General features: G+C 40.6%; 3 protein-coding genes across 4 annotated transcripts in view; all 3 read right to left on the bottom strand.

Annotated features, from left to right (window-relative positions):
* Window positions 1-10,003: 10,003 nt before the first annotated feature.
* On the bottom strand, window positions 10,004-11,660 carry CARTPT (CART prepropeptide). Its single transcript, XM_059416639.1, has 3 exons — window positions 11,502-11,660; window positions 11,004-11,087; window positions 10,004-10,128 (listed from the first exon to the last, which is right to left on the bottom strand). The coding sequence occupies exons 1-3, from the start codon at window positions 11,658-11,660 to the stop codon at window positions 10,021-10,023; spliced, it is 351 nt and encodes a 116-aa protein (XP_059272622.1). The 3' UTR covers window positions 10,004-10,020.
* A 39,571-nt stretch (window positions 11,661-51,231) lies between these two features.
* MCCC2 (methylcrotonyl-CoA carboxylase subunit 2) lies at window positions 51,232-120,390 on the bottom strand. Of its 2 annotated transcripts, XM_059418030.1 has the most exons (17): window positions 120,119-120,390; window positions 108,630-108,696; window positions 104,946-105,030; window positions 101,942-102,043; window positions 94,632-94,759; window positions 92,604-92,716; window positions 81,151-81,264; window positions 75,090-75,154; window positions 70,376-70,475; window positions 70,170-70,265; window positions 66,977-67,049; window positions 63,872-63,948; window positions 62,844-62,910; window positions 60,272-60,428; window positions 59,305-59,419; window positions 56,064-56,149; window positions 51,232-53,327 (listed from the first exon to the last, which is right to left on the bottom strand). In XM_059418030.1, the coding sequence occupies exons 1-17, from the start codon at window positions 120,245-120,247 to the stop codon at window positions 53,210-53,212; spliced, it is 1,692 nt and encodes a 563-aa protein (XP_059274013.1). In that variant the 5' UTR covers window positions 120,248-120,390; the 3' UTR covers window positions 51,232-53,209. The 2 variants fall into 2 exon arrangements, with proteins under 2 accessions (XP_059274013.1, XP_059274015.1); XM_059418032.1 differs by lacking the exons at window positions 60,272-60,428; window positions 63,872-63,948.
* Window positions 120,391-126,410: 6,020 nt separating this feature from the next.
* BDP1 (B double prime 1, subunit of RNA polymerase III transcription initiation factor IIIB) overlaps window positions 126,411-144,179 on the bottom strand; it is a 95,674-nt gene continuing 77,905 nt past the window's right edge. Inside the window, 9 exon segments of the mRNA XM_059418029.1 lie at window positions 126,411-129,101; window positions 132,349-132,595; window positions 133,090-133,357; window positions 133,957-133,996; window positions 137,351-137,558; window positions 138,593-138,779; window positions 139,137-139,200; window positions 141,567-141,744; window positions 141,981-142,131. Coding sequence (XP_059274012.1) covers window positions 128,970-129,101; window positions 132,349-132,595; window positions 133,090-133,357; window positions 133,957-133,996; window positions 137,351-137,558; window positions 138,593-138,779; window positions 139,137-139,200; window positions 141,567-141,744; window positions 141,981-142,131 — 1,475 coding nt within the window. The 3' untranslated portion in view covers window positions 126,411-128,969.

The raw sequence follows: 144,179 nt of genomic DNA, 5'->3' as shown, positions 1-144,179 counted from the left end.
TAGAATCTTAAAAATAATACTAATGAGTATGATTTTCCCACATAAAAATATGGAATCTCCTATCACCATACACAAAAATAAATTTCAGATGGATTAATCTTCAAGTAAAAAATTCCAAATAATAAAGAAAATTATAGCAGAATGTCTTTATGATTTGAAAAAGTATCAGGTCTTAAACTTGGCACAAACATGAAAGGAAAAGATTTGGCTACATTAAAGTTTATAACTCTGCACAGCAAATGATATTAGGGTAAAAAGATAAGCTGAAGATTAGAAGGGATATTTGCAGCACTGTACAGCCAGTAAAGAAGTTGTATTCAAGTTATATATGAAGAACTTCTACAAATTGATTAGAAAAAGATGAATAACCCAACTGAAAAATAGTCAAAGTACATGTAGAGACAATTCACAAAAGATATAAATAAATACAAAAATATGCTCATCCTGAGTAATCAAAGGAATGCAAATTAAAATGATGAGATACCATTGGCAAAATGGTATCAGATTGGCCAAAAAAATTTTTTTTAAGATTTTTTTTAAGTAATCTCCACACCCAACATGAGGCTTGAACTGAGAACCCCAAGATCAAGAGTTGTGTGCTCATCTGACTGAGATGTAATAACCATTCCAAACATTGGTAAGGCTGTGGAGTACACCACTGGTAGGAACATAAACAGGTACAGCCATTTGAGAGAACAATCTGGCATTACCTAGTAAAAGCTGAAAATAAGCATGTCGTACAACTTACCCAGCAGTTCCACTACTAGGTTCTCATTAAATCTATTCAAAACAAGATGGAGAGAGATACAAACATTTGTGGGTAAGGAAGTAGGAGAGAGACTCAGAGAAAAAGAAAGAACAAGAGAGAGGAAATGCCTCCTACTGGCTTTGGACATCTGCTTCCTTACTGCACACCTATATTTCCTGCCCTCTCTCACCCTATAATAAGTTCCCCCTTTAGACATAAATTCATCAGAATAGGCTTATATAGTTTTTGTCACCAAATGACAACTCCTAGATAACTTGAGTCAAAAAGGAAGTCAAATTTTAAAATAGAGCAAAAGGAGGTTGAGAGATAAATAAAACACAATCGAGGAGGGTTTACTTCCACCTTAAACACTTGTCAAGGCAGTCTCCCAAACAAAGACAGCTTGTCCGAAGAGGCATTCTTTTGGATAAAATGTCCTACAACTCACCAAATCCAGATTGATAGCTTCACTGAATTTCACTTGGTCACCCCAGGAATGGACAAGTCACTTCACCATTAAGGCTTCTATTTCTTCATTTCTAAAATGAGATTTAATTAAATGGCCTCAAAGTTTCCTTTCAATTCTGAAATTCCGTAACCAATCCCAAAATTAAGACTGTATATAGAGTAGGTTTGTAAGCTCTACAGTGAGAATCAGAACGAACTCCTGCTAAACCCACAAAACCCAACGGCTGTGGAACCTTGAGGTTGATGCTATAAGTCATGAAAGACAACAGAATGTCTAAAGTGGAAGCTCAGCTGAGACATGGGAGCTCAATCCAGCAGAAGTGTGGCTTTAAGACTTCAGAGCCTTAAAAGTATTTGCTAGTATAAAGTTCCCAAGTTAAGGGGTACCCTGATGGCTCAGTTGGTTAAGCATTGGGCTCTTGATTATGGCTCAGGTCATTCATGATCTTAGGGTCATGAGATGCAGCCCCACGTCAGGCTCAGCTCTCAGCAGGGAGTCTGCTTGGGATTCTGTCTGTCTCTCCCTCTCCCACTGCCCCTCCCCTTGCTCACACTCTTGCACTCTCTAAAAAATAAAAATAAATTTAAAAAAATAAAGTTCTCAAGTTAAAAATGTTCTCCAGTTATATGTTTACAGAGGTTTTCAGTCTTTTTTTTTTAAGATTTTATTTTATTTTATTTATTTACTTGAGAGACAAAGATCAAAAGTAGGCAGAGAAGCAGGCAATGGGTGGGGGAGGCAGGCTCCCCATTGAGCAGAGAGCCTGATGTGGGGCTTGATCCCAGGACCCCGAGATCATGACCCCAGCTGAAGGCAGAGGCTTTAACCCACTGAGCCACCCAGGCGCCCCCAGAGGTTTTCAGTCTTTACGAAGCCTGCATGTGTGTGCCTCCTTAGAGAGCCCCAGCTGGGTCCTAACCACCAATAAAAATTGGGAAATGGGAATACAAAAGGAGGCAAATTACACTGTGTGGAGAAGTGACTAGTGTGTATATAAATTATATACATGTAATTTATAACATGTAATTATGTTTTATAATTATATATGGGTTGAAACAGATTTAAACCACACATATAACTTTTAAATTATTATATGATTTATATCATATATATAGTTATATGTACTATACATTACATATGCATTATATGTAATTATATGTTTACATATATAAATTTAATAATTATATAGTTACATAAAATATGTAACTATATATAATTTATATATTTATTTGATGTCAGTATATATTTATAATTTAAATGGAACTATAATATATAATTTATGTATAATATATATGTATATAATTTTAAAACAATTTATCTTCAAATTCCAAATGCTTAAGGCTCATCACAAAATTGCTTAGCAGGGGTGCCTGGGAGTCTCAGTGGGTTAAGCCTCTGCCTTCCGCTCAGGTCCTGGGATTGAGCCCCGCATTAGGCTCTCTGCTCAGCAGGGAGCCTGCTTCCCTTCCTCCCTCTCTCTGCCTGCCTCTCTGCCTACTTGTGATCTCTCTCTGTCAAATAAATAAATAAAATCTTAAAAAAAAAAAAAAAAAGATTGCTTAGCATTTAAGAAATACAAACTTTAAAAAAATCAAGATGATTTTAGGTTTATTCTTTCTTGTCAAGGCCTGCAGTTCAAGTAAAGCCAAAATCAGTTTGGGTTGGAGCATATTTGCTTTATTTTCCAGTTGCTCAAACACAGAATATTAGACATGATCAAATAATGTAGAATGAAGCCTTGAAATATTTGAATTGAAAAGGGACTCTTCGACGTGTGCACGTCTGAGGTCCTGCACAATTCTGTGACTTGCTTAAATTTACACAGCTAACAAGTGGCAGAACCGTGACTGGAAACCAGGCTTCCCTCTTCATCGCAGGGCTGCCCTGGGCTTGCCTCCCTCTGCTGAAGCCACATCTGCACTGGAATCGGGAACAACCTAGAGAACCCCCAGGTCCCCTATATTTTCAAACCTTCAGTCTCCTCCCTGCAAGCGTCCGTGCCTGCTCCCTTTGTCTGGCATATGCCATCCTCCCAGCCCTGCCAACTCCTCTTTCCACAAATCACCACAAGACCCACAGTCTCCCCACCTCTAGATTTTCCAAACCAGTCAAAACTCCCCCAAAGCTCTGACATCCCAAAAGAGAAATGCCCAATTTTATTTTGTTAATAGAAACATTAGGAAAACAACTGCCATGTATTTCCACTAACATGTCATAAAAGTTATTTTAACACTGAAAACATAAAGAGTATACACCTGAAAGAAATGAATTTTATTACATATAAAGTACACCTCAACAGAGGCATATAGGTATGCTCTTAAAATGTAGGTATGCTGAACTGGGAATTTAAAAAATTAGAGGAGCACCCGCGTGACTCTGTTGGTTAAGTATTGGACTTTGACTCAGGACATGATCCTGGGGGTCCTAGGATCGGGCCCCGCATTGGGCTCCCTGCTCCACGAGGAGTCTGCTTGCCCTTCTGCCCCTCCTTTCTGCTCATGCTCTCGCTCTCTCTCTGAAATAAATAAAATCTTTCAAAAAATTTAGAAATTGAATATATTTAGCTTTGGTCTCCCTGCCCCCATGCCATTTTGCCACAGATGAGGGAAAACACCATCACACACAAGAAGAGTTTGGGGAAACGACTGCCTCAGACTCTTCCTGGACAACGTCTCCTGCATCCCTCTGGTCCATCCACACTACCTTTATCCATCCAGGCTTTCATCACTTCTTTTCTGGACTACTGCAGTATATTCCTGCCTACTCTTTCTGTGTCTCATCCTCTTCTCCGGACCCTCCTTTCATGTGGTATCAGAATGAGCTTCCTAAAGCACAGCCCTGATCAGGCCCTACAGCTGTCAGGAATAAAGCCTTGGCGCCCTCACCCACAATCACACCCACCCTATCGTCTTGTTCACCATTCTGCGCCCCGTGGACTCAACACTCAGGATATTTTTTTTTTTTAAGATTTTATTTTTTCATTTGACAGAGAGCAAGAGAGGGGAATACAAGCAGGGAAAGTGGGAGAGGGAGAAGCAGACTCCCCGCGGAGCAGGGAGTCCAGTGTGGAGTTCGATCCTGACCTAAGCCAAAGACAGATGCTTAATGCGTAAGCCACCCAGGCACCCCTCAGGCTATTTCTAACTGCATTCTTTTCCTTACACACTTTTTTAAAAAATTTATTTTTAAATAATCTCTACACCCAACATGGGGCTCTAACTCAAAACCCCGAGAACAAGAATTACAAGCTCCACTTGACTAGCCAGTCAGGTGTCCCTCCTTGCATACTTTCATTCACATGATTTCCCACATCTTTTTATTTATTTATTTATTTATTTATTTATTTATTTTCAGGAAAAACAGTATTCTTTATTTTTGCACCACACCCAGTGCTCCATGCAATCCGTGCCCTCTCTAATACCCACCACCTGGTTCCCCCAACCTCCCACTCCCCAGCCACTTCAAACCCTTCGGATTGTTTTTCAGAGTCCACAGTCTCTCGTGGTTCATCTCCCCTTCCAATTTACCCCAACTCCCTTCTCCTCTCTAACACCCCTTGTCCTCCATGATATTTGCTATGCTCCACAAATAAGTGAAACCATATGATAATTGACTCTCTCTGCTTGACTTACTTCACTCAGCATAATCTCTTCCAGTCCCGTCCATGTTGCTACAAAAGTTGGGTATTCGTCCTTTCTGATGGAGGCATAATACTCCATAGTGTATATGGACCACATCTTCCTTATCCATTCGTCCGTTGAAGGGCATCTTGGTTCTTTCCACAGTTTGGCGACCGTGGCCATTGCTGCTATAAACATTGGGGTACAGATGGCCCTTCTTTTCACGATATCTGATTTCCCACATCTTAAACAAAATTTCACCAATCTACATTTTGAAATATTGCACACTCTTCAAAGAATACTCAAGTGCTACTTATGTCTGCAAGACTTGATAATTCACCTCTGTGCCCTCTAAATTCATCTTCCTCTGTCTAGTACGTAACATATCATGTCTTATGATGAATCTGTCATATTATAGTAGAGGTTAGGCTATCATCAATTTCTATACTGTGTATGTTTAATTATTAAATATATAATTTCTTCTCAACAGATGAGTTTATATCCTACTTCCCTTGAAAAACAGAAGCCATGAAATAACTACCCCCAATGTCTGCCAACACACATACTAAAGCCCAGTATATGTTTACATATCATGCACTCTTCTTCCTTCCCAAAGCTTTTTCCTAAATGCTCTGAATCCCATCCTCCTGTTCCTGACGAGAGCTTCCCTTCATCAATTACCTCCTCTTTCTTCTAAATGTTTAACCTCTTCCTTGTTGCTCAGTAGCTCTACTTCTCAGTAGTTCAGGGAACACCAGTTAGAAATATTTGCATAAGAATGCCTGGGTAGCTCAATCATTAAGAGTCTGCCTTCAGCGCAGGTCCTAATCCTAGGTCCCGGGATTGAGCCCCACATCCAGTTCCTTGTTCGTTAGGGAGCCTGCTTCTCCCTCTACCTCCGCCTGCCACTCCCCTTGCTCGCTCTATCTCAGTCAAATAAATAAACACAATCTTAAAAAAAAAAAAAAGAAAGAAAGAAAGAAAGAAATATTTTCGTAAAGTATTCTTAAGCCAAAAAAAAGTATTCTTAGCCAAAATAGTTGTGCTGATAGACCCCCTAGAGACCCTGAACAGAGCACCTACATCTATAAAGGCAAGTGAAATGAATCATGAACACACATTGCCAGGCAAGAGAGAATTCTGTTTAGCCACCCATCCATCAGTGAAATAAAGAACACTGAAAGCCGATGCCAGAACCACCATCCTTAATTTGCTTTCCCTTGAGATATTCCTGATCAACGAACATCTGCATATTGTACCTGGTCAAGACAAAAGTGTACACCTGAGGGGGCCCAAGACCTATTTTCTGGGAAAGCCACTTGGATTTATTCTTACCTGATATTACTTTTCTAAGGGTCCACGGCCTCAACATGTCAACATAAATTCAAAGAATTCATAGATAGATAAATGCATAGTATTATGGCTTATAATTTTTGTGTATTATCTATTCTCACCAAAAGACTATAAATCTCTTGACTGTAAACCCAAGAACAAGAGTATGTCTTTCTTGTTTATCATTATGGTTTCAATTCCCAGCACAAGGAAGGCACTCAAAAAAGTATAGAATGAATGGGACTATAATAAGTCAAGGTCAGGATTGCAGTAATTTAGGGTAGGAAGCTTTGCAGAACAATCTGAAGATATTATTTAAACTACACAATCTTAAACAGTCTCCCTTAACTGTCAAAGATAAACCAGCATTGGACAGTCATTATAGCCATAGAAACAGATTTCGTTCAAGACTACTGCAATATGAGAAGAGACTTCAGTACAAAACATGGCTCAGTTTTTAATATAGCACGGGCAAGTAAGAATTTATAGCCAAGAAGTGGATGGGAAATTACTAATGGGAAGCATCAGGGGTCAGGGAAATTCAAGATAAACCAACCTGACAGGATCTTTGCTAAAGACAGGTCAGAGTGCCTAGACATCACCTAGGGGATGGTGGAAGATGAGAAGGATGTGGGACTCTTGATAAACTGATTTATCAGGATTCTTGCTAAAACTGGATTTTAAAAGGAAGTACATAAATAGTTCCAGAAGGAGGTTCGAGAGCCTGACTCAAGTCTGGTCAGAATCTTTGTCAATAACCAGTATCCAATGTACCATTACCAGGTTTGGGAAGGGTGTGTGGGTACCTAGATATAGCATGTGTCCCTCACAGGCCTCCAGATTCTAGCAAAGAGTGAGGGTGAAACGTCAACAATTACTGTAGGGAGAGCAGCGGTTACGTTTAGTTGACAAAAGTCCTATAGTAACTTTCATCTATCACCTCTAGACCCTGGGAGAACCAGTGTTCCAGAAACGCCATTCCTATGCCTGTAACATTCACCAGATCTTTAGATGTGTGATACTTGTCAACTCTCAGACCCCTGATCCTTCAGCCAATCTCAGAAGGTCTCTGGGGCTCATACATGAGTAACTGCACATGGATAACTACTTCCTCTTCCTAAAATTCTTAAAATATTTAAGATTCTCATCCTCTACCACAGAGACATTGAGTCATTAAACATAATAAGGCACTCTATTTGAAGAGGAGATCTGGGGGCGCCTTGCTGGTTCAATGGGTTGAGCATCTACCTTTGGCTTGAGTCGTGGTCTCAGGGCTCTGGGATGGAGCCCAGTGTCAGGCTTCTTGCTCAGCGGGGAGCCTTCTTCTCTTCCTCCTGCTCCCTCTGTGCTGTCTCCATGTCTCCCAAATAAATAAAATCTTTAAGGAAAAAAAAAAAAATAAAAAGGAGGCCTAATGCTGACAAAATGAGAAGGAAAAGTTGCTTCTACCAAGACACTTCAGATTAAATGTTGCCATCATAATACAGAATATCATTACCACCATGAACTTAAAACCTGGATCCCCAGACCAAATTTTGTAAAAAGCCTTTTCATACCCAGCCCACAGATTCCTTATTACCAATTCCCTCTAAGTCCATACCTTTAGTCAAATGAAACAAGAAAGCATGGGGTGACATTGAAGTAGGGGTGACAGAGTTAAAGAAGTTTGGAGCAGAATTCTTATTCCTATCTTAGAACCACAAAGTCCTCCAGCATCTCTGCCTTTTGAGGAAACATTCCAGGCTACAATAGGAAGCACTACTCAGTGTTACCTTCAGAGTCCTGCCTGTACATTAATCAATGATTAAAGCCGTTTCCTGATCTTATTTATTTAGGACTGACACGAATGAAAACAGTTAAGGGACCCAAGAAGAAGATCAGGATTTTAACTTAAGTATTTTCTGGAAAAGTAGCAGACAACAAAACCAGTAAAGAACTCCAACAGGTTTTCAGGATTAAAATGTAACACATTTCAATCACAACCAAGCCTCTCAAAGAGGAATTCAAATAGAAATGTGACACCTCTCCCACCCCCCACCCCCCCACCCCTGCAAAATACATCAGCACCCTAGTGAGCTAATTTCTATTAAAGAAAGAAGTGCTTTCTGGGGAATTTGGGAGTCCAAACAATCTGTTCAATTGCCCAGAGTGATATGGAAGCAAAGAAAAATAAATTTGGGGAGTCAGAAGGATTAGAGCTGACAACAGGATTTAGGATTATGTGACCTGACCAAGAGGATTTCCATCATCTCTCTTGACCTCTGCTTCCTTCTCTGGAAAATGGTAATAGTATCTATCTTTGAAGATTATTGAGGGAACTATGAAAATACTGCAAATAGCAATTAAGAATTAACATATTTTCTATCGGCATTATCTGTCTCCCCAGGAAGCAGGGGAGGGACTTTCTTTTTTAATACTAATATTATGCAGGTGCCTCTTGAATTTGCACTGGGAAACCATAAACATCTGTTTGTCTCTTCTGTTTCATCTGTTTGTCTGCTTCTTACATGTTATTTATTCTGGTTTAAGCCTTAGAAATGTCACCTCAGGTAAACACTCAAACATTTAAAAACTACTAACCTTTACATTTAAGATTTTTGTATTTCTTGAGTTGAATCTACCACCTATCAATTTTCATTTGTTCCCCTCGAAACTCTTTACTAAAATGACATTTTTCCTTTGAACAGGTTATTTTTCCAAGATTATATACATATGTATATTTTTTAAAGATTTTATTTATTTATTTGACAGAAAGGGACAGAACACAAGCAGGAGGAGAGGCATTGAGTAGGGAGTTGGCTGCAGGGCTCGATCCCAGAACCCTGGGATCCTGACCTGAGCCAAAGGCAGTTGCTGAACAGACTGAGTCACCCAGGTACCCCATGTAAGATTATATATTAAGTAGTGGGAACGAGTGAGTCTCCCATACTTAAAACACCTAATACAGCTATTTCCCTTCCTTTGGACAAAAAACATGCCCCCAAAGAATCCATTTTTTATCAATGAATATTTTCTAAAAAAGGAGTAGCCAAAACAAAAATTCCAATTTTTTAAACTGGTTTTAATGGGGCTAACATCTGAAAAAATTTAAATTTTATTGTTCTCACTGTGAAAATTAAGGAGTCTACTGAAGGTTTTAATAAGCACTATCCCATCAGCTCAACTCAAACCATCTCCAGTTAACTAACACACACATACACACACACACACACACACACACACCCCACTGCAATCAAAGAAAAACAGTGCACCAATACTTGTGCGGCAATCTCCCAATTAATGATGAAAACTCCTTAGAGCCAAGGTGTTGTTCTCCCAATAGACTGCTATTTTTAAAATACTTCTCTTTGAAAACAAGAACATGATTAATTCCATCATTCTTACTCAAATTACTTATGACATAGAAACGACACAGTATGAGCAATTATTAAAAACATTTTATTATTTATAATTTGTACATGCTGCAATTTGTGTCATTTGGGGTCATCTTCCAGGTTGTGATGTCATCTACCAAGATAAACTAAACCTAATTTTCTTCCTGCTACACCACATACAAAAATACAATTTTCAAAGCGAAGTTCCCCTTCTTTACCAGAAGATACAAGATATGTAGGAGTGTGTCAGATGAATAAGAAAAGAATACTCTGCACATGTATCAACACCATACAAGGCATTATCCTTCACACAGTAATGTCTATTGTGTTCTTTTATTTGGGAACAGCAGGAAAAGAGCCCCTTAACCCTCGGAGGGAAATGCAAACTTTGTTGCTAAAGGCAAACTCCAGGGATGAGAGTGTGGTCCTCGCAGGGGAAGTTGGGGTGGTGGGGATTTAGGGAGGCGGGAGGACACCTCACAAGCACTTCAAAAGGAAAGAATTGCAGGTGGTTCCTCTGGGACAGTCGCACAGCTTCCCAATCCTCGCTCCTTTTCGCACGGCGCACCGCTCCCCAGCGTGGCACTGAAAACAACACAATGTGTGGTCTTTCCACATAAGCAAACCCAGCTCCCAATAGGCACATGTCCCCATCAACACAATGTCTGCCTCTTGGGAAAGATCGATGGAACCTGTCACCATCACCAGAGCTCTAAGTATGGTCAGACCTGAAACACAGAGAGCCTTAAAATTTCAGTGAGACAACATTAAAGAAAAAAAAATTAATTATTGAACCCCTTCTACTTCATTCTACCTTTTATTTGGGGGGAGGAGTTACATTTTCTAGCCCCTTTAGCTGTTTATCAAAAAGAAAAATAATCAATCAGACATTTTTCTAAGAAATAAACAAATAGAACTGTATTTTCTCACAGCCTCTACTCCCTGTTTTCAGCCTTCTCATCCCAAGAAGAATGTGTGTGTGTGTGTGTGTGTGTGTGTGTGTGTGTGTAGCATGCACAAGTGTAATTCCCCAAGGAAAGTGACAAGTGGGGAATCAAGAATTTTAACCTTAAAACATAGATCAGAAAAACTGGCAGTGCCTCAGACAGCAAGAAGAAAATTGGGGGAAGAAGAACTGAGTAGATTTAAGGGCTTTTCCAATTCAGAGAATTTTTCATGAGATTTAAAAAAGCTCATCTTCAAGAAACACTCCTTTTCATACAAACCCAAGAGCTGGTTCCTGGCACCAGCTGTTGGATCTTCTGAAATGGCCATTCTACTCTTTGCCCTTAGAAACCAAGGGGTATGGTTTGGCGGTGGAAAACAAAAGGGAGACCACAGATTTCTATAAAACCAATACCTGATTTAGCCAAGTCCTAGGGAAGAAGATCAATGTATCACTCAAGGTGATATATTTTCTCTTGTTAAAACATAAGGAGGGGATGACCCCAAAGTCTTACCATGGGGACTTGGCCATACTTCTTCTCATAGATCGGAATACTTTTAGTCTTGAGCTTCTTCAGGACTTCCTGTAGCGCTTCGATCTGCAACACACCGCCCCGGAGCCGAAGTTGCTGCCTTGGCTGCGAGCCCAGACCAGCGGCTCATTCCCAGCACTAGCTACAAGAGCCCTGGAACCAAAAACACTACGCCCCGGGATTTCAGGGACAGAAAGGGACGTTTGAGGGGTATTAACGTAGCAAGCACTGTCTCACATACTGACTGCAAGTCCCTTAGTCACTGAGGCTCCTGTTGCTCTGAGGGCCCGGGACAAGGGATTCACTCTACAAACTGGCTGAAGCAGTGCGCGCCAGATGGTTTCGGATGGAAGCTGGGCTTTATGTTCATCTCCCTGCACCCCGATTCTGGCAATGGGGGTGGGGAAGGAGGGAAAGAAGACGGACGAGTACAAAGGAAGCGATCGGGCAGCAGCCAAGGGGGGTCCGGGAGTTACCCACCAGCTCCTTCTCGTGAGAGGCATCCTCCACAGCAGAGTAGATGTCCAGGGCTCGGGGCTGGAGCTCAGCTTCTTCCTGGGCACGGGCACCGAGCAGAGGTAGCAGCAAAAACAGGGCGGCACCCAAGAGGGTCAGCGGACGAAGACGGGGGCTCTCCATGGTGCTGAAAGTCGGAGCTGCGGTGGCACCCCACGCTCCCGCCTTTTATAGAGAGCCAGAGCCCAAGTACAGGCAAGAGGGAGGGGGCGATGAAGGAAGTGGGTGTGGAGGAGGGTCCAGGTCAACCGTCTGTAGGCAGTGCTCCACCACCGCTTGACATCAGTGCCCACTGGACACCAGGCGTCCGCGAACGAAGCTCTGCGCACAGAGCTAGAGTGCAGAAAACAGGTACCCTGCTCCCCAAGTGCTGTCAGCCCCTCGGCAAGAGACGCTCCCCTAGGGGCCTGAGCTGAAACGGAGGGGCGACAGCTGAGGGATGGAGGAGGAGGAGGGGGCAAGGAAATGGAAAATGCCTTGAGCCAAGGCACAGGCAATAGAGTCGCTCCCCATCCCCTAGCAGCAGCAGCAGCCGCAGCAACAGCAGCAACAGAAGCACCAGAAGCAACAGCAGCAAAGCAATCCACCTCACCAGCCTTGCCTTGCCTCTCACCCCAGCCCCGTATGTGGCAGCAAGTAGGAGGTGTTGTCTCCTGGCAGGTTTGTCTGCTGAGCATTTTACTAGGCACATGTGGGCTAGGGGAGGCAAACATAGTAAACATAACAAAGAGAAACCATGGCCTTCCCCAGAATGTGTTCTTCATGGAATCTATGTGGTAATGAGAAAAGAAGGAAAACAGACTAACTCCAATTCAGGGGTAGTGTAGGGAGCACAGAGAGATGCATTCTGATTCCAGTCCTGGCTCCACCACTTATAAGCTGTGTGCCTCTGGGCAAAATAAATAACCTATTTGAGTGTCTCTATCTCTCTACTTCTCTCTCTTTCTCTCTCTCTCTCTATCTCTCTCTCTTGTAAAACTGTTATTTATTTTATTTTTTAAAGATTTTATTTATTTATTTGACAGAGATCGCAAGTAGGCAGAGAGGCAGGCAGAGAGAGGGTGGGGGAAGCACACTCTCTGCTGAGCAGAGAGCCCAATGAGGGACTCAATCCCAGGACCCTGAGATCATGACCTGAGCCGAAGGCAGAGACTTATACCACTGAGCCACCCAGGTCCCCCTAAAATTGGTATTTTAAAAATGCACCTCACAAGTTCTCACAAGAGGGGAAGGAAATTTGATATGTAAAACTTCTAGCTCGGAGCACAATAAGCACTAAGCCTCCCTGCCTCTCCTTGGTGAATTGTGATACTGCCCAGGTACGTGGCTGCGTGCATTATCTCAACTGTTCCTTAGAGCAAATTTGCTATCCCTGGATGCTCTGTTACCTACCACCCACTCCTGATATCCAAGAAACCTGTCTAGAAAGATAGCAAAGGGAGTGAAAAATCCAAGTCCTTGATTATGGAAAAATCTCTAGAGATCAGAAGGCACAGACGAGCCAAGTCCTCACTGACTTGGGAAGACAAGTTTTTTTTTTTTTAAAAAGTGAGGGTCCTTAACAGCTTGAATACAAACCAAAGTTCCTGTAGGAGAAGTTGTTTCCCTACTTAGACATAGAGGCTTGTCTTAATTGCCTGCCCACCTGGCTTCTTTCACCATACCTTCTTTGTTTCAACCCCTTCGAACCCCATTCACTTTTCTCCATCCCCATTACTACCACCCCAGTTCTGGACAGTTGCCCCAACCTACATCTTGCCTACTTCCAGTTCCATCACATCTTCTCTTGCCTTCCTCTAATCCATAATTCGTGACTAGGTAGAGTGTTTTTAAACCCTTAAAATACACTGATGGTTTCCCATCTTACTAAGTACTGAATCTAAATTCCTCAACCTGACTTACAAAGTACTACATTACCTGCACCTCTTTCCACTTTCATGTCCTACCATTCTGCCTCAGGCCCTCCACTCTAATCTCAGGGGCCTCCTTCTTGGTCCTCTAACAGGTCAAGCTCATTCCCACTTTGAGGTTGCCCTTACCTCACCTAGAAAGGTGAACCTACATTTCTAAATAGTTGACTGCTCCTTATCATTTAAATGTCAATTTAAATGTCCTTGACCACCCAATCTAAAGTATCTACCAATTTATTATCCCACAGATTTACTCCTTGGCAGGTGATACAAGTCACTGGAATAGTTAATATATAATATGTGTTTTCTTATTTCATTTGTCAAGTATTTAATTGTTACTCAAATGCACACTGGAAAGCAGTTCAAGAAGTAATTACCTGATGAGGAATATGTTAATATTATGCATATTAACAGCATCACAATATTTCTTCCTTAAAGTCTAACTTGAAAATTAATCCAATACCTCCCTCAGGTCTGCCTTTTACACATTCCTTTAGATTCCATACAGTAAAACTTTAGTGGCTGCACATTTTACTGTTTAAACCTTACAGAGACATATTGGCACTCATTGTAAAAATGATCTCCAGCAATAAAAACATTCTAAACTTTGGAAGGAATATAGCCCTAATGAGGTTTTTATCCATTCTTCTGCAGAGATGGAATTATTCCCAATGCAATAATTTCTCTCATATTGTGTTCTATCCAGACACAAGCAATAACCTTTCTTTTGTGCTACTTCTATTGAAAAATACTCAAGGGGTGCCTGGGTGGCTCAGTGGGTTAAGCCGCTGCCTTCGGCTCAGGTCATGATCTCAGGGTCCTGGGATCGAGCCCCACATCAGGGCCTCTCTGCTCAGCAGGGAGCCTGCTTCCCTCTCTCTTTGTCTCTCTGCCTGCTTCTCTGTCTACTTGTGATCTCTCTCCGTCAAATAAATAAATAAAATCTTAAAAAAAGAAAAAGAAAAAGAAAAATACTCAAAAATTCTAATTCTACTGATGTTAGGTTGGTGCTCAACTTCATGTAAGGAGGATACTACATTTAGTTGATGGGTTTGGAAAACGACCCCAATCCTGTGAAGCAAGCCAGAGGTATCTTGGTCATTTAGATATCACCATGCTTTTTTCATCTCTGAACAGAATTATTTAATAAACTGTCTTTAGGAAGCATGTGATATGGTAAGATGTAGGCAGTTTTCTTCCCGAGACAATTTATATAAGTTAAAACAAGGCAGAGCACAAAAGTATGAGATGTCCTACAGTTCATACATCATGCACTGTTAGGAGAATTTCTGTATTTTTGCTAATTTATAATGACTCCGTCAGGGGAAAAAAAAAAAAAAACCCTTTGATGCCCCCAAGCAAGAAAAGTTTGTAATTGGATCTAGTTACTATTTCTCATCTCAGATATAGAAAAAGGAAGCAGATCATCTCACAAAATAGAATCAGTGACCAGCTTGTATCCACGGAGATATACTGCAGACAAACTCTCTTAACCACTCCTCCTAAGATGAAGTAGGCTACTAGTACTTTTCTCTCCCTCCTTCTTCAAATTTTGAGTCATTTCTTTTCCTGTATGGCCTAAAATAACACTTGGTCTTTTGGATTGTCTTATTGCTCAAATATCAACTTACTTTGTTATCCATTAAACCCCTTTCCATCCTTCTGCTAACCAAGTATTGTCTAACAGCAAAACTTTCTCCGTTTGGTCCAGGAGAACAAAAGCAAAAATGAACAACTGGGACTGCATCAAAATTAAAAGCTTCTACATAGGAAAGGAAACAATCAACAAAACTAAAAGACAACCAATGGAATGTGAGAAGATATTTGCAAATTACATATCTGATAATGGATTAGGATCCAAAATATAAAAAGAAATGATACAACTCAACACCCAAAAAACAAAAAACCCAACTTAAAAATGAGAAGACATGAACCGATATTTCTCCAAAGAAGAAGTATAGATAGCCAACATATACATGAAAAGATGTTTATCATCACTCATCATTAGGGAAGTATAAATCAAAACCACAATGAGATATCACCTCATACCTATCAGAATAGCTAAAATAAAAAATACAGGAAAAAACAAGTGTGAGCAAAGATGTGGAGAAAAAGAAACACTCTTGCACAGTTGTTATGAGTGCAAACTGGTACAGCCACTATGCGAAACAGTATGGAGGCTCCTCAAAAAGTTAAAAATACTTTCCTTTTACTGATGTGGCTACAGCCATAAGCATGCTCAAGTTTAAGAGGCTTGCCTCCAGTGTCCTCCACTGTGGCAAAAAAAAAAAGGCCTGATTGGACCTCAATGAAATTACCAATGTCAATTCCCATCAGTAGATCTGGAAACTGATCAAGGATGGGCTGATCATCCAGAAGCCTGTAACTATCCATTCCCAGACTCAAGGGCTGGAGAAACATTTTGGTCTGGCGGAAGACAGGCATATGGGCATCAGTAAGAGAAAAGGTACTGCCAAGGCTCAAATGTCTGAGAAGGTGACCTGGATAAGGAGGATGAGAATTCTGTGCGCCTGCTCAGGTAACAGCTTGAATCTAAGAAGACTGACGGCCAACTGTATCACAGCCTATAACTGAAAGTGAAGGGTAACCTGTTCAAAAACAAGTATTTTCATCAAACACATCCATGAGCTGAGGCAGAAAAGGCACACAAGAAGCTTCTGGATAACTAGGCTATACAAAGTGGCCTCAGCAATTGCACAGATCAGTTATTCAATAAAACAAACCTTTATCTGCCTCAAAAAAAAAAAGAAAGAAAGAAAGAAAGAAAGAAAGAAAGAAAGAAAGAAAGAAAAATAGAATTACCACATGATCTAGTAATTTCACTACTGGGTATTTACACAAAGAATACAAGAACACTAATCAAAAAGATGTATGTACAGGCGCCTGGGTGGCTCAGTTGGTTGAGCATCTGCCTTTGGCTCAGGTCATGATCTCAGGGTCCTGGGATCAAGCCCCACATCGGGCTCTCTGCTCAGTGGGGAGCCTGCTTCCCCTTCGCTGTCTCTGCCTGCCTCTCTGCCTACTTGTGATCTCTCTTTGTGTGTCAAATAAATAAATAAAATCTTTCCCAAAAAATGTATGTACCCGTGTTTGTTGCAGCATTATTTACAATTGCTGAAAAATGGAAACAGCTCAAGTGTCTATCCGCAGATGAATGGATAAAGAAGAAGTGATACACACATACAGTAGAATATCACTCAGCCATGAACAAAGAATGAAATCTTGCCATTTGTAACAACATGGATGGATCTAAAGAGTATAATGTTAAATGAAGTAGGTCAATCAGAGAAAGACAAATACCTTATGATTTTACTTATATGTGGAATTTAAGAAACAAAACAAACAAGCAAAAGAAAAAAAAAGGGATAAAACATAAAATAGACTCTTAACTACAGAGAACAAACTGATAGTTACCAGAGGGAAGGTGTGTGGGTGGGGTGCCTAAAAGGGGTGAAGGGGGTTGAAAATATGCTTATGACGGTAAGCACTGAGTAACACATGGAAGTGTTGAATCACTCCATTATACACGGCAACTAATATAATGCTGTATGTTAACTATACTGGAATTAAATTTTTCTGATTTAATTAAATTAAAATTTAATTTTGCTCCCTTGATTTTTTTTTAAATATTTTATTTATTCACAAGTAGGCAGAGAGGCAGGCGGGGGGTGGGAAGCAGGCTCCCCACTGAGCAGAGAGCCCAATGCAGGGCTCGATCCCAGGACCCTGAGATCATGACCCAAGCCGAAGGTAGAGGCTTTAACCCACTGAGCCACCCAGGTGCCCCTGCTCCCTTTATTCTAACCAAACATCTTTATCACTAATTGGAAGAATATAATGTGCAAATAAAGGACACTTGGAGTTGATGCTCAACTGGGATGTGCTGGAGATATAGGAAAGACTACATGCTTTACAGACAGCTCATGAAGGAACAAAGCAGAGAAATTAGACAAAACTTTCCATTAATTTTTTAAAGATTTCAATTTTAAAACTTTTGATTTCAGGGTGCCTGGTTGGGTCAGTCAATTAAGCACCTGACTCTTGATCTCAGCCCAAGTCTTAATCTCGGGATCAGGGGTTTAAGCCCCATGTTGGACTCCATGCAGGAATGGAGCCAACTTAGAAAAAAAAAAAACTTTCAATTTCAAAGCTTTCGATTTTTAAAAAGTCTCAATATTCAATATGTTCATAGCACTGCTAACTATTATGAGGACTGTGGAGATAAATAAGACACAGTTCTTGCCCTTGATATTTGGGTCTTATCATAGCTATAAAAATTCATAATATAATATCTCAGTGAGGTCAGGGTCCTAATAGAGATAGGGAAGCCCCAAGAAGTCAGAGATTAATTCCCACTAGAGAGAAAAAACATCATGAAAAATAGTGTATGAACTACAGTGTCTTAGAGGGAAGGTAGAATTTCAACAATAACAAACATCCCGCTCTGGAGTCTTGGGGGCAGATAGGCAATATATGCAAAGACTCAGAAGCAAGGACATCTAGGGAAACTGAGTTGCCTGGGATGCTGGGGGTTAGGGTACATAGATAATGTAAAAGCTGGGTAAACAAGACTGAAAAGGAACAGTAGAGCAGAAAAGGGAAATTCAGAGCAGCAATAGATCATTCCAATGAACAGGAAGTAGAAACACAGGTGAATCCAAAGAATTCCATTTTCAAAACACTAACACTAAAAGCAAACTTTTTTACCTAAAAGGTCTGCCTAATAAAAGTAGCCCATGTCAGATATAGGGAGGTACCAGTAATGAAAAGATACTTGCCCCAGGACAAAGAAATCTTTCTCTGGCTTCTTTTGCACAGCACACCCGGAGTGCAGCAGAAGGAACGGCACACCTAGCCTACACTTTCTATGCCACAGGTATCCCGTCGTCTCCTCTAACTTTTCTGGATCCAGAGCACCTAAACTTGTGGGAAGTGTACATCAGTACTAAAGTAGCTGACTAGGATGCCTTAAGAGATGAACTATGTGACTTAACAGAGAGCAATGTGAATCCTTCAATGGCTGCTCGTTGGCTATAATTTCAAGTCGACTTCTCCAGCATGGTGTCAAAGTTTCTCATAGTTTGATCTTGGCCCGTATTTCCAATCTCCTTTTCCTCCACTCCCAACCAGTCCTAGCAGATTATCTTCTATTTTATTTGATGGATATAGGATAATTACTTCTTACTTCTGTACTGAATGAGAGGAATAGAATGGGTTATGCTACTATAACAAACAACTCCAAAATCTTGGTGACCTGAGAAAAAGCAGATGTCCTTCTCACTCACCTTACATGTGTATCAGGGTTAATGAAGTACTGTGTTCATCATGGCCACTCAGGGACCAAGAATGACAGAATATCACCAGGTCTGACATCGCTGGTTGTGTTCCAGAGAGGGAGGTGCCAAAAGAGCTCTAGAAAGTCTTGAACAAGCTATTAAAAGCTTTGGCCCAGAAGTGATACTTCACTGATTTCCAACTCATTTGCCCGAAGAACTAGTAAAGTGGCTCAACCCAAGTAAAAGGGAGTGTAGTGTTACTGTGAGAGGAACGCACTGACGACCATGTGCATTCTGAACGTTCATATCTCTGCCTTTGTCCATGCCCTTCTCTATGCCTGCAACATCCTTTCCATGCCTTGAACATCTAAAAAGCTCATGTTTCAGGGCACCTGGGTGGCTCAGTGGGTTAAAGCCTCTGCCTTCAGCTCAGTTCATGATCCCAGGGTCCTGGGATCGAGCCCTGCATTGGGCTCTCTGCTTGGCGGGGAGCCTGCTTCCCCCTCTATCTGTCTCTGCTTGCCTCTCTGCCTACTTGTAATCTCTGTCAAATAAATAAATAAAATCTTTTAAAAATAAAATAAAAAGCTCATGTTTCAAGACCTATCTTATCTGTCTTATCAGACACCTTTGTCATCCACTGGCCATCATACCATCAGGTTTACCTTGTCTTCATTTCCATAAACCTTTATACATGTACTTACTAAAACACCCAACATGCAGTATATTATCATCTGACTATCTCACTAGCTAGACAAAGAAACCCTTGATGGCAAAGAATACATGTAATCACCTTGGTACCCCCAGTATTTCGCATGGTACCCGATACACAGTTGAGGAGGAGAAAGTTAGGTGCTATGAAATGAAAGCTAATACTCAGACAGCAGTTTAATGACCTGCAGACAGCTACACAATTTATTGCAGAAGAGATTCATCGAGTAATTTAAAAGTACTGCCAATTTACTATCTAAAAGCACCATTATTTCCCTCTTATCAGGGAAAAAGTATGCCAGAGAGTGATAAATTTGTTTCACAGGTAGTCCGTTTCAGATGTAAATTTCTGGGGTCCAGACTCTGGCCTCTCTCAACATTTCCTCCAACAATTAAGGGTACTTCGGCTGCAAAATGGACAACTTATGCCAAGGACAAAACTTGCTGTCACTAGGAAGAATGCTATGGTCTCTATCCCCTTCTTACGGACTCCAGTGTTTTTCCCACATACTCCCTATGGAGCGATATGGAAAGAAAACTGGGATAGGGTCAAATCCTAAAGAATCTTGGGAAATTTAAAACCTGTTTCTGATCAACAGTCTCTAGATCACAGACATGACTCCTGTGCTGGGCAGTGTTTGGTTTTGATAGCATCTAAGGTCACTTTTACAGTCATGATTCTGGGACTTTTCTATGCCTCCTTGAGAACTCATCGAAGTGAAATCTATTTCTCCTGACATAAACTATAACCTCAGGAGAAAAAGAATGCCATCTGGCATGATCCAAAGAGGCAGGGCCTAAGGGCAAAAGTATATTTTATGGGAAAAAAGGATCCTGGACAAGTCCCTTCTGTATTCTTTTTTTTTTTTTTTTTTTTTTTTTTTAAAGATTTTATTTATTTATTTGACAGAGAGAAATCACAAGTGGGCAGAGAGGCAGAGAGAGAGAGGAGGAAGCAGGCTCCCAGAGAGAGCCCGATGCGGGACTTGATCTCGGGACCCCGAGACCACGACCTGAGCCGAAGGCAGCGGCTTAACCCACTGAGCCACCCAGGCGCCCCACCCTTCTGTATTCTTTAGGTAACCTGCAGCCCTGACATTTCTCTGCTGTGCATCAGCAGAAGTTTAACCTGGTTCTGGTTTTAACAAAAGAGCCATCATGTTGGCATGGCTTACCAGCTAAGTGAGGCCCAACTTTTCTTGTTCTGCAAGCTAGATGTATTGACATTCAGATCTGAGCCCTTCCCATCAAAGTGCCTCTATAAAGCCAGTCTGTGAGGCCTCTGAAATGAATGGGCTAGGAATCATTCCTTAAGCTCCCCTCATATATTCGGAAAGCTCAGAGGGACTGTGGTTATTACTCAAGAAGGTGAGATTAGAGTACAAATTTAAGAAGAGCCCAGAGAATGGCAGGTTTGCCCAAGGTCATGTATCAAGCTTTCTTCTCCTCTTAACGGACTACAGGAAGACAGGTGTTTAGAAACCCAGTTTAACTTTATGAATGGGATTACAGACAAGTGAAGCTCTTACATGTCTGTATAGTAGAAGCTTAAAGATCTTAGGGAGGGAAATCTCATCAGAAGAGGGGTACAGAGTGGGGGGGGGTGTCTTAAAGCTGCATTTGCCATAGAAAGTTCATGATTTATGGGGATCTTAGGGAGAAAACAATGGAGATTATAGGAATACTTTTTTAAAAATCCTCAATTTTCCTTAGTGCCTAACACTACCTTCATTTTCTACCCTTCTCTAGGAAACACAGCTCTTCAATCAAACTTTCCTCGTGGACAGGTTCTAGGGCCCCTACTCATCTGAGGCTGTGGTGTGTATCATGTCAGTCTGTGTCTCCTCCACCCCTGAACCGCTGTGCAATGGTCTGTTATGTGTTACTCTTCACAAGCATTTAGTGGCCCTTCCTGGAGGAGGATTATACTTTGGACTCCTACAAAAGTATATCCTTTCTAACTTCTATATCCTTTCTAACTTTCTAACTTCTGGAAAGTTCTGGAGAGAAGAAAATGCTGAGCAGAGCTACAACCAGGCTTCAGGGACATACAGTGTGAGTGAGAAATTCTGTGGATTTAAGCCGATGAGATTTTGGGGGTCTTTTGTTACTGCAACATAATCTTTTTTTAGATTTTATTTATTTATTTTAAATTTAGCTTTATCTGGCCAACTCAAGTATATAGATTACCATACCTATCAACCCATCTTATAGATAGTACTAGCTATCTGTGCTGCATACATTACCCCAACATTTAGTGGCTGAAGACATGTCTTTATTATCTCACCATTTCTGTGGGTCAAGAATCCAAGCATGGCTTAGCTAAATCATCTCTTTCAGCAACTGCACAGGTTGTGGTCATAAGTTTAACATGACTGGGGCTGCAGTCACCTCAAGGTTCAACAGAGGCAGAATCCTCCTCCAAGATAACTCAGTGGATATTGGCAAGATGTCAGAAGTGACCTCTCAAACTTTTGCCATATTCTATTCCCGGGGTTCTGCCCATGCTAAAGGGCAGGAAATGACACAAGTCATGAATATCAGGGGCCAGGGATTAATGGGAACCTTATTAGAAACTGTATTACAATGATTGTCCAAAAAAGTAAAATTAAATGAACATAAGTTGAGCAAGAACCTAAGCTTGAGTGGTGAGACAAGAGAGAGAACTGCAGAATTTTATAACTGTGGCTCTGAAGCCCAGAAAGGTTACCTATCTTGCCTAGGATATGCAGTTAGCAATAAAGCCAGAATGAAAATTCAGATCAGTGCTCTTTCCACCAGACAGTGGTAAGTGAAAAATTAAATAGCAATACAAGACAAAATGCATTCAACTGACACAGGAGATAGGCCATCAGTTGTTAATTGAATTGTCACATAAATCATCCAGACAATGACTGAATTAAAAGTGCAGAAAGAGAAGCTCTTTAGGCTAGGGGCAATCAAAGGTAGGTTATAATAGGAGCTAGACTTTGAAGGGTAGGATTGTTTGAGCAGAAAAGAAGGGAAAAGTGTTCTTGACAAGTAAATGTCCAAGCTGGGAGTTCTTCAGGGGAACCCTCGGGCATCACACAGAAATGCTGACGTCTCTACTCTTCTGTCTTCAATCTTTACTCATCAGTTGACAGACATTTTCCAAACAGACTATCTCTGGAACACTATACATCAGAGGTGAGGCCACATAGAGAGAACCTTCAATTTACCCTAAGGTAAGTTGTACCCAACCTGAGGAGAAAGGATCAGAATCAACTAGAAATGTTTTTTTGGGAAACTGCATATGTTTTATACCCCACCCCCAAAGCCTGAGGCACCTGGACATCTGTGGAGGAGAGCAGTGGAGCACATGTAGCTTGAAAACGTCACCCCAGCTGATTCTAATATAACCCCTTGGTTAGGAAGCAGAGCTGTGGGGCTTTCTGCATCATCTGGTGAGGTCTCTGGAAACACACTTTGCCCTACAAAGAACTCCAAGGCCAGGTCTTTTCAGGATGCCAATACCCTCCCTCATAAAACATGAGCAGCTTGATAGGTGAACCAGGATGGACTGATGTCCCCTTAATTAAGGGGTCATGAACACGCCCCAAGGAGCTTTCTAAGAATACTTGATGGACAGAGATAAGCCCCCAAAATAGTAACCGTAATAGTAATTAAATCTTGATGAAAGACTCATTTTTGTCCACGTTAGACAGATACTGTGTTCCCTACTCTATAGGCGATAAAACTGATAATTTAATAAACTGGAACCAGGTCTGCAGACCAGTGGGAAGGAAGTTGGATGAGATCATTTACTTTATCAAGTTTATCACTGTTCCAGAAAACGAAGTGAGAAACGAGGGAGCAGAAGAGAAATTTAAAAAAAAAAAATCTAAAAAATTTTTTCAAGTATCATAAAAAGATATAAATGTCAAGATCCCCATGGTTCCCTGACGAACTACGTCATTTTTTATTGGAAACTGCAAATAGGTCAGGCTGAGTCCCCAAGTGCTAGCTTTGACTTTCCCAGTATGAATGGAACTCTGTCTCATGGCACAGACTGTCAAATCTGGACAGAGGTCCTCCTGTAGGCCCCCCCGGAAGATCTCCCAAGAAATCAAAGGGGTCTATAAGGGAACTCTGACTAGTGGAAGAACAAAGATCTCACCTTCGGCAGACACAAACCTACTATGCCTCACTGACATGGAGAGACCCTGACAAGGCACAGCTATTAGCATTTATAATGCTTTTTTGCCCAGATGCAAATGTCATTTTCTGCCATTTGCACTGCTGACCAGGGTGGCCCCAGAAGAAGGCACTGCTGATGGACACAGCCTTCGCCTAGGGTCCTGCAAGGGGGTTGGAATGAACTATAACTGTAGCTTTGCCCATGGCAGCCGTCAGATACCCACAGAGACCAATCTCTCCCAGTGCTTGCAAATGAAATTTCTCCTCAGGGGATGAAAAAGTCTCCAAAAGAACCTGTCAAGTTTGTTTTATGTTTTTTATCATTATGTTTTCTTTCTAGAACAAGGGTGCACAGAAAAGAGCAAGTAGCCTCCAGAGGCCATTACCTATTTCCTAGGATTTCTTAAGATTTGCCGTATGATAGTCTAGAGGTCCAAGAATTTCAAATACTTGGAAATAACACTTTGTTCCTTTCTTGTCTATTTTCTTTCTCCAGGATTCTGCAAAAACACATCTTAGCTCCAGAGATGTGGACATAAATTTTCTAAAAGTCCAATTACACAGGTGTAAATCAGGACAAACGAAGGGGCTTCCCAAAAGGAGCTGGGAGACTGGAAGAAACCGATTTTGCATTCAAGACTTCATAAACCCTTTTCTCTGACAGAGACCCAAGGTGTGAGTGTCATTTATGTGGAAACCCTAAACAGAGTTTCTTAACTGGGCTGCAAATCAGAACCACCTTGGGAGCTTTTCAAACAATACCCAAAATCAGACATTCTGATTCAATTGTCCTGGGGTGGCGTCCAGGCAACGGTCCTTTCAAAGCTACACAGGTGGAAGATGGAAGGTTCTCACTCTCCACGAGCAGTATGGCTGTCCTGCTGCCTACTGCACTGAACTGAGCATTTCTAACCATTCCTTTATTCTAGCCTAGGGGTTGCAAACCCAGCTATCAGTGGGGGCCAGCAAGTAAGGTAAGGCCCAGATACAAGCCAACAGATAGTGGTAGAACTTCTAGTTTTTCAAGAGGAGATAAAAATTTGGATTTTTACATGAAACTTCTGATTTTAAAATGAGGACAACTGATTTAAGATGGAATCCTCTGAATGTATGACAACAGCCTTGGTTTCCTCCCATAGTTTTTCCTACACTGGGTCCTCAGATGATGTAGGGTTCTCTTTCCTTCTGGGATCAACCAGCAAAACTGAAGAAAGAAAGCACAACTGCAGAGCTTGAGAGCATGTCCTAGTAAACACTAGCCTCCTGTCAGTTGGCATCCATTGTCATTTATAAATATTTATCTTTAATTGACAGGCTCAGGTTGCAGGGAGGGCACAGGAAATCCCTGGAGCTAAGACTGGTGACCCTGACCCTAAGAGGGCTCACTAGGCCTTAAACAAGAATGTGCCCCTGGGGGGCGGGTGTCTGTTGGGGCAGTGCCTGGGTGACTCAGTGGTTAAGTGTCTGCATTTGGCTCAGACGGTGATCTCAGGGTTCTGGGATGGAGCCCCACATTGGGCTCCCTGCTCAGCAGAGGGTCTGCTTCTCTCTCTGCCTGCCGCTCCCCTTGCTTGTGCTTGCTCGCTCTCTCTCTCCCTCTCTCAAATAAATTCTTTATTTTTTTGAAGACTATTTATTTATTAGAGAGAGAGAGCAAGAGAGAGAGGGAGAGAGAACACAAGCAGGGGCAACAGCAGGCAGAGGGAGAAGCAGACTCCCCACCGAGCAGGGAGCCCAATGTGGGGCTCCATCCCAGGAACCCGAGACCATGACCTGAGCCGAAGGCAGATGCTTAACCAACTCAGCCACCCAGGCAGCCCTAAATAAAAGATTTAAAAAAAAAAAAAAAAAAAAAAAGGGCGCCACTGGGTCCAGGACTTCGGAGGAAACACAACAAAAATGAGAAAGGGAATAAGTAAACCCCCAAAAGATCATTGTTGAGCCATTTTATTAAGATCAGCAATCAGAAAGTTGGTGTATGGAAAAAAGCAAAGGCACTGAAGCCAGACACCTAGGGGCTGTTACAGGTACAACGCCCCATACTGGCAAAGCACACCATCTTCCAAGTCTCAGATTCTACATCCGTCAAGTGGACATAAAAATACCTTCCCTAAAAAAAAAAAAAAAAAAAAAAAAAAACCAACAAAATAAAAAAAAAAAAACCCCCCAAAAAAAAAAAAAAAAAAAAAAAAATACCTTCCCTATAAGTACGTCATGGAGGCTCCAAAAAAAAAAAAATTAAAAATAAATCTACCCTATGATCCAGTAATTGCTCTACTGGGTATTTACCCAAAGAATACAAAAACACTAGTTCAAAAAGACATATGCACCCAAACTATGGAAGCAGCCCAAGGGTCCATCTATAAATGGCAAGATAAAGAAGATGTGTGTGTGTGTGGGGGGGGGGGTGTTTGTGTGTGTGTACACACACATGATGGAATATTATTCAGCCTCAAAAAAGAATGAAATATTGCCATTTGCAACAAAACATGGATGGAGCTAAAAAGTAGAATGCTAAGCTAAATAAGTCAGTCAGAGAAAGACAAATACTGTATGATATCACTTATAATGTGGAATTTAAGAAACAAAAACAAAACAAGAAACAGACTCTCAACTCTAGAGAACAAATGGAGGATTACCAGAGGGGAGGTGGGGGAAGGGACAGGTGAAACAGGTGATGTGGATTAAGAGTATACTTATCTTGAGGCACCTGGGTCGATTAAGCCTCTGCCTTCGGCTCAGGTCAGGATCTCTCAGTCCTGATATCGAGCCCCGCATCAGACTCTCTGCTCTCTGCTCTGCTCTCTGCTTCCCCCTCTCTCTCTGCCTACCTCTCTGCCTACTTATGATCTCTCTCTCTCTCTCTCTCTGTTAATATTTATTTAACTCTTTTTCTTAAAGATTTTATTTATTTATAATAAAATATTTTTTAAAAAGAGTACATTTATCTAGATGAGCACTGAGTAACATATACAATACAATTTTAAAAAATATTTTATTTACTTATTTGACGTAGAGAGAGAGAGAGAGCATGAGCAGGGGGCAGAGGAAGAGGGAGAAGCAGACTCCCCACTGAGCAAGGAGCTAGACATGGGACTCGATCCCAGGACCAGGGGACCCAATCCCAGGACCACGGGACCTGAGCCAAAGGCAGATGCTTAACTAGCTCAGTCACCCAAGCACCCCTGTATACAATTGCTGTATAATTAAAATTTAAAATTTAGTTAAAGAAAGGAAAAAAACCTTTCCCAAAGAGTTGCAATGGTGAGGCAGGATGAATCTGAAGGGCCCCAAACATGGAACGCACTAAATTCCCAATCAGAAAAGACATCCGTTTTCATGCCTTGATAATCTAAATAGAGCATCTCCAAATTCCTACTTTTGAAAAGTTCTTCCGAGTAGATGATTTAATTCTAAATTCCCTGTGTTTTTCTGCAACAGCCGCAAGCACACATTCATTGCACATGTCTGAACCCAGGTGGCAAATGCCTCCTTCTATCAGAGCTCTTTCTTCCTTCCCGCATTTCTGCATGTGGTCCCTGTCACCCTCTGAATTCTGCCCATCTTTCCACAATACTTCAGGTATTTCACAGCACTACTCTCTATCACTTGCCACTCAGCTCGTCACAATATTGAAACACCATGACAGAATGGTCTGCATATTGTCCCCTGAAACAGTTACCCTTGGGGAAGAGGCTACATGATATGTATCTTTTCATCTTCTTCAGATACAGTTATGTCACCCAGGAGACCAAAATGTCACTCAAGGGTGCTCGCTTCGGCAGCACATATACAAAATGTCACTCAAGGCACTTTCTCCCATCCGCTTTCTGCCAAGCCCCATCTTGCCCCCAACACCTTCCGCCAATTCTGGAATCACCCTTCCCACCTCGGTGGGCTTTGCCCTCTAAAAAGCAGCGACAGTCATGGCTCACCTTCCCCTATGACATCTGTCTATATTAAATTTAATTCCACACACATGCAGGGACTGCCATCTCCAACCACTCTCCTGAGACGCTGAGGCGGAAGAGCTGAGCAATACACAGTCCTTCGCTGGAGCTTCCCACAGTATTAAGGTTGTATATCAAGTTTGCTTGAAGGGATGACAGCCCATCCACCATTAGGCAGCGTTTTATTACTACTGCTATGCTCTGCATCTTTTTACCAAGACATCCACCTGTGATTCTGATTCTCTGGGCTAGGAGTGGAACGGGTATGGCTATTAACTCATATAACTGATTATTTTATACAAAGAGTTTTTATGTCTACATGGATCTTGAAGGAGATTAGGATATGCTACCCCAAAATGTGCCACTCTGGCATAAAGATTATTCAGATAATACTTGGAGTTGAAAGCCACTGAGAATCAATAGATACAGGATATATCTGCTTCAAACCAAAGTACAAATTTCTCTTTGTGAAGGTTTCCCACCAGCCCCTCCTGTGTCAAAAAGAGGAGAGTGACCCTAAACTTTAAAGATGGAGAGTCATCACCAACGTGAACCTTCAGAAACAAGCCTTAATAACATAGCCCTCACCTTCCAATAGCTTGGCCATATACTTCCTAGTCGCTTCCTCACAATTTATAGTCCCATGAAGCCCACACCCTCTTTCCTTTGGTAAGAAGGGTAGATAAACTCCTGAGCCTAAATGATTCTTTGAGTTTCACTTTTGTGTGAATTCCCACCCAGTTAAATATTCATAAAAATTGCGTGCCATTTCTCCTGTTGATCTGTCTGTGGTCACAATTGCAGGCCCCCACTCACTGAACCTAAACGGGTAAAGGGAAAAATTTCCCCCCTCAGGATCTCTTCAAAGCAGACATTCTCAGAGATGCTATACTAATACTCAAAACCTAAGGGCCAGGGGCGCCTAGATGGCTCAGTGGGTTAAGCTTCTGCCTTCAGCTCAGATCATGATCTCAGAGTCCTGGGATCTAGCTCCACATCAGGCTCTCTGCTCAGCAGGGGACCTGCTTCCCCCTCCACCTCTGCCTGCCTCTCTGTCTACTTATGATCTCTCTCTCTCTCTCTGTCAAATAAGTAAATAAAATCTTTTTTAAAAAAATGCCAAAACAAAACTAAGAGCCAGCACCCCTTTCTTGAAAGGTTCACTGCAATTTACCTAACCATAAACAATGATTGAACCTTACGCATGCAGGGTTGTTGACTGCGAATTGCCAACACTTATTCGCCCTTAAGCAATGACTATGCAGCTGGGAATGGGACAAGGGGACATCAAACTATGACAATGAGTGTGAGATGAGCTTATAGGGGAGGAAAACACATAACTGCCCACACTGGAACTCATAAGCTGGGCTTCTAGCCCCCTTCAAGTCCCATTATCCAATATGGCAGCCACTTAGATCTTTTTTGCATATGAATTGTTCTCCTGCTTAGATCTCTGGAAGCCTTAACTTTGCACTCAGAACGATTCCTAATGCTCTTCACGGCCCCCAAGATCCAGGGGGACCTGGTCTTGCCACCCTCCCCATCCTCAGGTACTTGTTTTGTGAGCCACAGACCTCCACTAATCTCATCTCATCTGCCCCCCAGACCCCCACCTACTTCTCTGCATGTTTCTTCTCATCTTCTAGATCTTTTGCTCTAAAGCCACCTCATGCAGTCCTTCTCCAGCCACTCAAAGTAACTGCCTGTTTTCTTTATCACACAATTCCAGTTCTGTCCCAGCACTTACCACTATCTTGAAAGTGATTTGTTTCCTTATTAGATGTTTATCTTACCCCTTAGACTGGAAACTCAGTGAGGACAAGGATCTGAGCTGAGGAGAACAGCACCAGGCACAGAGTGCCCAGGGAATGAACAGTTCTGAACAGGGAAGTGAGAGAAGTTCAGCCTTCTGGGCAGGCACACCCCATCTGCCCCTTCCTCTGACATGCTGGGCTCATGCTGTCTATACCCAGCCACCCCTCCTCTGCTCAAAGCTCAGCAGGTGCATGCGCTCCCACAGACCCCGGCATGTCCATCGGCATCTCAGGGCCAACCCCTACGCAGCTGCATTCCTGGTTCTCCTCCCTTCCCCAGGAAAGCCTTTGAGAAGCCTACTGGGCAAATATACAAGTCCATTCCTCCCTCTCCCTCCTCAGCCCTCCTCTCACACAAAACCACACACACAAACACACACACACACACACACACACACACACACACACACACACGGAGCGCATCTCGGGTTCCACAGGCAGAGACTCAAACTGCCTAAGAACACCTCCTGAGAGGGAGAATTTGGCTTTAAGATCTAAAATTCCTGGTCCTTCATGCCCAAGCTGGATTTCCCAAGGGAGTCTATGCTGGTTCTTGGCTCTGGGCAACTGCCTAACCCCACAGCAAGCCAGGCTCAGGGATGGCCTTGCCGCTGCCGCCCAGGACATCGGATGTCACCAGAGTTCCTGACAGCATCAGTGAGTGACTGTGGACTGTTGGATGACATCATACATGACCCAGCACCAGCCTTTCAATGTAGCGTAGCACAGGCTTAATCATAAGATCCAGAAAATGCAGACTTCATGCCTCCAGAAGGAAATGGCTAAGGTCTCTTTTCCTAGGGATCAGACAGATTGAGCTGAAATGGGTGTTGATAAAACCCCCTGATTGCATCTCAAGGACCAGTTCCCCAAACTAAGCCTGGGCCTTGCTGTCAGAGAGCTTATCCCTTTATAGCTGCATTCACTGGGGAAATTTCTGTTCTAAAATATATACCACTGGAGAAATGGAAAAAACCTTTTACAACTGCGTAGCAAAGAGGTAGGGGGTATGTGGGGATAGTAACCTAATTAATTTTTAGGAGAGCAGAGAGCTTCTTATTCAACAGCCGTCCTGAAGAAAAGATGCATTAGTGCTCTTGGAGGGGATGTGATCTAATGGATGTGGACATCAGAGCCCAGCTATGGACACGAATAACAGAAGCTAACAGAGCCCTTCCTCGGGAACCAGCACTGAGCAAAGCCACTGGTAGGCATTTCTCATTTAAAATGAGTGTCACTGGTGTGCCTGCGTGGCTCAGTCATTAGGCATCTGCCTTCAGCTCGGGTCATCATCCCAGAGTCCTGGGATCAAGTCCCAGGCTCCCAGCTCCATGGGGAGTCTGCTTCTCCCTCTGATCATCTCCCCTCTCATGTTCTCTCTCTCTCTCTCTCTAATAAATAAAATCTCATAAATAAATTTTAAAAATGAGGGTCAGGAATTAGTCTCCCATTCTCACATAAGGAAACTAAGGCTCAGAGAGCTTAAATAGTCACACAGTTTGTGAATGGTGAATCTCAGCCCTTTGCCACATGGCTCTATCAGTTCTCTCCACTGTCACTAGGCTTTTGAACTAGGGGATCAGTGAGAAATCCAGGGAAGGTGACAAGCTTAAAATCCACTATCCATCATCCACTACCATGTGGTTTTCCCCCGCCCCACCCCCCCCATCTGGGCTGCCTCAACACCAGCAGCCCTAGGCCATTGGCTCTCAAGGTTGCTGCTTCAAACTAAGATTTGCAGGAGCAACGAGGGAAGTAAAAAACAGGAAGGCAAAAGCCTCAAGACCCTCACGTGCTACCTGCTCACACTGCCCCCAAGCGACTCCCATCACACAGGACACCAATGGCTTGGCTTGTAACATTAACAACACTCAGCATTAGTCACCACATTTCACTGACTCTGAAAACAACATACTTTTAAAAAGCTGCTCTTGGGGCACCTGGGTGGCTCAGTGGGTTAAGCCTCTGCCTTCGGCTCAGGTCATGATCTCAGGGTCCTGGGATCAAGCCCCGCATCAGGCTCTCTGCTCAGCATCTCTCTGCCTGCCTCTCTGCCTGCTTGTGATCTCTCTGTCAAATAAACAAATAAAATCTTTAAAAAAATAAATAAATAAAAAGCTGCCTCTTTCAAAGCTCTACACACAGAACTGAATCTAATGAGTACCCTTGAGGTACAATCTAGCACAGGTTTCTTTTGTGATAGAAATAATAATGAATGGCTACCATTTCCCACTTACTATGTGTCCGAAGCTTTGCACAGGTAGTTGTCTTAAAACTTCTATCACAAGGGACACCTGGGTGGCTCAGTGGGTTAAAGCCTCTGCCTTCGGCTCAGGTCATGATCCCAGGGTCCTGGGATGGAGCCCCGCATTGGGCTCTCTGCCCGGCAGGGAGCCTGCTTCCTCCTCTCTCTCTGCCTGCCTCTCTGCCTACTTGGGATCTCTGTCTGTCAAATAAATAAATAAAATATTTTTAAAAACTTCTATCACAAATAATCTACAATAATCTACAACATTTTGATGGCTATTAACTTAATAGTTAATATCTTACTATGAATATACTATTCAAGTATTTTATTTACCCATTTTAAGTTATAAGCAGAATTAACAATTTAATTCTTTGACTTTAAGCAATTACAGTTCAGAACAGGACCAAGCCCTACCAAGATTAATTCATTTAGTCCTCCTAACAATGCTATCATCTCATTTTTTGTTTTGAAGATGAGGAAACTGAGGCCCAGAGAGCTTAAGTAATTTGTTCAAGGTCACACAGCAAATAGGTAGTGGAGCTGAAATTTGGGCCCTAGCAATCTGATTTCGGAGTCCAAGCTCATGACTTCCATGCTCTGCTGCTTCAAGTCTTCCATAATCCCAGTGGTTCTTGAGAGAGCAAATGATAACTGCACAAAATTAGTAATTGCAAAAAAAAAAAAAAAAAAGGATAAAAAGGATTAGCAGACTCCAGGAAGAGTCCACCCTTGTGGCAGAGTCAAAACCATATATAATTCATAGAAACATACACTGCATTGAGATCAAAATAAATGATACATGCTTAATATCACACATCATAGAGATACTAATTTTGTAAGATAAAGTAAATACTTAGAAATGTTTACAAACCTTAGAAGCCTTCCTATCTGTAAGTTGATAGTGCTGCCATTTATAAATCTTCAGAAATGATTAATAATGGATGTTTGTGCAGGCTGTAACCAATCAGTAAACCCCACATGTAGATGAATCTTGGGGGAACAGACCATAGCTATATAATCGTGTGTGTGTGTATGTGTGAGAGAGAGAGAGAGAGACAGAGACAGACAGACAGACAGAGACAGGGAGGCAGACAGATACACACACACACACACACACACACACACACACACGGGGGAAAGAGGGCACTAGGACAGACATAGGACCCGGCAAGGTTTACTAAGGGGAGTAGGACACTCAGGTGGGACACAGAGTAGGTCTGTTACACAGTTAAGCAAGTAGCAGAGCCAGGATTTGAAGCAGATCTGATCCAAAGCCCACATGCTTTCTGCCCACTACACTACCTTTCTAAAAGAATGGGTGAGAAGGGATTTCAGTTATGTTTTCCTATAAAACCTTAAATTTAGGTTGAAAGCTATTTAATCAAGAAGGGATACACAGTCCTAAGACCCATAAAGTATAATTTATCTGCCATTCTTTATTTCATTTCTATCCTTCAGAAACTTTCTTTTCCTGGGATCTTTCATTTATTGTACTGATTATTATTTAAAAGGATTATTTATTTAACTGGTTGTTTTTAGTGTAAAATTCTGTGAGGTTTGTTCTAAGTTTGGAATTCATATCTTACTTCTTTTTGTTTACTGTAAACTAACGGCTCCTTTCTCCCTCTTTCTAAATGACTTATTTTAAACCAAAATATGTAGCAAAAGAAACCAAAGAGTTTGGGTGGGAAAGCTATCTATGGGTATTGTTATTAATTTATTGTCTATTGTTAATTGAAGTCATGATCCTTACCACAATGATGATGGAAGGACAATTCTGGGTAAGCACTGTCTACAAAGCAGGCGAGACAGAAGAGGGAGGGAGGAGGAAAATTGTTAGACTTCATCGCAACTGGGTCATAAAGCAGAGTAAAATGCCTGGAAGCTACGTGTCTTCCTTAAGATGCTTTATTAAAAAAGCACATTCTGCATTTCTTTGCCTTTAACCATATCTTCAAGACAAGTTTCTGCCCTCTGCTTTGTTTCAATTGGCTGGCTAACCCTGAGGTCAATCAAGCCCACTTCCTAAATGTCAGGCACACTGAGAAAAGGATATTGGTGGTTAGGGTAGAGAGACTTGGCTGCCCCTGCCCAGAACTAACCTAGCTGGAGGGGTGCCTCCGTCCCCCACCAACTCGAAAGAATAAGAGAACCACTTAGTGGGAATGCTTACTCTATTCTTTGTTGTCTATGAATGTCTCTATCTTAAACTACTTTAGGGACTAAGGTTAAGGTTCGGGATGAGGTTACAAGGTTAAGATTATAGGATCCCCTATAGGGATGAGCCAAAGCAAAACCCTGAATTTCCATAAGCTAAAGCTACTTCCCTCTTCCTCTGCATATTTTGGTGTTGTTCAGGCATCCTGAGAAACCATAATAGGGTAGGATTCTGCTGGACCCTGCACTGAGCCTTACCCACATTACATGACGACTCTATGCAGGGAGTAATGTCATTTGCACCTTTGCCCAGGTAAGAGAAGGAGACACAGGCTGGGACTACACAACCAGGCAAGCTGGCTGCAGAGCCAACCACCAAGGACACAATTTTGCCAGCTGAGCCCTCTAGCACCCCTGCAGGTATCTTGGTACAATTGGTAGAATAATGAAGCAGGGACCCGAGAAGAGAAGAGGAAGGCTAAGCAGGGAACTGAGTGCCAAGGAAACAATTCACAGTCCGTGCCTTCCTCTCTAGCCTCTGGACCTTGAAAGACAAACGTAAACTTCTAGAACCACCTTCAAGACTGCCATCTGGGTCCTTAGAGGCCTGAAGAAAAGGAAATGGGGCCAAACCTGAATTTCCAGACTTCTTTTTGAACCTGCTGAAAACTAAAAAAGATCTGCTTGAAGGAAATTGCAGAGTCTCCCTGTCCCTGGAAACGGACTTTAAAGAGAGGACAGTTCCCTTTCCTGGGTATTGGACTTGGTTCCATCAAACAAGGATGTTCTGCCCTTGTCCCACCCCAACCACCAGTGAAGTCCTCTTCTCTCCTCTCTGTCCCTTTCTTCCCTTCTCTGCAATTCTTCACTAATTTGACATTTTGAAACACTCCACCGCTTGTCTAAAACTCAGTCACGCCATGCAGTAATCTTTGAGCTCTTTGATATACAGACAATTAAATGGTTCTTGGCTCAGTAATAAGACTTACTGTGTCAGAAGGCAAAAGAAATAATGTTTCAAAACTTCTTGTTCCCACAAATCACCACTTGTTCAAGTCAGCAACAAATCTCTACAATTAAATGTCCATTAAATAGATTTTTAAAATTTGTTTATCTTTTTTTTTTTTTTTTTTTTTTGATGGAGAGAGATAGCATAGGTAGGCAGAGAGGCAGGCACATAGAGGAGAAAGCATGCTCCCCGCCAAGTAGAGAGCCCGATGCGGGGCTCGATCCCAGGACCCTGGGATCATGACCTGAGCCAAAGGCAGAGGCTTTAACCCACTGAGACACCCAGGTGCCCCTAAATAGATAAAAATTTTAAGATTTTTTTCTAGTAACCCGAATTCCTGGAGCAATTAAACTCTTCCTGTGGACAATATCCCTGTAAATATTTTTTCCCCTGTTGGGGAAAAATTCACATTCAGTTAAATGCTCAATGTGGATTCATTTACAGAGTGAGAAGATTTTAATTTCTCCTCTGCCCAAAGCCCCTCTGGATGGCTGCTATCTCTCAGGGACAATGTTCATCTCTGGGTAATTTTTCCATTAGCTATGGGTCATCACTACTCTTGAAATTTATTAAGTTTGTTATGTACGTACAAATGTAATACAATGCTTTGGCATTAAACAGATTAGTTCAATCCCAACCCAGTGATTCTATTCTTCCATATGTACATTAAAAAGCCCTGTATACAGATGATTATTACAGTAGTTTTTCATAGAAACCATAGGAAATAACCAAAATATTCAGCCCTAAGGAAATGCAGTGATACGGTGGAATATTACACAATATTTCTGTTCTATAGTTAACAATTTCAAGTCGATTCACGTGTCGTAATGCTTGCCTGAGAACCCAAGAGGGATTCAGTGGAAATCTATTACCAATAGATAATTCAACACCTTTGTCCTAGAAATAGATGGCCAGGGGCATCCTTCATAACAGCAGCAATAACAAATAGCAGTTATCCAGCACTTTCCACATCAGGCACTGTTCTAAGTGCTTTCTGTGTTTTAGCCCAATATATCCTCCCAACAACCCAATAAAGTTAAGACTGTTAGAACCCACATTTCACAGATTAAAGAAATTAAGGCACCAAGAAGACAGGAACGTTACCCCATGTTACACAACTCGTAATGCCAGTCAGTCCGATTCTAGATGCTGGGATCCTATTCATTTTGCTGTCTGTCTCTCTATTGGAATCAAAATGGAAAGATGCCAAAATAAAATGTGAGTGGGAAAGGAGGAGGATACGAAATTCTATGTAAGACAGCGTTTATGGACACTTTAAGAGCACATATATGATAATACTTACTACTGACTACTAATACACGAATATACTATGTGAAAATATTTTTAACTGGACTGGGAAAAGATAACATCTAACTCCTGAAAGTGGTTCATTAGGGAAAGAGGGGGAAACAAGACATGGGGAGGTGGAAATGAGGAAAGAGGTTGAACTTGGTCTCTAATATTTTATTTCTTTAAAAGATCTCCTCAACTTCAATGAATATGTATGAAGTCAACACACTGCCCTTTCAGTTTTCTCAGGAGTCCAACAAAACGTACCTATTTTCCCCCCAACATTCATATTGCAAAGCCCAGAATCCACAAACATGCTTAAATCTTATCTATTAGCATTTTCATTGTTAAGATACAGCTTAAATGACATTTACTTTTAAACAAATTTTATTAAGCTATTCATCTTAATAGTGTGAGCCCATTAGAAGGAAAAAGCCAAATAGGTTAAAACAATCACAATTTACTTTCTTCTGGTAAAAGTGATGCAGGTTCATTTTAGCAACTTCAGAAAATTACAATATATGCAAAAAGAAGACATTTCACTGATACACCACTGTTCATGTTTCCAGGTCTATTGTTCCAGGGTTCTTCTATAATTAAGTATACATAGAATTTTGGGGTGCCTGGGTGGCTCAGTGGGTTAAGTCTCTGCCTTTGGCTCAGGTCATGATCTCAGGGTCCTGGGATCAAGCCCCATATCGGGCTTTCTGCTCAGCAGGGAGCCTGTTTCACCCTCTCTCTCTGCCTGCCTCTCTGCCTACTTGTGATCTATCTCTCTCTCTCTCTGTCAAATAAATAAATAAAATTTAAAAAAATATATTAAAAATATATACACATAGAATTTTGATGCAAAAATGACATTACATGATATCCATCTCCATATCCTGCTATTTTCCACTAATACAGACTAAATGTCTTTGCATCTTTCTGCATTACTTTAAACAGTTGCATATATTTTATTTTCTCCATGTACATATTTATCCAACAGTTATTGCGCCCCCAAAACGATGAATTAAAGACATTTTCAGAAAAATGAAAGCTGGAACACTCTGTTGCTAACAGACCCACATAACCAAAAAAAAAAATGTTAAGGAAGTTCTGTGGGTGAAGGAAAATCATTCCAGATGGAAACTCAGATGTACACAAAGGAAGGAATAGCATCAGATGGTAAATATGCGGGTAAACAACTTCTCTGTTATTTTTTATAGACATGTTAAAAAAAAAAAAAAAACCTACGAGTTAAAGCCAAAAGGAGTCACAAAGTACTGTGGGTTTTATAACAGATGTAAAATTAAAAGCTGTGACAATAACATCACAAAAGATGGCAGGAGAGAATGCAACCAAACTGGTGTAGGGTTCTTACATTAGTCACAAAGGACCTTAATGTGACTGGTAGGAAAATGAGACAAGCGGCCCATGGTAAACCCTAGAACACTAAATTTAAAACAAAAAATAGTAAATGACAGCAAATACACAATTCAAAAGAACTGGTGTGTCAAGGATCGAAGGACCCATCCCTGGGAGGTCCAGGCAGACTTCTCCATCACTTTCAACTGCTGCTCTTCCAGAAATAAAAATGCCCTTCAGAAGTTCAACTCTGGTCTAATTCCTTCATCCTGCCTTTCAACTCAAAATAGAGAGGCATCCACATCCACCTGAGCCAACCTTTAAAGAAACTGGACGTAGATAGATAGTCCACAGAGACAACAGAACTGGATCAAATCCAAGTATCCTCCTCATAAACACAAGACCGAACCAGAGAAGCTTGGCTCCTAAAGCTTTGACATTCATCATCCTGACTCCCACTGTAATATTATCGCTACCAAAGAAACGTGCTTGGATTCACTTTTTAATAAGGTTTGATGTATGATAACCAAAGTGGACTACACTGGCATTTCCAGTACCAAGGGCTCGATCTTTCTAAGGCTCAGTTCCCTTTTGCATCCGTGTGTCCACAGATACACAAGCACAGTGACTTGAACGAGCCCTTTAGGGAACATCCAGCTGTTGATGCCAAACACATATCAGAGTTCCAGTGACGGAAATCAAACAGACTTTCTGAATCATCCCATCCGGCTGCCTGGTTGCAGGCAGAGCTCTGAGTGTCTCTGGCAAGTCCTCTTGCTCAGGGAGATGAAGCCAGTTGCTGCCGGCCCCTGGCAACTGGGATTTTTAAAACAGTTCTTCAACATATACAGTTATCACTCTTAGACCCAACCCAGACTTCCTTTGTGACTTTGGGCAAGCCACCCTTGCTAAAATCTTACCTTAGCCACCTGGTAATTATTCTATTACTATCTGACACTTAAGGCTTACCATGTGCCCTCTATGGGCTCTAAGGGACTATATGCAGTACCCATATATATAACACATAACAAATAATATGTTCTAAATATAAGACAATAATATATATATATATATTTACTTAATACTAACAACAATGAAACAGAGATAGAATTTGAATAACTTGCCTCCAAATTATAAGAGTAACAAATGAACAAGCCCAAGACTCAGCTCCAGATCTTTGCCTCCATACTCTACCCTTGGTAGAGGAATTATGGGGGACTAAGAGCTCACGACATTAACTTCCTTCCAGGAACAATATCAAGGTGACAGCAGAACAGACAGTGGGACAGAATATAGTAACCTCATTTCTTGCTCCTACCCCACCATCCATCTGTTGCCCCCACATGCTCCCCTTGACTGCCCCAAATCTTTATCTTGCAAGGGTTTCACCCAAAGGGTGGTTGGAGACAGACAGCTCCCCTACGACCACCCTGGAGCAGTTCACCTGTGCACCAGGTCGCTTTTGAAGTGCTGACATGTCCAGCCGAGGTGACTTCCTTAACCTTAAGAAATGCATTTCTTCATCCATTCAACAAATATCTAGCAAGCACCTATTTTGTGCCAGGCCAGACACTGTATCAGAGACTGGGAATACAGCGATGAACAAAGAGGGATAGTCCTAGCCCTTGCAGAACTCACAACCACGTAAAGTGACAGACGGTGTGTACTTGAAGAGAGAGGGGAAGTTAGAGGAAATGTAATGGGAGAGCTCCCATATGGACAAAATTTTGAAGAAGAAGTCAGTTTGTCAGCCAGATGAGGAGAATAAAATGTTAGGCAGAGGGAGAGCATGTGCAAAGGAGTGAAAGAAGGAAACAGATCTGAGGGTTCCAGGACCGTAGGGTTACCGGCGAATGACAGCACAACAGGAAATCTGGGTACAAACATCAGGCTGACTTCTACTGAAGAAGGGTCAGGGAAGCCAGGAGAAGGGCGTCCCCACCACCGCACACCAATAAGATGAGAGGGAGGAGTGCGAAAGGAAGAAACCGACAACCATGGAGGTTGTCAGTGGATGTGCAGAAGAACTCATGGAGGATGAAAGTGCCGGAAAGGATGCAGACAGATGGAGTTGAGCCAAGCAAGCCACGCTCTGCACAGAATACTACCAAGGACAGAGCCCTTGACCGCTGGGGAAGCTTGGAGTTTTCCAAAGGAGACCCCAAGGCAAAGACTACTGTTCAGGGAGTTTACTTGGGAGGTGATCCCAAGAAAGCAGAATGACAGAGTGGGCAAAACAAAATGGGACAGAAAGGGAGAAAAGCCCATCAAGTGCAGGTTAATATGAAAGTTCCTGCTGTGGGCCACAGGAGAGCTATCCCAGTGGGGACCAAGGGTAGACTTCAGAGCTGAAGGATTTATCAAAAAAAACTCTATCCCTCCCTGGTAGACAGCTGCCCCTGTGGCATTAAGTCATCAGTATGTTCAAGCTGTCCCACAGGCTGAGCAAAGCTCTCTTGGCTAGGAGGAAGCTGCCATGCAGGTACCCAAGGGAGGAAATTATCAGTACCTACAGGAACCGGAACTGCAAGCAAACACTAAAGCAGGTTGCCGGACTGTGGTGTGAAGCATCCCACAGCTTTTGCAGCAAAAGGTTCCACACTTGACCACCAGAATGTGTGCTGGATAGCAGCAAGGGGGCAAAAATCAATTGGGGATCCACTCAAATTCAGTTCCCCAAGCAAACCATCCCCCATGCATGGTGGACTCTGCAGCCAGACCATTAGCCTTCTCTTGCTCTGTTAACTAACCAAAACTGAAACTCAAATATATGTTCTCCGAAATTCGAAAAGGCCTGCCAAGAGGAGGCCTGTGCCTCCTCTTATTGGTAGCCAATGAAGGACATAGCCATCTATTTTTCACCTTGAAGGAGCTGCCTCAGCTATATACCCCCTATCCCCACTGAAACTTTACTAAAGAGACTGATCTTTCAATGTTCAAGGCTGCATCCCCACCCTGTGGCTCCCGTATGTCTCCCTAAGGTGTCTTAAGTCCTTGCTCCTTCCTGCTCATCAGATCTAATTAACATAATCATCCAAATAGTGATCCAGTGGGGCACCAGGCTGGCATAGTCGGTTAAGTATCTGCCTTCTGCTCAAGTCATGATCTTGGGGTCCTGGGATCGAGCCCTACGTTGGGTTCCCTGCTCAGTGGGGAGATTGCTTCTCCTCCTCTCTCTGCCTCTCCCCCTGCACACTCTTTCTTTTTCAAATAAATAAAATCTTTTACAAAAAATAGTGATCCATTGGGGGCGCCTGGGTGGCTCAGTGGGTTAAAGCCTCTGCCTTCGGCTCAGGTCATGATCCCAGGGTCATGGGATCAAGCCCCGCATCCGGCTCTCTGCTCAGCAGGGAACCTGCTTTCCCCACTCTCTGCCTACTTGTGATCTCTGTCTGTCAAATAAATTAATAAAATCTTAAAAAAAAATAATTGTAATCTTGTATGTCAAAATATCCAAAGCTTTTGTAGACTTATGCTGTGATAGAAGGCAGGATAGGTGGTATATTCCTGAGACAAGACTGAAAATACACTGTTGGTTGTGCTAGGTAAAAGCAAATTGCTTCTAGCGGCTCCTGGGTGACTCAGTCAGTTGAGCATCTGACTCTTGATCTCAGCTCTGGTCTTGACCTCAGAGTCATGAGTTCGAGCTCCACATTGGGCTCCATGCTGGGCATGGAGCCTGCTTAAAAAAAAACGAGGGGTTGGGGGCTCCTGGGTGACTCACTGGGCTAGTCTCTGCCTTCGGGCCGTGATCCCAAGTTCCTGGGATTGAGCCCTGCGCCCGGCTCTCTCCTCGGCAGGGAGCCTGCTTCCCCCCACTCTCTCTCTCTGCCTGCCTCTCTGCCTACTTGTGATCTCTGTCTGTCAAATAAATAAATAAAATCTTTTTTTAAAAAGGGGTGGGCAAATTGTTTCTGGATACAGTTGGTTACACTAGATAAAAGCAAACTGCTTCTGGTGATACTTACAAATGAATAAAAAAACATTTTCTGAGCCAATATCTGCATACAGGGGCTACGTTCCTCTGCAGTATTAGCTATTTCCTCCCATACTTTGTGCTCCTCTCTCTCATTATGGGTCTAGTGACAACAAGAAGAGACTGGAGTGAGTCTGGAGGACAACAGGCATCCTCTTATAAGGCAATTTCCCCAACTAAGATTATTAGACTTCAAGCCAGAGGCTAGTCTACCCAGATGAAGACGAACAGCCTTCTTCTACCACCAAGGCAAGTTCTGAGTAACTGGGGATTCAACACTGTCAGTTCTATCTGAGCCCATCAGATGTCTCCATTCTAAGACTTAAGGTCCCATTAATTCTCAATGTTCTAACTCTGACAAGAGAGTCATGGCAAGGCTGCGAATTCAGTGAAGTTTCAGTTTCATTTTCAGCAAGACTGGCTCTGTAGCTTTAAGAAATCAATTATCTTATGGCTACCAGAAAAACTCTCTGGTTCTCTATAACTAGAGCTTAGAAATGAAACATCCCATCTTGTCGTTTTCTTTCTCTACGTGATCCAAAGTTCCCAAAAGAATCCATCCCAGGCTACCGTCCTCTTTCATCATCAGTGCTGCCACGGGGGTCAAGGACGCCACCCTCCCGCTCCCCAAAGGTATTTGCTTCAGTGAATGCTTCATCACAGTTAACCATACTTTAGATATGGGATACTTTAGAGAATTAATTTGCTACCAAAGGGATTTTGACACCAAACTTTCAAATACAAAAAAAAAGTTCTCAGATTTCATAACGTTGTGATTTTTTTTTTTAAGATTTTATTTATTTGAGAGAGAATGACTGAGAGAGAGCATGAGAGAGGAGAAGGTCAAAGGGAGAAACAGACTCCCCAAGGAGATGGGAGCCCGATGCGGGACTCGATCCTGGAAGTCCGGGATCATGACCTGAGCCGAAGGCAGTTGCTCAACCAACTGAGCCACCCAGGCACCCACGTTGTGATTTTTTAAACTATAGATACAAGATTATGAACGTGTGGGGAGAAGGGGAGAGAAACTAGATGGAGGAGAGAAGAGGTTGTATAAGTGAGCTAAAATTTTGATTTCTTAGAGCAAGAATTAAATAGACAATTTCTACAGTTGAAAAGAAATTGTAATATAAGCACTTACACAGGGATATCACCAAAAGAACAAAGCAAAATTGCTTATAATTCTGTGGATAAGGAATGGATGATAAATGTGAATCAGGGGCTATGATGAGCCTGTTCATGCTAGTTCTTTTTTAACAATCTGTGAATATTATTTGATTTTTTTTTTTAGATTTTATTTTATTTATTTGACAGAGAGAAATCACAAGTAGTTGGAGAGACAGGCAGAGAGAGAGAGGGAAGCAGGCTCCCCGCTGAGCAGAGAGCCCGATGCGGGACTTGATCCCAGGACCCTGAGATCATGACCTGAGCCGAAGGCAGCGGCTTAACCCACTGAGCCACCCAGGCGCCCCAATTTGATTTTTTTTTTTAATTCTAAAAAATTTAAGCCAGGTCCAGAACACTCAGGGATGACAAGGAAAGACATATTTAAATTTTAAGCCTAAAGTACAGGGAACCAACAAAAGTACATAGAAGACTTGTATGATCACAAAGTGGGTTTTTTGGAAGTTTTTTTGAGAGAGAGAGAGAAAGTGCATAAGCAGGGGGGAGGGCAGAGGGAGCGGGAGAAGCAAACTCCCCGCTGAGCATGAGGGACTCCATCCCAGGACCCTGGGACCATGACCTGAGCTGAAGGCAGAGAGCCAACTGAGCCACCCAGGTGCCCCCAAAAGGGTTTTTAAAAAAGGTCAGGGGGGTTGGCTATGTCAAGAGTGAACAAGACTCTTTAGATGAACTACTACTACTACTACTTTTAGATGAACTACTGGGACTTCATCAGGATAAAAAGCTTTTGCACAGCAAAGTAAACAGTTGACAAAACTAAGTGGCAACCCAAAGAATGGGAGAAGATATTTGCAAATGACATATCATTAAAGGGCTAGTATCCAAAATCTATAAAGAACTTATCAAATTTAATACCCCCCCAAAGTTAAAAATTCAGTTAAGAAATGGACAGAAGACATGAACAGATATTTCTCCAAAGAAGACATAAAAATGACCAATAGACCCATGAAAAAATGCTCAACATCCCTCAGCATCAGGAAAATACAAATCAAAAATGACGAGATACCACCTCACACCAGTCAGAATGGCTAAAATTAACAAGCCGGGAAACAACAAATTTTGGCAAGGATGCAGAGAGAAAGGGAACCCTCTTACACTGGTAAAGGAGGAGGATTTAGGGAGCTCTTTGAGAGGTCGAAACAATAAAATGTTTGGGGCAATTGCATGTCTGGGTAAAGAACAAAGAGTCACAAGGACACTGGGGTTTCTGGGCTGAGCAAGTATGGGGAACATGGTTGCTGAGAACAGGACCAAGTGCAACCCACCTCGGCCCACCCACAGGAACGCCTGAGGGCTCCTGTGTATTTAACTAGAACAGGACATTTACCTTTATGGACCTAACTCGATTGTAACAATGATCATCCATCAGTAATGATCTCTGGATGAACCTTGAGGACACTATGCTAAGTGAAATAAGCCAGACACAAATGGATAAGTGTTTTGTGACTCCACTTACATAAAATACCTAAAACAGACAAATTCATAGAGACGGAAAGCAGAATAGTGTTGCTAGGAGCTGGGGAAGGGCAAAATGGGGAGTTAGTGTTTAAGGGGTACAGAGTTTCTGTCTGGAATAGTAAGTTCTAGAGCTAGGGGATGGTGATGTTTACACAGCAGTAGGTATATCCTTCATGCCATTGAACTGTATACTTGGGAGTGGTTAAAACAGAAATTTTTACATTATATTTTGCCAGAAGAACAAAAATGTTTTCAATGTAATCTCAAGTTATCAACCATCCGTGTGGATAATCATTCCTCTTTTTTGTCTGGTTAAGCTTGGTTGGGATTGAGGAACTGACAAGTCCTCGGAGGCTTAAATGCTCCGTGTAATCCACTGAGAAGTCACAGCAAAGGCACAAGGGCAGAAAGAGATGATTCAGAAAACAATCTGTGGAGGCTAAATGTCAGCTGCTGTTATGGCCCATTACGTAAAAATAATTTTCCTGCTTCTGTTTTGTGAACGTTTTTGCTCTGATCTCATTTCTATCACCTTGGATACATCTCATTAGAAATATCTGTTTAAGTACTTTCTGCAGCTAACCTAAAATGAGGCACATACGGAAGTCAAATTAAGGCAAATCTTCACTGGGGCTGTGAACTGTACCTTCAAAAACATTTATATAACCTAAAATTTAAGATTTTAAGTCCATGCAAGAGTCTTGAAATGAAGAGTTGCTCCATTTTGAAATCCCCTGATGTAGCCTCACCCTGTGATACAACCCTCTGCTCTGACTGCACACTGGAATCGCTTAAGGAACTTTGAAATTTACTGAGACCTGCCTCCTAACCCAAGAGTCTGATTTAGTTATGGGGAGTCCCGTGTGGGCAACAGGATTTTTTTTTTAATTTTATTTGTTTATTTGACAGAGAGACAAGATCACAAGTAGGCAGAGAAGCAGGCAGAGGAAGAGAGGGAAGCAGGCTCCCTGCTGAACAGAGAACCCGATGCGGGGCTCGATCCCAGGACCCCGAGATCATGACCTGAGCCAAAGGCAGAGGCCTTAACCCACTGAGCCATCCAGGTGCCCCACAACAGGATTTTTTTGTAAGCAAATTTCCTCAGGTGAGTCTAACTTTCAGCCTTGGCTGTGAACCAGTGACTAAGAAACTAAGACAAATTCATCGCACCCTGAAAATGAGGGAGAAAGACAAATATATAATGACCTAACCAAAAATATACAAGAGTGATACCATCACCAAAGCAGAAATTGATCTTGGAACTCTAACCTTTTAGAGCTAGGAAGCAATTTCAAGACCACTAGAGCCATCGGTGGTTCTCAAAGCATGACCCCTGAACTGTCAGCATCAGCTGGAAACATGTGAGAAATGTAGATTCTGGGGCCCACTCCAGACTGGTAGAATCAGACTCCAAGATAGAGCCCCAGCAATCAATGTTTTATTTATCTATTTTTCTGGCAATCTGTGTTTTAAGAAGTCTTCCAGGAGATTTTGGGAAGCATTGTTCTAGAGCAGTGAGGAGGAGCTTTAAAAAAATATCCCACAGTCCACAAAGATTCTGATTCTATCATTTTTTAAACCTCTTCAGCAGATTCTAATGTGAAACCAGGGTAGAAAACTAAAGAAGTCCCACCCTGTATTGAGACCAGGAAAGACCAGCCCAAGATGAGACAAGTAGTTAGGACCACCATCTGAATGAGAACCCAAACCCCTTGATTCCAAATTGATCTCCATGTCCAGTAAGCAATTCCGGTTCTCTTATTAGGAATACTAAATCTGTTCTAGTATGGATTTAAATTATGACTCAGTTCCAAAGCTGCATTGTTCCTTTACTTACAGTGCTCTGGTCTAGGAACTTGATCCTCTGGTTCTCTTCCCTATATCCCTCATGGTGGATAGAGAAGGTCAGAAGACCAGCCACATCAACATCAAGGCAAAGTAAAAATGCCAATATGTCCTAAATAAAAAAAGGAGCCCCACAAGTCCTTGCAAACATCCACAGAATACATGAAATTTGTTAACATTTCAAATGAGATTATGGACAATGTTTTGCAATGTCCCATTGGTTCCAATGCTGAAAAGTCTTCTTTAAGAACGCTGGCAGTAAAGCTTTCATCATAGTTGAAAATGCAGAGGAACTTATTTTAACCTTGGTCTTGCAGGACATGCCACCAGTTATTATTTGGGGCTACAAGCCCTGGAGCCTGACTCTGGCAAGTTTATTTTAAAAAGACTGCTGGAAGAATACAAGATGCCAGGACACCTCACACCTAGAGTCTTAGTAACCAGGGAGGTGTCAGGGCCGCAGAGCGAGAATGAATAAGTAACCTCTAACACTCTGCGGAACAACACAGGGTCAGTTATCTTCCACACTTCTCCCTCTGCTTGAGAATCAAATGACTCAAGTGAGCCCCGCCAAGCCCCAGTGAAGGTCCCAGCTCTCCGCTAGGAACCTAGGCTCTTTGCTCGACAAGACTGCAGGGAACAGGAGGGGGTAGTTTCCCAAGGAGTATAAGGGGGCATGTACTGAAAGATGACGGATGGGGACTGAGCAGGTGAAAATACTCACCAAATCACTGACCCGGGGCTGCACAAGGAGGGGGCCATGCTGTACTTGTTTGTGAAGTATTAACTGCCCTGTCTACTCTGTATTCTATCCCAAAGCTAGACACACTGGAGGCCTTCAGTAAATGTCTGCTCACTTTAAAAAAAAAAAAAAAAAAAAAAAGCTGACAAAGCTTAAGAACATCCTCCTGGTAAGTGGTCTCCACCTCAGTCTCACCAAGCCAGCAGGTGCATACTTGTGTGCAGAATAGTAATAATGATAATGACGACAATGATGATGATTTGATGATGATGACAGGAGTGACTGGGTGGCTCAATTGGTAAAGTGACTACCTCTGGCTCAGGTCATGATCCCAGGATCCTCGGATGGAGCCCGGCGTGGGTCTCCCTGCTCAGTGAAGAGTCTACTTCCCTCTTTCCCTCTGCTCCTCCCCCAGCTCTCTTGCTCACTCTCTCAATAAGTAAAATCTTTAATCATCATCATCATCACCATTCTCAGCATATTGTATTTTTGTCTCCAACTTACTTCTGACAAGTTGGTCTGGTCCCGTTTTCTCTTTAAGTTCTCTATTAGATCCCCACCTTCAAAGACATTTCCCTGCTTCCAATCCTCACCCCTCTCAGGCCACTTGCCCCATAAGAAGCCGAAAGAAAGTGGAGGTGGAAAGAAAACTTGACTAACTGGACAGAGAGAAGGAAACAACTGCAAGGTCAGAGAGGCTGAATTTGGTCCCCGCCCATCTTCCTCAAGTTCACATAGCTTTTTGGTAACAGAACTACGGATTAACTACCCTTCTTCCCACCTTTTCCCAGTCCTTCCACAACCATGAAGCCACCCACACATTGTGAGTCTTCACAGTTTGTTACTGATGTGACACAGCTACCTAGACACAACTTTTAAAAATTAACAAAATCACTAGTTTTCTAAACAATTAACCTCTACTGGAAGTCACTGAAGCATTTGAAAGCACCAGAGTCATCATTACATGCAGCAATAATTGTATCTTAAATGTGTTTATAGAACAGAAATTAGCAATATGGGTCTTAAAACTCTCCATATACTTTGATCCAACAATCTCACTTCTAGGAATTTATACTAATAATCACAGATAGATATATAGAGATATAATAGATATCACTGCAAGATATTTACTGCAGCATTACCTATAATAGTGAGAAACCAGAAACAACCTAAGTATCCAACAGCAGGGGAGTGATTAAATCAAATAGGATGGCCATACAACGTAGCATTGCAGCATCGCGCAACATCACAATTGTTGTAGATGAGGCAAAACCTGACATGGAAACAGCTAATACGTTTACAGGACATTAACTATAAATGGAGGTAACAGAGTAACTTTTTGTGTGTGAAAAAAATTTCCACAGATAGGAAAAAAAAGAATAGCACAGTCCATACATGAAATTAGTAATAGAGGCTATCTCTGGGTGGTGAAATAATGGAGAATTTTCACTTTCTTTACTGTTTCTAAGTTTTCTTTTAAAAATGATTTTACATTATTGGGGCACCTAGGTGATTCGGTGGGTTAAAGCCTCTGCCTTCGGCTTGGGTCATGATCCCAGAGTCCTGGGATCGAGCCACCCGTTATGCTCTCTGCTCAGCAGAGAGCCTGCTTCCTCCTCTCTCTGCCTGCCTCTCTGCCTACTTGTGATCTCTGTCAAATAAATAAATAAATAAAATCTTTTAAAAAATGATTTTACATTATTAATAATTATAAAACATTTTCATTACCTTACAACATAGGAATACGATACTGCTATTGAAAAATGTAGAATTCATGTCCTACAGAAACCTCCTGAAAGTAGCCCTAGCATTCCAAAACTCTCTTTTCATTTCTTACAATTAACACTTGCTGAATTACACATTAATTTTTTTTTTTTTATTTCTCCACTTCTAACAAGTAGTTCTGGTTATGTTTTCTCTTCAGTCAGTTCTGTTATATCACAACCTTCTAAGACTTTGTTCTCCCTCAGACAATTTTTTAAAGATTTTATCTATTATTTATTTATTATTATTTTATTGTTTGTTTATGGCTTATTATTAATTTGTTTTTGATTGATTGAGAGAGCGAGACTCTTAAGCAGACTCCATGCAGGACTCAACCTGTAGGCCCTGAGATCATGACCGGAGATGAAATCAAGAGTCGGTATCGGGGGCGCCTGGGTGGCTCAGTGGGTTAAGCCTCTGCCTTCGGCTCAGGTCATGATCTCAGGGTCCTGGGATCAAGCCCTGCATTGGGCTCTCTGCTCAGCAGGGAGCCTGCTTCCCTTCCTCTCTCTCTGCCTACTTGTGATCTCTCTCTGTCAAATAAATAAATAAGAATCTTTAAAAAAAAAAAAAAAGGGTCAGTATCTCAACCAATTGAGCCACCCAGGCACCCCAACACTTCTCTCTTAACCTAACATGTAGCACAAACCTGTGATTTGGGTCACCTTTGCGCAAGGAAAAGCAGCCAAGACACACTGAAATGCTGGGTGCTACAGAAAACTAAAATTGCCCCTACCTCATGGTGAACTCTCCTCCTGAGCAGATTAAAGGGCTCTCAGAATGCTAACACATACCATGTGTTTGACAGAACACTGAAATCTATAATCAGAGTTACAAAACAGGCAGGCAACCTATAGAAGCTAAAAAAGACAAGGAAATCGATTTACCCTTCAAAGCCTTTAGAGTGAACACAGCCCAGCCAATCTCTTGATTCTAAACTTCTGACCTTCATAACTAGAACAGAATAGGCTTGTATTATTTTAAGCCATAAAAAAGTTACAAAACAGCTATCTGGAAGAGTGGCTTTTAAGGAGACATTGAAACCTGACAACCTTCGGTACTCCGGGATAATGAACTAGAGAAAGCAACCACAGGTCCCAATCTGCTCACACCTGTTTCCCCAGTGCAATTCGTAGCAGGCCCTGTTCCCTCCCAAGTGTCTCAGAATGGATCATCAATTAGTTTGACTACAGACCTCACCTGTAATGTACATTTGCCTAAAAAGGTCAAAAGTATAAATTACATTTAGCTCCAAGAGCAACTTTACCCCTAGCATTCTGATTCTATATATAAGAGAATTTGAGACACATTAAATTTTTTAAAAATACATTTTTAAGTGTTCAGTGGCACGACTTTTTGTTAAAACAATAAAAACATGTCATTATTAGATACTGATTGTAATTTCTCACATTTGCAAAGAAATGATATAAATAACCAGAGACCATGATTATCTAGTTCATTCTCTTGCTGTTTTTCTAAATACTGAATTTCAGAACCAGTAATTAAGATTTGTAAGAAATGGCTTTGGATAGAATAATAAGTAATCATCCTCCCAAGACACCAATGAACACATTTCAGAACAAACAAGGACTCTGTGACCTCTCCCCAAAAGTCTTAGGAAATCATGGAAAAACCTGCTATTTACCTACCCCTGTAAATGTCATACAAGCCTCTATAGTTATGCTTTACACATAAACAAGCACACCTGGCAAATAACTTTTACTTGCATATTCAATAACATCTACTGGTAGTGTTAAAAAAAAAAAAAAACATTGAATTTTTTTTCCTTGAAAACTGAAAAGTACATGTAATTTTATCTCTTGTATTCTGTAAGTACCCAGAGTAGCTAATTTAGATTAAGTAGCTGCAGAAGTCCTAAAATTCGAAGTTACTCCTATTATCCGGGCTGCAATTCTCATTTATAAGAACTGAAATGGAGAAAAACAAAGACATTCTCCCTACCAAACAAAAAGTTCTGTGAGGTAAATGTGTTAGGTAACCGCACTATAACCGTTTCACAATAGGCATGTATTAAATCACATTGTACCTCTTCAACTTACCTGTGATAGGTCAGTTATGTGTCAGTAAAGCCGGGAGGGGGCAGACGAAAGTGCTTCCCATTTTGGTAAAACAATTTTTTTTTTTTTTAGATAAACTCTGTAACATAATTTAACTATTTTAAATGTGGTGCTGGTGGTGCTGGTGATCTTTTTAAAGAAAAAAATTTTTAGAGAGGTAAAAACACTCCTTTAAAAATCCACAATCTTTGATTTGTTGATGATTAGTAGCAAAGAACTATTACCTACTCTTGATTTAAAAAAAAAAAATTGTCTTCTGACATGGACGTAAATTTTAGCGGAAACTTTAATATTATTTACTATTTTAAAATGCTTACCATGTCCCTTTGTTGGTTCGAAAACTGGGAGACCAAAGGAGGAACAGGAGAGAGAAGCAAGCCACTCCAAGCTAGTAACCAAGGGAATGCCGTTCTGGGAGCATGGTCTGCGACCACCACCACATGAGATCATCTCCACACTTGTGGGCCAGAATCTTGTTTATCAAGAGGCCTTAACTGTGTTCAGATGGTCTCAGCAATTCCTTACTCTCTGAAGGCTATGTTCTTGAAATGGCTACTGCTATAGGAACAGTGGGCGGAACGGGGGGAGGGACTTTCCAAGGAAAAGGGAGGGGGACGTCCTCTCAATGACCTCGTCCAACATCCTTCTGAAAATGCAGCCTATCTCTGAACTGTGAGCGTTTACCTGTACATATGTCAAAAAATTAAACTGATTTCTGGCACACAAATGCTGCCTATATTGAATATCACACACAATGTTTGAAATATTAATTTTATTAGGAAAGCACTGGACAGTTGTTAGAGGATATAACCAATCACTTCATTGTAACGTGGTCTGAAGACATCAATTAAAATCTGGCTTTTCTCATCCATTCAACAAACATGTAAGCACCTATAAGTGCTAGGGACTAGAGATGCAGGCTAAACAGCACGTCCTTGCTCTCAGAGAGCTTACACTCTAGCAAGAGGCCAATATTAAAGAAATATTTATGTTTCTCATATATATGTAACACAGAGAAAGTGGCTGGTGCTTTACAAGAGCACATAGTGTCTAATCCAGCCCAGGGGAGTCAAAGAGACAAAAAGGTAAGTGTTTAAGGGAAGGTAGAATGGTACTGGCAGAGGGAACTCTGGGTGGTGGACCCCAAGGTGGGAAGGACTCTATAGGTCCAAGAAACAAGAAATCTAGAACAGCTGGAGCACTGAGCATGAGGAAGAGTCATAGATGAGACAGAAGAAGGGATGTGATGATCGTGGTCCTAGAGAGCATGAGGGGTCTGGTACTTCTACAGGGAACCAGTGAGACATTTAAGCAAGGGAGGAACATACCAGATGCACACTTAGAATGGTCATCTTCATCTCACAGTAAGAGAGAGGCAGTACTAGCTAAGACTGGATGCAGGAGACCACTTCTAAAGCCCACGGTAGTGAAAGACAAAAATAATGGGGAATTCAAGAGATAGGAGGCAAAATCAATGGACCTTGACAATTGAATCTGAGGTTCCTATAAGACCATCGGTGCAGACATCCAGTAGACCTGTTAAGATACACAGGTCTGGAGCTCAGGGAGAACAGTGTCGATGCAGGAATCATCCACATTCAGACAGCAACCGAAGGCATAAGGGCTGAAATGACCTGATGAGAATAAACCAAACCATGAGGAACACCCACATTTAAGAATGAAGAGAGGGCCAGGGGCTGAGGAGAGGGAGTGGGGAGTTTCATAACAGAGTTTCAGTTTGGAAGATGAAAAGTTCTGGAGCTGGACAGTGGCCCGGTTGCATAGCCGTGTGACTGGATTTCATGCCACAGAACTGTGCAGCTAAAAATGGTTAAAATGGTACATTTTGTGTTATATATATTTTACCACAATTTTTAAAAAAGAATGAGGAGATACGTTCATGTTATTTTTGTATCTTTCGGAATCAGAATCTATTTATGTTTTACTAATGAAAAATCAGGACAAATGGAGAAGGGGGTGGGAGAGAAATGTGCGGAGGAAAAGGGCCTGGCAAAGGAGACAGAACAGAACAAAATGGGCCAAAGAGTTTGGTAGAAAACCTAGAGTTACAGTCTGGAAGCTAAGGATAGCACTGCTAGGAACAAGTGTTCAACTGCTCTTCGTGCCGCAGAGAATTCAGTCCCGTAACATCGGAAAAGAACCCACTGGCTTCAGCAACATGGAGGCCAACCTTGGAGAGGGCCTTCGGCAGTGGAAGTCAGTGAGGAGAGGGATGAAGAGAGATGGGGAGGAAAGGGAGCCCCCAGAGCAGACAACAGCAAGTCTGACTGTTAGGGGAAGGAGCAGGATGGTGCCTGAAAGGCAAAGTAATAGATGTTTTTAAAAACTGTGTGTGTTAAAATAGCATCGTGCATAATCACCAAAGCAATCATTTCAGTGGAAAAACAACTTTCTGTGAACAACCACAATCATCCTGGAATTTATAGGTTAGGGGACTTTTCACACTACATGTGGTTAAAAAGGCTAAGTTATTCTCTTCATTTTATGGGTTGTAAATCTGGGCCGCAGAAAAATTTCTCTAAGAAAATGCACAGAGAATTAAAATACATCAAATAAATATCCTCACTTTTTTTTAAGGTAGAAAAGTAAAATGCACTCTGTTCAGGAAACAATTTCACTGTAACAGCCACATGTTGGAAAAGTCTAAAATTTTAAGGCTACTAGCACATCCATTTTTGGTGCACGTCCCATGGAAGATGCCTTGGATTCTAGTTACATCCTCAGGACGCCAAAGTCAGTCTTCTGGATTGGTGCGTTGAGCGCCGCACTAAGACTGAGACCCAGGACCAGTCTGGTGTCTGCCGGATCAATAATTCCATCATCCCACAGCCTGGTAAAAGAACAAAACATAAATCATTAGGAATCCATCACCAAACAACCATCTACACAATTTACGTCCAGAAACACTGAGGTTTTTCTTCAGGTCCTAGAGGGATCTACTGCTGAGCTCGCATGTACTACTTTCTCATAACCAAAACCGCCTTCAAAGGAGGGGAAAGGAGAGAGAAAAATGACAGGACTTTCATCCCAGGCCCACACAGAATGTCAGAGTGAGCTATGGCTTTGGGAACTGCTTCAAGAAACCTCAGAATACTCCTTGATCTTAAAATGTTTTTACATATTTCAGGAAAATGTCTTCTGTTCCTCTTCTGCCAAACCAACTGTACAAGTTGATGTGTTCCTGTTATTAATACGGAAAGGCCCAGGAACCCACATAATAATCTCAAACCAAAGTCTCTACTGGAAAAGGTGCATTCCCCTCAAACTCCCATACTTTTAACAAATAATGACAATTACTGAATTACTACATTTGGCAATAAAATACCTTCAATAGAAATCCTTTATTTTTTGCTACAATAGGAAAAAAAGTAATTGCTTTAAACTGCTTACAAAAGAAACTCTGAAGTAGGAATGCGTTTGCTTTTCACCAACAACCTCAATTTTATAAAGAAAAATGAATGAGAAATACTGTTTTTTAAAGGTCATTAGTAGGTGGCAGTTCAGCTTTCTTTAAACAAACTGCCTGCAGTATCTGGACAAGAACATCAATTATTAAACCATACTTATATCAACAGACGATGAATCAAATCTTTGCTCATAAAACATTCATAATAGGGACCCTGAAGTATCAACAGCCAATAAGGGAAGGCCACCCTTGTCACGTATAACCAGGTCAATTGATTACACTCCCTTCTGCAGCCAACAGCAGAAGAATCCAGGGAGCACAGCGATGCCAGGGCCTCCTTCATGATGGCCATGAATAAGACCATTTCAGGTAAGAGGCACTAATCAAATGCCTGAAAAAGTTTGGACTGCAAAAAGAAGGGAGCAGAAGAAAACGGGCATGCTGCACCTATAAGATGAAGGATTAAGAGAAACACAGAAGGTCAGAGCAGCGATAAAGAAAGTGTTCTCTGAAAAGACAGGTCCAACCATGGCAGAGCTGAAACAGACCACCGAAGTTTCTTGTTAAGCTGAGATTTACTAAACCTGAGGAAGGGACCATAAATTGACTTGAAAATCCTTTCATCTTGGAAAGAAAATTGCTGTTCCCTGCCACCAAGTGTTTCAACAGAAGGGTTACGTGTTCTCAGATGAACAGAAAAACCTTTGTGTCTTACAATATTTATTTCCAAAGATAAATCTATCTGGGCCATATGTTCTCCTGCCTTGAATACAGTCCTTTTAAATAATAATACTGATGTAAGCATGAAAATAATAAGGGGTTCAGTCTTTCCCAAAAGATGACTTAGCCAGGGCTGAAAATCTTATTAATGGCTCACTATTTTTCGAAGTTTAATATTTCAACTGTCCTTGTGAATTTCATTCACGATCTTACAGAGAAGCTTTAAAAAACTGTAGATGAGCTTATAATTTATTATTTTCTCTTGAACCTTTTTTTAAGATTTTCTATTTCCTCTTTGCTTTTACTGACTACTACAGAAGTCTGTTTAAGTGATGGTAAACAAGACAATGTTTCTGTCTCCAAGACTATAAAATACTTTGGTCTTAACTCAATGAATCAATGACCCACAACAATGAAATATAACTGCAAACTTGCTGGTGAAAATATGTATTAGTGAGAAGAGAAGGGAGCCTTTTAAAGATGCCAAGTAGTGTTCTTTTTATTCTGAAATAATTATGGTCTTGAAAATAAGTATGTTCCACCCTTGTACCCCCAGTGCTAGGAGCAGCGCCTGTCCCAGAAGTTATGTTCAGATGACTGAATGAATTCTAATTTGTTATTTTCTTTTCTCCTTCCTCTCCAGTTTGCCTTCACCAGTAAATGACATAAATCACAGCGTAACCCAATTTTAAAAGACACAAATAGTTATTTGCTTTATTCCATCTGCCTAAGGGATAAGAGGAGGATAGGAAGCTTAGATTATTCTTCCAAATGAAGAACATTAAAGTTGCTGAGAACAGTGGTCTGAAGGCACACACGCCAGCCCGTCTCCCAGCCTGGGCAGGCCATGATCATTTATTACCTCATTAGGTGTGGTAAGAAACAAACAGAACCAAGAGCTGCAGTGGCGTGTGAAGTGATTACTTGGTGTTGACACAGAGATCCTGGCTGTGAGTACTCTCCTTCGGAATGCAGACGCACACTTGTTAGCAATGCCAACGAGTGTCCCGCCAATCTCATGTTCAAAATGGGGTAAATAGGAAATAGTCAAAGAGAGTGGAATGACAGGAATCCACACGTTGAAGCAAAAATGGTAAAAGAACAAATTCCTGAAAACGACACAGCCAGGTAACTCTTTAACTTTTCAGCTCCTTGTAGGCCCAGACACTTCCCCTATAATCGGGATAAGGAAGAAAGGGGGGAGGGTTGCAGAATCAAGACCAATGGTGGTGGGTGCACAGCCCAGCCTGGAGGTAGGGGGTGCTATTTCAGCAGACATTCCCATTATAGAGATAACAATATGAAATTCAGTGTGTCTGAACATTCTTCTGTGGATCCCATGAAAGCTGGACCAACCCAACCGCCCAGATCTCTGTAAGGCTGCCACCCACACAGCCCAGATTGAGAGCATGAGGGAGGTGGTCATTCCTTGGTTCCCACCTTGCACTGGAATAATAAGGGTCTCCCTCTTCTTCAAATCTCTTAATGATGGGCTCTTTTAAGGCTGCTTCGTCAGCACTGGAGAACTGAAAGAAAAAGGACCATGAGTACGTCTACTGCAGTAAAACAAGAGATCCAATCAAGAGAACCTCATGAATAAAGGAGTAAGCATTTCTGGAGTAACGATGTTACAACCAACATCTTTTTGGTGATATAACAACGATTACAAGAGATGCTTTCAAACACAGGATCTCACTTGAGATGGGAGTACCACGCCGGTGCACCATTACACCTCCCTTATCAGACACATCCTGAAGCTGTTCAGTATAAGGCATCATCCATCGTGTAATCTAGCAGCGTCCAACAACGGATGTGAATTACAGAGTGTAATGAAAGGGTAACCTTATATTTAGCAGCTTCTGCTAAAGGGGGACTAGTAGGGAATTTTCATTCAAAAGAGCCAAATTCAAAAAATTTTAAAGCTTAAAGGGGTAAAACAACAACCACAACTTGAATAAACTCAAATTGCTGAGAGATGTTTTACCCTAATTAAAAACTTAGTGGCTTGCCCACCAGTATTGCCAGAAACAAGTGATAATTCAGGTGTAAACATCTTTATGCAAACTAATTTTGTAAGCCTGAAAAGTATTTTCAACTTAAAAAGTATTTCAGGGGCGCCTGGGTGGCTCAGTCGTTAAGCATCTGCCTTCGGCTCAGGTCATGATCCCAAGGTCCTGGGATCGAGCCCCACTTCGGGCTCCCTGCTTCTCCCTTTCCCACTCCCCTTGCTTGTGTTCTCTCTCTCACTGTGTCTCTGTCAAATAAATAAATAAAATCTTTGGGGGGAAAAAAGGTATTTCACACCAAAAACAAATGACTTATTTCAAATAAATTCAACCTTCTTTTATGTACTTTCATAGTTTAATATTATTTTATGTCAAGAATTTGGGGGGGGCACTGAAGCCTCTGCCTTCAGCTCAGGTCATGATCTCAGGGTCCTGGGATCAAACCCCACATTGGGCTCTCTGCTCAGCGGGGAGCCTACTTCCCCACCACCACCCCATCCCACCTGCTTCTCTGCCTACCTGTGATCTCTGTCAAATAAATAGACAAAATTGTAAAAAAAAAAAAAAAAAAAAAAAAGAAGAAGAAGAAGAAGAATTTGGAGCGAGAACCACTAAAATTCTGTACTTTCCTTTCATATAGAAAAACAGACAAATCCATGGATCTGTATGGCAAATTAACCAAAGAACAACTATCTAGTAAGAAACCACTGAGTTAAGGGTAAGTCTTCAAAATATCAGGTAGAGGGGCAGGTGCCTCTCCTCTGAGCCTGGGTGGCTGTGCTGCTTAAACATCTGACTCTTGATTTTGACTGGGGTCATGGTCTCAGGGTTGTGAGAGTGAGCTCCACGGGGGCTCCCTATTCATCGTGGAGTCGGCTTGAGGATTCTCTCCCTTGCCCTCCACACCCTCCCCTGATACACACTCTCTCCCTCTCTAAATAAATACATAAAATCTTTAAAAAAATGTATCCAGTAGAACTTCATACCCCTGCCACCCCTAATATACACACACAAATAAACCTTTCATTTTGCTTTATTACAAATCGATACTGAAGTGAATATGAAACCTCAGTTTTAGGTGTGCAGGGTTCCTGCTGCTTGGAAAAGATGATTTAGAACATGGGGCACGCATGGGAGGCATTCAGGGAGGTAGGGCCTGCCCTCCACGCTTCTCTTATCCCCATCCCACCAACTAGACAGCTGACCAGATGACCCCAAAATGGCAGGAAAGTGAGCCTTCAAGGAAGGCCTCCTCCATATTACGCCCCGTTACGATACAACAGCGCACCTGACCGATTCTAAGAACACGCACCAGTCACCTGAAGGCTTGGTGCTTACACAAAATAGTTGTTCATAAGTTCTCACTAATAAAAATTAGTGAAGGGGCATCTGGGTGGCTCCATCAATTAAGTCTCCAACTCCTGATTTGGGGTCAAGTCATCATCTCAGGGTCATGGAACTGAGCCCTGAGTCAGACTCCACACTCGGCAGAGAAGCTGCTGAGATCCTCTCTCTCCCCCTACCCCGCCACCACCCCTGCACCGCTCCCCCCACCCACTCACGCACGCATGCACGCTCTCTCTCACAAAAAGAAAAAAAAAAAAAAACTAACGCAAAACTTCGGAAGAATCTCTGAGACACACACAAAAGGATCCATTTTAAAAACCTGCAGTGAAGAATCTGTCTTGACAAATTACCTTGTTGTTCACTCAACCCTTAGACTGTGAGTCGTCAGCCCCCAGAATGTCAGCTCTGCAAGGGGCAAGAACCACATTTTTTCTGAGTCATGTAAATTTTCTCTGGAGCTTGGGAGCACGCTGTACCCTGTGGAGTCCTTTTTTGTTTGATGTTACTGATGAGACCTAAAAACTAATCCCTTCCAGCGCCCCTTATTAACATGCAGCAAAACTAAAAGCAGCCGCTTGCTGATTTGCCTTTCATCAAGCAGCTAGTGACCTCTCTGTTTTCCTCCACTTATCTCTGCACAGTTTAATGTTATTCATTTCTCAATTAGATGACTGAGCTCTCCCACTCAAAGCCAATCTGAGGAGAAACTGAAAAAAACAAAAAACAAAAAACAAAAAAGCCTCTGCTGCTTTCAGTCCTAAAAATCACATTTCTTTAAATCACATTTCTTTAAATCTCACTAACTGCAAATGACAAAGAACCAAGTATCCTTCTGCCTCGGGCCCTCACAGGCATAGTTTCTGAAGCGTTTTCTTGGAGATTTGGAAAAATGATAAGAAGGGACCTCAAATTACATGGCTTTAAGAAGAGGGACAGAGCAGGGGCGCCTGGGTGGCTCAGTGGGTTGAGCTGCTGCCTTCGGCTCAGGTCATGATCTCGGGGTCCTGGGATCGAGTCCCACATCGGGCTCTCTGCTCAGAGGGAGCCTGCTTCCCTCTCTCTCTCTCTGCCTGCCTCTCTGTCTACTTGTGATTTCTCTCTGTCAGATGGAAAAAAAAAAACTTAAAAAAAAAAAAAAAAAAAAAAAGAAGAGGGACAGAGCATATGCAAATCAATATTGCTCGAAGTCAGCATCTTCTAAGTGAAGCCAGGCCCTGGGGTGAGACCCTGACCTATGAACACAGAGTGGTCCTGGGCGCACTGCTCCCTGCCTCCAGAGTGGTCAGTGGTAAAAGCCAAATCAGAGAAGCAGAAGAAATGACATTTACTTGTTTCCCTTCACGTGCTCTTTGGTCCTTTGCTACTGTGGCCAACACATTGGCTGCCTGCTCTCCTCCCATTACTGAGATGCGAGCATTCGGCCAAAGGTAGAGGAATCTTGGGCTATGGGGGGAGAAAGGAAAAAAAGATCAAGTTAATTCACTGTACAACACAGAGATTTTCATAGACTTGTGTTTATCTTCTAAATTAGTAGTTCTTCATTCGAGCTGTGCATTACTACGGGATTCTTTTTTTTTTTAAACCATGCTCAAAACCCTCCCCAGGCTAATTTCCAGAGGTGTGACCTGAACAGAATAGGATTTCTAAGTTCTCCAGGTGATTGTGATGTGTTCTGATAAATTTTATTTTTCCATTTCATCTCAATTTAATGGGCCCCAAAACATACAAAATATCCCCTTATTACCTCTGCTCATGTCCTGTTTTCCACTCCTGATATAATATAAAGCCTTGTTGCTTCGTTTTTTAGTTTTACTAGGAGATCATCAAGTTTGTTAACCTTTTTAAACCAAACAACTCTGGACTTCCCTGATTCTTCCATCTTTATAATGTCCTGTTTTCTATTTTTCTTGTGCTTAATATGCTGTTCTTCTGTGAACTTCCTGAGCTGGCTCATTGATTTTTGGTCTTCTTTTCATTCAAATATATATATATTTATTTATTTACATCTACTATTCATGTTCCTCAAAGCAAGACTTCGGCTGCATCACACAAGTTATGACATGTAGTATTTTCATTATCAGCCATTTCAAAATATTTCCTGATTCCCATTGTGGATATCTTCCAAGCAGTATGTTTCGCCTTAAACTTCCTTTCACTCCTCCAGATGATACAAATTACGGTATCACTGATCAAGGTGTGTGAATGACATTCGGTGTTTCAAATAAACCCATAACAAATGGACCATATTAGACTTGAAGTGAGATTCCTTCAGAGAAAGCCATGACAACCACCTACCTATATGCTCTGCCACACATCCCATAGTTTCCAGCCCCGTAAGACCCCCCTATGATGATGGTTATTTTAGGCACTTTGGCACAGGCTACAGCAGCCACCATCTTGGCACCATCCTTGGCAATCCCTTCAGCTTCATATTCTCTACCAACCATAAATCCTAAAAGAAAGGGGAAAAAAAAGCCTCTGGATGATGGGATTTAAGTGCAGAAGTCAAGCCCAACATGGTAAGTGAAGGACATCCTGCCAACTATATTTTACTATAAGGCCTCTCACTGTAACAACATATTTATATGTGAAATCTATCTCCCAAAAAGTGTGCTTTAAAAGATCAAATAAAATTGCTCCTAATCACTTCTAAAATTTCCCTTATAATGGGTCATCTGGATGCACACAAAGATCTTCAAGGGAGATAAAGATGCAAGAAACTTATCTTCAAGAAATGCTCTCAGAACAGCAATGTGGTGATGAAAGCACGTGACCCAGCAAGTTAAAGACAAAGGGCTGTGGCAAGCCCAACTGTGAGGCCTCTAGTACTCACGGACCTGCTTCAATACAGAAACTGCTCCTTCTGAAATGCTGCTTTACACCTCTGAGGAACTAAAGACGAATGTTTCATAGATGCTAAGAGCTCCTGCCAGTGACTCAATAGCCAGGTGAAAAAATTTTCCACAATTACAGGTTTCCTCTACTACCTCAAGCTCCTGGCTCTGCTGAAAATGCTCTGCACTGGGCCTTCTGGGCCTTGGGCGAATTCCTCCTTCCCTCACAAAACCCAAGTCAAGCTTCATGTGGCTCCCTCCCCACCCACAGACTCACTTGCCTGACTGTCACTATTTTTGCTTTGCAAGTCCCCAGCCATGGAGTCATCCGAGTCCACTCAATTTCTATGAGACGCCTATAAGAGCTACGAATACAGTGGTACTGATAGGACAGCCCTCACCCTTGCTGGGCGCAATGTGCTTCCCTGGGACCCCTCTAACAGGGCCCTCACGTAGCTCAGAGCTCCCCTTTCTGCCTTGTCCTGACTCCATGAAACCTTCCACAGTAGCCATCTCAAGGAGCAGCTATCTCCAAGCTCTGCTTCCTCACCCAGAATCCCACCACCACTCTAGTCCCTGTAGATGACTCCACCTTGAAAAAGATCATGACCCCTCACTTGTCTTTCTCTAATCCTTCCCAGCATTAGAAACAACGTCATCGTGCTCCCTTCCTTCCTCTACTCTCATCTCTATGAAAGAAATCAGAGATACTCAAAGACTGTCCCTGAGCCTTCTTCTCTTCTCTAGGGGTGTTCTTATCTCTTCCCACAGCTTTAAATAACATCCCCATATTCTGACGATGCCTACATTTTCACCTGTAGCTAACACATGTCTTCTGTGCTCAAGATTTATTCAACTGCCTTCTGCATACATATCTCCATGAATGTCACAACAAGTCCCTCAAATGCAAGGTTGCAAAACCAAACCCAACCTCGGCTCTCTGCCCCCACCCAAACAGACACCAAAAACCAAAAATGTAGGTCTATCTTTCAGGAAAAAGGTTTGCTCTACTGGTGGTTAAGAAACCATGAACCATTATTAGAAACAAGGTCCCAGGACTAGTGAAGCCTCAGAATCCTTTTTAGCTGCACTATTACCAGGCTTGCCGCATAGGACCCCCTCAGGCTGCTGTCTGGATAGAACGCCTCTCAAAACTCATCTAACCAAGTATCATAAACTTAAGAGCAGCACCAGATAAACATGTCTTAGCAACAGGGCAATTTAAAGCCCTACTGCCCACCATGAGCCAAACTCCTTTTTCTTGTGAAGGCTTGCTTGATTCTAACAACTAATTAAGAGCCCTCCTTCCTTTGACCCTGAAATAACCACGGTCACTTAGAAGATGGGGTGGGGAGGCGGTTTTCAGCTCACCAGCATATCTAAGCTCATCCAGCATACAATATAAATAGTAGAATCCTAGAATTCTAAGAAAAAGAAATCTACCATCATGAAAAACCTCAAAAATCATTGCATCCACCCTATTATGATCATCGGTGAAACATGAAATCCAGAGAGATGATACTGAGCATACCATTCTTTGTGGAGTGTAAACTCAAATCCCCAGACACCCGTTCAGGAGTGAAAAGGAATGAATAGACCTTTTATAATATATCGCTTTGGGCAGAATTAACTACACAGGAAAAGATGAGGGAAAGGGTGAACCATAGCATGTGCTAGAAATCCTTTAAGGAAAACAAAGTGCTAGCAGACACACGATGGGTCAGACAACGCCCTCAGAGTGAGATCAGAGAGTGTTCCTGGTAGAGAACACAGCTGTCCTGCTGCTGGAGGGGCAGGTATCCATGTGGATGGGCAAAGGGAGGCCATCTGACCGTGATATGTGGAACTCAGAAACTGCTTCATCCAAATATGGATAAACTTCTCATCTATTTGATTCCTGACCCTACAGAGTATCCACTAGACCTTTCCTCTACGACAGAAGTATTCTAGGTCTATACTGTCCAATACTGGAGTCATACTGGACAGTGCAGCTCTGGAATAATGCTACAAAACTGATTAAGCTATTTTCTTACCTGTAATGTTTTGAAGGAACAGCAGAGGAATATTCCTTTGGCAGCACAACTGGATGAAGTGAGCCCCCTAACAGCAAAGAAGATAATCTTTTTAAAGAGGGGGTAAGGAATCTGCACCCATCGTGCATCCTACAAACACCATAGTTGGGTCAGCGTTAAGAACGAGCGCCCTGTGCTTGGCTAGTAACAACACACCATGCGGACCGACGGCCAGCGGGACATGTGACTGTGCTGGTAGCACGTTTGTTTTGCAGTTGCCTGTGTAAGCACCGGCACACAGCTGGAGGGGTGAAGTCAATCACTAACATGTGGAACAGCAAGTGACACTCAAGAAACGAAGAGAAGAACTGCTTGTCAGTGGGAATTCCTGAGCATAAGATAATTCCTTAGTTATCCACTTTAAGAGAAAACAGAATACAAACACTTTCAAAACAAGCATTCTCATAGTCTTAGGCTATGTATGTCATCCACAGCATTCATAATTCATAGATCTTATAAGAACTTTTTAAAACCCTAGATATTTCTTTATTAACATATAATGTATTTAAACACTGGATTTTTAAAATAGTGCTCTAATTGGGATGCCTGGGTGGCTCAGTTAAGCATCTGCCTTTGGCTCAGGTTGTGATCCCAGAGTCCTGGGATCAAGTCCTACATCAGGCTCCCTGTTCAGCGGGGAGCCTGGTTCTCCCTCTGCCTGCTGCTTCCTTTGCTTGTGCTCATTCTCTCACTCTCTAACAAATAAATAAGTAAAATCTTTTTAAAAATTAAAATAAAAATAAAACCAAAACAGTGCTCTAGAGAAAACAGGTTAATATAAAGCTCCATAAAAACTGTTCAAGCACTCACACACACACACACACACACACATATGTTCACATGCATGTACACAATGCTCTGCCTGCTGAGGCATCTGGTTAAATATTTAAAGTTTTTATGTAATAAACTTTCATCCATTACTTGGCCTTCAAAGCCAATTATGTTTAAATTAAAATGGAAAATCTTGAAACATGCTTAACAGTACTTGCCTTTTTTGCAGACTCAGAAAAGAGAACTCCATTATTTCCAACGATACCTATAGGGTATCCAAATATTCTAGCAAATCCTCAAAAGAAAATTGAAAAAAATATTTATGTATTTCAGAGAGCTTTTAACTCACAGCTAATAGACAGTTATACATTCCTTAACTTCAGATGAAAGGTTAAAATGTGGAGATTTTGTCCAGGGTACAGAACGGCTTGGGTCACAATGTTTTATTTCAAAGGTATCGGGAGTCTGGGTGTGTGCTTCCTTGAGTGCACTCTGTGTAAAGTTGTCACTTGTCTGACTGGTTGGTTTGGTAAGATGATGGGGTTAGAGTGTCACCCATTCGTTCCTGTAATGTATGCCCAAGTGCCCTACTAGGTACCAGACAGAGGGTATTCTGAAATGGAATGAATCACAGACGGAGAGCCCTTAAAAGGCCCACGTTGAGAGCTCTCCACCAGTTTCAGGTGACTGGCTTACCTGAAAATGCCTGTGGCGATGACAAGCCCTCAAGGTAAAGGGGATAAACTCAGCAAAAGCAGACTTGCTTTCAAAAACAGGAACACAGTCAAGCCTGGGGGTTGTGAGTTTCCAGTAACAAACGCAGCTAAGCTTAGAAGAATGGCTCTCACCACCACTCCTGCTCCCACTGCAAATACCCACCATCCATACAGACATATTGGAGAAGTAAGGGAGAGGGAAAGGAAGGATAAGACTATGTGAGGGAGACACCTGAGGTAATTTCAGGAGGTTTTTGCAAACCTGAAAAACTTGGCTAGAGAGAGCTTCCCCAGAGTGAACTTCAATAAGCCTGCGTAGGACTCTAAACAGGTGTCAAAGACTTGGAACCCAAGATTCAATGAACTGTGCTTGTTGAAGTGGGTCCAAGAAAGCACATGACCAAAGTGCCCAGAACTGGACTCTATCTTCAAGCTCCAGACGCACAGGCCGCTGCTGAGATATCTCTGGTATGTGACACAAAGCAGGTGCTCGAAAAATCGTTGAAGATAAATTAATGAATGAGACAGAATGTCAACCTACTGATACACCAAAACACTAAACGGTTAAAATTTGTTTTTAAAAATTTGTTTTTAAAAAATTTGTTTTACTCTGGCCTTGCCTTGGTTTTCTTGGTCTTTCAGTCCTAAAACCCCAGCCAGAAGCCTAGGCTATCCATCTTAAATGGCCCTGCCACTTACAGAGGGAAATGCAGAAGGGTGACCATCCCCAGAGGTTGAGCAATCCACTCAGAGTTCAGCCTCATCCCACAAAAACAGCTAGGAACCTAGCACATCTCTCAGCAGTGTGGTACTAGCCCTAAGATATATTGCCCCGTGAGCTATTTAGAGTTTCAACCCTAGCCTGGCCTGGGATCTCCAGGCACAGCACCAGATAAGTAGGCCACATACCCTACCATATTAGGTACACAGAGGAAGTGCCTTCACCAAATTCCTTCGGGCCAAACAGGAAAGCAAAATGTCCGAGAAACTACTAGGGCCTACATAAGGCAAGTGCGGAGGTATGAGAAAACTCTTCAGAGGGGCCAGAGAACCTGACCCTCAGAAAAATCTGTCCTTCTCCCTCTCCCCAATACTTCCCCCTCTCACCAGCCCCCATGCCCCTCTTCTCTTTCTCAAATACCTTTCCTTTCCCTAGTCTTATCTCAATTCCAATACAGTCAGGAAGGGATACAGGAACTACGTTATCCTTAGTATCCTAGGGGACAAAGGTACCACAAGTCTTTTAGCAAGTAAGGGGCAAATTCATAAAAAGAGATGACCAGGACAGCCCATCTGTCTTTGGGGAACGAAGCAGAAAACAGCTCTGACTTGTTTCAAACTGCTGCACAAGAGGTTACATCCTGAACTATTTGGTCACAAATCCTGAATATATATCAAACAAAAAGCTCTTAATCACTTAAACACCTCAATACAAAAACATAAATTCCACTCCCAGTGTGAACCCTTTTGTTGCACATAAATCAAACCAGAAGAAAAGTATGATTCATCCTTAAGCCTTAACATATATTTGCAATTTGGATTTTTATAGTGAGTTCCACTTTTGTTTCTACTCTGATATCTTGTCTTCAGGTGACTTACTATATTTTCTAGCCTTCAAAAGACCAAATAAAATTCACAGAATTCATTTTGTCATTTGTCCAAGACAGATTATTATGTTTCAAATACTTTTCTTCAAAAGCCTACAAACTCAACACTTCAGATGAACAAAGGAACTTTTATAAACAGCCTTATTTTTCTTTTTTTTTCAGATTTGGTTTTCTGTCCTGTATTCTCAATCTCGTACTTACATGATTCAACATCAGACCTACACAGAGGCTACGAGAAGGAGTAACACACTCAAGGTCCTTGTAGGAGGCTTAACACCATATAAAACCTGCTAGCAGAACTAAAGACTATAGAACCATGGAAACAGTGCTGAAGTTTTCAAAATTATTACAAATTATCCAGAGGAAGAAAAAGAACTACAAATATTTCTGATAACTTTGCTTTGATAAGAAGCTTTTTAAGAGAGGGAGAGAGAAGTGGGATAAGGAGCAGATAGAGAGGAAGGGAGAGGATCTTAAGCAGGCTCCATGCCCAGTGTAGACTCTGACATGGGGCTTGATCCCATGACCGTGAGATCATGACCTGAGCCAAAATTAAGAGATACTTAACTGACTGAGCCACCCAGGCACCCCAATAAGAAGCTTTTTATAGAGTGAAGACCACCAAGTCTCAGACAAGGGCCTTTACTACAGCATCTAGCCGTCATCGTTGCAAACCCCGGGTCTATGAAGCCATTCAGCTACACATGACCTTCAAAAAACAACTTTTGAATATAGACCCACACACTTGTACCACTCCAAGTAACAAAGTTCACGTGAAGTACATCAATACCTTATGACATGAGCTCATGTCATGACATTTATTTTGAAAGCAATAGAAAATGTTCAGGGACATCTTACTGGCTCAGTCAGGAGAACATAGGACTTCTCGATCTCAGGGTTATAGGTCGGGCCCAACATTGGGTGTAGAGATTACTTAAAAACAAAATCTTAAGAAAGAAAGAAAGAAAATGCTCATATTTTCGATTCTTTGCCTTTATACCTGTAACTAATGTGTCTCCATAGAAGGCCTTGAACTCGTTGAATCTGCTTCCATCCACAATTCTAGCAATGACCTAAGAAGAAAAATAACAATCGTCCAGAGAGATTATATTACAAAACAACTTTTACATTAAAGTTATTCATAAGGGAAACAACTTCACTGTTAAGCTGTCACTTTCATAGCATTTCACCCTAGAGAGTCTTCTCACTAGAAATTTCAATTTCTATGTGTGGTTAAGACCTTGGCATTAGTCCGGGCCCTGGTTTTATACCACACGGTAAGAGCTACAGCACCATGTTACAGGCCAGAGAAGCAATAGAGACTATGAGGGCTGGGAGCTGGACTCAGAATTTAAGGAGCTGCTCAAAAGATTGGCAACGGGTCCAGGATTCAACCACAAAGCATGGTATATATAGGCTCAGAGTCGGGAGACTTAGCCTCCAAACGAAGGAATCGCACAGCATCTGCACGTCCTAGATAAAGTCTCAGTTCTCACAGTGAAGAGAGACTTCACAAAAGTTGTGAGGATGTGATAAGCCTAAAAAAATAATGCTGAGGGGTGCCTGGGTGGCTCAGTGGATTAAGCCTCTGCCTTTGGCTCAGGTCATGATCTCAGGGTCCTGGGATCGAGTCCCACATGGGCTGCTTGGCAGGGAGCCTGCTTCCCCCTCTCTCTCTGCCTGCCCCTCTGCCTACTTGTGATCTCTCCCTCTGTCAAATAAATAAATAAAATCTTAAAAAAAAAAAAAAATAATGCTGAGATGAAGACCCAGCTCTGACTCCCAGGCCTACTGCTGAGAAACTAGAGGCATAGACTGATTACCTAAAATCCCAAGCCTCAGTTTTTTCAACTGATTTAAAAAATAATAATAAGGTACCTCTTAGTACAGTAGGTAAAGCATTAGTCTCATAAAAAAAAATAATAATAATAAGGGGAACCCTCTTACCCCACTGATGGGAAAGCAAACTGGGGCAGCCACTCTGGAAAACAGTATGGAGGTTCCTCAAAAAGTTTAAAAAAAAAAAAAAAAAGGAACTACTCTACAACCCAGCAAATGCTTTACTAGGTATTTACCCAAAGAATACAAGAATACTGATTTGAAGGGACACATGCACATAGCAATATTATCTCCAATAGCCAAACTACAGAGAGAGCCCAAATGTCCATTAACTGATGAATGGATAAAGAGAGGTCCAATCCCAGTGCCACTGATTAGGGAAACAAGGATTACAAGCCAGGTTTTCCAATGAGCATTTCAGTGCTATCCTCTAGCTCCGTATACTAGTAAGACCTCCATATAAGACTTATTTGCGATTATATAAAAATGTAATACATTATCATTATAAATGAGCAAAAGGTAGAAAGTTCAGGAAACTTCTTAAGAAGGCAAAAGTCTATCTTTGTAGAAAGTTCTCCATTTAAATGACATGGAACTATCATGAAAGGCCTGGATGGGCATCTGTTTTACTCATTTCTGTACACTTGGCGCCTCAAACAGCATCTTCACAGACCAAACATTCAATAAACACTGTTGCATAAATGAAAAAAAGTATTTATGCTTAACAGGATGAATTCTTACCCAGATAGAAAACTTGGCTATCCGCAACAACTCATTTCTCAAACTTATCAGATTGTAAGTATCGGACTGTCTATGCCTATTGTTAACGGAAAAGGCAAGCTAAAGTCCTAATTCTATAACTTACAGTAAACCAAGTCACCTTGCTGAAGTGAAATACCAGTGGGAGCTTCATAAAAATCCAGAATGTTAAGACCCTCCAATATAGGCTATTGCCTCAGTAAATAGCTATGCACATCCACAGGTGGGATAGTACATTCATCAGTTTGTGCAAAGAAAATATTTACTAAGGGACACTGGGTTAAGCATCTGCCTTCAGCTCAGGTCATGATCCCAGGGTCCTGGGATAGAGTCCCACATCGGGCTCCCTGCTCAACGGGGAGCATGCTTCAACCTATGCCTGCCACTCCCCCTGCTTGTGCGTGCGCACTCTCTCTGACAAATAAATAAAATCTTTAAAGTATCTATCTATCTACAGATAGATATTTACTGAGCGCTGACCATGTCACCAGGCATCATTTTAGCAAACAGGACATAGCCATGGAAATGGTTTCAAGAAGAACTTATAAATACTGGAGAAATGTTCAAATTTAAACTGGAGAAAGAATTTTAAAAATACACGTGTGTATGTTTGCATGCACAAATGATCACAGCTACATAAAAATGTACACATATACATTAAGCCAGAACAGCAAAATATTCACTGCTTTCTCTGGATGGTAGAATTATAAGCAATTTTATGTTTTTCTGCATTTTCTACAATTTTTCACAATTAGCACAAGATAGTTTTATAGTCAATGGGAAAACCAACAAATATGAAGGAACAGAAACTGACAGTAAGATTATTTCTTAATTTAAAAAGTATTCAGTCATATATAAATAGTGAACAAAATAAAAGACTACATGCTATACGTAAGCACTAAAAATTATCAATCTAGACCAAGGAAGACCATGTCAGCAATCTGTAACCATAGCTACGTCTTTGAATGTAATCAAGTCTAATCTCTGCTAAGGTCATATTGATCTAAAAAGGGTATGTTTTTTCCTTTCCACAACTTACTGACATTTTCTCCACTTTCCAAAATAAGAGCACTAAAAAGAAATAGATGAAATTTATGAAGTTGCCTACATCATTCCTCATGTGCACAGCATTAGGGAGTCCTATTTATGAACAAAGCAAGCTTCGTCATTGTGCAATGAAAACTTTCCACCCATTAAGAGGTTTTCTTTTTATCCCCCTCTCTCTTCTAGTAAGAAATCTCTCCCTTGTATGTCACTCCCTACTGAAATCCATAAGAGGCTCTAGGTAGGAAGGTATCTAAACAGATTTCACCTTAAAAATGGATACACTCTTAACTACAGGAAACAAACTGAGGGTTGCTGGAGGGTTGCTGGAGGGTTGCTGGAGGGTGAGGGAAGGGGTGATGGACACTAAGGAGGACACTAATGAGCGCTGGGTGTTACACAAGACTGACGAATCACTGACCACTACCTCTGAAACCAATAATAAATGTTAATTAATTGAATTTAAATTTTAAAAATGAATTTTAAAAAACGGATATACATATAGAGAGACTAACGGCATGGTTTACAGCTCACAGCTCCACTCCACACACCTCTCTAATATCAAAGTGCCTCTTAAGGTTAGTACCAACGATTCCATACAATTCATCAGCAGGAAATAAAGGATCCTCAGGAGGTTCTACAGTAACCTGCAGGAATACAAAACGACCACATTAACCTATTTGAAGACATTATTCAAGGTCACATAAGCCAAAAGGCTTTTGAAGAAAATAAAAGATCCAAGAAGCAACCAACTCACATCCAATTTCTTCTGGTAATTTAGATTCCTCACAATCATCCTAGTTAGATGAAGGGCATGATGGTCATCCAAAGCGTAGTAGTCAGACACTCCGGACTTTCTAGGGAGTAAAGCACACTAAAGTAATCAGAACAGGGCAAAGGAAAATAAATGTCTTAAACCCTAGAGATCTTCTCTCATTTAAGGCCAACATCATTTTTACTTCCAGAACACTTTAATAAACGTCCTCCAACTTGATTCTCATAGTGTGCCCAGCAGAACAGTATTATCCTTATTTTACAAACAAGAAACACTGATGTCTACCTAAATTAAGCACCCTGCCCTAGGACCCCCAGTAGCTGCATAAAAATCCGCACGTTCTGGTTCTCAATCTTGACCTTCTAGACCTAGACCGCAGAGTCTTGCTGACAAGGACTTCTACTGAATGCTCATCGCAAGCACCTCAAACAAAACTGTGTATGATAAAGTTCAACAGCCATAGGTGTAGTCGTAACAACAAAGCATCTGTAACTCACCTAGCTCCTAGTGGGGGTGCCAGCTATGCCTTCTCATTGCAGGGAGACTACTGAGCTACACCTTAAGAGTAAGCCATCACGGGTAACATACAGAGCCTTGACGACCCTGTCCCTCAGAGAAAACAGAACTGCGAGAAGGGACACAGAAGTTCCTGCTCAATCTCAAGTTCAATGTGAATGAAGCACGGGCTTGCTCTATTTATTAGCTTTGTTCTGACTGGATGGTTTGTTATCTCCTATTAGATATACTGACACTAGAACATAGTATTAGAAAAACAGTGCCTTGGTGGCACAGCTGGTTGAGCCTTGGACCCCTGGTTTCAGCTCAGATCGTGATCTCAGGGTCATGGGATCGAGCCCCACGATGGGAGCCCTCACTCATCACAGAGTCTGCTTCGGACTCTTTCTCCCTTTGCCCCTTCCCCCTTTGTGCACGCACACATGCACTCTCTCTCTAAAACCAATCAGTCGATCAATAACTATAGGGGTGCCTGGCTGGCTCAGTCAGTGGAGCATGCAACTCTTAATCTCAGGGTCGTTAAGTTTGAGCTCAATGATAGGTGTAAAGATGGCTTAAAAATTAAAAAAAAATTTTTAAATAAATAAACAAAATAATGGTAAAGACAGACAAAAATATGTACCTGAAAAAATAGAACTTTGGTTCATTTTATGAGTAAGGACTAATCTGCAGCAATCTAAATTGTGATGTCTTGTGTAGGGAAAATACCAAACCCTTAACAGATACTTCTTGGAAATGGGTCTTCACAGTGGCTACAGTGTGCACTCTCCACCTCTGGACTGGGCGTTTCTAAATGAGAGCAGAGACCGTGCTTACTCCTCGCTATAACCCTACAACACTTCGCAAATGGTAGACCCTTCAGGTTTTTTCACTTAATATGGCATTTTACAACAAACAGTATCTTTTACATGCTTCATACATCATACCAGCTATATTTGCTGACTGTATCACAGTCAGCATCTGTATCACAGATACACTGTGATAATTCAGAAAGCAGAGAGAAGCAGAAGGCACTACTTCCAAATCAGGAAATATTTAAAATAAAATGTTTTCTTTTAAAAACTGCCTGGTATTTACCAAAACAGCAGAAAAGGGAAAGCTTCGATGAGACACTGTATTATAGAAGTCTTTGTGTCAAATTAATTCCTTTGAATGGCTAATCAGAGAGGTTTAAAATATGTATTTACAAAGACAGAAGAAACCCAAAGCAATGTATGACTAGTAAATTTTATCAGACTGTTAAAAAAAAAGCAATTACTACTATTAGGTCATTACCACCTAATCACTGTCCCGTGATTTTAAACAGGTTATTACGAATAATCATAGCTAGTGGTATCAGGGCACTTCCCAGGGACCAGACACTGTGTGCTATGAGGTAGAAACTATTCTCATCCTCACTTCACGTGTAAAGAAATGAGACTCAATGAAGTTAAGTAGTTTGTCCAGTCACAATGGTAGTAAGTAAGGCAAGCAGAAGATGAATTCCAGAACCTACACCCCTGGCTTGGCATAGACTGCCTACAGCTTTTACAGGCAACAAATAACCTTTTTTTTAATAGTCAAAAAAATTTTTTTAATTAATACTCCTCGAATACTATTTTCATTTCCTCATTAAGCATCCACAAACAGTGGCAGCCCACTCTGGCCTGTACCCCACTCACACCCCATTCTACCGTGTCCTCTCTCCAGGCTGAAATGCCCCCGCCACATCTCCAGGCCACAGTCAGTGCAATCAGAGAGGAACACAGCGTGGCAACTCACACACTTGTGCTCAGCATAAATAAATAAGTGCTCTTCTGTTCCACACAGGCAGAAACTCAGGCCTGTGCTAAGCTTTTTTCAGCCAACCTCAACACCACTCCCTTAATCACTCCTTCCTTCGTCTCTCGTTGCTCTTTATAAAAAAAAAAAAAAAAAAAAAAGGGGGCGCCTGGGTGGCTCAGTGGGTTAAGCCGCTGCCTTCGGCTCGGGTCATGATCTCAGGGTCCTGGGATCGAGTCCCGCGTCGGGCTCTCTGCTCAGCAGGGAGCCTTCCTCCTCCTCTCTCTCTCTCTGCCTGCCTGTCTGCCTACTTGTGATCTCTTTCTGTCAAATAAATAAATAAAAATCTTTAAAAAAAAAATCCACTCTTTAATGGTCCAGTTATGATAAACAACAATAAAAATAATGGCAGAAGGGGCGCCTGGGTGGCTCAGTGGGTTAAATATCTGCCTTCGGCTCAGGTCATGATCTCAGGGTCCTGGGATCGAGCCCCACATTGGCCTCTTTGCTCAGCAGGGAGCCTGCTGCCCCCTCTCTCTCTGCCTGCCTCTCTGCCTACTTGTGATCTCTCTGTCAAATAAATAAGATCTTTAAAAATAATGAGAAAAATAGCAGTTAACATTTTTAGGTCCTTATTTAAAGCAGGTATTATTTCAAGCAATTTACATATATCATCCCATTTAATCCTCACAAAACTCTAAGAGGTAGATGGTCTTCTTACCCCTGAACTCTAACCTGACAAGACTGGACCAGTGACCGGCAGGAGCCAGCTCAGGGCTGACTCACAGGAGCCAAGTGTGTGTACCTCTTGCTGAATCCACACTCAGTGGTGTCCTGTTGGGACCCTGCCATCAGCGTCAGTGGGATACTTTGTACCAGAGGCACTGGCAGATGCCACAAAGCCGGACTCTTCCCCTCCCCAGAGAACCAGCTGTTATGCATCCATCCGCTCGTGAGAGTGAGCTAAACTCCTCCACGGTATGGCTGCCTCAGCATCTGCTCTGTGTGGCTGAGAGGACAGCAGGAGCCTGAAACGGGCTCCAGCCCGCTCAGGCAGGTGTAGGTGCTGGAGAACAGCCCCAGACTCACAGGCACGTCAAGGTCTTGATCAGATTTCCCCAACAACCCTTTTGACCAACATGCCCTTCCACCTCCCAGTTCCTTCCTGGACACCTTATGTGCGTAAGACCTAATGCAGAACCGAACAAAATGCCAATCTTTTGGTCTGAATTGACTAAAGTAGCCTTAGCCCTTGAACTCCCAAGTGCTCCAAACATAGACCCTAAGAAAAAATGGGCTCAGGCTCCGCCTCTGTGTGTGCTCTGCCTTGAGCTGCCAGCCTGGCCCCTGGAGGCACACCGTGTACTTCCTCCAGGTTCTGTGAGTAATAAGCCTGTCCATTTCAATTTCTCCTGCGGTCTGTTGCTGAACCACAGCTCACCATCCAGCACTCTGTGCTCCACTTAACAAATATTAATTTAACAGTGTCATTTAACTGCGCCTGGATGGCTCAGTCGGTAAAACATCCAACTTCCTGATTTCCGCTCAGGTCATGATCTCAGGGTTGTGAGATTGAGCCCTGCATAAGGCTCTGTGCAGGTGTCACTGGGTCCCACTCTCAGAAGGGCCCTGTGCTGAGCGTGCAGCCTGCCTGGGATTCTCTCTCTCTGCCCCTCCCCACTCTTGTTCTCTAACAATAAAATCAAATCTCTAAACAAAAAAACAAAAAGCACAGTCAACACCTACACACCAGTGGGTTGGATCAACCTTCCATATGCTCTCCCTATATTTCTTTACAGGCTTTATCACACATACACATTTATATCATTATATCATAGTAATTATCGCCCACCTCCCTGACTAGAATGTTAAGCTCCCTGAGGTCAAAGACAAAGTCTATCTCATAATCTTGACTACCTATAACAGTGTCTGCCACACGACAAATGCTGGACAGATATCTATTAAAGAAATGAGAAACCTCCTATTAAAAGAAATAACGAGGGGCGCCTGAGTGGCTCAGTGGATTAAGCCTCTGCCTTCGGCTCAGGTCATGATCCCAGGGTCCTGGGATCAAGCCCCACATCCGGCTCTCTGCTCAGCAGGGAGCCTGCTTCCTCCTCTCTCTGCCTGCCTCTCTGCCTACTTGTGATCTCTGTCTGTCAAAATGAATAAATAAATAAAATCTTTTTTAAAAAGAATTAGAAATAACGAACAAGCTGGTGTTTTAGCTTAGAAATTCAACTCTGTAGTTCAAAGAATTGAACCCTGAAACAGCAGCTCAAGAACAGATCGACTGTGGTTGGATCTGGCAAATTTAACTCTTCGAGAAAAATAATGAAACTTTCTCTTCAACAGAACAACAGGCCTGTCATTCATTCATTCCTGGAAGCCTGGAAAGCAACAAGGGCTTCTGTCTCACCTGCAATGCAGGTCGGCACCCCCAAGGTCCTCAGCGGACACTTCCTCTCCAGTGGCGGCTTTCACCTACAGCAAGGAGAAAAGCAGGTGGTGAGTTTTGCCTATCAGGGAAATAAAAACGCTTACCTAACATGCATGTCTTCTAACCTGACTATGCCTACCACTCTCTCTTCCACACAGCTAAAGATTTTCCTTCCTTCCTTCCTTCCTTCCTTCCTTCCTACCTTCCTCCCTCCTTCTTTTTCTTTTGGGTTTTTTTTTCCCCCATTTTTGAAGTAGACTTCACACCCAGCAGGGAGCCTAATGCAGGGCTCAAACTCAAGACCCTGAGATTAAGACCTGAGCTGAGATCAAGCATTGGACACTTAAGCAACTGAGACACGTAGGCACCCCAAGATTGTTTTCTTATTCCACCCACCCAACAAACCTAGAAAAAACTGTCTCTAGTCTACAGAGAAAAATCTGAACCCAGAGCCACTAAGGAATTCTCCCACAGTCCCTGACAAGGGATGGAACCTGTGCTGAATGGAGGTATTTCCGATCTGAAAGCCTGCTCTCCTTCTCCCACCTTCTGCGCGGTAAAGCATTTGTGTCTGTGCATATACTGTTCCTACTGCCTGGGCTCCCTGCTCTCTGTCACCCACCTGGGGAATCCCTCCTTCTCCTGCACACTCCATCTGCTCTATGCGGCTTTCCCTGACCTGCACAGGCCTTTTCATCATTAGCAACACCCCAGAACAATAAGAGAATAAGGTTTGCTCATCTGTGGTCCAAAAATACCCCTCCCACACCAACAGGGCACCCAGCAGACTGTGCATGTCAGTAGCCTGAATGTGTCTCTCTTGTTCCCTCTATACTGTGAGTGCCTTGATGGCGGCCACTGTGATGTATTCATCTTTGAACACTCAGGAAATTTAATGAATTAAGGCCTTTCGAAAAACTGAAAAACTATCCTGAAAAAACGCAGTAACTATCACAAACTCTTACAAATGCAATACCTTTAAAAGGCCAAAAAATTCTCTAGGATCACCCACACCTAAGACTCAGCAGAATGTGACCAAAAAGAAAGAAACCTCAAGTAATAAATGAAGAATGACTTAACTACAGTCTGAGACATTCTAATAGGAAAACAGAAAAATCAGTTAGTGCCAAATGTCAACCTGACCCTTAGGAATTGCTAATTGATTCCTACTTCTTTGTGTTGATTGATTTCTTTTTCTTTTATAGGAAAAGCTGGTGTTAGAACAATGAACATTTACTTAAACTGCAGCATAGGAAGGACTCATTATTCACTACATCAGAAGTTCTGTCTTAAACAAAATATTATTGCACAGAGAAAAGTAATTAAAATTTTCCCTTCCAATTTTTCCACCCACAGAACTAAATTCTTGGTTCTCTTCTTCCCAAAATATTCAGTATAAAATAGCATTCAGCCCAGACAATAACTAATTATAAGAGGTGCCTGGATATTTAAAGTTGTAAAAAGGAATAATCAACCGAAATACTCTGTTTATTTCCAGGGATCTGACTAATACCAAGTGATAAAATAAGGATTCGTCATTGGTTAGTATTTACTGAACACCCACAACATGTTTGATACTGTGACAGGTGCAAGGATGATAAAAATTAAGAACAGCTCAGTCTACGAAATATCAAGCTCAGAAGACAGAAGAACAAAAGCTCCTTCAGAAACTTGTCTTACTATTAGGCATTTTTGCAACCATTCTAAAACCTATAGCAACTCAACTGCATATGATGCATGGAATCTTTTTTCAATTTTGAGTAAAACAAGAGTTAAAATTTAGAACCCTCAAACTGATGAGATTGCTGGGGCTTGCTTTTTTTTTTTTTTTTTTTTTTTTTTTTTTTTTACCTATAAACATTGTCCTTCAGTGGTAGACTACAGAAGAGAGTTCAGTTCTCTCAGAGAACTGCCGACTTGTTGAGGTCCAAGGTAAAAATCCTCACCAATGACTGGACATTGCCAACTGCACCCTTCAGAAAAACTCTTCTCTTGGAAACAGCTAATGTTATTTCAGTATTAATGATGCTGCCTACGGTCCCAAAAAAGGCATTTTCAAATTTCAGTCCTATCTTTACTCGAAATTCTTTAAGGAGAAACACCTCAAAACTACTGAAAGTTTGTACATATCACTAGACAAAGGGAAATTCTAAATGAATTTTCCTCTCATTTACCAATGGTATGTATCACTTGTAGCTAGAAATATGTCAAAGAATAATTGGCACCACAGGCATTTTGAATAATGCCTTCAGACTTTTATCACATTTTAAAATGGCAGCTCTTCAGGCTTATCTGATCCTCAATAAAATTTATGAAAAATAAACACAATCATTTGCAAAATATACGTATTTCACATCAAAGCAAGCATAAGCTCTTTTTAACGTACTCTTTTTAATTAATTCATGTTATTATTCCAAAATCAAAGATGATTTTTTTGACAGACTTCTGAAGCATTAGCCTTACTCTTTGAGATAGAATTCACACATCATAAAATTCACATTTAAAGAATATAATTCAGTGTGTTTCAGTATATTTTCACAGTTGTGGAACCATCAAAACCACCTAGTTCCAGAAGTTTCATCACTCCCAAAGGAAGCCCATACTCATTACAGTTACTCCCCATTCTACCTTCCTCTTGGTCCTGGCAATCACGAATCTACTTGTGGTCTCTAGGAATTTGCTTATTCTAAATATTTCATAAAAGCAGAATTATTCAATATTTTTCCTTTTGCGTCAAATTTCTCCTTTTGTGACATAACGTTCTCAAGTTTCATCCATGTTGTAGCATGTGTCAGAACTTCATTCCTTTTTATGGTTGAATCATATTCCACTGTATGTATATTATAGTTTTATAGTATTCTTGACATTCTCCTCACCTATATAACATTCTTAGATTTCACTTAATAATGGGATATTTTGTTGTTAGATATAGTCATTATACCTCGGTTTTCACCTACCCTCTCCTCATCCCTTTGAAGGTCTGGGCCCAGATTGTGACACATGCATAGCAAAGTGAAGACTGCATTACTGAACATCACTGGAATGGAGCCGAGCATGGAGGAGATGGGAAAGGCCCAGGATAAGTAATCCACTCCTTAGTCCAGCAACACAAGGAGCTCCCCAGTAGGGTGCACTGGGTCCCACTCTCGGAAGGGCCCTGTGTTTGGAGTTTAATGCTCAGTAGTTACCCCACTGAAATTCTACTTTTATCTTTGAATATGTGTTCTGTAAATGAAGTCTGATGGGACAATGGGGTATGTGCATTGGCCGCTCTGTCTGGTCTGGTCTTAGCTCTTGGTTGGTCTATCTCCCACCATCTTTCTGGAAAGGGTTCTTGGCTCCCTGCTTCCCTGCCAACGTACATAGGCCCTGGGCTCTGCCCCATCTGCTCCTCCCCATCCCTGCCTAGCGACTATTACACCTGTCCCCAGTGCGGCCTGCCATGGGCAAAGGGAAGACCAGGTATCAGACATGCACCCACTGGTGTCTCAGGGTGGAGCACAGCAGCACCTTCACCACTCTGGGCTGGCGATGCTGAGCTGTATTCTCTAGCAGGTGCGCAGTGGTGGTGGAGGTGGGAGCTGAGGGATAGCTTTTCGTCCCTCGCCCATCTGAACACCAAGCACATCCTGGAATGCAGGCTGCATACCCCTGGGGAGTCATATGTCTACCAGGAGTTGAATGATGGGCCCACTGGAAGCACCAGATGCCTGAGAGAGGAGTATTCTATGCTTGAAGAAATGTGTCCTTAAACAGCAAATAAAAAACACCAAGGCAGTTAAACATACCAATCTTTTATATTTTATATAAAACATGTTTTATATTTTAGTCCCTTTAACAGTACTTGTTCCTCCTTTTTGAACAAGGGGTCTCATATCTTCATTTTGCACTGGGGTCTGAAATTACAAAGCTGATCCTACCAGTGATTCGTAATGACTGCTAGGATTAGGAATGTAGAGCACCTCTCACAGCTACTCTACCTTGTTCCTTTTTTTTTTCTAACTTAATCTTTTTGAAAAGGTAATGTTTTCACAAGACTCAGAAAGTCAAAGGTCTCAAAATGTTTATGTTCAGCACAGACACACATACACACAAGTCAAAGGTCTCTCCCTTGCCCTATTTCATCTCCTCTGCATTAAAACTATGTTTACTGTACCTTTTTAGAGTTTCTTTATGCATATACAAGCTTATAAACGCATAATATGCCCTGTTTAAAACAGAAGTTGACATATTATGTGCAAGCACCTTGTTCATCAACTTCCAGTGACCCTGAGTCAAAAAAGAATGCAACTGATGTAGAAGAAAAAATAAGCAGAAGTTTATTTCATCATCCATTCAACAAATGATGCTAGGCCAACTACATATCACATACAAGTGATGTTGGATTCCTTCCTTAAGTCCTACCCAAGCTAACTCAAAATGGATTATGAACTTGTAAATAAGAGCTCAAACTATATAACTTAAAAGAAACCCTAGTATTAAATCTTCATGATCTCGCAATAGGCAAAGCCTTCACAGATATGACACCAAAAGCACAGCAAAGGAAAAAAAATGCAAAAACTGAACTTTGCCAAAATTAAACATTTTCATGCTTCAAAGGAAGATGCCATCAAGAAGCTAAAGACAATCCATAGAAAGAAAATATTTGTATCCAGAACCCATAAAGAAGTCTCACAACTCTAAATAAAGACAAAAAGCCCAATTTAAAAAGTGTGCAAAAGGATGTAAATAGGTAGCTCTCCAAAGATGATATACGAATGACCAACCAGCATATGAAAGGCGCTCAACAACATGAGCCATTAGGGAAATGCAAATCACAATCTGAATGAGGTACCATTCACTAGGATGGCGGTCTTCGCGTAGACACACAACAGCTGTCTGCAAGGAAATGGAAAAATCAGAACCCTCACACACAGCTGTCAGGAACGTATAATAAATATGCTGTGGGCAGTTTGGCAGTTCCTCAAGATGTGAAACCTAGAGTTTCCAGGTAACCTAGCAACTGTACTCACAGGTCTATAAACCTTATAAAGGGAAACACATCCATTTAAAACTTGGACAGGAAGGTGCACAGCAGCATTACTCCTCATATCCAAATGCTGGAAACAACCTGAGTGACTCTCAACTGATCAATGGATATACAACATGCTGCCTATCCATACAGTGAAATATTATTCAGCAATAAAAAGAAGTGGTTTCTCAAACTCTTAAACACATAATTATCACATGATCCAGCAATTCTACATCTGAGCAGATACCCAAAACAAGTGAAAGCAGAGACTCAAACAGATATATGTGTGTGTGTGTGTGTGTGTGTGTGTGTGTGTATATATATATATCACAGCAGCAATATCCGTAACAGCCCCAAATTGGAAGCAACTCAAAAGTCCATTAATGGATGAGTTAATAAACAAAATGTGGCAGATACATGCAACAGAGTATTATTCAGCCTTAAAAAGGAAGTTCTGACATATGCAAAAACACGTTGAATCTTGAGGACATCATCCTAAGTGAAATACACCAATCACAAAAGGACAGACACCATACGACTTCACTTGTACACTTCACAATGTAGCTATAGTAGTCAACTTCATAGAAAAAGTAGAATCGTGGTAGCCAGGAGCAGTAGGGATTGGAGACAATAGGGAGTTAATGTTTAATGGGTATAGATTTTCATCTGGAGCAGATGAGAAAGTTCTGGAGATGGGTGGTGGTGATGGTTGTACCACAATGTGAATACATTTAATACCACAGAACTGTGCTCTTAAAAATGGTTAGAATGGGGATGTCTGAGTGGCTCAAGCATGACTCTTACTTTTGGCTCAGCTCACGATCTCAGGGGTGGTAAGACTGAGCTCCACTCCCCAGCAGGGAGTCTGCTTGAGGATTCTCTCCCTCAGCTTATGCTCTCTCTTCCTCTAAAACAAATTAATAAAGCTTTGAAAAAAAAAATGGTTAGAACGATTTTTAAAAAATGGTTAGAATGGTAAATCATGTATTATGTATATCTTAGTTCAATCAGTCAAGACTATGTTCTTACCAGTGGGGGTCCTGCCAAGAAAATGGTACCCTGCTTGCGTACAATGATGTTTTCATCAGCCATCGCAGGCACATAAGCACCACCTGCCGTACAAGAGCCCATGACCACCGCTATCTGGAATCCAAGCATATAAGAAACCCAACAGGTGAGGTTCAAACATTTGGCTTTAGTCTCTGGATCTACAGACCCATAATTGTCACAGTACCAGAGGCTCTTACTAGCTGGTTCCTATAAGTCCTTTTAAAAATGGTCCTCTAAGTGTTTGGAATAGTTCCTTAACTACTTCTATCAAAGCCTTTTGAAGGGATTAGGTCACAAAATTTAATTACAAAATTTATGGACAGTCCCCCTTTTGGAGGGAAGACTGGCCATTTAGAACATCAGCCTGATCGACTCATGGGAAGAAGAAACTCCACAATCCACCCACAGGTCAGCAACACTGTGTTGAAACTAATAAGTCTTCTCAACAACCACCACTTACCTCATGGGAATGCTGAAATAATTCTCCAAATGAGTGTGAATATTTTGTTACCCTGAATATGGTATGTTCTAAATATAAAACTAACATTAGCATCACAGCTGAAAATTGTGTTCCAAGAGCAAGTCAGCTCTGTGGACCCAGGGTGATGTGTATGTTGAGAGCCCACAGTATTGTTTTCTCAACATTTAGGTGTGTTTGAAATGCTCCATAACAAAGCTTTTTAAGAAGACTCTTTCCCAGAAATTAGTAAGACACAAAGAATAATGAATATGGGTTTGGCTAATTCCGCCTAGGTAGAAATAAGTAATATCAGAGAAAAATAAGAAAAATACATAATGGCCATTTTCTTAAATTACCACACAAAAGCACTTTTTGCTACCGATTCCAATATTCCATCAGTTTTCTTAGAGTCATACAAATACCCATTTTGAAATAAAAATGCTACACTAGTATTAATCCAAAGATGCAAGGCAGCAAGAGGTAACATTTTCCCAACGAAATGGGCTACCACAAAAAGTATTTTTCCCTATTTCACATGTTATTAAAAATGGCTGTAACATTTCACTGTCAAGATATATTACAAAAGTGTTTATCACGTATCGTTTTTGCTTATCAATCACTCGGAAGTTTATTTTCAAATGGCTAGAAAAATTCTCACACAAGAAAATGAGCACAGGAAACACTCACTGTAACCGTGTACACAATAGTGAAGATACGCAAATAACGAACACATCCATCAACACCACATTTTGAATTGATAAATGAAAATATAATAAATAAGTTCTTTAAATCTGAGGGAGAAAAACAAATGAAATGCTACCACTTTATAAATCCAGGGGCGCCTGGGTGGCTCAGTGGGTTAAACCCTCTGCCTTCAGCTCAGGTCATGGTCTCAGGGGCCTGGGATTGAGCCCCCACATCAGGCTCTCTGCTCAGCAGGGAGCCTGCTTCCCCCTCTCTCTCTGCCCGATTCTCTGCCTACTTGAGATCTCTGTCTATTAAATAAATAAATAAAATCATAAATCCAAGTGGAAGGTGCATGAGTGTTCCATTATTAGTGCATTATTCTCTGTACTTTCTGCATGTTTGAATTATTTTATGAGCTTTTTCTTTAAGGCTTGAGGAATAAAGGACATAATGATGATTTCAATTCACCAGCCTGTTCTCAGTACAAGAACAGCAGATATAGCTCAAACTATTTCAGTAGTCCCCCTCCAGGAAAAAAAGGAAAATAAAGACAAGGAAGTAGAGAAGAGTCACAGTGAAGTAATAATCTAAAAAGGTATAAATTTCAAAAGTAAGACCCAAACAATGAAACAGGCATAGCAGGGTTCTGTGAGAGCAAATTGAAAGCAAGAGAAAAAAAACAGCAGCGGCACCTGGGTGGCTCAGTGGGTTAAAGCCTCTGCCTTCAGCTCAGGTCATGATCCCAGGGTCCTGGGATCGAGCCCCACATTGGGCTCTCTGCTCAGCGGGGAGCCTGCTTCCCCTTCTCTCTCTGCCTGCCTCTCTGCCTACCTGTGATCTCTGTCAAGTGGATGAATAAAATCTTTAAAAAAAAAAAAAGAAAGAAAGAAAAGAAAAGAAAAAGAAAAAAACAGCAATGATCAGCAAATATTCAGAGACCAAGGATGGGAGGTGGGGTGGGTTGGGGACAAAGAAAGAAGAATTCAGGTGTCAAAAAGCAGAAAGACAAAAATGATGGTAATGAACCTGAATGCCATCATGCCATCTCAGAGGGGAGAAAACATCTACCGATTTAGCAGAGAAGTTTCACAAGTGAATAGTGAACAAATTATTAGTGAATCTACACCAGGGAATTTTACCATATACCTAAGAGCACTTTCAGATGTGTTTTTTCCCAAAACCAAGGAAATCGACAATCCACTTCTCTCACACAAACTGCGAGTGGACCCCAGTGACTCCATACTCTTGGGATTCACGTCCTATATAATCCTATCCCCCCTCGAGTGTGGAGGATCTGGTAACATGTTTCTAACACAGAGATTATACCAAGTGTCACTCTTGTGATCCAGTTCTGAGAGACCACGTCTCCCCCACCCACACCAGCCCCCTTCTTCTACCCACTTGCTTGTTCGCTCTGATGCAGCCAGCTAACATGGGGAGACTTGCTCTCTACAGCTGCTCACTTGGGAAGGAAGCTCGAGATGCTTCCCGCCAACAGCTCAAGAGGAAGCGAGCGGGTCCTGCAGAGAAATGAATCATACCGCTGCTGCCACGTGAGCCAGCCAGGGCAGAGCCTTCCCAGTCCATCCTGGAGGGGTCTGCAGCCACCTGCGCTCAGCACTGGGGTATCCAGCCCCGCTGAGCTTTGAGCCCTGAACCACAGACACTGCAGGGTAATACATGGTGCTTTAAACTACCAAGTGTGGAGGGAATTTGTTATATAGCGCTAGACAACTAATACAGAGATCAAAAGCCATCTACCTTCAGTAACTGCAATGGAGGCATCTCTGAAACCCTGGGACACTCTTTGGTTAGGAGTACTCTGTGGTTGCTGGTCTGTAACCTGTCTGTCTATAAACCATTCCTCTATTCGAGAGATGGGAGATAGGCCAAGAAGAGAATTCTGGACCATCCCAGACGATAATGAAAAACCAAAAGACGTGGGTGAACATTGAAACCATCATGCTACAAGAAAGAAACCCTTTATTATATGATCCCTTTCAAATGAAATGTATCCTAGGCAAATCCACAGAGATAGAAAGTAGAGGAGTGGTTGCCGGGGGCTGGAGGTATTGGAGAGAAATGGGGAGAAACTGTCATTGGAAATGGCATTCCCTTTGGGAGTGATGAAAATGTTCCAAAATTGACTGAACTCTGGGAATATCCTAAAAGCCACTGAAGAGTACATATTAAATGGGTACACTGAATGGTATGGGAATTCTCTCTTAATAAAGCTGTTATAAAATTTAAGAAACAGCTGGGATTATTAAGTATCGAAGATTCAAAATTCTCAAGTTTTTCATCAAGAAGAAATAGGCAATTCTAGTCACAAGTGTCTCACAGACACTAAACACTATCTCTAAAGCAAATTCTGATAATAGAAGAGAATAGAAATAGAATAGGAAAATGAAATTTAATAAATGAAATAAAATAGAAACAGGATAGAAAAACAAAACCGGAGAACAGAGTGTAGTGGAATCACCACTGTCACAGAATCTCTTCTCATCATGTAATTCTAAGCCAGGCACTCACTCATGAAACAGGGTGACAGGCCCCAAGAAGAGCCCTGTCACTGTCTACTCATTCTCACAAAGCACAGGAACCCCTCAGCAGAAGACCTCCAACAGCTTTCCATGTCCGCAAGCATTCGTCTATGGAACAACAAAGATCTTACATTGGGGCCATGCTGGACAAATGATATGGAATCCCAGAGAGAAAATTCTGCTTTCTCTACCAAGAGGACATTAAAAGGACGTAAGTAAGATGCAACTGTTCTGCACACACTCAGGGTAGAGATTTGGCTTGCATTGTGGCACAACACAGGTACCAAATCAGGAGAGATGGGACAGTGACTGTCATCCACATCAGAACAAAGGAGAACTCCCAAGAACTCCACTGAGAGACTTGAGTCCACCCAGGCACCCGGGAGGAGGGCTTCCTGTGACACAGACAAACCGGAGATTCCTCTTACAGGGCTGATGAGAGAAACAAAGGCAAGAGAAATGGAGCTTAGATTCAATCTCCTCACAGCTTGTCGCCCACTGAGAGATAACCTGAGATAGGCAGAGCATGACCTTCTTCAAGGAACTCATAGCTATCTTAGTACCTTAATGCTTATATTTATTAAAGACTAAAAGGAACATTATCTTGATAGCAGCTAGCCCTCAAGGTTGGGAAAGCCTTGCTTCCTAATTCCTTAGAGAATTACACCATCCCTAAACCCCACTCATCAAAAAGTATGTAATAAGGTACTCCTTATAATCCCAGTGCAGCTCTTTCTGCCCACAGGTCCTTCCACATGCTGTAATAAAACCACCTTTTTAGACCAAAAATGTCTCCAGAAGTCTTTCTTGGCTGACAAACCCCAAAACTTCCAAATTTTATCAGGGTGAGGACATCCACGGTGATCCAAGACTTGAATCAAAAGCAAGAAAGCCCCAAGAAAGCCAAGAAAATGTAACTGACCCTTACACGGCTTGCCATGACTGCCACAGAAGGAGAAATTCTGACAAGGAAATGAGATGCTTCAAAAAAGAGGTAAGAGACTGTGAAACTTTAGATGAAATTTATTACCCTCCAGGTCCTGCCTGAACAAATAAAGACTGGTTCTCATTGCACCAAAACCAAATTACATATTGTAGGTCAGCAGCCTGCCCTACAGAAAGGGCTTCTGAGAGAGAGTCAAGAGGTTTTACACCTAATTCTGAAAAGCTGTGTGAACTCTAGACCTCCATGCTTCCACTGTAAAATTGCACAAGACCATCCAGTTCAAAGGCACACTGTGATAAATGTAATATAACTTGGAGGGGGGGAAGTTTCAGTTGCTTGATGGAAAAGCCATTGAAAATATAGCTAATGTTTTGGGGCACCTGGGTGGCTCAGTCAGTTAAGCTCAGGTCACGATCCTGGGGTCCTGGGATCAAACCCCACATGGGGCTCCCAGCCCAGCAGGGTGTCTGCTTCTCCCTCTCCCACTCCCTCTGCCTCTCTTCCCCTGTTCCCTGCTTATTCTCTCTCTCTCACTTGTTTGCTCTCTCAAGTAAATAAATAAAATCTTTAAAAACATTTGTATAGTATGGGCACCTGAGTGGCTCAGTCAGTTAAGTGTCTGCCTTCAGCTTGGGTCATGATCCCAGAGTCCTGGGATGGAGCTCAGCAGGGAGCCTGATTCACTCTTTGCATGCCACTGCCCCCTGCTTGTGCTCTCTCAGTCACAAAAATAAAATCTTATAAAAAAAAAAAACACAAAAAGTTTTATATAGTATGTTTTTAGGAGCACCTGGGTGGCTCAGTCAGTTAAGCATCTGCCTTTGGCTCAGGTCACGATCTCAAGATCCTGGGACTGAACCCCACTTCAGGATAGGCACTCAACAGGGTACCTGCTTCTCCCTTTCCCTCTTCCCCTCTCCCCACTCATGCTCTCTTTCTCTCTCTCTCTCAAATAAATAAATAAAATCTTTAAAAAAAAAGAAAAAAAAAAGAAAACCTGGAAAGAAAATACTGTCTATCACACAAGGAACAAAATTGGTTCCTTCCTCTACCTACAGAGCTTCCGTTAAAAAAATAAAAGCCACAAAATACTCACATCAATTCAATAGCTGTCCAAAACTTAAGAACGTCCTCAATTATACTGACTGATCACACTACTGATTCTGGAGCACTCATGCTTATCTGTGCTGAATAGGCAGAAAACAAAAAGTCCACCTTGCCCAGAATGTCCTGTTTCTTTCTCAATCTTTTCATCAGCCTCAAGGCCATCAGAGTGCTTCCGTCTCCCCGAGGCCTTATCTGACTTCATGGACAGGTTGAAATGTATTTAAAAATAACGAGCAGCTCTTCCTGCCCATGGGTCCTGTTCCCGTGCTTTAATAAAACCACTATCTTTGTACCCCCCCAAAATAGGGATGCCTGGGTGGCACAGTCACTTGAGTGTCCAACTCTTGATGTCAGCCTATGTATAATCTCAGGGTGGTGAGACTGAGCCCCCCTTTTGAGCTCTGTGCTCAGCAGAGGGCTTGAGTTTCTCTCACTCCCTCTCCCTCCCGCCCCGGCACACTCTCTCTAAAATAAATAAATAAGTCTTTAAAAAAAAAAAAAATAGTGTTATACAGTGCCTGTCCTAACTAAGCCCTTCCTAACAATTACCATGATCTGAAGCAAAGAAAATAAGTTTCAAAAATCATGAGCTAAACCAAGAGGGAGGAGGTGAGGGAAGAAGGGAAGGAGAGAAGAAAGCAAGGACCCCTCAAAGAATTTTAAGTGCCTCTCCGAAAAGAAGAACAAACAGGCAGAGGTGCAAAGAAAACTCAAGGGAAAGTCCCGAGGCGCTAACCCGGCACAAGGCTGGATGAATATGCCTATTTCAGAAGAAATGCACTGCTAGTCACAGCGGAAACACTCTATTCCTGATGCACCGAAGGGTCACACTCAAGCAGGGTAAGAGGTGACAGAGCAGAGCAAAGAGCCACCCAGATGAGGCCACCCCAATTTTAAAAATTAATGGTATGTGAGCCCTAAAGAAGACAAAGGTCCCACCTCTGAAGAGAATTAGGAGTCTCCCACTTTAAAACCCAGCAACAGGGAGCCACTACCGGGAAAATAAAAGAAGCATGTTCCCAAGATCATCAAGACATTGGGCATGGATTGCAGAAAGCCCAGGAAAGTTATCCTCAGGGCATGAGACTCTAAGCAAGATGACAGGTCACCAGTATAAAAAGTCTTTGAATGTCAAAAACAAAAAACGGGTCCTAAAGCATACCAGAGAGAAAGGAAAGAGGAAACAAGAGAGTACCGAGGCAGGTTCCTGTAACCTGAGAGCAGTAACAAACATTTTCAACCTTCTAGGTCTGTAGGAAGCTGTCCACATCTTTACCGCTACAAAGATACGGGAGATAACAGAGATATGATTGTCCAACATACAACTTAGAAATAAGTGGGTAAGTGGATTTACAGTGGGCAAGGTTAATAACATTAAAAACCAAAGTTGGGGAGGAAAGCAGGAACTGAGTAAGCAAGGAAGCTAGTGCTCACTATCAAAATGCACATGTAACAGGCCTCCCTCTTTCGTCTGGGCTGTCCACATGCAGACTGAGGAAGACCCAGAGACTCTGGGGCCACGTGAGCTGGGGCCACGTGAGCTATGGCCACAGCCACATCAGCAAGAATGCAGGAGGCCAGAGTCATGCTGATGTGTCACCACAGGATCAACTCAGACATGTATCACCCAGGTTATCCTGGGGATATAAAAATGAGGAAGATATATATATAAATCATACACACACACACACACACACATAAAATATATGTAAAATCTACATTTTAAACCTGAAATGATTAGGTAGGGGGAAAAGCAGAGAAGAGACAGGATGACATCACAGTCTGAATCCTAGGGAAAAGACAAGAGCAAACAGGAATAGTAAAAAACAGGTCAGTAAAAAAGCGATCATGCTCAAAGTCTAGTTTGAGCCTGTAAGTACTAACTGGAAATCCACGTAGATGGCGGAAATGCCCAAGGGTAAGTAGGGGTGCAATGGGAGGTCAGGAAAGATCATGGAGATGAAAGTATGTTATGAGGGTTTATGCAATCATTAAGGACAAGTTCCTGGATGGGGTCAGGAAGATTACATGGAGAGAGTGAGGGAATATGGAAAAGCCAGAGGCAGGAAGCCTAAGGAGGATTTCAGGGAAGGGAACAAATGACAAGACCAAGGGGTCGTACCGAGTGGGAATCTGGTCTGTAGGAGGCTAGCACGAACTCCAAGGACAGTGGGTTTTATGGAGACTGAGCGATCAGGAACAGAGGCCCTGGGCCAGTTCTTAAAGAGTTTGCTGATTCGGGGAAGGAGAGAAGCTTCAGGGAACAGGAGAAGCTAGAAAAGGTCCTTTTCTTTTGCCATTGTTTATAGTGCTTTTTCTTTTTCCTTTAAAAACAGAAGTCAGGGGGCACCTGGGTGGCTCAGTGGGTTAAGCTGCTGCCTTCAGCTCAGGTCATGATCTCAGGGTCCTGGGATCGAGTCCCGCATCGGGCTCTCTGCTCAGCAGGGAGCCTGCTTCCTCCTCTCTCTCTCTCTGCCTGCCTCTCTGCCTACTTGTGATCTCTCTCTGTCAAATAAATAAATAAAATCTTTAAAAAAAAAAAAAAAAAAACAGAAGTCAGATGCCTGGGATGCTCGGTCAGTTAAGCGTCTGCTTTCAGCTTAGGTCATGATCCCGGGGTCCTGGATTGAGCCCCGCATCAGGCTCCCTGCTCAGCAAGGGTCCTGCTTCTCCCTCTCCCTATGCCGTTCCCCAGGCCTGTGCTCTCCTTCTCGCTGTCTGTCAAAATAAATAAATAAAATCTTTAAAAAGATAAAAAATTTAAAAAGAAAAACAGAAGTCAACATGGTTATTGGCTGTGAGAAAAAAGAAAGTGGTTAAAAAATATTAACATGAGGGCGCCTGGGTGGCTCAGTGGGTTAAGCCGCTGCCTTCGGCTCAGGTCATGATCTCAGGGTCCTGGAATCGAGTCCCGCATCGGGCTCTCTGCTCAGCAGGGAGCCTGCTTCCTCCTCTCTCTCTGCCTGCCTCTCTGCCTACTTGTGATCTCTGTCTGTCAAATCAATAAATAATCTTAAAAAAAATATATTAACATGAGAGAAAAAAAGGGATAGATGAAGAGTTTCAAAGGAGGGGTTGGCGTGAGGATTATAAATGTTAAGTTTAGCTTTGGAAGTGAAGAGGGACAGTTGTCTTTGGGCTAAAAGAAGGCGAAGTCGCAGTATGCTCAGTACAAAGTGCTCACACACAGTCTGATTTCTCCAGGGAAGTATGAAGCAACAGCTTCAGTGCAGACATGGCATTTGGAGTTCACTTACTGGGGAAAAGATCAGAGTAAGCACTACAGAACCTGGTAGCAGCTAGAAATTTTTCTCCAATTCCCAGAGGATCACAAGAATAGAGGGAGGTACACCCTTCCCCCTAAACTTCCTACTGGAGTGAAAGAGAAAAAAGATATGCTAAGAGAAGTGGCTTCGGTAGGAAATATTGATGTTGAACTTTTAAAAGACAAAAATAAAATAGGAAAAGGAAAGGCATTCTAATGCCCTTCCCACATTTTAGATTTTTTTTTAATCATAGGCACATACTGCTTATTCAAAAATATGGACACTTTTAGTTTTTAAAAGACCTGTTTTTCAAAGCACTTTAAGCTTTAGGTTCCATGGGGCCAGAGCCTCTACCTGGTTTTATTTACCAACATAGTGTTTGGTTTACAGAAGGTCCTCCATCAATATTTGTTACATGTTGACTATTAAAAACTATGTGAACAGGAAGGGCAAAGAATAAGCATGCAAGATGACAGGTCTATAAAGGGCTGAATAATGCCCGCCCCCAAAAATAAGCCCATACCTGAATCCCTAGAACCTTTGATTATGACTTTATTTGGAAAAGGAGTCTCTGCAGATGTACTAAAGGTAAAGATCGTCAGATAATATCATTCTGGATGCTGTGAAATGTGTAAACCTGGCAAGTCACATACCTGTACCCCTGGGGATAAAAATACATTACATGTTTATTTAAAAATTTAAAAATAAATTTTTTTTTAAAAAGGCCATACATAAAATGGGGGGAGGGGGAGAAAGAAGGGGAAATTAAAAAAAATAAAATAAAAAGGGATCATTCTGGATTATCTGGGCAGGCCCAAAATCCAACGACAAGTATCCTTGTGAGAGAGAGAAGAGAAGACACAGACACACAGGACAGAAGGACAACAATGTAGAAATCAGAGTCACAGAGCCATGAGCCAAAGGAGCACCTAGAGCCAGGAGAAGCCAGCAAGGGCAAGGAACAGAGTCTGCCTTAAAGCCTTCTGAGAGAGCCTGTCATGGTTCCCACCTCGATTTCAGACTTCTAGCCTCCGGAACTTGAGAGAAGAAATTTCTGTTATGTTCAGCCTACCCCCCACCCTGTGTGTGGTAATTTGTTACAACAGCCCTTGGAACCTAATACAAGGTTAGTACAACTATACAAATTATGCCACAAATTAATACCACATTAAATGGACTGGTTTCCCCCATAAAACAAAAGATCACAGTAAGAACTTCATACCAGGCCATGGAAGGACCTCCATGCAAGAGTGAGCAAAGCTGAAGTTTCTATTTAGAGAAATAAAGCATAAATGGGCAAAGTCACTATATAACCATAAGATATACAATAAGTAATAACTGTATCGATATAATAATTGCAAGTGAAGGCTATTTCATTAGAATATTACCAAAAACACTACAAACTTAAGAAATCCAGTAACAAAATATAAACGAAGGAGAAGCATCAGTATTATGAAATATTTCAAACGTGCCAAAAAAAAAAGATTACAAAATAATAAAAAATAAATATCTTAACACCCAGTCTTAAGAAATCCTGACATTTGGCCAAATGCACTTCAGAGTTTTTTTTTTAAGAAATAAAACATTTCAGGTACAGTGAAGCCTCCTGCCTGACCTCTTCCTCCCGCCTCCCACCTCGGAGGTAACCACTGTTCTAAAGCTGAGTATATTATTCCCATGTACCTGTTTAAGACATAAGTAATAGACTGATGTATTTAATATTTACAAACAAAGCAAGGGACTATGGGTTTATTCTACTATTACTTTTACTCAACTTCTTTTCTTTTCCTTTTTTTTTTTAAAGATTTTATTTATTTATTTGACAGAGAGAGAGAGCACAAGTAGGCAGAGAGGCAGGCAGAAAGAGAGAGGAAGGGAAGCAGGCTCCCTGCTGAGCAGGGAGCCCGATGCGGGCCTCAATCCCAGGACTCTGGGACCATGACCTGAGCCAAAGGCAGAGACTTTAACCCACTGAGCCACCCAGGTGCCCCAACTTCTTTTCTGAGACTTCTTTATGTTGATGCATGCAATTCTAGTTCATTTTAATAGCTAAAACTGTATTATTCATCTCTCAATAATGGCCACTTAGGTTGTTAACTTCTGCTATGTCGATGCTATAACAATCTCCCTTGCACCCGTCTCCTCATATAGACACCAAAGTGCCTTAGAACATAGTCCTAAAAAAGCAATTACTCAGTGCCCTTTCTTTTAAAAAACTCTTTCTTTGGAGAACAGCCTTTATGACAATATAAAACTATGCCCATAATGAAGAGAATAATCTAACTACAGATAGTTTTAAGGCACTTTCTGTGGGGGGAAAAACCTAAATTCTATATTAAGTTCCGTTTAAAGTCATCTCAGAGCACCTAGTTAGCAATGGCATTTGGAACAAAAAGCAGTATATTTCATTAATGAGAAATTACCTGTGCAATATTTTGAGAAGACATAATCGCCTGGTTATAAAAAATACGGCCAAAGTGATCTCGGTCTGGAAATATTTCTGCTTGTCGAGCTAAGTTTGCTCCTCCTGAATCAACTGAAGACAAGGGAATTAACAGAAGTAAGTACACTTGAATGAACAAAATAGCCTGCACACAGAGAGACTTGTACCAGTGAAACAGTTCTTAATCGCATTCACAAAAAACTTGCCCTACCGTTCTAAACTATTCTACAGCATCTTTTTCGAGTCCCCAAACACAGCCAAAAAATTCACTGTTTTCCTCAGATCCATTAGGATCTCCTTCCCGTGCAAAATTCCACTTGAAATGTTTAGGACATTCTCTCTTTTGAAGACAAGCTAAAGCCCCAGAAACACCATAAATTCTTAATCAGCTCAGCTAAAAAAAAAAAAAAAAAGTCTTTCCCCCTTTTAAATCAATACAAAACCATCTACAGAATTCATGTGGCAATTCATCACAGATGACTGCCTCGGGGACTGTTTTTGCTGCAGAGGGGAGTGGGGGCTACAAACATCAGCTGAATTCGTAACAGAGCTTGCTGACTTCAGCGCTCTGTGATGACTGCTGCACTTCCTAGCCTTCTAAGCCTCACCTTTCTCATCTGTGAAATGCAGGGGACAACAGTAGTTCTCCCAGGAAGCTGTTCCTGGGATGACATGATAGAAGGTATGTAAAGTACTCAGTTCAGCACAGTGTGAGTGCACTGAACAGTGTTATGAAAATTCAGCTAGTCCCATGCCTACTGCTCTTGCCTACATCCATTAAGTCCTTCATTGTTCTTTAATACATAACATCCTGTCTCCAATTCATTCAAGCTTGCCCAAGACAGGAACAACATTATACTCTTCACTCCATCCCCTATGGTGTTTGGCACAGCACCTATAAGCAGCAGTAGGGCCCCACTGGCTATTTTCTACATGTGTGAAAAAAGTTCACATTGTGAGTCAAACAGGTAAATTCACTTTTGAGGAAAAAAAAAATCTCTACATCAGTACCTGTTTAAATACCGCACCAGTAATATATGTATGGTGGCATTTCACCAAACTAAACCAATATCCAGGCAGTGCCAATTTTTTTTTTAAAGACTTTATTTATTTATTTGACAGAGATAGAGAGAGAGATCACAAGCCAGCAGAGCAGCGGGCAGAGAGAAAGGGGGAGAAGCAGACTCCCCGCTGAGCAGAGAGCCCAATGTGGGGCTTGATCCCAGGACCCTGAGATCATGACCTGAGCCAAAGGCAGAGGCTTAACCCACTGAGCCACCCAGGTGTCTCAAAGCAGCGCCAATTTTAAACTGCCTTGCTTTTATGTTCCTTTTGAAGTACCCTGATATTTAAGCATTACTTTAATTTCAAATATAAATATACTTTCATAAAGAATTAAATTTCTTTAGGGCACCCGGGTGGCTCAGTGGGTTAAGCCTCTGCCTTCGGCTCAGGTCACGATCTCAGGGTCCTGCGATCAAGCCCCGAGTCGAGCCCTCTGCTCGGTGGGGAGCCTGCTTCCGCCTCTCTTTCTGCCTGCTGCTCTGCCTACTTCTGATCTCTCTCTGTCAAATAAATAAGATCTTTAAAAAAAAAAAAAGAATTAAATTTCTTTAAATGGCATTTGTTGGAATTATTCAAGTATTTAACAAAGTACTTAGCACTCAAGAGATCCATAAATATCAGCTATTATTTTTTCATAGTTTGAACTCATTAGGTCCAGACAAAAAGAAAATACACAGAAGGAAAAAACCCACACCCATGTAGAGAAAAAAAACTGGCATACATGAAAACACTATCAGAGGTAGTTACTCCTCAGGGATATTATTATAGGTAGTTTTTACTTTTTCTTCCAGTTTTTAGCAAAGAACGTGTATTTCTTTTGTAATTATAGGAAAAACTAACAATAGTTTTTTAAAAACCCATTGATAATGTCATATACAGCCTTCTAAATAGTATTGTATTTTACCAGCTAAAAATAGTTCATTTTATGACTCTCATGACTTGCCCAAGTAGATGCAGGGGAGTCTGTTTTGCATTGCAATTTCCTGTGCCCGTAAATGTTTCTTCACAGTCACTGGGTAGTAGGAACCTCCTTTGATAGTGGCATCATTGGCAACAATAATGCATTCCACTCTGAAAAGCAGAAATGTCATTATAAAGAGAGTATGAGAGACTTCTTCAAAGTTCAAAGGCCAATTACGTCTCATTACAAGACACTCCAATACAACCTTTAACTTCTAGTACATTTCACCAATGACAGGCATTAGTAGACAATCTCAAAACAAGTGTTAATCACAATTCACATACTCACTTATATAATATAAAATGATCACTATGAACATCTTTACAAACTCATACTTAATTTTTAAAGAGTCCTCAGTCTTGGGGGCGCCTGGATGACTCAGTCAGTTAAGCATCTGCCTCTGGCTCAGGTCATGATCTCAGGGTCCTGGGATCAAGGCCCACTGCCTCACCCTGAAGGTCGGCGGCTGATTTGACACTTGAGTGAACAACAATGTGCTCTTTACCAAATTTAATCTTCTTTATGTTTATATTATTATATTTTAAGATTTTACTTTTAATTACTCTCTACACCCAACGTGGGGCTTGAACTTATAACCCCAAGACCAAGAGTCCTACTGCTTCACCAACTAAGCCAGCCAGGCACCCCGATTTATGATATTTTTAAAAATCTCACTTTATATTCCTTATAATTCTAAAAAGTAAGCCCTCTTGAAAATAAAGTAAGGAAGAGCCTCAGAACAGCGGCCCCAGGTAGTTTGGGCTGCTCGCATTAAGGGATGTGGCCAGCAGTGCTCACAAGATAAAGGGGCTTATCTCCTTACAGCATCCATTTTATGGCTAGGAAGCACCTTTCCACATTACAGGTAGCATTTTAGAGTGGAATGCCAATTTTTCATCACTTTGGTGAACAAATCAGACTTCAAAGGAATTTCAGTTTATGGCAGGTTATTGGGACTATGATCTCACACCCCCAGAGTCTATTCGTCCTCCCCTGCCCTGCGGGTACTGCCCTAGAAAAGCTTACAAAGCTCTGAAACTGGGGGAACCTGGATGCCTCAGTCAGTTAAGCATCTGCCTTCAGCTCAGGTCATGATCCCAGGGTCCTAGGATCAAGTCCCTCATTGGGCTCCCTGCTCAGCAAGGAGTCTTCTTCACTCTTTCCCTCTGCCCCTCTGCTCTGCTTGTGCTCTCTCTTGCACGTGCTCTATCTCAAATAAATAAAATATTAAAAAAAAAAAAAAAAGAAAGAAAGAAAAGAAAAGAAAAGAAGAGAGAAAAAAAGAAGCTCAAATACTGGAAAGGGGCTATGGAGTCAGAAAAGCTATGGTGAAATTCTGGCTCTGCTGCTTGCTAGACATGTGACCTTCCACAAGAGACAGAGCCACTTGCCTATTAAAAGGTCAAAGACATGTTACAGAATGAAAAATAAAATTAGTCCACAGAAAGACTGCATTGTATATCTATTAGTACTGCCTACCTAGAATCTATCATTTTGGCAATGGAATTCAACTTTCTTTCAGAAAATGCCTCTTACCTAACCCATGTGTTCCAAGTGGGACTGACCCCAAAGCCTATCTTCAAAGGTATACACAGGAAGCAGGCCATTCTACTGAGAGTCCACACTGTGGCTCAAGAATGGGCTTGGACCCCAAGGCTCACCCCATAGGAACTCCAGGTGCACCACCCTGCCCACATCCCCACACGTCCACCACCAGGAAGCTCTCAGAATCCAGTCCTCTCGGGTTTTATGTAGACTTCACTGCATAGCCACGACTGACTAATTCAGTGGCCTCCATCTGATTCAGCCTCCAGCTCCTCTCCCCTCCCCATAGGTGGGGACTGGGGAAGTAGGTATAACAGAAAAGTTCCAACCCTCTAATCACATGGTCAGTTATCCTAACAATCAGCCATGGCCTTGGTTGGGAGTTCGCTGATAAAACAAAAGACACCATGACCATTCTCAACACTTCCAAGGGTTTGGGGAGCTTTTGAACCAGGAATTATGGACAAAGACCAAATATATATGAGAAATAAATTCTGCTCATATAAACAATCATGTAGATAGACCAAATCTATCTATCTTACAAATCACAGTTTACAGTAATACAATATATTATTATGGTATTATTAGCACTATAACAACACATAATATTATAGCAACACATAATAAGACAAGGTAAAATATATAATTAAAAAAAGTAATTGTGATGGTGCTAGGTCAAGATACAATGGTCAAGGGATGGTAAAAATAACAGTAACAGACCTTACTAACATGGCACTTACAATGTACTTGTTATTCTTTTAAGGCTTTAGATACAGGAGGTATTCCACTTTACAGATGGGGAAACAGGCACAGTTACGTAACTAGCCCAAGGGTAAGACCCAACAAGTGGTAAAGCCAGCAAATGGCTTGAATACAGGCCCTGAAGCAAAACTGAGTTTAATGCATCCACAGAACAGTGAGACCAGAATGGTTACAGTGTTAAGTACAAAGATAAGGTGAGGAGAGCAGGCAGGGACCCTACCCTATAGCTCATGGTGAAAAAACATGAGTTTGCCAGAAACAAACACTGCAGCTTCAGTACTGTTTAGCCAGTTACACTTCAGGCAAGGAGTCCTTGCTTCTAAGCTGGTTTATAAATTCCATACAATAAATTTTCTCATTAAATTTCTTGGGGCCTCTTATCAATATACCCAGCATGACTCAAAAATATACAGAGGAGTTGGGGTGCCTGGGTGGCTCAGCCGGTTAAAGCCTCTGCCTTCGGCTCAGGTCATAATTCCAGGGTCCTGGGATAGAGCCCCGCATAGGCTCTCTGCTCAGCGGAGAGCCTGCTTCCTCCTCTCTCTCTCTGCCTGCCTCTGCCTCTCTGCCTACTTGTGATCTCTGCCTGTCAAATAAAATAAATAAAAGAAATCCTTAAAAATATATATATATACAGAGGAGCAATAAGGGTATAAACATTTTTTTGGTTTTTTTGTTTTTTTTTTATAAACATGTATTTTTATCCCCAGGGGTTCAGGTCTGTGAATCGCCAGGTTTACACACTTCACAGCACTCACCAAAGCACATACCCTCCCCAATGTCCATAACCCCACCCTCTTTCCCCCAACCCCCCTCCCCCCAGCAACCCTCAGTTTGTTTTGTAAGATTAAGAGTCACTTATGGTTTGTCTCCCTCCCAATCCCATCTTGTTTCATTTATTCTTCTCCTACCCCCTTAACCCCCCATGTTGCATCACCACTTCCTCATATCAGGGAGATCATATGATAGTTGTCTTTCTCCGCTTGACTTATTTCGCTAAGCATGATACGCTCTAGTTCCATCCATGTTGTCGCAAATGGCAAGATTTCATTTCTTTTGATGGCTGCAAAGTATAAACGTTTTTAGTGACCTAGCGAATGGCTCTGGCTCTGAAGAGATTCCGCGATGCCAGAACAGACCTTCAACTTGCCACCCACAAGTGCCTGTCCACTCTCAGTGGCAAGAGGATCACCTGTACTGTGCATCTCTTAAGTAATGGCAGTGTTTCTCTTCCTTGTTTCTTCCTCTTGTTTCATGACAACCCTCTCTGGTAGCTACTATGATCATTCCTTTTTGTCATGAATTACATTCTCCAGATTAAAAAAAACAAGGTACTGAGTGGTCAAGCAATTTGCTAAAGGTCAAATAGCTATAAAATGCTGAAGCCAGGATTCTAATTGAGGCTGAATACTACTGAACCAACACAATTACTACGTGCAATTCAATTTCCTTTCGCTGAGAACTTTATAAACTGAGAACAAGGCACAAAGAGATAAAATGAAAATGAAAAGTATAAAAGCGTAAGTAAGAATAAAATATTACTATATGTACAGGAAAGGTGGAAGGGCAAGCTCCAACATGGGGGCCATCATTATCACTGAGATATAATGAATAGTAACTATCCTACTTAAGTAGCTTATTTAGTGATTATGAATTTAGTTTAGCTCTGCATTAAGTTTATCCTTTTTAATTTTTTTTTAACATGTAATGTATTATTGGTTTCAGGGGTACAGGTCTATGATTCATCAGTCTTACACAATTCACAGTGCTCACCATAGCACACACCCTCCTCAATGTCCATAACCCTGCCACCCTGTACCTTACACCCCCTCCCCTCCAGCAATCATCAGTTAGTTTCCTGAGATTAAGAGTTTCTTATGGTTTGTCTCCCTCTCTGGTTTTGTCTTGTTTCATTTTTTCCTCTCTTCCCCTTTGATCCTCTGCCTTGTTTATCAAATTCCACATATCAATTACACCATGTAATGGTCTTTTTCTGACTTATTTCACTAAGCATAATACTCTCCAGTTTCATCCACATCGTTGCAAATGGTAAGATTTCATTTTCTCCACAGCTGAGTAGTGTTCCACTGTATATATATATATATACCACATCTTCTTTATCCATTCATCTGTTGATGGACAGCTAGGTTCTTTCCACAGTTTGGATATTGTGGACATTGCTGCTATAAACATTCGGGTGCATGTGCCCCTTCAGATCACTATATTTGTATCTTTAGGGTAAATACCCAGTAGTGCAATTGCTGGGGCATAGGGTAGCTCTATTTTCAACTTTTTGAGGAACCTCCATACTGTTTTCCAGAGTGGCTATACCAACTTGAATTCCCACCAACAGTATAAGAGAGTTCCCCCTTCTCCGCATCCTCACCAACATCTATCGCTTCCTGACTTGTTAATTTTAGCCATTCTGACTGGTGTGAGGTGGATCTCATTGCAATTTTTTTTTTTAAGATTTTATTTATTTATTTATTTGACAGAGAGAGAAGTCACAAGTAGGCAGAGAGGCAGACACAGGGGGAGGAAGCAGGCTCCCTGCCAAGCAGAGAGCCCGATGGGGGTTCAATCCCAGGACCCTGAGATCATGACCTGAGCCAAAGGCAGAAGCTTAACCCATTGAGCCACCCATGCACCCCTCACTTTAGTTTTGATTTGTATTTCCCTGATGCCAAGTGATGTTGAGCACTTTTTCATGTGTCTATTGGCCATCTGGATGTCTTCTTTGCAGAAATGTCTGTTCGTGTCCTCTGCCTATTTCTTGATTGGATTATTTGTTCCTTGGATGTTGAGTTTGATAAGTTCTTTATAGATCTTGGATACTAGCCCTTTATTGGATATGTCATTTGCAAATATCTTCTCCCATTCTGTCCATTGTCTTTGATTTTGTTGACTATTGCTGTGCAAAAGCTTTTTATCTTAATGAAGTCCTAGTAGTTCATTTTTGCCTTTGCTGTCCTTGTCTTTAGTGATGTTTCTAGGAAGAAGTTGCTGCGGCTGGAGTCGAAGAGGTTGCTGCCTGTGTTCTCCTAAACATTTTGATGGATTCCTGTCTCACATTGAGGTCTTTCATCCATTTTGAGTCTATTTTTGTGTGTGGTGTAAGGAAATGGTCCAGTTTCATTCTTCAACATGTGGCCATCCAATTTTCTCAGCACCATTTGTTGAAGAGACTTTTTTCCACTGGACATTCTTTCCTGCTTTGTCGAAGATTAGTTGACCATAGAGTTGAGGGTCCATTTCTGGGCTCTCTATTCTGTTCCATTCATCTATGTATTTGTTTTTGTGCCAGTACCATACTGTCCTGATGATTATAGCTTTGTAATAGAGCTTAAAGTCCAGAATTGTGATGCCACCAGCTTTGCTTTTCTTTTTCAACATTCCTCTGGCTATTCAGGGTCTTTTCTGGTTCCATACAAATTTTAGAATTATTTGTTCCATGACTGTGAAAGAAGTTGATGGTATTTTGATAGAGATTGCTATATTAAATGTGTAGATTGCTCTAGGTAGCATAGACATTTTTCACAATATTTGTTCTTCCAATCCATGAGCATGGAACATTTTTCTATTTCTTTGTGTCTTCCTCAATTTCTTTCACGAGTATTCTATAGTTTTCTGAGTACAGAGATTCTTTACCTCATTGTTAGATTTACTCCTAGGTATCTTTATGGTTTCAGGTGCAATTGTAAATGGGATCAACTTCTTAATTTCTCTTTCCTCTGTCTTGTTATTGGTGTATAGAAAAGCAACTGGTTTCTGTGCATTGATTATCCTTTTTTTAAAAAGGTTTATTTTTAAGCATCCACTATGACTCCAAGAAAAAAATGTCTTCACACTGGGTGAATATTAAGCAAATCATAGCTGGCAAAGAGTTGTGGAGGAGTATTGGTGGTACAAGAAGGAAAAAGCAACAATGACTAATGGCTATAGGTGCACTGAAGGCACAAATCATGGGCAGAAGGTGGAGGAACACACACTATAGACCATCATGTGAGTCAAATGCAATTGTATCCAGCTTGGAGTCCAATCACCTAAGGACCCAGCGAAGCTTTGCCGGTGACTTGATCTTAGGCAAGTTATTTACCTTGCTAAGTAGGCTTCTTTACCTGCCTAATGGTGATGATGACTGTAATGCCCATCTCACAGAGCTGTGGTAATGATTAAAACAACTAATCAGTGGGAAGTGTTTACTAAAATGCCTGGTGTGCTAACCTGAGATGGTAAATGTCAGGCCATACATACACATACACAAGTAAACTGAACTTCCACCAATTAAGATCTCCTAAGTCTAGAGTGGTTCTCAAATGTTACCATTTGTGAAGCTTGAAGGGCTTTAAAAAAAAAAAAAAAAAAAAACTGGTTGCTGGGCCCCAATCTCAAAATTTGGTTTCTTTTTCTTCTTTTTTTTTTTTTCCCAAGTAGGCTCCAAGCCCAGCATGGAGCTCAGTGTGGGGCCCGAACTCAAGATACTGAGATCAAGACCTGAACTGAGATCAAGAGTAGGGAACTTGACTGACTGTGCCACCCATGTACCCCTGATTTGGTTACTTTGTAGGAAGACCTAGTCATCTACATTTCTAGTTAAGTTCTCAGGTGATGCTGAGGCTACCCGGAAAGCACACTTGGAGAAAGACTCATCTAAGACACTGGATTTCATCCTAGATGTGCAAGAGACCACCTACAGAGCCTTGAAAAATGACATAAGCCAAGCCTACACCTGCAGTCTGATTAAACAGGAAGCCTACACCTGCAGTCAGATTAAGCAGGATTTGTGCTGTGGCTTTTTTCCCCACTTCCATCTTTGTTTCTAAAGCTCCACAGATAAATCTCACACATGTTGTGGTAGGAAGCCTCAGTCCTAAATAACACAAACAGCATAAAACTGCACATTCATCCGCATAGCAGTGAGTGGTGGCCCGTGCCTGTCACTCTTCTTCCAGACCCACGTTATTGAGTTTAAGTAGAATACTCACCCTGATACTCTCCCAATGCCTGTAATAATGCCACCAGCGGGGACCTCCTCATTCGCGTATAACTGGTAACCTGCAAACTGAGATAATTCCAGAAATGGAGACCTGAAGGGAAAAAATGATATTGTTGAATTAAAATCACTAAAAAAAAAAAAAGCATACTAAAACAGCTAAACATGTTTCATGAAAACATGAAAAAGATTAATGAGCCAATGTTTCAAATATGCATGATATATATATATATATATTCTACAAAAAAAATATTTAACCAAAATCTAGCATGGATATTTTGAGGAATTACATGTTATAGCCATACAACAGAACACTAGGAACCTATTTTAAGAGATGTTGTACAAATGTGCTTATTAGTAGAGAAAGAGACAAGCACCTAACACTGATGTAAGCCCCAAACCTATGCCAGGCTCTATTTTAGGAGCTCCAGAAACCTAACTCATTTGTTCCTCAGAACCACCTCCTGAGGTGGATCCTATTATGGTCCCCACTGACTGATGAGGAAACTAAAACACAGAAATTAAGTCACTTGTCTAAGGTCACACAACTAGTAAGTGGCAGAGCTGGGTTTTAATAAGCAGTCTAATCCCAGTGGGATCAGACTCCTCACCACTGTATTTTTATTCTACCTTTCACTTACTTAAATGTTCAAGATCCAGTAAGTGAGGGGGGAAAAGGTGGTATAAAACACCATCTTTAGTACGATTCTGTTTCTTTTGGGAAAAAAAATGTGTCTAAGGGGCGCCTGGGTGGCTCAATCAGTTAAGCATCCAACCCATGGTTTTGGCTCAGATCACAATCTCAGGGTCATGAGACTGATCCCCAAGGCAGCTCTCCGCACAGCAGGGAGTCTGCTTTCCTCCTCTCTCACTGCCTCTCCCCCTCATCCTGCTCATGCTCTCACTTTCAACTAAATATATAAATCTTTTTTTTTTTAAATGTCTCATACAGGGGCGCCTGGGTGGCTCAGTCAAACAGAATGGGGATATGGGTGCGTGTCGTAAGAAATACTTTTGGAGTCCTTGTTCCCTTCTCTCCACCTGCACTCCTGGCCTCCCACTGCAATCCTTCAGGAAACCCCAGTGGGTTAGCTGTTCTTGACAACCAGCCTAGAACCTGACATTCTCATCACCTCCACTACTACTAACCTAGTCCAAGTCACTGGCACATCTCCCTTGAATCATCCCTGTAACTCCTCGTGGTGCTTCCACCCTTGCTGCCACCAGTATACTCACAACATAGCAGCTAGAATGACTCTTTTCAAATGTAAGTCAAATAGATCATAAGGCTCCTGTTCAAAGCCCTACAAAGTCTCCTCACTTCTGGATAAAAGCCAACATTCTCACACTGACCTAAAAAGTCTTATGGAACTGAACCCCATCTCTACTACTCTCCCCTTCATGCCTTCTTCCCCCTAGTACACTGGCATCTGGGGTTCTTGGGCATATCAATACATTCTGCACATTCCCACCTCAGGGTCTTTGCACTGGCCATTCCTTCTGTCCGTAACACTCGTTTACCAGGATTTTCAAGGCTCTCTCTCTTCACTCCTTCAATTTTTTTGCTAAGATGTACCCTTTCAATGAGGCCTACCCTAATCACCTTATTTAAAACTACAACTTGTGGGGCACCTGGGTGGCTCAGTCATTCAGTGTCTGCCTTCACCTCAGGTCATGATCCCAGGGTCCTGGGATCGAGCCCTGCATCGGGCTCCCTACTTGGCTGGAAGCCTGCTTCTCCCTCTCCCACTCCCCCTGCTTGTGTTCCCTCTCTGGCTGTGTCTCTCTCTGCCAAATAAATAAATAAAATCTTTAAATAAATAAATAAAACTACACTTGACTCTCATCTTCTCCCTTACTCTAGTCTATCTTCCTTTTTTCCAATAACATTTATCACCTTCTAATATACCATATAATTTAACACATTTATCATTTATTTTCTATCTCCTCCTGCTACAATGTAAACTTTAGCTGAGCAAGGATCTTTGTCTGTTTTGTTCACTGATGTATCACTACCCTAGAACAGGGCCTGACACTTAGTAGCCTCTCAGTAAAGATTTGCTGTTGGTGGGGCACCGGCTCAGTGGGTTAAGCTTCTGCCTTTGGCTCAGGTCAAGATCTCAGGGTCCTGGGACTGAGCCCCACATTGGGCTCTCTGCTCGGCCGGGAGCCTGCTTCCTTCCCCCTCTCTCTTTGTCTGCTTGAGATCTCTCTCTCTCTGTCAAATAAATAAATAAAATTAAAAAAAAAAAAAAAAAAGATTTGCTGTTGGATATACAGAAGTTGCGCTCTTCTTCTAGGCTTTAACTTATATAGTCAAATACTGCCAATTCAGTCTTGGGAAGGACCATCTTTGTACTTTTCTTGCTATGACTGAATTATGACTATACCTGCTTCCCTCCTTCCCTAGACTTTTCTATTCTGCATTCTCAGCTCACTTTCTCCTTTTTTATTTATGACCAAAACATCTGTAGAGCTACAAAATGGTATCCATTCTTATTATGAGATAGTGTGAATTTTACCTAAAAGTCTTTAACACTTTGTGGTTCTAAAATTACTGTCAACAATAAACATAAGTAGTCCTTCAATATTTTTAGTGTTTCCCCCTAGATGTAAAAGCATTCCTTTATAAGGCCTAACATATTAGCCCCCCTAGATTTTATAAAAAGCCCAATTCTCTAGAGTATAGATTACTCCTATGGAAGAACTACCAAGAGCTCTGATTAATGGCTATGTAGCCTACACATTGTGCAGAAGGTCCCAGTGATTTAAGGGCTTTCTGAAACTATTAATTATGACTATAATTTATACTCTTTTGCTTACCTGATGAAACTTTGTTCTTTGTATATAATAAAATATGCAAATGTAAAAAAATAATAAAAATTAAAAAGATTTGTTGTTGAATCTTAGGGTAAGAACAAATCATTTATTTATAAAACTGTCTAAGAAAGTACCACAGACTAGAGAAGCTGAGGTAGTACTTGGGCTATACGAACCCTGGGTCTATAAGACTGTCCACTCTTTCTCTGGCTAGAAGTTTTCCTCTTGATTTGTGGAGTTGTCGGGCTTTCTCATTGCCTCCTAAGATAAAAACATTATTAGGTTAGATTGATACCATGTAAGGTCTCCAATTAATTTAAGGCTAGAAAAACATAAAATAGCCCAAAATATACTGCTTTTAAAAGCTGAATGTATCTTCTGAGAAACAACCAATTTTCAGATCGTTCACTCAACTTACAGACTTTATTTTCTGAAGTAAATAAACTAGAATTGAAAAAACAAATCAGTCCCTGATTTCATAGCATATCGTACATTTTCTGAATTCAATGGTAATTACTTAAATAACCTAGTATCTTCTCTGCAACTCATATGCTGTAAATACTGCCTCACCGCCATGCCTTATTAAGCACCTGCCACAAATACCTAGCACTCCACTATATACTACGTGAAATCTGAAAAACCCCTACCTTCGTTTGTGCCAGGTAAAAAGCACTACTTTGGAAACAACCTCCAGGGCGAGCACAGCAAGACTTACCTAAAGGTCAGCGACCCTAAACTTTTTATCCCATCTCCAAAGGGGAGAGAGTTGCACACCTAATATATCAATTAAAAAGTCCAGTTTTGTTAGCATCTTCACTCAGATTGTCTTTGATGTTTCCAGATGTTGTTCTAGACCAAGACAATCATAGTAGCTGAAGAGTCCACGAGTTCCCCAGATGAGGGTGCTTGAGGCACGTAGCTTGCCAAACTTCCCCGAGACTGACGGATGCCCAGCTCGGTGTCTCAGGATTGATAAGCCACTCTCAGCAAGCCAAGGTATCAGATCAGAAATAAAGGATCACACAGTACCTTCATATGTTTAGTTTTCACTGCTGGAAAACTAAACTATGTATGTTTAGTTTCACGAATTTCACAGTAAAATGCTCTCGAGCTAATTAAGTGTTCAGCTACCTCAGAAAGCTATTTCTCTGGGGGTTTTTTTAGGTGACAAAACAAGTTCTTGTCTATTTCAAACAAGCTTCCAATTATTATTTTTCAAACAGCCTTCTCTACTCTCTCCAAGGGGATTTTTTTTTTCTGAAGGGATGGATGGCATATTTCTAAAATTATATCTGCCTTAAGCTTACCAAGAAAATTTTATCACATATCTAACCTTCTTTATGAAAAAAATTCTGGGAGCCAAAGTTTAGTTCCAAAATAGTTCAATTAGGTCAAATCATGGTTCGCTTTCTCTGAACCTCTCAGGGGAACTGAGCTCCTCTGCTGAGGTGGGACTGGGTATAGGAGGTGAGGGTACAGGAGAGTTGGGGAGAAACAGGTTACCAAGGGGCAGAGGAAACTTCTGGGAGAGGCACATTCATTATCTTTATTGCAGTGATAATATATATAGGTATATACATATGTCAAAACTCATACTGTACATTTTAAATAATGCAGTTTACTCTATGTCAATTATACCTTAATGATATTGTTTTAAAATAAACATTAAAAGAGAAATGAAATAAATAAAATCTTTAAAAAAAATAATAAGGGGCACCTGGGTGGCTCAGTGGGTTAAGCCTCTGCTTTCGGCTTGGGTCATGATCTCAGGGTCCTGGGATCAAGCCCACATCGGGCTCTCTACTCGGTGGGGAGCCTGCTTCCTTCTCTCTCTCTGCCTGCCTCTCTGCCTACTTGTGATTTCTGTCAAATAAATAAAATCTTTAAAAATAAAAAAAATAAATAAATAAATAAAATAAAAGAGAAATGAACCTAAGGCACTGAAAAGAAAGCCAAGCCTTGCTAAGGGTCTTTAGAGAGTCAAATGACATGAGTGCCTATGACGAGGCTGGCAGGGGAAGGGGTGGCAGAGAGGGTAGAATGACACACATGTGGTAAGATACGCACACATTCTTTTGCAAGGTCATAAGACAAAACCACCTTCTTAATTCTGCCTAGAGTTTGAATTTGCAATTTGGAACAACTACTGAATACCTGTTTTATTAGGAAAACCCAGAAAAAGGGCTATCCTTGATGGAGATTCTCAGATCACAGAATTAAGCTCCTCAGGCATTTTAACTAGCCTGTGATAGGACACCTGGGTGGCTTGGTGGGTTAAGCCATCTGCCTTTGGCTCAGGTCATGATCTCACAGTCCTGGGATCAAGTCCTGCATCAGGGTCTTTGCTCAGCGGGAGCCTGCTTCTCCCTCTCCCTGTTGCTCCCCCTGCTTGTGCTTTCTCTCTCTGACAAATAAAATCTTTAAAAATAAAAATAAATAAATAAACTAGCCAAGGATATGTGGGCTATGAAACAATGTGACACTGCACGTTTGTTTTCCAAAGATTACTCTTGAAGATTCTGTGCTATCTCCATTCCCACAAACTCTGAAACAGAGAAGCCTGTTCCTTCAGTCTCATATACCATATGGCACTGATTCTAATACACACATTCTGTTCACATTTTAACATCCCTGAAGTCAGGAAGCATTTTACAGTTTACAGGATCTTTCCATTGCTGCCACCTGGGGACAGCATAACACATCTGTCTGCCTCTGCCCGCATAGCACAAATGTCACTTCAACTGTGCTACATGCAAGATGAAATACATGTATCAGGGCTCCTGGGTGGCTCAGTGGATTAAGCCGCTGCCTTCGGTTCAGGTCATGATCTCGGGGTCCTGGGATCGAGTCCCGCATCGGGCTCTCTGCTCAGCGGGGAGCTTGCTTCCCTCTCTCTCTCTCTCTGGCTGCCTCTCTGTCTACTTGTGATTTCTCTCTGTCAAATAAATAAATCTTAAAAAAAAAAAAAAAAAGAAATACATGTATCAAGTTAACTTTCATTTTAAAATGTCTTCAGGGCACCTGGGTGGCTCATTCGGTTAAGTGTCTGCCTTTGGCTCAGGTCATGATCCCATGATCCATCCTGGGGTCTAGCTCTGCATCAGGCTCCCTGCTAAGAGGGAAGCATGCTTCTACCTCTGCCCCTACCCCCTGCTCATGTGCTCTCTCTCTTTTTCTCTCCCACAAAAATAAATAAAATCTTTAAAAAATAATAATAAAATTAAAAAAGAATCTTATTTTGGAAATGGCTTTCAGTTCAAGTCACCTGGCCTTCTAAAGTAAACTGTCACACTGACCAATCATGACACAGTAGAATTCAATGGATATTTGTTTATACATTAATATTTTACATGCCCCACTTCATGCAATTTCTTCCAAGCAAAAGGATGTCTATTATTCCATAACTTAAAAACAGAAAATAATGACAATCTGCAAAGTTCTTAGGAAATCTCATTTAATTAGCACTAAACCCACACAGAAATTATTTCCAAGTTATATAACAAAGCAGAAAATACATAATTATGCAAAATTAGTATATAGGATAAATATAACTAACAATCAGAAAATGTTTCAGTTGCTCCAAACAAAACAAAAAGTTCAGTGTATGCTGTGGCTAAAATAAAACCGGAAGAAGCAATGCTTTAAAAATTGATGAATCTGAAATTTTACTGTTTCCCAGATAGTTGGCAGTGCTTAGGAACAGAAAAACTGGCCAAAAGGAAAAAACAAAATGTCAGCACACCAACAAATACACAGTCTTGAAAAGTCAAAGCCTTCTGCTACTAGTTTCTCCTAAAACCAGCAACTATCAAGGATGAACTTCATTAACAGCATAAAATGAAGAATAAATGAGTGTTTACCTAATTTTATTTTCTGCACTCGTTCACGGAGTTGATTTACTAGTACTTTCATCTGCTCATAGTTTTCCTAAAACAGAAACAAAAAAAGAAAGGAAGAGTAATATTAGAAAGCAATTATCTTTTTTTTTTTTTTTTGGCCAAAGTAAGGGTTGATGAGAACATCCCATGCCAACCCCATGTGGCTTCATGCGGGGTCACCTCCCACCGTGTTGTGTCACTCCATCGGATAGAAAAGATGAATTTCTGCCTGTCCATCTTTGCCCAAGCTCCTCTTCCTGTCTTCCCTCTCTGATCCACGTATTCAAATCTCACCCCTCTTTAAAGCATAGATTGTTTAAAAAAAAAAAAAAAAAAAGCATAGATTGTGTTCCATCTCCTCTCTAACCCTATTTCTGGTCACTCCTGCTCATTTCAGGATCTTTCTTCTGTAAGCATCAATTGAACTTCATTGATTTCTATTTGTTTCCCCATTTTAAGGAATATAGCCCTTTGAGAGTTTAAATGCCATCTTACTTTTTGTGTCCCACCAATCCCTGCCCCAAGGAGTTTCTAATCAATGCAGAAATACTTGCTTACTGACAAATTACACTTATAAGCAGAGCCCAGGGAAAACAGTATGTCCCATTTTGTTTTAAAAGGAACAAAATTCTATGTTTGCATGTCTTCAAAAATTCTCTAGAGTAATACATAGGAAAATATAAACTGTGAGAGGTGGGAAAAGGGTAGAAGGCCTAACTTTTTGCCATTCTGACAATTTTGTCTGATCAGTTCATTACTTTAGACCAATAAGTAGCGAGTTATTTTTGAAAATTCAGAGTTGACTCAACTAACACATATTGTTCCCCACAATGTCTTTAACATCTCTGATTTAATTCCCTTTCCATGACACAATACAGCTTTCCAGATGCTCAAAATTAGATGAATTCATAGTCTTTATAGTAGAACTCCAGTATTTATTTTCTACAGCTCTAGGAGCTCCCACCATTAAGGTTTCTGCTACATTCTCCTGCTCTGCAAAATCCAGAAAACAATAAAGAGAGAAGCAGCATACTGTTAGGAAAAGAACCTTTGCCCTGGAGTAGGGAGGTCCCAATCACTACCTACTAGCCCTGTGATAATTTCCCTTTGAGGCCCATCAAGCCCTGTCCAAGGGCAGACAATCTGCCAGGAATAAACTCCAGAATCTGCCTAGAACATTGTTTCTCAACCTTGGCAGGACACTGGAATCACTGGGAAGCTTTGAAAACTAAAACTAAAATAAAATAAAATAAAAATAACCCCCCAGAGAGTCTGATGTCATTGGTTGCAGGTATGGCCTGGGTATGGCACTTTGAAAGTTCCCCAGGGATTCAAATGTCCAACCAAAAACAGAGAAACACTAGCCCATAGTCTCCATATCTGAGCTCCACTCTAGTCAAATTGGAAATCTACCAAAAAGGGGGGTTGGTAATAGGCAAAGAGGCCTTTTACCACCAGAACTTTTTCAGATAACCGCAGTGCTTGCTCATATGGCTAGCACGAGGCAGTGGAAACCAAGAATTTGCTCTTCAATTAAGCCCAGGTTACAGATTTTTACTCACATTTAGCAAATTCAGAAACTCCTAACCTTACGAATTACCTCAGCCAGAAACAAAGCTCTGGCGTGGAGTACATCTGTTCAGCCCGTCACCAAAAGGTGGCATTAGAGCAACGTGTGTACCACTTGAAGTATATGAGGACATTTTTTTTTTTTTTTTTTTTAAATCAGAGAGAGAGATGGGGAGAGAGCGAGCACAGGCAGACAGAATGGCAGGCAGAGGCAGAGGGAGAAGCAGGCTCCCCGCTGAGCAAGGAGCCCGATGCAGGACTCGATTCCAGGATGCTGGGATCATGACCTGAGCCGAAGGCAGCTGCTTAACCAACTGAGCCACCCAGGCGTCCCATATGAGGACATTTTCAGCAGCCTTTCAAAACAGGGAGCTACCTACCTTGGTACTGAGAGCCTCCTGGGCTGAGAACAAGTCATAGTAAGCAGGGGCTGTGTTCTGAACTCCTTTGTCATCAAGAGAACCAGCAGAGGGGTTTTGTAAGGGAAAGACCTCCTTGCGTAAACAAAATGGGGAGGCAGAGTTGGTGGCCAGCTCCCATCCAAAGCCAAAGGCCATCTTCTCTGTGGTGCTCTCTCACCTCACCCTGAGCTTCAGCTGCCACCCTGGGGCTAAGAGATGGGTGCCACTCTGGCTTCAGACCCTGGGCTCCGTCTACCTGCTGCTCAATGCACAGGGTGAGGAAAAGATCTGATTACTGTGTTGTTAAGTGGAAAGGAAAGGTAATTTCCCTGCACAGGCTAAGTTATTATTTTTTGCTTGCTTTTTGCTTCAAGTCTATCTTGTCAACTTCTACCTTTATTCTAAGGTTCAAAATCTCAAAAGCCACCTCAGAGGTGGCTTAGTGTTTCAGAGACCTTCTTTTTTTTAAAGTAAGCTCTAGGTCCAACATGGGGCTCAAACTCATGACCCCAGAGGCCAAGAGTCACCTACTGTACTGACTGAACCAGCCGGTACACCTCAGAAACCCTGACCTTAAGAATCCCCATGGATGGTGAAGTGCCTTCATCAGGGTAGGCAGACTTCCCCAATGCTCCATTGACTGGAATTCCATTTTCTCTCTCTGCTACTCTCTCAGCTCATCCATTTCTTCAATTCACGGAATGACTGATTCTGTGGTTTTTAAGAGGACTTGCTCATTTTGAGTTTAAGGCATTTCTGGAAAGGAACCTCATCCAAACTGTTAGCCCTTGGAACTCTTCACTTTCACGTAATTGGATTAAAAAATACTCTTAAAAATTCTCTGAGGGAAAAGAGAGGCCACATATATTGTTCCACATGTGACTCCAAATTCAATAAAAGGCTTTTAATGCAGCACCTGGGTAGCTCAGTGGGTTAAGCATCCAACATAGTTTCTGCTCAGGTCATGATCTCAGGGTTCTAAGATTAAGCCCAGCACTAGGCCTGCTGGGCATGGCACCTGCTTATGAGTCTCTCCACTTAAGAAATAAAACATGGGGAACCTAAGTGGCTCAGTGGGTTGGGGCCTCTGCCTTCGGGATCCCAGGGTCCTGGGATCAAGCCCCACATCGGGCTCTCTGCTTGGCAGGAAGCCTGCCTCCCCCTCTCTCTCTGCCTGCCTCTCTGCCTACTTGTGATCTCTGTCTGTGAAATAAATAAATAAAATCTTAAAAAGAAAGAAATGAAACAGATGAACATAGGGGAATGGAGGGGAAAATAAAATAACATGAAATCAGGGAGGGAGACAAACCATAAGAGACTCTTAATTAGAGGGAACAACCTGAGGGTTGCTGGAGGGGAGGTAGGTGGGGGGATGGGGTAACTGGGTGATGGGCATTAAGGGGGGCATGTGATGTAATGCACACTGGGTGTTATATGTAACTGATGAATAAATAAACTTACCTCTGAAACCAACAATATGCTATATGTCAATTAACTGATTTTAAATTTAAAAAATAAAAATTTAAAAAAGATTCTCTCCCTCTCCCTCTGCCCTGCCCCACCCCCCCATTCTCTCTCTCTCTCTAACATAAATGAATGAATGAATGCTTGGATCAACCAGGAGATCAAAGAACTTAAACAATTCATGGAAACCAATGAGAATGAAGACACTTTGGTCCAAAACCTATGGGATACAGCAAAGGTGGTCCTAAGGGGGAAAAACATAGCCATCCAAGCCTCCCTCAAAAAAATTGAAAAATCCAGAATACACCAACTGTCTCTACACCTTAAAGAACTGGAGAATCAACAACAAATTAAAACAACTCCACACACAAGAAGGGAAATAATCAAGATTAGAGCAGAGATCAATGAGATAGAAACTAGAGATACAGTAGAACATATCAATGAAACTAGAAGCTTGTTTTTTGAAAGAATCAATAAGATTGATAAACCACTGGCCACACTAATCCAAAAGAAAAGAGAGAAAGCTCAAATTAATAAAATTATGAACGAGAAGGGAGAGATCACAACTAACACCAAGGAAGTAGAAACAATCATCAGAAGTTATTATCAACAGTTATATGCCAATAAGTTAAGCAACCTAGATGAAATGGATGCATTCCTGGAAAACTATAAACTCCCAAAACTGAATCAGGAAGAAACTGACAACCTGAATAGACCGATATCTAGCAACAAGATTGAAGCAGTGATTAAAAAAAACCTCTCAAAAAACAAGAGCCCAGGAACTAACTGATTCTCTGGGAATTCTACCAAACTTTCAAAGAAGAAATAACACCTATTCTCCTGAGGCTGTTTCAAAAAATTGAAGCAGAAAGAAAACTTCCAGACTCTTTTTATGAAGTGAGCACTACCCTGATCCCCAAACCAGGCAAATATCACACCAAAAAGGAGAATTCAGACCAATATGACTGATGAATATGGATGCTAAGACTCTCAACAAGAGAATCCAACAGCACATTAAAAAGCAAATAGGATCCAACAGCACATTAAAAAGATTATCCACTATGACCAGGTGGGATTCATCCTGGGCTACAAGGATGGTTCAACATTCGCAAATCAATCAATGTGATAGAACAAATCAATAAGAGAAGAGAGAAGAACCACATGGTTCTCTCAATTGATGCAGAAAAAGCATTTGACAAAATCCAGCATCCATTCCTGATTAAAATGCTTCAAAGTATAGGGATAGAGGAAACATTCCTGAACTTCATAAAATCTATCCATGAAAGACCCAAAGCAAATATCCTCAATGGGAAAAAGCTCACAGCCTTGCCATTGAGATCAGGAACACAAGGATGCTCACTCTCACCACTCTTGTTCAACATAGTATTAGAGGGCGCCTGGGTGGCTCAGTGGGTTAAGCCGCTGCCTTCGGCTCAGGTCATGATCTCAGGGTCCTGGGATCGAGTCCCGCATCGGGCTCTCTGCTCAGCAGGGAGCCTGCTTCCTTCTCTCTCTCTCTCTGCCTGCCTCTCAGTGTACTTGTAATTTCTCTCTGTCAAATAAATAAATAAAATCTTTAAACATAGTATTAGAAGTCCTAGCAAGAGCAAACAAACAACAAAGAGAAATAAAACATATCCAAATTGGCAATGAAGAAGTCAAACTCTCTATATTCGCAGATGACATGATACTTTATATGGAAAACCCAAAAGACTCCAACCCCAAACTACTAGAACTCATACAGCAATTCAGTAATGTGGCAGGATACAAAGTCAATGTACAGAAATCAGCTGCTTTCTTATACACTAAATGAAAATACATAAAAGGAAATTAGAGAATCAATTCCATTTACTATAGCATCAAGAACCGTAAGATACCTGAGAATAAATTTAACCAAAGAGGTAAAGGATCCGTACTCGAGGAACTACAGAACACTCATGAAAGAAATTGAAGAAGACACAAAAAGATGAAAGACCATTCCATGCTCTTGGATCAGAAGAATAAGCATTGTTAAAATGTCTATACTGCCTAGAGCAATCTATACTTTTAATGCCATTCCAATCAAAATTCGACCGGTATTTTTCAAAGAGCTGGAGGAAATAATCCTAAAATTTGTATGGAATCAGAAGAGACCCTGAATTGCTAAGGAAATGTTGAAAAACAAAAATAAAACTGGCGGCATCACGTTACCTGATTTCAAGCTTTACTACAAAGCTGTGATCACCAAGACAGCATGGTACTGGCACAAAAACAGACACATAGACCAGTGGAACAGAGTAGAGAGCCCAAATATGGACCCTCAACTCTATGGTCAAATAATCTTCGACAAAGCAGGAAAAAATATACAATGGAAAAAAGACAGTCGCTTCAATAAATGGTGCTGGGAAAATTGGACAGCTATATGTAGAAGAATGAAACTCGACCATTCTCTTACACCATACACAAAGATAAACTCGAAATGGATAAAAGACCTCAACGTGAGACAGGAATCCATCAGAATCCTAGAGGAGAACAAAGGCAGTAACCTCTTCGGTATCAGTCACAGCAACTTCTTTCAAGATATGTCTCCAAAGGCAAAGGAAACAAAAGCGAAGATGAACTTTTGGGACTTCATCAAGATCAAAAGCTTCTGCACAGCAAAGGAAACAGTCAAAAAAACAAAGAGGCAACCCAAGAAATGGGAAAAGATATTTGCAAATGACAGTACAGACAAAAGGTTGATATCTGGGGCGCCTGGGTGGCTCAGTGGGTTAAGCCGCTGCCTTCGGCTCAGGTCATGATCTCAGGGTCCTGGGATCGAGTCCCACATCGGGCTCTCTGCTCAGCAGGGGGCCTGCTTCCCTTCCTCTCTCTGTGATCTCTTCCCTTCCTCTCTCCTACTGTGATCTCTCTCTGTCAAATAAATAAATAAAATCTTTAAAAAAAAAAAATTGATATATATGAAGAACTCCTGAAACTCAACACACACAAAAACAGACAGTCATATAAAAAAAATGGGCAGAAGATATGAACAGACACTTCTCCAATGAACACATACAAATGGCTATCAGACACATGAAAAAATGTTCATCATCACTAGCCATCAGGGAGATTCAAATTAAAACCACATTGAGATACCACCTTAAACCAGTTAGAATGGCCAAAATTAGTAAGACAGGAAACAACATGTGTTGGAGAGGATGTGGAGAAAGGGGAACCCTCTTACACTGTGGGTGGGAATGCAAGTTGGTGCAGCCACTTTGGAGAACAGTATGGAGATTCCTCAAGAAATTAAAAATAGAGGGGAGCCTGGGTGGCTCAGTGGGCTAAAGCCTCTGCCTTTGGCTCAGGTCATGATCCCAGGGTCCTGGGATCATGCCTCACATCGGGCTCTCTGCTCAGCAGGGAGCCTGCTTCCACCTCTCTCTCTCTCTCTCTCTCTCTCTCTCTCTGCCTGCCTCACTGCCTACTTGTGATCTCTGCCAAATAAATAAATAAATCTTTAAAAAAAAAAAAAGAAAGAAAGAAAGAAATTAAAAATAGAGCTTCCCTATGACCCTGCCATTGCACTACTTGGTATTTTCCCCAAAGATACAGAGGTAGTGAAAAGAAGGGCCATCTATACCCCAATGTTTATAGCAGCAATGGCCACGGTCGCCAAACTGTGGAAAGAACCAAGATGCCCTTCAACGGACGAATGGATAAGGAAGATGTGGTCCATATACACTATGGAGTATTATGCCTCCATCAGAAAGAACGAATACCCACCTTTTGTAGCAACATGGACAGGACTGGAAGAGATTATGCTGAGTGAAGTAAGTCAAGCAGAGAGAGTCCATTATCATATGGTTTCACTTATTTGTGGAGCATAACAAATAGCATGGAGGACATGGGGAGTTAGAGAGGAGAAGGGAGTTGGGGGAAATTGGAAGAGAAGGTGAACCATGAGAGACTATGGACTCTGAAAAACAATCTGAAGGTTTTGAAGGGGCGGGTGGAAGGTCGGGGGATCCAGGTGGTGGGTATAAGAGAGGGCATGGATTGCATGGAGCACTGGGTGTGGTGCAAAAACAATGAATACTGTTACACTAAAAAGGGGCGGGTGGAAGGTCGGGGGATCCAGGTGGTGGGTATTAGAGAGGGCACGGATTGCATGGAGCACTGGGTGTGGTGCAAAAATAATGAATACTGTTACACTAAAAAAATAAAAAAATAATTAAAAAAAAAAAAGAAAAGAAACGAAACAAAGGAAACTGGGCACCTGGGTGGCTCAGTTGGTTAAGCATCTGCACTTGCCTCAGGTCATGATCCCGGGGTTCTGGGATGCAGTCCCTTTTGGGTTCCCTGCTCAACCGAGAGCCTGCTTCTCCCTCTCCCACTCCCCCTGCTTGTGCTTTGTCAAATAAATAAATAAAATCTTTAAAAAAAAAAAAAAAGAAGAAGAAGAAAGAAAAAAGAAATAAAGAAAGAAAGAAAGAAAGAAAGAAAAGTATCACTAATTGCTAAGGCTTTCTGAAGCACATGGCTATAAGAAGTGACAGCAGACAGTACATATTCCTAGCCACTAAGAAAACTGTGCACAGAGAAATCAGACTGTGGCCAGGGCTCCTATGTCCCATCCCCCATCCAAGGCATGGCTTTATTTTTTATTCTTGTCTTGTAGCTTCTTTGCATCAAAGTTTACTACTTGTAAGCTAGAGGTCCCAGAAGGTAAGGGTACACCCAAGTGAAATCTTTCAACATCCAACATATGAAGAACACGTCTGCTCTCCCCATACTATATATTATCTGTGGCAGACACTGAGAGCTGCTTATCCATATCCATTCTTCCCATCTTTCTTGATGATGAAATCCCACTTTCATTCAAGGTGACAACATGTCGCAACTGAAACACTGACATATCCTAGCCTTCTTTTGTAGACAGGCATGGCCACGTGACTTAATTCTAACCAATGAAATATAGGCATACATTGTTAGGCATGACTTCTAGAAAGGCTTCTTAAAGAGAACAAGCAGGTGAGGGTGTCCTTTTGCCTACTCACCCTTCTTCCTCCTTAACCTGAACTCTCTAAGTGATAGGTGGAGCTTAGGCAGCCACCTCTAGAGCATGAGGCAGATTGTCCTACTTGCTCAAAATTCTTCTGTCCCTCTGCACTATTACTAAAATAACAGCAAAGTTCAGTGTGAGATTATAGTTCCCCATTCACATTCATGAGTCTGTCCATTTTACTTTTTTTGACCACTGGGATATGGGCAAAAAGGACAGCACATCCACTGCAAGCAGAGGGACAGTGTTTCCATCCTCTCCTCCTGCACCCCAGCCCTCCATTAGAAGAGGAGCATCTCTCGATAGCCACTTTCCCTTCAGTCTGGGCTCTGGAATAAAAAACAAACCTCGGGGCGCCTGGGTGGCTCAGTAGGTTAAGGCCTCTGCCTTCGGCTCAGGTCATGATCTCAGGGTCCTGGGATCAAGCCCCACACTGGGCTCTCTGCTTGGCAGGGAACCTGTTTCCCTTCCTCTTTCTCTGCCTGCTTCTTTGACTACTTGTGATCTCTGTCTGGCAAATAAATAAAAAATTAAAAACAAAAACAAAAACCCTCAATCTGACACGCCGCCTGGGCAAGAACTGCCACAACCAACCCACAGATCCCAGAGCAAAAAAATGAATATTTGTTCTTTTGGACACAGAAATCTGGGGACTGATTCAGCATTACTGAAGCAAAAGCTGGCTCAACAGATCCTGAGATGTCGATGTGGACAGAAGGAAAAGTTCCGAGAGCTAATATTCCTTGAGGGTTGTTGTAAGTGGTCACTAAGTGTCCTGATGACACTATACCATATGCAATTTTAATGCTACCACACAGCTGAGGTAACTTAGGCACAGAGAGATGAAGTAACTGGCCCTAAATTACTCAGCTAACAAGTAGCAGAGGTAGGATTTAAACCAAGGCTCACTAGCTCCAGACCCTTGCTGTTAACATTTTTGCATATTTCCCTTCAAGTTATTTTTTTTTCCTCTGTGGAAATATGTTGTTAGCTTTTAACACACATGAAATACTAGACCAGTGTCTTTTCCATCCTATGGATGGAACTACAACTACTTCCCTAATTACTAGTGCACAGACTGGACCAGAACATTAAACACCTGACACAGAGAAAGGAGTTACACACTCAGGCCCATACTCCCTAACCCCTACCTAACAACTGCCACCATCAAAAACATAGGCCTGGGGGCACCTGGGTGGCTCAGTCGCCAAGCATCTATCTGCCTGCGGCTCGGGTCATGGTACCAGGGTCCTGAGACTGAGGCCCCACATCGGGCTCCCTGCTCAGCAGGAAACTGGCTTTCCCTCTTCCACTCCCTCTGCTCTCTGCTTGTGTTCCTGCTCTCACTGTGTCTCTCTCTGTCAAATAAATATACAAAATCTTAAAAAAAAAAAAAAAATTGGGCTGAACCTAAAGCTGAAAAAGATGGCAGACCAGGAAGCTCATTGTCCCGAGACATCCCAAAACGACAACACTGGCTAAAATAACCTCTTAGAAGCTCCAGAAGATAATCAAAGGCCTCCAGCAACCAGAACACCAAGTCAAAAAACCATATTCCAAATGGGAAGAAATCTATCCTCCATACTGCCACCAAGCTGATGATTCTACCATGTCCTTGGGATCTTGCCGCTTCTCTACTCAAGTATCTCAGCAGACAGCATAATGAAATGTGAATGTGGCTTCCACATATAAGGCCCTCCACTATTTAATCTCATCTACTCCATGAATTCCCTACCCTAGTCATAACTTCGAAGTCCTCATACCCACTATACTCTTTCTTAACTTGCTTATCTATGTTCTCATAACTTCCTTAATTTGTATAGTCTTGCCTCTCCTCTTTAGCCCTGAACGTGGCCAGCTCTCACCCAACGATCAAGATTCAACTCACTCATCACTTCCTATCTGCAGCTTTCTGTAACTACCTTTTCAAGCTTTAGATACCACTTATAATGCACAAGTTACATGCTTTCTTGTCCATCTTCCCCACAAAATTATGATTCCATTCCTACACATCTATACCAAATACCTAAAATACTGTCTAGACCATAGAAACCACTTAATATTTCTGAATCAAGGCATCTGGGTGGCTCAGTGGGTTAAGCTGCTGTCTTTGGCTCAGGTCATGATCTCAGGGTCCTGGGATCAAGTCCTGCCTCTGCTCAGCAGGGGGCCTGCTTCCGTTCCTCTCTCTCTGCCTGCCTCTCTGCCTACTTGTGATCTCTCTCTGTTAAAAAAAAAAAAAAAAAAAAAAGTATTTCTGAATCAAACATTCTTTCCTGACTCCAGAAAATCTAGACTCTTGGAAGACTCTTATTGGATATTGTTTCTGACTGAGCCTGCTTATTTTCTTTCAATATAAATAAAGTGTTTAAATATCTTGTCTTAAAGTTAACTGTACAATTTAAATGTTATCTGTATAAGCTCAGAGACCATGGAACAGGGTGAAATTTCCTATCTGGTATTTCACTGTTTCTTTGACCTTGCTATATACTTCCCGATTCCAAAAAAGACCATTCAAAGATTGTGTGTGATAAGCGTGTTCTATTAACAACTATTGAAGTAAAGTCTGTTAAGCACACCCCAGGGTGACCTGTGCTTGGCGAGTGGTTCTCAGAGCTGGCCTCCGCTGCCAAGTCCTGAGGATTTCGTCAGCAATGCAAACACCAAATCCCCACCCCAGAGACCCCAAAGGTCCAGCGTGGAGCTTAAAGCAGCTGTACATTTAACAAGTTCCTCAGCTGACAATGCTGACCAGGTTTTGAGAAGCACTGATTTCAAAGATACAATGTACAGTGCCAGGGCTCAAAGTGAACTAAGATGTATTTAACTTGGGACTACCTTCTTTTGCAAACTTCACGACCTCCACTGCGTCCCAGAATCAAGACTGGGGGTTCCAGAGAAAACAAAAGAGCTGTTTTAAAGTGTGCCCACCCTCACCTGCTTCCTAGTCCGGCCGTCACTGGCGGGCAGGTGAAAAAGGAAACACAGGCTGTCAAGGGATTCCAGCCTACCTGGTAGATGCCAGAGCCCGAGTCTGGCTGGGTGCCCAGCGTGGCCACCGAGTCCCCGTGATAAGCGCGCAGCCCGGGGACAAAGGAGCGGGCGCACGGTCGCAGGGCTAACCTCAGGACAGCCCACATGACAGCCGGCAGGGAGCGAGCGACCAGCGCCAGAGAGGGGCCTGGGAAGGCTCAGAGCTCGCTCTTTCACCTCCGGCTTCCGGGATTCGGAGCACCACACCGCTCTCCCTGCAGCCCCAACCCGCCGGACTCCTCCCAGGTTCTCAGGCCAGCCGTAGCACGTGTCTGCGCACGCCGGCCGTAATAGGTCGTCGCTGCGCACCTCGCCCCCTGAAGATAGCCAATAAGGGTAGAGGCACCGCCCCGCGAGTCGCAACGCGAGCTCGGGAGTTCCGTGGTCCGGAGGCGGAGCTACCTGGGTTGCCGCCCCGTCCTTTCTCGGGGCTGAGCTGCCTCGGGTAAGGTTTGCTTTTTCTGCAATCCGCTTCGGTTCGTTTTGTACGTGCTGCTTTCTACTTCACCTCTTGATAGAAAGGGACTGAAGCTTGAAAAGTCCTATCCTTATGTGAGATCTGGAAACTGAACCGGCATTAAGCTGTCCTAAGAAACAAAACTCTTTAGAGGAGATAAGTATTTATTCATTCAACAAATACTTCAGTGTCTCCTATTGTCCATGGCTTTTCTGGCGCTGGGTTTTACAGCTTCGTGAGTCTTCCAGCTTTGTCTTCTTTTTCAGGTGTTTTTTCCGTTTCGTTTTGGTTTTGGTTTTGGCTATTGGGGGCCAGTTTCTTGAGATTCCGTATTTTTCGTATGGGTTTTTCTATTAATGCCAAAAAAAAAAAAAAGTCACTAGGGTTTTGATAGGGATTGTATTGAATCTGTTGCTCATCCTTGTATAGTATTGACATTGTAACAGTATTAAGTTTTACAATCCATGGACATGGGATGTGTTCCCATGTATGTGTGTCTCCTTTCTTTTAGCAGTGTTTCGTAGTTTTCATCGTACAAGTCTTTCACCTCCTTGGTTAATTCCTATTTTATTCTTTTTGTATTTTATTCTTTTTAATACTATTGTAAATGGAATTGTCTTTGTAGTTTCCTTTTCAACTGTTCGTTATTACTGTGTAAAAGTGCAACTAACTGATTTTTTAGTGTTGACTTTGTATCCTGCTAGTTTGTTGAATTCATTTATTAGTTCTAACAGGTTATTTTTTTTTGCGGGGGGGGGGGTGTCTTTAGAGTTTTCTACATATCCATCATCTGCAAAGTGATCGTTTTACTTCTTTCCTTCGGTTTGAGTGCCTTTTATTTCTCATTCTTTCCTAATTGCCCTGGCTAGGACTTCCAGGACTATGTTGAATAGCGGTGACAAGAGTGAGCATTCTTGCCTTGTTTCTGATCTTCGAAGGAAATGCTTTCAGTCTTTCATCACCAAGTATGGTGTTTGCTGAGCATTTTTCATGTGTGGCCTTTATGATGTTAAGGTAGTTTTCTTCTATTCCTAGTTGGTTGTTTTTATCATGAAAGAGTGTTGAATTTTGTGAAATGCTTTTTCTGCATTAACTGAGACAATCATGTGTGCCTTTTTCTTTCTTGTTAATGTAGCATATTTCAGTGATCATTCAGCATTTAATATGCCGCCTAATTCATTTCACCAGTATTTTATTGAGGATTTTTGCACCAATATGCATAAGGAATATTGGTCTATAAGGTTGTTGTATCTTTGGTATCAGGATTATGATGGCCTCAGAATGGGTCAGGAAGTGTTACCAACTTTTTGTAAAAGTTTGAGGAAAATTGGTATTAGTTCTTTAAATGTTTGGTAGAATTTACCAGTGAAGCCATAAAGTCCAGGGCTTTTCTTTGTCTGGAGGATTTTGTTTTGTTTTAGTTCTGGGTTTTTTTTAAATTACTGATTCAGTCCTCTCACTATAGATCAGTACAAGTTTTCTGTTTCTTTGAGATTAAGTCTTGGTAGGTTTTGTGTGGTAGGAATTTGTTTCATTGAGTTATCCAGTTTGTTGGTGCACATTGTTCCTAATGTTCAGTTTACTTTTTACTTTAGGGAATACAATATTTCAACTTTCGTGGTGGAAATAAAGATGTTTTTACTTGTTTCTGTCATAAATGATCCCAAGGCCACAAAAAAGAATTCATGTCCCACCTTCAATTCCAGTAGGAGAAATGGGGCATCTGGATGGCTCAGTTAGTTAAGCCACCGACAGACTCTTGATTTTAGCTCAGGTTACCACCCTTATTACCTCAGGATGGTAAAATTAAGCTCCACATCATGCTCTGCCCTGGGTGTGGAACATGCTTGGGATTTGCCCTCCTTCTCTCTCTGCACCCCTCCCCTAGCATGTGCACCCCATCTCTCTAAAAAAAAAAAAAGGCAGAAAATATATGATAGACAGTAGGCAAAAATAGAAATAATAAATTTAGAAGAAAAAAAGGAAGCTGAAATCTAAGTGCTTGCAGTGGAAGATAAAAACAAGTAACAAGGGGTGCCTGGGTGGCTCAGTCATTAAGTGTCTGCCTTCAGCTCAGGTCATGATCCCAGGGTGCTGGTATCGAGCCCCACATCGGGCTCCCTGCTCAGTGGGGAGTCTGCTTCTCCCTATCTGTCTACCCTTTGCCCTGCTCATGCTCTCTCAAAGAAATAAAAGTCTTAAAACAAACAAACAAACAAAAGACTAGACTATGAATGGATGTTATGGAAAATGCCGTTATTAAAATTTTAATTGTAATACAAAAGCAGTTGCCTATTTCAGCAATAAACAATTAGAAAATGATGGGACGCCTGGGTGGCTCAGTTGGTTAAGCGGCTGCCTTCGGCTCAGGTCATGATCCCAGCGTCCTGGGATCGAGTCCCACATCGGGCTCCTTGCTTGGCAGGGAGCCTGCTTCTCCCTCTGCCTCTAGCCTGCCACTCTGTCTGCCTGTGCTTGCGCTCTGTATCTCTCTCTCTAACAAATAAATAAAAATCTTTAAAAAAAAAAAAAAAAAAAAAACAATTAGAAAATGAACATTTTAAAAACCATATATAATGGTATCAAAGAACACCAAGTACTGGGGTACCTTTGTGTTTCAGTCAGGAAAGCATGCAACTTTTGATCCTTGGGTTGTGAGTTTGAGCCCCATGTTGCATGTAGAAATTACTTAAAATCTTTTTAAAAAAAGTACCCTTCCTAGGGTGATGGAAAAGTTTTGTGGGGTTGTTACAGAGGCGTATGTATTGTCAGTCCTCAAACTGAATATATAAGATCTATTTATTTTATTAAATGCATACTATGCCTTAAAAACATTAACTGAAGAAAACAGTGTTGACTCAAAATTAGGAACCAAATCAAAGGATGATGGTTTTACATGATGACTCACATTCTGTGATTTGATTCTATCAATTTGTTAGAAGCATTAAAATTATCTAGGCCTTCCCTCTGCCAATCTTGTGACTAACAAAAGTCGCTTCTAAAAAGAAATAGATGCTTCAGTTTTTCTCCCCAAGTCAAAATTGAGACAATCTCCCTCTTCCCAAAACAAGAACAAAACAACAAAAGTGAAGAAAAGAAAGAGAAGGAGGGAGGAACAAAGAAATGGAAAGCAGTAGAGAAAAGGTAACTTAGGGAACCAATAAAAGTGGTAAAAAAAATAAAATGATTAATAGAAGTTGCAGATATGAGAACAATGAAATCGGAAGGAACAAAATTATCAAAACAATAATACAAAAACATTTCCCAAAAGGGAAGTAGATGATGTTCCCTATTAAAAAGGTCCATTAAGTGTCCAGCAACATGAATGCAGGGGCAGGAAAGGAGGGCGGGCTTATACCAAAGTTCATTATTGTGCAGAATACCAGGTCAAAAAACTGTAAGTAGGTAAGCCACATCCAAAGGATAGAGAATCAGAAGGGCACCAAACTTTTAAACACTGAAAACTGGAAGACAATGGAGCATGCCTTCAAAATGATGTAAAAATTATTTTCAAATTATTCAGGAAATTCTATTCATAGCCCAACTGAGAGTAGAATAAAGAAATTTCAGACACATGAAGTTTTAAACAATGCTATCAGCCATGTATTCTTGCAGTAAACAGTGGAAGATATGCCAAAACAATCAAGAAAGGCAATGGCATGGGCTCAAGAAACAGAATCTAAACCAAGAAAGAGAGGTAGGAAATTCACAGAGTAATAGACAAGGGAAGTCTCATGACGACAGCTGTACTGCACACAGATATCTGTAAAGTCCCTGGTCCACTTTAAAGTAGGAAGAATGAGCTCCAGAAAGTGTTCCAGGAAAAAAAAAAGAAAAGAAGAAAACAGTTTACCTTATAGTTTGACCATGTGGAAAATTATATGCAGAGGCATTTTAAACATTTGCTGGAGAGTGTGGAAAGTTAAGTCACAGGTTCAAAAACAAAACCCAAAGCAAATGAAAAAAGTGCAGCAATTATTAACTCCAAGAAAAACAAAAGCTTGTACCATGTCACCTTAGTACATAAAGAGATACAGCACTGAATAATTACAATTAATACAGTAACAATACTAAATATGGACTAAACCTTATGATTAACATAAGGGAAGATTAACAAGAGGGAAGCAAGGAGGGGAGTTTTAAGAAAGCTATTTAAGATTTTATTTAATTGGGGCGCCTGGGTGGCTCAGTGGGTTAAGCCGCTGCCTTCGGCTCAGGTCATGATCTCAAGGTCCTGGGATCGAGTCCCACATCAGGCTCTCTGCTCAGCAGGGGGCCTGCTTCCCTTCCCCTCTCTCTGCCTGCTTCTCTGTCTACTTGTAATCTCTGTCTGTCAAATAAATAAATAAAATCTTAAAAAAAAAAAAAAGATTTTATTTAATTTACTTGACAAAGAGAGAGAAAGAACACAAAGTGGGGGAACAGCAGGCAGAGGGAGAGGGAGAACCAGGTTCCTTGCTGAACAGGAAGCCCAATGGAGGACTCAGTTCCAGGACTCTGGGATCATGACCTGAGCTGAAGGCAGATGCTTAACTGAGTGAATCACCCAGGTGCCCAAAGAAAGCTAAAATTCTTAAGTACCAAGACGGAATGTCAGTTATCAATGTCTAACATTGTAAATTCTATAAATAACAATAACAATAGCAGAAGACACAGCTTGTTTGAAATGTAGCACTACTTGACTTTTTCAGCCATGTATAAATATTTAAAATATGATATAATGCATACTAAAAGGTTAGTACCATGTCTAGCATAATAAATGGTAGCCTGTTGTTTTAAAAAAGTGAAAGTTTTAAAAATCTGCGGTGGTGGGGGGGGATGAGGGTAAAAAGGGTCAGAATGAGTTTAGTACAAAACTTGTGTGAATTACTGACCCCAAATTTAGCTTTGCATTGAAAAAGAAAATAATACAAGGGTTCACACAGCACATATACAAAAACAAAACAACAACAACAAAATCAAACCAGTCGAACAGAAGCCCAATTATTCCTGGTACTGAAGCCAAAGAGAAATTATCCTAAATAGGATTCTCATAGGTAGGATATTGGATGATATAACTATTTAAAACTCTCTAACACCATTACAGTAAAAATATCAATTTCTTTAGGCTTTTATTCGATTTCACATAATGTCTCTACACACAACCAGACCAAAAAATATAGGCAGCTCATATATAAAGCTCTTTGATAGTATGAGTAAATTCAAGATAAAAATTCCATCCTGGGCTTTAGATTATATGTCCAGGATTATATTATGGCCAGGACAAAAGTTTCTCTACAAAGAAAACAAAGTGGGAAGAAAAAACAGTAAAAGAAACTGAGTTCTGATACCTAAAAATTCATTATATAAGGAATAAATAAACAAGAAAGCAACTCTTCACATGTCCTAAATGGGAGGAAGGGAGAAGTCTATACTTTAATCTTAAAAGATCAAAAAAATATCCTTCACAGCATACTTATAAGACAAAAGATTAATTATTCCACTTACATTTTTATGGATGTAAGAAAGTATATGCTGTAGGTGAAAAACTGACAAGTTTTGGTTAAACAATATCTTTAAGTCATGTGAAAAGAGGGATGCCTGGGTGTCTCAGTGGGTTGAGCCTCTGCTTTCGGCTCAGGTCATGATCTCAGGGTCCTGGGATCAAGCCCCATATTGGGCTCTCTGCTCAGCGGGGAGCTTGCTTCCCCCTCTCTCTCTGCCTGTCTCTCTGCCTACTTGTGATCTCTCTCTGTCAAATAAATAAAATATTAAAAAAAAAAAAAAGACATCCTTTAAAAAAAAAGTCATGTGAAAAGAAAAAACAATAGAAGTAGTATAAAATAACTTTTATTTACATAATTTATATCTATAGAACATAACTGCTTTCTTTAGAACAAGAAAATTTACAAATGACAGGTATTGCTTTTTTGTCAAAAACTCCTTCAAGCAAGAGAGTATATATGGTCACTTCTAATTTGAATAACATGGTGGTAAGCAGCAGATACTCATATTTTTAACTGTGCCTCAATCATTTACCAACAGTTAGGCTTTTAAAATCATCATGTTGACCACTTGCTAAAATATAAGTATTCAGGAGGAAAAGTCAAGAAAATAAAGACCATTATTCATACCTCCTTTCAGATTTACAAAATAATTCTTCACAACATCATCTTTACAAGAATATAAACAAAGGGTGTGACTAATTCTTCCCACCTTGTAAGGTAAATACAATGATTAAGTTTCTTATTTTCCCAGATAAGTTTGAAGGATATTATAGTAGGACAATTTATCTTGGCTGACTTGATTCTCTTACACAATGAATACCCAAAGATAAAATTATTTTTTTATATAGTAAGAAGTTACACCTTCCATAAAATGAATTCATTATAGATGAACAAGAGACAGATGTTAACAAAGTTAAAAAATAAATATTACACAAGGGATAGAATAATAGTTTAACTGTGACAACCTAACATCCAAACTAAGATTAAATGAAAGAAACTGTTTCAAAATATGAGACTTTAAAAATTTTATAAAAACAGGGCATTAAAATAGCTATGTGATTGACAACCATGATTTTTGTGACATATTAATCACATGAAATAAATTAATGCATACCTACTGAGAATTTCCACTCAGATTTATAGATCCCCCTTGATGACACAAAAGTTAAATTATAAATTTCACTAGAAAGCAATGAATAAGAAATGCTCTAATAGCAATTTTAGGATTACTGTTACATTTGCTGAACCACATCCTATTTTACTAATGAAGTTGAAAATTCGCCACTATTTTTTTCAATATACAACACAATTATCTAGACATTAAAATATCTTCCCAGTTGAAATACTGATCATTTTGTAATGCAATCATCACAGTTTTAATTGTGATGCACAACTAATAACTTCAATGAGAGATATGTCAAAGATAAAATGTCAGCACCTTAAGGTAAGAAAATTACTATCTAATATAGGGGTCAAATGAAAAGCCCATTACAGCCATGTCAATCCCTTCAGTATTGTCTGTGGCTGTTTTCACACTGAAACAGCTGCCACCGAATATTTTGCAAAAATGTTTTGCAGAAAATGTTTCTAACTCCTGCTCTGAGGCTTTTCAAGTAAAAGAACAAATTTGTTTTTGAGAAATTTGATTTGAACCACCGAAGATTTGCTTGGGTAGATAATGGAATTACATGTATAAAAAGCAAAATTTCAAAATCAAAAACAACCCTTAAATTAATACTGATGATAATCACTGACTAAATAAAGTCTTATTATCTTATTTTCTGTTTTAATATCACAATTATGTTCTGTGCTTAAAGGCCTAAGAGCCCCTTAAGCAAAATTTAATGGGGGGAAAAAGCTATCAAGAAATTAGTTTTTAAAAAAAGGAATGTATGTGAGTGTGTGTGTGTGTGTGTGTGTAAAAGGGACTGAATTTTGTAGGCAAATCTCCCTCATAAATTAAGGGTTTTTTCCCCATACAAATCCTGAGATTATCCAAAAAAATAAGAAAAACAAAAACTTCACAGTACAAATTCAATATACTAAACTATGAGAAAAAAATGTATTCAAAACATATATACTATCCAAATACTTTTAGTGATATAACTATAAATATCTTTAAAAATTAAAGGGAAAAGGGACAAACACAAATTTGTCAATGTTGTCTTTACCCATAATCTGAGTGGTGAAAATAATTAAAACTCAATATTCCTTTAAATAAAAAATTTAAAAATAAATAAACTTTTTGATGTTTCATTTTTATAAATAAGTTTAAATACTACTTGTTCAATTAGGACTAATGTTACATCAACATGAATTAGAAAAATACATATTTTCCAGTCAAATAGCTGATAATAGAAAAGTTTTTAAGATTTACCATACTAAAGTGGAGATTTCACAAGATGCTTTCATATACTCAGAGGCAACTGTAAAGGCCTTCAGCAAAACAAATAAAACACAAAAACAAACAAACAAATAAAAAAAAAAAAACAGAAAAAAGCCTTTACAAAATAAGTTCACTAAATGCTAAATACAATCTACCTCCAAATAAGTCGGCACTGTGATTTATACAGAGAGTTTACCCACAGCACTCCAAAATGTCCACGTGTGTTCAGCACAGTAAGAGTCAAAACGTGAACAAGAGAAGCTATTTCTGTCTCAGAAGCAGTCTTAATTGCTTTGTATTTCCAAAATGCTGAATCAATCAGAATGAAAGGAACCTCAGCTATGTTTTCCACTGATTATAAAAGCTTCAAATCAAGCTCTTAAATATTCAAAATCAATCTAAAGAAAAAAAGCCAGTGATGCTTTTTTCTAAATACTGCTTAGTTGATATTTGACTCTGGAAATCCTAGACTTAAAAAAATTAAAAAAAAAAAAAGACTTTTATTCTGTTTCATCTACTTCGATAAAGATATCACCGAAGAAATATTCTGAGACTGTGGTTGGCTCCTCCTCAGGTACCCGGTTTTGGCTACTTTTACATTCTTCTTTTGGTAAGGGACGATCACAAGAAGCCTAAAAAGATAATAAAAATAAGTATGCAATATAACATTTATATATTGGTAGTGGTCATCCAAATTGCCATCTCTTTGAAAAGCAATATAGTAATAAATATTAAGAGCTTTAAATATGTTCATACTCTTTGACCCAAAAGTTTCGTTTCTGTGCTGTTTTATTAGGGAAATAATACTAAACATAGTAAGAATTTTATGAGTAAGATAACCTTTGAAGTAGTTAAAATAATAAAATTGGACTCAACAAACACAACAGTGGGTATGATTAATTACAGTGTACATACGATCCATTATTTTACCGTAATTTCCATGAAAAAAGTTAATACAGAAAAGCATAACATCAAATCTATAATGAAACATTTTGATAACCTGCATAAGAATACAGATCCACAAAATAGAATAGTATTCCAAGGCAACTACAAATTAAAGCAATCCTATCAAAAGTTAGCATACTTACGAACTTACAAAAAATTAAGACATCGTATTGTCATTGAACAGACTTATATATCAACAAAAAGACTAGAAATATCCCCAACACATACTGCAAATTTAGTATGAGAAAAGTTGGATTATTTAATAAATGATTTTGGACAACTATATAACCATATTAGGAAAAAAAGAAGTCAAACCAAAATAAATTCAAGATAAATCAAATGATTTAAATGTGAAAATATTTTTTAAAACATCTATTCTAGGGACGCTTGGGTGGGTTAGTGTGTTAAACATCTGCCTTTAGCTCAGGCCATGATCTCAGGATCCTGAGACTGAGCCCCAAGTCAGCCCCCTGCTGCGCAGCCTCCTCCCCCCACTCCCCCACCCCCGCCACCTCCTGCTCATGCTCCCTCAAATAAATAAATAAAATCTTAAAAAACAATCTACTCTAAAATATCATGGGAAAACAATTTTTAATAATCCTGGATTGGGGGAGAGGGAGTTATCTTTTTAAATGACTCGAAATGCAGAAGTCATAAAAGAAAAGATTGATAAATTCACCTATGTAAAAATTTTTTAAATGTCCACATGGCAAAAACTACTGTACACAAAATCAAAAAACAAATGACATATAGGTTTTTAAAAATTAACAAATATACACATATAACCTTTATCCCAAAGGGTTTTCGTTAATGGAAGATCTTCTACAAATCAACATGAAAAATACTAATGATGCAATTTTTTTTAAAAACCAAACATGGAGTGCTTGGATGGCTTAGTCGGTTAAGCGTCTGCCTTCAGTGCATCATGATCCCAGAGTCCTGGGATTGAGTCCCTCAATCGGGCTCCCTGCTCAGTGGGGAGCCTGCTTCTCCCTCTCCCTCAGCTGCTCCCCCTGCTTGTGCTCACTCTCTCTCTGTGTCAATTAAATAAATAAATAAATAAAATCTTTTTTAAAAAATCAAACATGATTAGATGGTTCACAGAGAAAGCATAAATGATTCAAATACATGAAGAAGTGCTCAACCTCACTCATATGCTCATTAAATCTACAAAGAATTCCAAAAGTGAAAAAAATGATGACATCTAGTGTGAGGAAAAAGAACCTAGTCTCCTACACTGCTGCTAAAAACGGAAACTAATACGTTCCGTATGGAAGACACTCAAGCAATCTCTATCAAAAGAATAACCCCCTTTTGATCCAACAATTCTATTTCTTTTTTTTTTTTTAAGATTTTATTTATTTATTTGACAGACAGAGATCACAAGTAGGCAGAGAGGCAGGCAGAGAGAGAGAGAGAGAGAGAGGGAAGCATGCTTCCTGCGGAGCAGAGAGCCCAATGCGGGGCTCGATCCCAGGACCCTGAGATCATGACCTGAGCCGAAGGCAGCAGCCCAAACCACTGAGCCACCCAGGTGCCCCCCAACAATTCTATTTCTAGGAATTCAACCTGTAGATAAATGTGTAAAATCACTCATTTATAAGTTAGCTATTACCCTATTATTTGAAGCAGCAAATCCATTAGGAATAACCTAAATGACTACCAGTGTGAGACCACTATTACTCTATGGTACATCAAAACAGTGGGACATGATCTAGTCATTAAAAATAATGGGGGAATGGGGCGCCTGGGTGGCTCAGTGGGTTGAGGCCTCTGCCTTTGGCTCAGGTCATGATCCTAGGGTCCTGTGATGGAGCCCCACACTGGGCTCTCTGCTAAGCAGGGAGCCTGCTTCCTCCTCTCTCTCTGCCTGCTTCTCTCTCTGTTCAGCAGGGAGCATGCTTCACTAATAACAAAAGAAATGCTAATTAAACAGATTAAATTACATTTCTACCCTCTACTGTCATATTAAATGAGAAAAAAATTTATTTTCAAGAGGTAATATCTAAAGCTGGCAAGACTAGGACCTTCACTGGCACAGTTACACTGCTGATAATTTTAACAACTGTTCTCCACAGTCATTTGGCTACAATAAAGATTCATAACATACTGGTTCCAGAAAATAATTCTAGGAAATATGAAGTATTTTTAAAAATTTTAAAGACAGTCTTTGCAAAAGTACTCCTTTTGAGACTCATGCTATCTAATAGGTCACCAGCCTTTTCTGTGTTGAAATCCTAAGTAACCAATCCCAATACTCTTCCAAAGTTTCTGATGTAAATTCATATATGTTTCCATCCCAGGACTTGCCATATGAACATCAATAGCATGAAGAGAAATGAAACATGCAAATAAATTCTAATTTTACTATTCCTTGAATTCTTATGGATTTCAGGACATTTCCCCCAAAACAAATAAAACACCAGCAACATTTTGTTTTGCTTCCACAGATCAAAAAGTTCTCTGCATTAAAGGAATGACAATTAAAGGGTCCATGTACAGCTGGCTTAAATGCCTCTGTACTAAAGGAGTTGTAACTTCTTAGTTTAATACCTTATCTTCCTTTCTTATAGTGAGGTATGATGGGGAGAAGACAGACAAGAGATGCTCTGAAACAATTTCTAATATCCAAATGAAAATAGCAATTGCCATGTTTTTCCTAGTTGAGTCTGATTTCTAACCCATTCTTTTTTTTTTTTTTTTTTTAAGATTTTATTTGTTTATTTGACAGACAGAGATTACAAGTAGGCAGAGAGGCAGGCAGAGAGAGAGAGAGGAGGAAGCAGGCTCCCCGATGAGCAGAGAGCCTGATGCGGGACTCAATCCCAGGACCCAGGAATCATGATCCAAGCAGAGGTTTTAACCCACTGAGCCACCCAGGCACCTCTCTAACCCATTCTATACAAACAATAAAATATAACAGTTATCACATACCTGAGTTGCTGAACTGCCAGTATTCTCAGATTGAGTATCAACAACACTTGGAGATGGAGGCTGATCAGAGGACTCTTGGATTTTTTTCTGGCTTTCAGTGAGTGGATTTGATCTTTTCAGATTCTTTCTTGATACAGGTATAAGAGGTTTTAGACGTTTCTTATTATAAACCTGAGTAGGTTCATCAGACTCCAAACTATTCTTTGAACATATTAAAGACAAAAATCCCAGGGGTCTTCTGCCAGGTCTAGAAACGCAAATGTAAAGATATTCAAGAATATGCAAGAAGAGAAATTCCTAATACCAACTTCTTTCCATGAATACGAAAATGGCACATGCGATACCACATTAGTGGTATCAGCATATCTACTAAATATCTTTATTATTTTGATCATTATATACCAGTAGCTGGTATACCATCATACCATCGGGTGCCAATGCAGATTTTCTACCTAAAAAGTTAGTTTCAGCATTTAAAGTTAAGCTCCTGTTATATGGAATGTAACAAATTCCTACAATTCCATACTTATCTGAAGAGTCCTACAAAATGTTGACTACCGAACTTCCTTTGATAAAACTCCTTCCCTTTACATTACTGATAGAGAGATATGTTTATAAAACAGCATCCTTAGTAGTGAACTTAGTCTTTACATATATATCATATCTGTTGCATACAGGTTACATTTACCCTTTGAGAAAGAGAAATGGAGAGAATTTCTGTTAAAGAGCATCTCGTAGTACCTGGATAATGGGGTTTTTGAAGATGATGCAATGTTTTTCATTTGTTCAGACTTCGAAGCAGCACAAATTCCCTCCTCCTTAGCAGACACAATCCTCTCATCCTGCGGTAACTGAGATGTACTTTTTTCTATATGTGTATCTGTTATTTTATCAAGAGACCCAGATTCTATACTCTGAAAAGTTGGTTCAAGTTGCTCTTTCTGAGGTTCTGGAGTTGTATGTGTGCCTCCTGAGGTAGGGAAGATACCTTGTTCCTTGTAAGACTCTCCTTCAAAATATGAAGACAAATGATAAACACAGAGAACACATATTGAAATCTGTATATACAACATACCATTAACTTACTCTAATAAGAATAAACTAAATTATAAATTAATGTGTAAGTCATCTGGACTATTAAGAACTTTGTAGCTGGTTTAAAAAAAAAAGTATGAAAAAAAAAAGTATGGTTAGAATTTTTTCATTCAGATACAAAATAGTCCTACCAACATATTTTGACCTAGAAAATCTTTCTCCATAAATCTATCTTCAACTAACAAAATAAGAGTTAGTACCTGCTAATCCCTGGGTAGTAAACCAAAGAAACTATAAAAACTCTTTTATGCTCAGCTTTCTAATTCCTAAAATATAACTGTTCAGCTTTTATAGGACATCCTGTAGCCACATAGTTTTCTATTAATTACAGGATTAAAGCAGCTTTGTATGGCTATGAAAGTGCCAAATCCAAGATCTCAGCTGGGGAGAAAAACATAAGAATCAAAGCAAGATTCTTAGAGAAAGTGAGCAAGATCTCTTCTTCAATTCCAAATTTTAACAGATGCATTAAAAATAGCCAATTGTAATCATATTAAAATTTATTTCACTCACCTGTTTCCTCAGAAGCATTTATCATTTCCTTTGAACACACCTGTTTTAAGAAAATTAAGAAAAAAAAATTTATCAAGTAAAACGTCGTTCTTTTTTTTTTTTTAAATGAAGTAAGCATGTATCTCCCAGAAATCTTATGGAAATGCTACCAACATTTATGAAAAAGACATTGCTACTGTTACTAAATCTATTCCAGAGCACAGTAAAAGAGAAGTTTTCCAATGCTTTTAATAAACCAGTGTTAATATTAATTCAAATTCTGATTATAACCAGTACAAAAATATCAAATATAATAGTACAAACATAATTCAGCAACATATCAAAAGACTAACACAACATAATCAAGCAGAGTTTGTCTCAGGAATGCAAAGATGTTTGAGTATGTGAAATTTAGTATAAATCAACTGAACTGAGAAGAAAAATAATACCCCCATCTGTATGTTTACGGGGAAAGTATCCAATATTATTCATACTTTAAAAAAAGACATTTTCTTAACACCATAAACTGTAATTACTGCAATTCAAAACCAGCATCCCATTCATAAACACTGGAAATATTCTCATTTAAATCAGGAATAAGAAAAAGATGTCTACTATCAGGACTGTTTTCTGATATTTTTTGAGTTTTGTTAGCCTATATAGAAAAGAGAAAGAAATTAAGTGTATACGAAGTGTATGAGAAGAATGAGAAAACCCAACAGAATCAAGTGAAAAATTACTGTAGGTGGTAAGGGAAATTCAGTAAGTTCTCTAACGTTTTGTTGTCAATGATAATGACAACAAAAAAGATAAAATTCTTAGGGGATGATCTAATAAGAAACGGACCAGAATTTAAATGAAGAACTAAAAATACCACTGAGACATAAAAGAGTAATTAAACAAGTGGAAAGACATACTATGTTTTTGAATTAAAAAAAAAAAATCCAACGTAACAAAAATTCTGACACCAACTTTCCCTATGTTAACTGGTCCTATGATCCTAATTTAAGTATCAATAGTTTCTTTTTTTTTTTTTTTTTAAGCTCTAAACAAGTAAATTCTAAAATTAACATCAACTTTAGGACATATACCCAGCTAGGAAAAACTTGAAAAAAATAAAATAATGTGCAGGGGAGAGAGAAACTTTCCATTTAAGATAGCAAAGCATTTAAAAACTACAGTAATTTAAAACAGTGGGACACTGTTGCTCTAGAACAAACAGGTGGATCTCAAAGTAGAAGAAAATTCAGGGAGTACACTCAAATACATATGGGACTTCATACCCAGTAAGTGGAATTTTAAGTCAGTGGAGAAAAAATGAATTATTCAACAAATGGTGCTGGTACAACTAAGTAGGCACCTGGAAAACACTCTTCTAACACCAAAATAAATTCTAAACAAATCATCAATGTTAACTCTAAGAATTTATACTAAATCTCAAGGTAGACTTTCAATGTGTAACACAATCCCCAGAAGCCATACATAAAAAGACTGATAAATGGATTACATAAAAAAATGTCTACATGTCTCTGTGACTGCAGTATGTGTGCATTCTAAAATTTACAATTATAACTTCAACATTTTATAAGCATTTTTTTATTGTCAGAATGTTTTAAGTTTAAAAAATAAAAATCACAAATAAGATCAAAGAGGGGTCTGGCTGGCTCAGTCAGTTAAATATGTGCCTTTGGCTCAGGTCATGATCCCAGAGTCCTAGGACTGAGCCCCACACTGGGCTCCCTGCTCAGTGGGGAGCCTGTTTCTCACTATGCCTCAACTGCAACTCCCCCTGCTTGCGTGATGCTCTTCCTTTCTCTGTCAAATAAGTAAAATCTTATAATAAATAAGTAAAAAATTTTTTTAAAAACCACAATGTTTGAAAGGAATGCTAATGAACTAATGAAACTGGGTGACTGATACACAGGGATACATTATACTTCCTTACGTTTTTAAAGTCTTAAAAATTTTCGTATTAAAAAAAACTGGGGCACCTGGCTGGCTCAGTGTATAGAGCATGTGACTCCTGATCTTGGAGCTGTACATTTAAGCCCTGCATTGGGTGTAGAGATTATTTAAAAATAAAATCTTACCCCATACCCAAAAAATCAACCAAAAAGAGGTCTGCAAGAAAAAAAGAACACACACAAAAAGTAGAGTCAAAAGACAAAAAGTAGGGGAAAATATATGCAACTCCCTCAAAGACATAAACAACACAGAGTTCCTCCAAATCTCTAGGAAAAAGATCAACAACACAACCACAAAAATGGCTAAAGAATACAAAGTCATTTCACAGAGAAAGGAATACAAAAGGCTTCTAAGTATATGAAAGATATTCAACCTTACTTGTCATAAGAGAAATTAAAACCATTCAGGGTGGTTGGGTTATGGACATTGGGGAGGGTATGTGCTATGGTGAATGCTGTGAAATGTGTAAGCCTGATGATTCATAGACCTGTACCCCTGGGGCAAATAATACATTATATGTTAATAAAAAAAAAATTCTGTGATACCATCTTCCACCCATAAGATATACAAGAATCCACTGCCAAAAAAAAAAAAAAGAAGAAGAAATAGAATCCACTGCCTCTGTTGTCTGCCCTCACCTAAGGACTACTGGTCTTCAACTATCCCTTTGAGAAAAGAGATTCTATATCAACTTTCCCAAAAATAAATAAATTAACTCTTCCACAGTGTAGCTACACAGTTGAGATAAATTATCATGAGTATTGGAAACATAAACAAGTGGGTGCTAAGAAACCTTTAACATAGTGGCTGGTGATCAAATCCACATAGTATCTTCAGGCTTCCCAAAGACAGTGATGACTGAGCTAAAGAAGTTTCTATGTTTGGCAAGAAAATGTTTCATAAAAAGGTAATAAAAGAAATGCCCTGGGATGTGAAGAAAGATGGTGCTTTCTAGAAACTGAAAGATGGCCAATATAGTAACAGAGTGAGGCACACAGTGAGATCAGAGACAGAAATGGGCCAGACTAATAGAGGGCCTTTAAGGTTCTGGTTCTCTTCCTAAAAGCAATGGATAGCTTTATGCGTTATGGTAATACTGATGATGATACTACTATTACTATTTTACACAACGGGAAACTCATTCACAGAAATAAAAAATCCTAACTCGGGTCCCAAAACTGTTAAAGGGTACAGCCGGGATCCAGATCTGTAGGACAATTTTGGCTTATTTTTTTTAAGCCATTTACAAAGAACTATGAATGGGCTTCCTGACTAATGTCCATCAATTTTCATCTAGAACAGCTGAAAATGAGAATCCAAAACCAGTTTTAGCTGGATTGTTAATGGTGAAAAGTATTAGCACTATCTTTATATAAAGAGTCTAAAGAAAGAAACAGAAATGGATCTGTTGTAATATGGCCATCTTACTTGCTTGATGATTCTATCTTACCTCGGAAGTATAATTTTGACAATCATCTCCTGAAGTGAGCAAACTTTTTTTGGGAGGAGGAACCTGGTCACTTTCATCAAGCATACAGTGAAATCTCTTCCTAGATATAAGATCCAAATTAGCAGGAGGAAGCTTTTCAGAATCATCTTTTCCAGGATCAGATAAACAGATGGTATTCTGACCAACTGAAGTTACTGGAAAACTCACACTGTATAGAAAATGCATACATATGAAATTAGCAAATTAGAAGCTACTTAATGAGGTAAAAGGCTGAAATATTCCAGTGAAAACTGCCAAAAAACTTCCAAGTAACTAATATATATATAATATATATTATATATATATATATATATAAAACATAAAAATGTTAGTTCTGAGATCCATTCATACTCAAAAACTCACAACTTAAATCCATAATACTAAATTAAATCCAAGGTATAAAAATAGTGTTTTCCTTATCTATAAAGTTAAAATTTTAATCTAAAATGCCTTTTACTTATATAAAAGGCTAACATCTAATGCTACTTGACAGAGAACTAAGCATCTTAACCAGTGACTGTTAAAATACAACAATTCTCTAGTAAGGAATTTAAAAAGCAGTATTAAAATATATAGAAATGGGGCGCCTAGGTGGCTCAGTTGGTTAAGTGTCTGACTCTGGATCTCAGCTCAGGTCTTGATCTCAGGGTTGTGAGTTCCAACCCCATGTTGAGCTCCACACTGGGCATGGAAGCCTACTTGAAAAAAAAATACACATACACACACAGAAACGTTATCCTTCTTGCAATTTCTGTGAATGTGTATTTATTTCAGAATTTAAAATATATAAGCTTACAAAGTAACCACACATCTTTGATAGACAACATTTTACAATCTGAACAGCTAAATTTTTTTAGCTTTCAAAACGCTTAGGATACCAAATAAGTTTCACACAAAAGTATTATACATTTAAATGGCAGCTTTATCAGGCATAAAATCAACAATTTCTTCTCTAACTTAACACATAACTATTAAATAAGAGCTTTGAGACAATTATAAATAATGCTGGTGAACAATTTACTCAGTTAATACTATTCAACTCATAAAGCACCTTTCCTCCTGGCAAAAAGAGTTCAGTTCCCAGGTGATGTATGGAAGTGTTGAATCACCATATTGTACACCAGAAACTAACACTGCACTGTATGATAAGTAACTGGAATTTAAATAAAAAGTAAAAAATAAATAGTTTAGCTTATTCATTACCTCATGTCACTCCTTTCTTCTGTATTCACGGATTTGATCAATATGGGTGCTGGCAGTAAAGGGTTTGGCATTAACTGTGCACTGGTATCACTAAATTCTTCTACAGCATTGGTTGGGATTTCCACCAGAGTTAAAATGAATGCTTGTTCATCCTCACCATCTTGATGTACATTAGCAACTAGATTCACTATCAAAGTTTGAAAGTTAATCATGAAAAGCTGAACTATGAAAATCATTAATTTATTAATTTATTACATGTCTTAAAAAGTCTCACTATAACTTATCCCATGAATAAAAAGCAAATTATACCCACAAAAATAAAAAGTAATTTCATAAAGGATAAAAAGACAGTTCACTATAGAGAAGATTTTTAATTTGGAATAACAAAACTTATACACAAAATACTTCAAGTTTTTCATTTGTTTTTAATTTAAGACTGTCATAGACTAAAAAACTATTTTGTTTTTCCCTAGTCAAATGGGGTAGGGGGATAAAAGCTATACTATTAGGTTTGGTGATACTTTATCGAAGAAGATTATCATACCTGTTAAGTCTTGAGAACTGATTACATTCTCTTGTTGGACTTCTGGCATACTAGTTAGTGTACCCTAAAAAAATTTAAAAAGTTAAAATACAAGAATGAAGTTAACCAAATTTTCATTTATTTATTTATTTATTAAGATTTTATTCATTTGACAGAGAGAGACAGACAATGAGAAAGGCAACAAAAGCAGGGGTAGTGGGAGAGAGAAACAGGTTTCTCGCTGAGCAGGGAGCCCAATGCAGGGCTTGTTCCCAGGGATCATGACCAGGGCTTGTTCCCTGGGATCATGACCTAAGCCCAAGGCATACAACTGAGCCACCAAGGCACCCCTAATTCTAGTTTTAAAAAGTTTTCCAGACAATTGGATATAAGAGTTACTGCTTCAAAACTCAACTTTTTAACCATAAACAATTTTTCAAATGTTCTGAAACTTTCAGTTATACAAATAACTTTTGATTATTTAAATAAATATATATGCACAAATGAATTCAGACTAAATTGTTAAATACATGAATTTTATAAAATTATTTTTTTTATAAAATTATTTTTAAAGTAACAGGAAAGGGAGACTCAAACCCCTCAACCTTCCCTCTATCCCCATTACAGCAGCTCTTGTCCTATCTGAATGGAAGCAAACTGCCTGTCTCCTCGCCACCAGCACAGCTCCTTCCAATCTGTTCTCCAGAAAACTGCCAACACTGTATTCTCTAAAATGCAATTCTTATTGTAATTCTTTACTGCTTAAAATTTTCAAACTCTCATTTTGTAACCAACGTCAGTAATCGATTCAGGCAAGCATCACCAATGGATACTAAAACTACTGGGGAGAAGGTGGCTGAGTCTGAAAATACTAACACAATGTACAGAAGATGCTGTTTAATGTAGAAATCTAGCAGACACCATGCTACCCAAGTAATTAGTCCACATCTCCAACAATGAAACAAGCTGACAGCACATGCCTGCTGAGGGGATACAAAAGGAAGAACACAACAACACCTAAGTAGTAATTGTGCCAAACACTGTTCAATCTGTATCTAAAATGAGGAACAAAGCACAAAAATCCAGATTATGAATTAGCTTGCAATGTCAAGCTCACGAAAGAGGGAAGAGTGCAGGGTCCAGATGAAAAGAGAGTAAAGAGAATGACAACTAAACGCAGTATGAGAGCCCTGGTTGAAACTATGTATTACATATAATTTTAGTATCAGTATTAGATAATATGGTAATACTGACTGTGACAACAGTATCATCATTTCTCTATTAAAAACATCCTTGATGGTATCGAATAAAAGCTGGAATATGCATGAATGAAGGCTCCTGTCTGCTCTCAAATGGTTCAGTTTCTTGAAAGTATCTATCTACAGAGATGGAGAGCATGACAGAAAAAGCAAATAAGCAAAATGTTATTAATTAATTAATCTAAGTAAAAGTTATATGAGAATTCTATTTAAGATCTTTACAACTCTTCAATGAGTTTGAAATTATTTCAAAATAAAAAGTAAAACAAGTTGGGGGCTAGGGAAAGTCCCATACATTTGGATATACTCCAAATCCTTGCAAGTCATAAAAACCCCTTTTATGATCCGCTCCCAGGTTGCCTACCTCACTCATCTTTAACTACTTCATTTATATCCTACTCATAACTACTTATCCCTGAACATGAAATGCTGTTTCATACTTATTCTTAACACACGTTCTTCTCCCTTCAACTGGCTAATTCATATCTGTTCTTCTAGATCAAGGGCTTTTTCAGTCCTGGCTACACATCAGAATAACCTGAGGAATTTTAACAACAGCAACAGAAAGCAAATGTCTAAACCCTATTTCCGAAGACTGGGTTGAGGACCACCCCTTTAGTGTCTTGTGCAACTTGCTTTCACAGCACCTACCAGAGTTTAACCATTCTTATCCTCAATGATTTCTCACAACTCTGTCCCTCCAGTATCTTACACGATACCAAACATGTAGTAATAACACCTCAAAAAAATACCTGCAACGTGAAAGTAGTTCTCAGATTCAGTGGCCCACAAGCAAGAGGTAAATACTCTGTACAAAACCCTTTTTCAAAACTTTCACAGCAAAGCTACGTATTGGCTGTTTTATCTGTGCTCAAAAGACTAAAAACACACTCAATAAAAAATTCTATCACAATACATTCTTGCAAAGGCAAAACTAAGGAAAGAAAACAGATAAGGGATCACCAAGTAGCCAGGGTGCTAAGGGGTGGGGGGGGTGTAAAAAAGGGCCCTGGGGAATCTGGGGGATGATGGAAATGCTCATATGTTGTTTACATGACTATATATGTTTGTCACAACTTGTACACGTACACACTTAAGAAGGTGAAGTCTATTGTATGTAAATTATACCTTATTTTTTTTTAATGGGGAATAAACACCCTGCCACCCCATGTTTTATTTTATCTTCTTTTACCTCTGACATATGAAGAGCAAGCACATTGTCTCCATTAGAGTCCTTCCCTTGGGGCTCTTCAACAGAACTCTCAGGGAGAACCACATCTGAACCAAGTATATGGGGCCTTGTCTCAAAGGAAACTGGAGCAACTGATGATATCTGAACCTTTTGAGATTCCTCTTCCTGATCATCATTTCTGAAAAAGAGATTAGTACATATTTGAATTTCAGAGTATGTATTAAAGTTCTGTACTGAAACCAAGTGGACAATTACAGAGTAATGTCTAGAGCTGTGAGTCAAAGATTTAATGGTGTTCAAGTTCTAAAATATATTTAATGCAACAGAACCCTCCTTTTCCAATCAGTTATAGCTATAGCTAATGACTATAGTTGAAACAGAATTTAAACTAAATCCCAGAATTTCTCTTTTTACCTTTCAGTTAGATTTGCTTCTTGAGAAATAGCAGTCTCTTCAATACCATGTTCACAAGCCAATTTGCACTGCTCCTTACTCTCTGCTGTTCTAAATGATCCAAAGTTTTCATCTTGTAATTCCGTTGCTTCAGAAATATTTTTCTCAGTTTCTTAAACAAAAAATACACTTAAGATATAGTCCAAAACAGCTAAAACCTCCATATTAGTTAGAAATATGTTCTCTCTTTAAAGACTGATCACTATATAGTGGCTCTTCCAAATTTCTCTTAATCCAAAAATCAAACTTACATGCAGCAGTAAGAGTGGTCTTGGCCAATGCGATTTTTGAGGCAGATGATTAACGAATCCTACACTATACATATTTCACTCATGGCTGCCATAGCAATTTTATGTCCACTCCATGGTGACAGCAGTGTAATTACAAACCCACATATAAAAGAATTTTAGAAGTGGGTACACATGAGGTCTGGCTAGTTCCACCTTGGGCAAAGTTGTTAGGGAGGGAGCTATTCTAAAAGCAATGTCACAAAGAAGAAGAAAATGACTTCTACATAAAAGAGTTACCTTCAAATCGCTATCAAAATACCAACAGCATTTATCACAAAACTACACCAAATAATACTAAAATTTGTATGGGACCACAAAAAAACTCTGAAGAATATACAATGTGTAAAAGACGTGTCTCTTCAATAAATGGTGCTTGGAAAACTAGACAGCTACCAAAGACTGAAATTGGACCACTTTCTAACTCCATAAACGAAATATAAACTCAAAATGGATTAGAGAGCTAAACATGAGACCAAACCATAAAAATCCTAGAAAAAAAACACGGGCAATAATTTCTCTGACATCAGCTGTAGCAACATTTTTCTAGATATGTCTCCAGAAGCAAGGGAAACAGAAGCAAAAATAAACTATTGGGACTGACAGCGAAGGAAACCATCCACAAAATGAAAAGGCAACCTACCAATTCAGAGAAAATATTTGCAAATGATACATCTGATAAGGGGTTTGTATCCAAAATATATACAGAACTTATACAACTCAACACCAAAAAACAAAACAATCTAATTAAAAAATTGCCACAGATGGGGCTCCTGGGTGGCTCAGTTAGTTAAATGTCTGACTCCTGATCTCAGGTCTTGATCTCAGAGTCATGAGTTCAAGCCCTGTACTGAGCTCCATGCTGGACATGGAACCTATTTAAAAACAAACAAACAACAACAACAAAAACAAAAAAAGGGGTCTTCCAAAGAAGATATACAGATGGGTAACAGACATGAAAAGATGCTCAACATAACTAATAACTAACTAACTAACTCAGGGAAATGCAAATCCAAGCTACAAGATATCACAACCAGAATGGCTAAATACAAAAACAAAAACAAAAACCCAAGAAATAACAAGTGTTAATGAGGATATAGAGAAAAAGGAACACTTGTGCACTAATGGTGGGAATGTAAATTGGTGTAGCCACTGTGGAAAACAGTAAGGATGTTTTTCCAAAAATCACAAATAAAAATACGTATGATAGGGCGCCTGGGTGGCTCAGTGGGTTAAGCCGCTGCCTTCGGCTCAGGTCATGATCCCAGGGTCCTGGGATGGAGCCCGGAGGGCTCTCTGCTCAGCACGGAGTCTGCTTCCCTTCCTCTCTCTCTGCCTGCCTCTCTGCCTACTTGTGATCTCTCGCTGTCAAATAAATAAATAAAATCTTAAAAAAAAAAAAAATACGTATGATAAATTCTAGTACTAAGTATTTACACAAAGAAAATGAAAAGACCAAGATTCCAAGGATATATGTACCACCCCAAAATTTACTGCAGCATTATTTACAAGAGCCAAGATATGGAAGAAACCTAAGTGCCCATCGGTACATGAATGGATAAGGAAAATGTGTATGTATACACAATGGGATATTAAAAAGCCATTAAAAAAGTTGTAATTGGGCTGTTTGTGAACTGGATGGACCAAGAAGGTATTATGGTAAGTGAGCTAAGTCAAACTGAGAGAGACAAATACCATATGATTTCCCTCATATATGGAATCATAAGAAAGCAAATATACAAATGAAGAGAATAATCGATCTATAAATACAGAGAACAAACTAATGGTTTCCATAGCGGAGGGAGTAGGAAGACAGACAAAATAGGAGGACAGACAAAATAAGAAGACAGACAAAATGGGAGATACATGGTTC

The sequence above is a fragment of the Mustela nigripes genome, chromosome 12 (genome assembly GCF_022355385.1).
Source record: "Mustela nigripes isolate SB6536 chromosome 12, MUSNIG.SB6536, whole genome shotgun sequence".
NCBI lineage: Eukaryota > Metazoa > Chordata > Mammalia > Carnivora > Mustelidae > Mustela > Mustela nigripes.
Note: the sequence above shows the minus strand (reverse complement) of the source record. Positions and strands in the feature narration are given on the sequence as shown.

What these genes read in the sequence shown, in the direction of transcription:
- CARTPT (XM_059416639.1), bottom strand. Translation starts at nt 11,660, where the DNA reads ATGGAGAGCCCCCGTCTTCGTCCGCTGACCCTCTTGGGTGCCGCCCTG. An exon ending in CCTCTCACGAGAAGGAGCTG is followed by an intron (nt 11,088 to 11,501) that starts GTGGGTAACTCC and finishes GGTGTGTTGCAG; the next exon opens with ATCGAAGCGCTACAGGAAGT. An exon ending in AGTATGGCCAAGTCCCCATG is followed by an intron (nt 10,129 to 11,003) that starts GTAAGACTTTGG and finishes TGTTGTTTTCAG; the next exon opens with TGCCACGCTGGGGAGCGGTG.
- MCCC2 (XM_059418030.1), bottom strand. Translation starts at nt 120,247, where the DNA reads ATGTGGGCTGTCCTGAGGTTAGCCCTGCGACCGTGCGCCCGCTCCTTT. An exon ending in AGTGCAGAAAATAAAATTAG is followed by an intron (nt 105,031 to 108,629) that starts GTAAACACTCAT and finishes TTTTTATCTTAG; the next exon opens with GAGGCAATGAGAAAGCCCGA. An exon ending in ATGTGTGGCAGAGCATATAG is followed by an intron (nt 59,420 to 60,271) that starts GTAGGTGGTTGT and finishes CTCCCCCCATAG; the next exon opens with CCCAAGATTCCTCTACCTTT.